This window comes from Rattus norvegicus, chromosome X, assembly GCF_021556685.1.
Source record: "Rattus norvegicus strain SHRSP/BbbUtx chromosome X, alternate assembly SHRSP_T2T, whole genome shotgun sequence".
Lineage (NCBI taxonomy): Eukaryota > Metazoa > Chordata > Mammalia > Rodentia > Muridae > Rattus > Rattus norvegicus.
In genome coordinates this window covers 11,407,672-11,551,850 of record NC_141554.1, presented here as the reverse complement: position 1 = coordinate 11,551,850, position 144,179 = coordinate 11,407,672, and the positions used below count along the sequence as shown (strand labels likewise).

Below are 144,179 nucleotides of genomic sequence, written 5' to 3'. Positions count from 1 at the left end.
AAGAAACACACACAAAATACAAAATTGGAAACCATAATACACAAGCAAAGTACTAATAAAAGAGAAAATGGCAGGACAAAGCAATGGAAGACAAAATGCTTACAAAGATACCACTAAGTTTTTGCTTTGTTTTGGCCATCGACTTCTAGGCATGGAGCCTACTCTTAAATGTGGTTAATATACCCAGTGAGACTCCATTGGAGAAAACTAGTCTTTCCTTTGTAAGTGGATGTAAGTGGGTGTTAGAGATAGCTTTCTGATTAGATGTTGGGGTCTAAGAGTCACCCCACAAACCAACCAGGGCAACAGCTCAAAGGTGTGCGTGGACATTTCCCAGGCCAGTTTACAAAAGCTAACCCTGAAACAATGAGCTCATAGGCAGGTGCTGGAAGCGCTACCCAGTGGTTGGCCCTGACTCAAGCCATTTTAGACATAACAGTTCATATTGACCTTTAATTTGATGAGTCCTACATGAAGTTTATAGTTGTGGAATTTATTAACCTCATAGCATACAGAACATAACAAGGTATGAGGTCAGCATTACTCTCCTCTGAGTCAACTTATTTCTCTGCATCAATAACTGGCAGGTATGTTACAGTAACAATATGAAATAGCTGGCAAGCATGGAACAAAATAGCTATGGGGGCAAGCTTTGACATTAGAGATAAGAACTGGTGTCTACTTCCCCCTCTCAGCACAGGTATCCTGTCTGGCTTGAACTTGTACACACTCTGTGCATGTTTGGTCCACAATTAGTGGAACTTTGAGAAGGATTAGGTGATATGGCCTTGTTGGAGGAAGTATTTCACTGGGGTGTACCTTAATGTTTCGAAAACTCACACCATTCCCAGTTAGCGCTCTCTCTCTCTCTCTCTCTCTCTCTCTCTCTCTCTCTCTCTCTCTCTCTCTCCTCCTCCTCCTCCTCCTCCTCCTCCTCCTCCTCCTCCTCCTCCTCCTCCTCCTTCTTCTTCTTCTTCCTACTTGTGGATAAGTTTTTAACTACTGCTCCGGTGTCATGCCTGTGTGCCTGCTCCCATGGCATGGCATATCATGATGGTTATGGACTCTAACTCTCTGGAACTATAAGCCTTGATATATGCCTTGGTCTTGGTGTTGCTTCTTAGTAACAAAAAAATAACTAAGTCTGTTTCCATGAGAAAGTGGGTAGGCACTTGGGAGGTATGTGTGATGTGGTAAATCTCTTACCCTGCACTTGGCTCTGTGCAAAGGCCCTCCCTAAAGTACCGTCTGCATCTCTAAACACTGATACATTCCCAGTTGTGGCTGGTTCCACACCTGAAACATAAGTGCTCTCCAGCCAGTCATTAGGGACAGAGGGATGGGGAGAGTGATAGAAGACAATAAATGTCACATCAAGTGCCAAGCATAAGTAAATGATGGACACCTAGAGTGGTGGGGACATCTACAATATGGCAGAGGGTGACTCAAGATGAGATAAGATAAAGAAAGGGATGGATGAATTCAGTGTTTATTTGGGCTCTAGAGTTCCCCCTCTTTAGTGTTTTAGAGAAGGCTCCCAGTTAATCACTTATTGGGGCCCTGAAGTCTCCTCTGTGAGGCATGGGGACAACCTCTATTCCTCCTGAGTTGGCAACTGTGTTCTAGGAAGATGAAGACTTGATCTGATAAGGCACAAGCTGTTTATTTCTAGTGCCTGGGCAATTGCAGAGTTGAAGAGAAAATGGGGGTACAGGACACAGTTCAGCTTGGAAAACCTGTCATAAATAATGAGCAACTTGACCATCCTAGGACAAATCAAGGAAATCAATAAGGGGTGGGAACTCTGCCAAAAGATCCCCAAAGAAGCCATGCAGGGTATATGGAGGCAAGTTACCCAAGCTTAGTGATAATATCTGACTTAACAATGATTATAACAGTCCAAAATCATGAGGAAGTAGGTCTGGGACAATACTATATCCTGACTGTGACTTCTCTACATTTGAGTTGGTAGTCATTTTCTTACAGTCATGTCTGCAAGGCATACTGGGGCACTTTGTGTGAGGTCCCAGGCAGCTGTTCAAAAGAGAGGACTGAAAGGGTAGCTCAGACAACAATGTTAGCACCATGCCCATGGCTTTCTCAGCAAGCCAGTCCAGGTGTGGAAAGATATTCAACAGGGAACCTTTACATACTGACTGCCACCTGTCTGCTACTGGGTCTGGTGGGACATACACGTGCACTCATGCCCATGTGATTGTGGTATTAATGAGGTCTCAAAAGCTCAGAAGTGATTACAGGAGTTGGATCAGGCCTGTACTTAGCCGCAGAGAGCTTTTGAGTGAAGAGAGTTCTGAGAAGAGTCTGGAGAAGAGGCCAAGTCAAGCACTATCACTGATGAAAAAGAATGCAAATACATAAACAGTTTGGGATGGCAAAACTCTTGACATAATGGACCTAGAAGTAAGCAGTGGGCCAGAGGTCATTGACATGAAATATCTGGAATTTTCCTGTCAGAGGGACAAGAAGTAAAGTTTGAGAAGATTGGATATAATCCACAATCTCACAACCCCTCCCACTCAATCACTCACCAATCTAGTTGATGTCTGCAACATTAACAATGTCCAGTCCAATAAGTACTTGATGTTCTTTTTAATGATTTGATCACATATTGATCCAGATTTGTCTCAAGCTAATTAACGAGATGAACCAATAAGGTTTGTATTCAATCAGGAGTGGTCTCATCAGTGCTTGATCCAATCAGCATTTGATCCAATTGAAGACTGATTCAGTCAAGAGTTCATTTTATTCTATGCTTGATCCAAGGAAGGATTCAACTTAGGACTTGACCCAATTTGTGTTTGGACCATTCAAAAGCAGATTCAAATATTAACTAATATAATCAGGAGATTCAGTGTCTCAGTAGCTAACCTAATCAGCTGACCATCTGTCCTGATTAGTGTTTGCTCAACTTGACACAAGCAGGAACCTTAATTAAGGAAATTCTTTTGTCAGATTTCCTATATTAACGATTAATGTCGGAGGGCTCAACCCACTGTGGGTAATGCCACCTCTAGGCAGGTAGTACTGGGTAGATTCAAAAGCAGGCTGACCAAGTCAAGGAGAGCAAGCCAGTAGGCAGATTCTGCCATTGTCTCTGCTTTGGATCTTGCTTGCCTTGTTTGAGATCCCACCTTGGGTTCTTTTAATGATAGGCCAGGACATATAAGCCAAATAAACACTTTCCTTTCAAGTGACTTTTGATCATAGTCTTTAATCACATCAATAGAAAGACACTATATCATCTACAATCAGGAATTGAACTACAAAAGATTGATTCAATCAAGGGTCAATGTAACAAGCTTGGGTTGTAGCTAAGCTGGTAGAGCACTTGCCTACCATGCACATGGCCCTTAGTTCAATTCCTAGTACTTCATAAATCAGGAATGGTTTCTCATGCCTGTGATCCCGGGAGTAAAGAAGTAGAGCTGGGAGGATTGGAAGTTTGTGGTCCTAAGTTAAGTGAAAGACCAGCCTACAATGCATGAGATGAGGTCTCTCTCTTTTTTTTTCTTTTTTCTTTTTTTTGGAGCTGGGGACCGAACCCAGGGCCTTGTGCTTGCTACGCAAGTGCTCTACCACTGAGCTAAATCCCCAACAAGGTCTCTCTTTTAAAAGAGTCAGGCCGGGCACAGGTCTTCCTGGTTGCTGCCGCTGCAGAGAGCCCGTGGGCAGCACCCCACGAGCGAACTTGAGCCCCGGGACACAGGTAAGACCAACTTTTCTGCTGCAAGAAAGCTGCCTGGTGACCTTGGGACACGTGGAAGCAGAATTCCTGTAGGACCGGGCACGTTCTGTGTTTACCTGAAGTCCCACACCCGCGGATCCCGGCCCGCAGCAGCTCTCTGCCCCCAGACCCTGTGAGAGAGAGACCCAACCGCCTGGTCAGGTGGGCACTCCTGAGGCTGCAGAGCGGAAGAGACCACCAACACTGCTCACCCCTGCCCACATCCCTGGCCCAAGAGGAAACTGTATAAGGCCTCTGGGCTCCCGTGGGGGAGGGCCCAGGAGCGGCAGGACCCCTGTGCCTGAGACACCACCAGAACCAGAAGGAAACAGACCGGATAAACAGTTCTCTGCACCCAAATCCCGTGGGAGGGAGAGCTGAACCTTCAGAGAGGCAGACAAGCCTGGGAAACCAGAAGAGACTGCTCTCTGCACACACATCTTGGACGCCAGAGGAAAAAGCCAAAGACCATCTGGAACCCTGGTGCACTGAAGCTCCCGGAAACGGCGGCACCCTCTTCCTGGTTGCTGCCGCTGCAGAGAGCCCGTGGGTAGCACCCCACGAGCAAACTTGAGCCTCGGGACCACAGGTAAGACCAACTTTTCTGCTGCAAGAAAGCTGCCTGGTGAACTCAAGACACAGGCCCACAGGAACAGCTGAAGACCTGTAGAGAGGAAAAACCACACGCCCGAAAGCAGAACACTCTGTCCCCATAACTGACTGAAAGAGAGGAAAACAGGTCTACAGCACTCCTGACACACAGGCTTATAGGACAGTCTAGCCACTGTCAGAAATAGCAGAACAAAGTAACACTAGAGATAATCTGATGGCGAGAGGCAAGCGCAGGAACCCAAGCAACAGAAACCAAGACTACATGGCACCAACGGAGCCCAATTCTCCCATCAAAACAAACATGGAATATCCAAACACACCAGAAAAGCAAGATCTAGTTTCAAAATCATATTTGATCATGATGCTGGAGGACTTCAAGAAAGACGTGAAGAACTCCCTTAGAGAACAAGTAGAAGCCTACAGAGAGGAATCGCAAAAATGCCTGAAAGAATCGCAAAAATCCCTGAAAGAATTCCAGGAAAACATAAATAAACAAGTAGAAAGCCCATAGAGAGGAGACACAAAAATCCCTGAAAGAATTCCAGGAAAACATAAATAAACAAGTAGAAGCCCATAGAGAGGAGACACAAAAATCCCTAAAAGAATTCCAAGAAAACACAATCAAACAGTTGAAGGAATTAAAAATGGAAATAGAAGCAATCAAGAAAGAACACATGGAAACAACCCTGGATACAGAAAACCAAAAGAAGAGACAAGGAGCTGTAGATACAAGCTTCACCAACAGAATACAAGAGATGGAAGAGAGAATCTCAGGAGCAGAAGATTCCATAGAAATCATTGACTCAACTGTCAAAGATAATGTAAAGCGGAAAAAGCTACTGGTCCAAAACATACAGGAAATCCAGGACTCAATGAGAAGATCAAACCTAAGGATAATAGGTATAGAAGAGAGTGAAGACTCCCAGCTCAAAGGACCAGTAAATATCTTCAACAAAATCATAGAAGAAAACTTCCCTAACCTAAAAAAAGAGATACCCATAGACATACAAGAAGCCTACAGAACTCCAAATAGATTGGACCAGAAAAGAAACACCACCCTTCACATAATTGTCAAAACACCAAACGCACAAAATAAAGAAAGAATATTAAAAGCAGTAAGGGAAAAAGGTCAAGTAACATATAAAGGGAGACCTATCAGAATCACACCAGACTTCTCGCCAGAAATTATGAAGGCCAGAAGATCCTGGACTGATGTTATACAGACCCTAAGAGAACACAAATGCCAGCCCAGGTTACTGTATCCAGCAAAACTCTCAATTAACATTGATGGAGAAACCAAGATATTCCATGACAAAACCAAATTTACACAATATCTTTCCACAAATCCAGCACTACAAAGGATAATAAATGGTAAAGCCCAACATAAGGAGGCAAGCTATACCCTAGAAGAAGCAAGAAACTAATCGTCTTGGCAACAAAACAAAGAGAATGAAAGCACACAAACATAACCTCACATCCAAATATGAATATAACGGGAAGCAATAATCACTATTCCTTAATATCTCTCAATATCAATGGCCTCAACTCCCCAATAAAAAGACATAGATTAACAAACTGGATACGCAACGAGGACCCTGCATTCTGCTGCCTACAGGAAACACACCTCAGAGACAAAGACAGACACTACCTCAGAGTGAAAGCCTGGAAAACAACTTTCCAAGCAAATGGTCAGAAGAAGCAAGCTGGAGTAGCCATTCTAATATCAAATAAAATCAATTTCCAACTAAAAGTCATCAAAAAAGATAAGGAAGGACACTTCATATTCATCAAAGGAAAAATCCACCAAGATGAACTCTCAATCCTAAATATCTATGCCCCAAATACAAGGGCACCTACATACGTAAAAGAAACCTTACTAAAGCTCAAAGCACACATTGCACCTCACACAATAATAGTGGGAGATTTCAACACACCACTCTCATCAATGGACAGATCATGGAAACAGAAATTAAACAGTGATGTCGACAGACTAAGAGAAGTCATGAGCCAAATGGACTTAAGGGATATTTATAGAACATTCTATCCTAAAGCAAAAGGATATACCTTCTTCTCAGCTCCTCATGGTACTTTCTCCAAAATTGACCATATAATTGGTCAAAAAACGGGCCTCAACAGGTATAGAAAGATAGAAATAATCCCATGAGTGCTATCGGACCACCACGGCCTAAAACTGGTCTTCAATAACAATAAGGGAAGAATGCCCACATATACATGGAAATTGAACAATGCTCTACTCAGTGATAACCTGGTCAAGGAAGAAATAAAGAAAGAAATTAAAAACTTTTTAGAATTTGATGAAAATGAAGGTACAACATACCCAAACTTATGGGACACAATGAAAGCTGTGCTAAGAGGAAAACTCATAGCGCTGAGTGCCTGCAGAAAGAAACAGGAAAGAGCGTATGTCAACAGCTTGACAGCACACCTAAAAGCTCTAGAACAAAAAGAAGCAAATACACCCAGGAGGAGTAGAAGGCAGGAAATAATCAAACTCAGAGCTGAAATCAACCAAGTAGAAACAAAAAGGACCATAGAAAGAATCAACAGAACCAAAAGTTGGTTCTTTGAGAAAATCAACATGATAGATAAACCCTTAGCCAGACTAACGAGAGGACACAGAGAGTGTGTCCAAATTAACAAAATCAGAAATGAAAAGGGAGACATAACTACAGATTCAGAGGAAATTCAAAAAATCATCAGATCTTACTATAAAAACCTATATTCAACAAAACTTGAAAATCTTCAGGAAATGGACAATTTCCTAGACAGATACCAGGTATCGAAGTTAAATCAGGAACAGATAAACCAGTTAAACAACCCCATAACTCCTAAGGAAATAGAAGCAGTCATTAAAGGTCTCCCAACCAAAAGGGGCCCAGGTCCAGACGGGTTTAGTGCAGAATTCTATCAAACCTTCATAGAAGACCTCATACCAATATTATCCAAACTATTCCACAAAATTGAAACAGATGGAGCCCTACCGAATTCCTTCTACGAAGCCACAATTACTCTTATACCTAAACCACACAAAGACACAACAAAGAAAGAGAACTTCAGACCAATTTCCCTTATGAATATCGACGCAAAAATACTCAATAAAATTCTGGCAAACCGAATTCAAAAGCACATCAAAACAATCATCCACCATGATCAAGTTGGCTTCATCCCAGGCATGCAGGGATGGTTTAATATACGGAAAACCATCAACGTGATCCATTATATAAACAAACTGAAAGAACAGAACCACATGATCATTTCATTAGATGCTGAGAAAGCATTTGACAAAATTCAACACCCCTTCATGATAAAAGTCCTGGAAAGAATAGGAATTCAAGGCCCATACCTAAACATAGTAAAAGCCATATACAGCAAACCAGTTGCTAACATTAAACTAAATGGAGAGAAACTTGAAGCAATCCCACTAAAATCAGGGACTAGACAAGGCTGCCCACTCTCTCCCTACTTATTCAATATAGTTCTTGAAGTTCTAGCCAGAGCAATCAGACAACAAAAGGAGATCAAGGGGATACAGATCGGAAAAGAAGAGGTCAAAATATCACTATTTGCAGATGACATGATAGTATATTTAAGTGATCCCAAAAGTTCCACCAGAGAACTACTAAAGCTGATAAACAACTTCAGCAAAGTGGCTGGGTATAAAATTAACTCAAATAAATCAGTTGCCTTCCTCTATACAAAAGAGAAACAAGCCGAGAAAGAAATTAGGGAAACGACACCCTTCATAATAGACCCAAATAATATAAAGTACCTCGGTGTGACTTTAACCAAGCAAGTAAAAGATCTGTACAATAAGAACTTCAAGACACTGAGGAAAGAAATTGAAGAAGACCTCAGAAGATGGAAAGATCTCCCATGCTCATGGATTGGCAGGATTAATTTAGTAAAAATGGCCATTTTACCAAAAGCAATCTACAGATTCAATGCAATCCCCATCAAAATACCAATCCAATTCTTCAAAGAGTTAGACAGAACAATTTGCAAATTCATCTGGAATAACAAAAAACCCAGGATAGCTAAAGCTATCCTCAACAATAAAAGGACTTCAGGGGGAATCACTATCCCTGAACTCAAGCAGTATTACAGAGCAATAGTGATAAAAACTGCATGGTATTGGTACAGAGACAGACAGATAGACCAATGGAATAGAATTGAAGACCCAGAAATGAACCCACACACCTATGGTCACTTGATTTTTGACAAAGGAGCCAAAACCATCCAATGGAAAAAAGATAGCATTTTCAGCAAATGGTGCTGGTTCAACTGGAGGGCAACATGTAGAAGAATGCAGATCGATCCATGCTTATCACCCTGTACAAAGCTTAAGTCCAAGTGGATCAAGGACCTCCACATCAAACCAGACACACTCAAACTAATAGAAGAAAAACTAGGGAAGCATCTGGAACACATGGGCACTGGAAAAAATTTCCTGAACAAAACACCAATGGCTTATGCTCTAAGATCAAGAATCGACAAATGGGATCTCATAAAACTGCAAAGCTTCTGTAAGGCAAAGGACACTGTGGTTAGGACAAAACGGCAACCAACAGATTGGGAAAAGATCTTTACCAATCCTACAACAGATAGAGGCCTTATATCCAAAATATACAAAGAACTCAAGAAGTTAGACCGCAGGGAAACAAATAACCCTATTAAAAAATGGGGTTCAGAGCTAAACAAAAATTCACAGCTGAGGAATGCTGAACGGCTGAGAAACACCTAAAGAAATGTTCAACATCTTTAGTCATAAGGGAAATGCAAATCAAAACAACCCTGAGATTTCACCTCACACCAGTGAGAATGGCTAAGATCAAAACTCAGGTGACAGCAGATGCTGGCGAGGATGTGGAGAAAGAGGAACACTCCTCCATTGTTGGTGGGATTGCAGACTGTTAAAACCATTCTGGAAATCAGTCTGGAGGTTCCTCAGAAAATTGGACATTGAACTGCCTGAGGATCCAGCTATACCTCTCTTGGGCATATACCCAAAAGATGCCTCAACATATAAAAGAGACACGTGCTCCACTATGTTCATCGCAGCCTTATTTATAATAGCCAGAAAATGGAAAGAACCCAGATGCCCTTCAACAGAGGAATGGATACAGAAAATGTGGTACATCTACACAATGGAATATTACTCAGATATCAAAAACAACAACTTTATGAAATTCGTAGGCAAATGGTTGGAACTGGAAAATATCATCCTGAGTGAGCTAACCCAATCACAGAAAGACATACATGGTATGCACTCATTGATAAGTGGCTATTAGCCCAAATGCTTGAATTACCCTAGATCCCTAGAACAAACGAAACTCAAGACGGATGATCAAAATGTGAATGCTTCACTCCTTCTTTAAATGAGGAAAAAGAATACCCTTGGCTGGGAAGGGAGAGGCAAAGATTAAAACAGAGACTGAAGGAACACCCATTCAGAGCCTGCCCCACAGGTGGCCCATACATATACAGCCACCCAATTGGACAAGATGGATGAAGCAAAGAAGTGCAGACCGACAGGAGCCGGATGTAGATCGCTCCTGAGAGACACAGCCAGAATACAGCAAATACAGAGGCGAATGCCAGCAGCAAACCACTGAACTGAGAATAGGTCCCCCGTTGAACGAATCAGAGAAAGAACTGGAAGAGCTTGAAGGGGCTCGAGACCCCAAAAGTACAACAATGTCAAGCAACCAGAGCTTCCAGGGACTAAGCCACTACCTAAATACTATACATGGACTGACCCTGGACTCTGACCCCATAGGTAGCAATGAATATCCTAGTAAGAGCACCAGTGGAAGGGGAAGCCCTGGGTCCTGCTAAGACTGAACCCCCAGTGAACTAGACTATGGGGGGAGGGCGGCAATGGGGGGAGGGTTGGGAGGGGGACACCCATAAGGAAGGGGAGGGGGGAGGGGGATGTTTGCCCGGAAACCGGGAAAGGGAATAACACTCGAAATGTATATAACAAATACTCAAGTTAATAAAAAAAAATAAAAAATAAAAAAAAATAAAATAAAAGAGTCAGGCCATCTGCCTTGTATCAAATCTTGAGTTGGTCCAATAGTAACTAACTCAACCAGAAGATTGGTTCACCATATTCAGTTTCTAATCTCACAGGATCTAATCTAATAGTGGGTGATCTAAGCAGAAACTTCTTTGTTGATCCAATTAATGAACAAAAAAGTTAGTGGATAGTCCACTAGAAACAATTTTGTTTCATATATATAGAATGTGATGGATTTTTAAATTTTTATACATAAATTAAAATGTGAAATGATTGACTGTTTGACACTATTGTTAATTAAAAATTTTTCATATGTTTCTGTCAGGAGAGAGTAATGTTTGCATTTCAGATTAGCATTTTTTTTAGTAGGATTTTAAGATTTCAATAGACAAATACATAATATAGAAATTTAATTGTTAATTAACATGTTCATCACCTCAACAACCTGTCATTAATTTTAAATGTTTCCATTTTTTCATTGTATAAAAATAGAATAGAAGTTTCTATGTACATAAATTTCCATACAATATTGGTTATAATAGAAAAATTAGAGAGCATTTACTGTTCATCAGTAAAATATCCGAAGCACTTACCAGCAACTCCATGTATTACACCACACAACTATTAAAAGGAAATTAGTATTTTATGCATTAACATTTCATATAATTACTAGTAAAACTTAGATTATTTCAAACATCAAATTCCTTCATTACCCTTTGATTTAATTTCTCAGTACTCCTTTCCTTTCATTACTTGGCTGGCTTTGAATTAAATATTTTGTTGCTCTACTTTTCTCCCTATAAACGTTATAATTTTTAATATTTATGCTAATGATTAAATCATGACTACTTTGAATACTATGATAAAAATACCAATTTTATCACTTTCCCCAAATGCTAATTTAACCTTAGAACATTAAAACTAGTTTTAGTCTTCTTGACTTCTGTATTTTTATTGTCATGTTTTTGTTTGTTTGTTTGTTTGTTTGTTTGAGATAAGGTCTCTCTATGTAGGCCTGACTGTCCTGGATAGAGCAGGCTGGCTTTTAACTCACCTTCCTCTCCCTCCTGAATACTAGGATTAAAGGTACCCACTGTTGTGTTTAGCTCATTGCTGTGTATTTGAATTCTATCTATGTTTATGTCTCAAGATATCACTTTCTGGTCCTAGTACTACCATGCTTATGTTTTTAAACTACATATTTTGCTTTCTGTTCCTCTTTAATCCTTTCAGTTTCCATCTGTAATTATTTGCCTTTGAACTTAAGAACTCACTAATTTGTTCCTAGTTTTAACTCAGTTTTTTTCTTTTTTATGGGTGGTAAATCAACTAAACTTCAGAAACTTTTCAGAAGTAATGATAACCATTAAAATTAATTAATTGAAGATGTAATTGATTGAAAGTACAAAACCTTAAATAAAGGTCCACCTATTAATTGATTCTAACTATAGAGAAATTCATGTGATGTAGTGTTTGGGACTTGGCAAGAGTCTTCACGCATTCCTTAAGGAACCTGTATGAAGTTTTGATATGGCAGTTAAAATAAAATGATTTTATTTTACAAAATGAAAGGAAAAAAAGAACTCACCTTTATTTTCTTCCAAATTCAGAACCCCACACACAATGGGTAAGAACTCTACCATAAGCTATATCATTAGTCCTAGAATTTTCTTTCATATTTTAAAGCTGCTAAAGAAAATTTTCATGTTAACTTTTTCTTAAGTATCTGTCTATGGGAGTAATATTCCTTCTGCCTGTAGAATTCTCATCTCACAGGTTTGTCATTTTTGTCTTATTTTGGAGATTGAGTCTTGCTGCTATGGCCCAGGCTGACCTTGACCTTGTAATCTGCCTCTTCAGTATCTCTTGTACTAGAGTTTCAGGGGTGCCATACCATGTTTGGCTTGATGAAAGATTTTTCTTTTGGAGTAGAAGTGAAAGATTTTGAGAGAGCACATTGTACAAGAAAATGGAAAGTGACGTATCAACATAAAGCAAGATGAAAGCATGCTATAGATCACTTGTCTTAAAGTGTTAAAGGAGACCAGTCGGTGAAGTCCATACATCTTGAGCAAAGAGAATACTGAGGCAACAATAATAAATTCTCTGAATTGGAAAAGTCTCAAGTAGGGACTACTGCCACAGGGCAGAAAGCAAATAATCTCTCAGTCCTTGCTAGTTTCCCATTAAAAACATAATGTTGGGTTTCTTCTGCTACCAATCTTGTTATTTCTCAAGCTTTGTTATAAAACATCACATCAGATCATAGTAAAGACTGTTACATCATCAAAAATAAGTTCTGTTGATTTTTAAAATTTATTAAAAGTTGTTCATTTTAGAGGCTACACAATGCATTGTTCACATCCAAGTAGCCTTGTTATATCTTATAGCAATATAATATCTTGTTATAATATCTTATATCAATCTCTTACATCTCTGATATGTGGCTATGATACCAGTTGCTTAGCTTAATGAGTAGACACATAAGATGTCTCCGAGAATAAAGGAACCTACCACCAAATCTATTGTGAGTTCTATCCCCAAGACACACATAGTGGACAGAGAGAACTCAGCAATTCCCATGTTAAGATGCTGACCTGTGCTCACAAAGCTTAAGGCCAGAATGCTTATACACACTTGGGAAAACAGCATTTTCAAACCTTGTCCATGGACAGTGAACAGCTCCTAAACATTAGTGATTCAGAGAAACTCAACCAAAACTTGCTGCTCCCTCCTGTGAGAGAGCAGCCTGTTGCCCCATTTGATCAGTATGAGCTCCCTTTTGCTCCTGAGCTGAAGTCCAAATAAAGTAGCCTAGCTTGCCACTAAATCCCACTTCTACTATTTCATGGAATATGATTCTGTCACCTGGTGTCACTTGCACCAAAGCTTCTGTCTCCCACATGCTCACTTACGTCTTCCTAAACCTTGGAAACCAGAAAGCAAATAGAATTTGAGGAAGAAACTGGTATCCAGGGTCTTAGAAATGAGTTTCTAAAGTAAAAATTTCCCCCTCATCCCAGTAAGCTGGGGCTCCTTGACATGACTGTCTCTGCTTATTTTCTCTCCACTAGCACCCTTAAACTTCTCGTGGTTTACATTTTGGAGAGGTAAAGTAAAAAGTTATCGTGGATGTCATTGTTAGTGTTTTATCATTTACCACTGTGCTATTCAGAATTTTCATTGCTATAAAAATACCTGAGAGGAGTTATTTAAAAGAGTGAAAATTAATTTTAGCCAAGGGTTCCATACATTTCAGTCCAGGCTCCATTGCTATGAGTATGTGCTGAACTGGCACATCAGGGTGGAAGGGCATGGTGGGGCAGAGCTGCTCAACTACTGGCAGCCAAGAAGTAGAGAGAGTTGAGTAACAGGGACAAGATATGATAGTGTCTTACTGTCTCCAACTAGGCTCCACCTCCAAAAGTCTCCATAAGCTCCTAAAAATGCCATTATACTATGAATCCATGGGGAGATAAATTGATTAATGAAGTTACCCTTAGTTCCCCAAAGACCTACCTCTGACCATTGCAGAATTTGGAACTAGACTTGTAGCACAGAATCCTTTGGGGTATCCAAACGCTTCATATATAACCCATAAGAACCATCATTTCACATTAAGTGTTGATAATCTGTCTCGTACATGTTAAGAATGAGATCAAATGTGTGTACTAAGTACATTTTTTTCAAAACATGTTAAAGGCCAGTATTTTACCTTATTTGCAAGCTAAAGGGTTAACATCATGGCATCATGGATGCTGGTAGAAAATACAGTATTTCTAATAATAAGGTTGAGGAGCAGAGAGGTTTATTTTTTCCACAGCTAGACAGGGAAAAGGAAACCCTGGCAGAGTCATTTCTCCACAAACTCTATGCTGACAAAGGAGCCCTGAGCTTGTCTCAGAAGAAGGAACATCTGCAAGCTGTAGAACCACCATCTTAGTTGTGTCCTCACAGGCAGTGAATATAGAAGCCAGACTCCAATGCTGTGAATTTAGCTCAGAAGCTGAGAATTCTTAAATGTTTTGACTCAACAATGTAACATCTGAAAATGGCAAGCCACACTTGCTCTCCTCACTTCCTGGTTCTTTCTTCTTCCCTTGAAACTTTAGGCAGGTCATCCTTCTTAGAAGCTGTGCAGTTCCTAAGCCTGTACTCTCTTATATCTCCAACCCAACCACAGTCCTCCACACTCATTCAGCTCAGCCAGACAACAGCCTTACAATTCAATCCCTAGTTTGAGTACAGTCCAAAGTCAATCCAACTTAGTACTGGTTATAGAAGGACCCAGCAAAGAACACAGGGCTGGCAACTAAATTTTGATTCCATTCCATTGCTACAGGAAGCTGCTTCTCTACCTCAAGCACACTCTGGTTGCCCATTTTCTACTATCCTCACACACCTTCTTTGTGATTGTTACACAGCAAACCTGGGAGCCATTGGCTTAGAGTGGATTGAGCAGCCACTGATTTTTCAGGATCCTAGTTCTATAGGCTAAGCCCATCATCTTAAGCCAAGAACCATGTTCCATCACTTAAAGAAGCAAACAACACTAAGTCAGAGACAAAAGACAGCTCACTATTCACTATAGCAATGGCAAGAGCCTCATTTGTCTCTGTTCCTCAAACCTAATTCCCAAAAGGAGATACAATGAATGCTAACTGAGGCCTCTCTGCACTGTGAATTGCATTACAGGAGGGACCTCCAAATTTACAAGTCTTTTATACTTTGTGGAATACACTCACTACCTGAGCTCTGTCCAAAAAGAAACATTAAACTGGATGGCAAGTCATTGTACTGTCACTTCTGCATAGAAACACGATCTCTACCTTCCAGGGCTCTTTGTATATAAATATTCCTGAAAAGGCCCTCTGGAACAAATCCTCTTTGTTTTAGCAAAAAATATCTCAGCTTACATGGCATACAGCTATGCCAAGTCACCACAGAGAACTGTGTCCCAATAATGTTTTCCCATGTCAGCAACAGTAGTCATTGTTTCCACTGTTTTCTTTCCCAAATGAAAAAAATGAGGCCCCAGAGCTTGTGTGTCTAGAATTCCAAATTTCAGGCGGTAAGGTGTAGGTGAGCTGAAAGCCTGGACTGTACCCCTGGTGCCCAGAGACATGACTATAAAACAGTCACTGTGTCCAACAATAGATACTCTACATCATACAGACTTATATCTGGGGAGATGGAACCAAAGGGTGGTCTCTGTACTCCAAGTGGAATATGAAGAGTACAGATGGATTCCAGAACAATCTTAAATGCAAACTATCAAGAAAACTAGGCTTTTACAAGTGTGTGTTCCACCTCCACCATCTACCTTTGTCTTGTGCTTGGGGATTAAACAGAAATTCTCAGCTATCACTCCAATCAATGCCAGGCCTGCCTACCTGCTGCTCTGCTCCCAACCATTATGGTCCTGTGACTCAACCTCTAATATTGTAAGGGCCCATTAAATGCTTTCTTTTGTATACTGTGCTTTTGTCATGGTGTTTTGTCAGCAATAGAAAAGTTAGCTAAGACATTCAGTAACTTTGGACTGTGAACCAGAATTTAACCTGTTTCATGTATAGTTGATTTTTTTCAGACCATTTTGTCAAAGTAAAAGAATAGAAACTAAGACACATGGAAACTAAGAAACTAAGACAAATTACTTAAAAAATACATTTGTATTGAATATGTACTGTTTACTTTTCCTGTCATTATTCCCTAAATAATACAGTATACTATCTATTTGCATAGAAATTACATTTTGTTCATTATTAAAGTAATTTGGCATTGATTAAAAGCATAGGGGAGGAAGTAGTATATAGTTTCACTGCAAAGATGGTACTACTTTTCTAAGGAAGGCAGTTCCCTATAGGTGTTTGTTTAGTTGGTTTTTATTTGGTTGTGTTAGAGATAGAACCCAAAGCCTTATCCATGTTAGACAAGCAGTATACCACTGAGCTACACCACTAGTCTTTAAGCACTTATTTCCATTTCTCACTTGTTTCAGGGTAATCAATAAAAAAAATTATCAGCTCAGGACCCCAATACCAAGTTCTTAGCACAAAGGAGATTTATTTGCCCAAGAGAGACAAAGGGCAGGGAATAAGAGAGAAAGACAGGAGGTAGAGAATGAGGGAAAGAGGGAAGGGAATAAGGAAGAGAAAGGAGTATTTATTTGTCCTGGGGGACAAAGGCCTGCCGGTCTCTGGATAGAGAGGAGACAGACGTGGCATGCGGGAATATGACAGCTTATAAAGGTACAAGGTGAAACCTCATGTTAGGGTGAGTTGGTTAATTTTAATTGAGCATGTTAATTAGGTGAGTCAAAGGGTGCTTTTAATTGCTCTGAGACCAGACCAGCTGCCTGGAAGAAGCAGAGATAGCTGAGGTACCTGGAACAGTGTTAGTCCAACTACATCACTTGGAAGGGACACTCTCCAGCTGGACCTTGGTAGTCAGCCTCAGGAGGAGGAAGTGGCCAAATAGGGATATAGACCTTGAGGGCTAGCTTTAGGGATGTAATCTAAAGGTGTTCAGCAAAGCAGAGGGAATGGGGGAAAAGGTCAAGGCCTAAGAGAGCCATATTTGCTGTTATCTCGCTTTCTAGAGCCCCATAACTATACATGATCCAATTGGAGGTAGGGAAAATCTTCTAATAGTTGGAGTAGTAAAGTGAGCACATCTGGTCCAGGTTAAAATAGTGATGGTACAAGCATGATGGTGCACCAAGAATGTTAGCATTTTCAGGAGGATTGTGTGTTCAAAGACGGTGTGGACTATGAAAATCTATGGCAAAAATAATACTGACTGAGCCAGAAATGAAAAAATCTGTTGGCAGCTACAAGTGAGAACGATGAAGCTCAGCTTTGGAACTGAACTCCCATTCTGAGGTAAATACAGTATGCTGGATAGTTGGGCTTTTTTGGTGGTTGTTGTTGTTGGTTGGTGTGATTTTGTTTTTGTTTTTGTTTTGTTTTGTTTTGATTTTGTCAAATTTATACATGTCAGGGTTACGGGGAAGAGGGGGCCTAAACTGAAAAAAATACCTCAATCAGATGTCTATAGTCAAGTTTGTGGGGCTTTTTCTTTATTAATGATTGATGCAGGAGAGCCCAGCCCACTGTGGATAGTACCACCCCTGGGCAGTTGGTCCTAGGCTGTATCAGAAAGCAAACTGAGCAAGCCATAGAGAGCAAGCCAATAAAGAACATTCCTCCATGACCCCTTATTATGTGATAAGACTTTTCCTGGGAAGTTGCAACATGCATCAACAGATAGGGAGCCCAGGACTGAATAAAGTACAGATACTACCAAAGTCGAAGTTGGTGAGGCAATGAGTTTTATCGGAGTTACTTACAGTAGAAATATAGGTGAGGGGTTACTTACAGGAACAGAAATGACTCAGAGACAGCTGCATCAACAAAGTCTACCCCATCACAGGTGAGAAGTCACAAAAACTAGGAATGTGGAGTATCACTGCATGGCCTGTAGGCTGTTCAACAGGCTGGAGAGTGTCCCTTCCAAAGGATGTACTTGGCCTAACCCTCCTCCAGGCACCTAGGCTATCTCTGCTTCTTCCAGGCAGCTGGTCTGGTCTTGGAGTCTTTTTTGCAGCTTGAGTTGACTGTCAGCAATTTTTACTGTTTATTTAACCTTGGTGAAAGAGGGACCTAATGAATCTGGTCAGTTTCAGGGAGGTTATTTTGGTATCTTTGTTCTTAAAGTTATTCTTCCCAAGCTGCTTTTGGTCATGGTGTTTTATCACCTCAGTGGAAAGCAAACTAGTACACACAGCCTTCAACTCTTGCCAGTGCTATAGAGGTACATTCCAAACACTATACAAATAATTGAGCTTTGGTAAATTTAATAGTAATCTAATCAGTGGGTCTTAATCATGGATTGCAACTCCTTTGGAAAACCTCTATCTCCAAAAATATTTACATTACTATTCATTCTGTCTTTTTTTTTGCTTGCTTGCTTGCTTTTTTCTTGAATATTTTATGTATTTACATTTCAAATGTTATCCCCTTTTCCCCATTTCCCATACCTCTCATCCTGCTTCTATGAGGATGCTCACACTACTACCCACCCAATCCCACCTCAATACCCTGGCATTGCCCTACATTGGAGAAACAAGCCTTCACAGGACCAAGGGCGTTTCCTTCTATTGATATTAGGCAATGCCATCCTCTGCTACATATTTGATTGGAATCATGGGTCCCTCCATGTATACTCATTGGTTGGTGGTTTAGTCCCTGGGAGCTCTGGTGAGGTCTGGTTGGTTGATATTGTTGTTCTTCCTATGGGGTTGCAAACCCCTTTAGCTCCTTCACTCTTTTTTGTAACTCCTTCATTGGGGACCCTGTGCTCAGTCCAATAGTTAGCTGCACTATCTTAATCTGTATCAGTAGGTCTCTGACAGAGACTCCCAGAAGACATCCACATCTGGCTTTTGTCAGAGAGCACTTGTTCGCATCAGCAAGAGTGTCTGGGTTTGGTGGCTGCTTATGGGATGGATCCCCAGGTGGGGCAGTTTCTGGATGTCCTTTTCTTCAGTCCCTGCTCCACTCTTTGTCCCTGTATTTCCTCCCTTGAAATTCACCCCTTCATTCCTTCTGAAGGAATGAAGCATCCACATTTTGGTCTTCCTTCTTGAGCTTCATATGATCTGTGAGATTTTTCTTAGATACTCTTTTTTGATTGGATATATTCCTTTATTTACATTTCAAATGTTATTCCCTTTCCCAGTTTCCTGTCCATAAGCCCCCTATCCCCTCCCCATCCCCCCATAAGGGTGTTCCGACCTCATTGACCACCCCTTACCACCCCCACCCCAATATTCCCCTGTACTGGGGGTCCAACCTTGGCAAGACCAAGGGCTTCCCCTTCCACTGGTGCCCAACAAGGCTATTCTCTGCAGTTGGAGCCCTGGGTCAGTCCATGTATACTTTTTCGGTAGTGGTTTAGTCCCTGGAAGCTCTAGTTGGTTGGCATTGTTATTCTTATGGGGTTGGAAACCCCTTCAGCTCTTTCAATCCTTTCTCTAACTCCTCCAATGGGGACCGTGTTCTCAGTTCAGTGGTTTGCTGCTAGCATTCGCCTCTGTATTTGACATGCTCTGTATGTGTCTCTCAGGAGAGATCTATATCGGGTTCTTGTCAGCATGCACTTCTTAGCTTCATCCATCTTATCTATTTTTGGTGGCTGTATATGTATGGGCCACATGTGGGGCAGGCTCTGAATGGCCATTCCTTCAGTCTCTGTTCTAAACTTTGCCTCCATATCCTTTTTGCCTAATATCCACTTATCAGTCAGTGCATACCATGAGTGTTTTACTGTGATTGGGTTACCTCACTCAAGTTGATATTTTCTAGTTCAATCCATTTGCCTATGAATTTCATGAAGTCATTATTTTTAATAGCTGAGTAATATTCCATAGGGTAAATGTACCATCTTTTCTGTATCCATTCCTCTGTTGAGGACATCTGGGTTCTTTCCAGCTTCTGGCTATTATAAATATGGTTACTATGAACATAGTGGGGCATGTGTCCTTCTTATATGTTAGAGTATCTTTTGGGTATGTGCCCAGTAGTTGTATAGCTGGGTCCACAGGTAGTGCAATGTCCAATTTTCTGAAAAACCTCCAGACTGATTTCCAGAGTGGTTGTACCAGTCTGCAATCCCACCAACAATGGAGGAGTGTTCCTCTTTCTCCACATCCTTGTCAGTTCTGCTGTCACCTGAGTTTTTGATCTTAGTCATTCTGACTGGTGTAAGACATGTCAGGATTGTTTTGATTTGCATTTCCCTGATGACTAGGGATGTAGAACATTTCTTTGGGTGCTTGGTAGAGTAGATTTTAAATGCTATTACCACAAGTAACAATGTAAGGTAAACCACATGTTATTTACTTTAATTTAATAGTGACTGTTGTTTCCTGTTATTTTTGTTACTTGACCTTTTTTCCTTACTGCTTTTAATATTCTTTCTTTGTTTTGTATATATGGTGTTTTGACTATTATATGACAGGAGGAATTTCTTTTCTGTTCCAATCTGTTTGGAGTTCTGTAGACATCTTGCATGTTCATGGCATCTCTTTCTTTAGGCTAGGGAAGTTTTCTTCTATGGTTTTGTTGAAGATATTTACTGGCCCTTTAAGTTGGGAATCTTCATTTTCTTACACACCTATTATCCTTAGGTTTTGTCTTCTCATTGGGTCCTGGATTTCCTGGATATTTTGGGCTAGGAACTTTTTGCTTTTTGCATTTTCTTTTTTTTTTTTTTAGTTCATCTTTACGTTTTAAAATTGCATTGTTATTTACATTTGAAATGATGTCTCATTTTCAGATTTTCTCTCCAGACACCTGCTATCCCTCCCTGCTTCTATGAGGGTGCTCCCTCACCCACCCATCCACTCCCTCCTTTCTTGACATTCCCCTCCACTGGGACATTGAGCCTTGACAGGACCAAGTGTCTCTCCTCCCATTGATGCCAAACAAGGCCGTCCAGGCTACATATGCGGATGAAGCCATAGGTTCATCCCTGTGTTCTCTTGAGATAGTGATTTAGTCCCTGGGAACTCTGGGGGGTCTGGTTGATTGATATTTGTTCTTCTTATAGGGTTGCAAACCCCTTTAGCTACTTGATTTTCTTTTACCATTGTCTCAATGTTTTTTTTGTAACACACACAAATCTTAATTTTTTATTTCCATAAGACAAATATAGGTAACAATGTCCACACCTACATGAATGCCTTAATAGAAACACTTAAGGTCTGCACAAAACGTTAAAAAGTAACAGAGAAATCCAAAGCCCAGAAACCACCAATAAACACTGTTCCCTTGTCAGGACTCCAGGTCCTGCAGCCTGAGGTAATGGCCAGGGTGACAGGAAGCATCCCCAATTTCAGTTTCGATTTCCATCCCTTTTCCATCCAGCACTGCATAAATAAGTCTGGACGATTTTAACATCTCCCATCTGCAGCTGCCCAATTCACAGAAATGTGGCTCCACATCACCTCAGAATCCCACACAACAGCCTTTCTATCTTGAAGACTTGTTAGGATATGGTTCATTTTACTTTATTTATTTTCTTTTGAGACCGAGTCCTTTTAAACCTTAATTCAGGAAGCAAATACATGAGCATCACTGTGAGGCCAGTCTGGTCTACAGAGCAAATTCCACACCAGGTAATACCACACAGTGAAACACTGTCTCCGAAGAGGGGGCAATTTTTCTAGGTCTAATTTCATACTATAAACAGTTTTTACACTTTCCATTCAACTCACGACTTTATTTCACTTCAGTAAATACATTGACTAGATAGAAATAACTTCCATGTTTTTAGAAATAATTGCTATACAACATCTCCTTGCACATTTTGGAAAAATGCAATCACCTTGTATCATTATTAAAAAAAGGTGAAGTTACTTAGAATTGAAGTTTCAGCATTGGGAGGTGTAAGCAAGAGAATCTAGTTAAGGCTAGCCTTGGCTACATGAGAAAGAAGCAGATTTTGATTCTTCTGAAAGGGAGCAGCACTGCTTTTATCAACTTTCTGAGTCTCTAAATTTCTATTTCCCAAATTCTGTTGTCAAGCTTGTATTCCATCCGCCCCTCCCTGTGTGCATGAGTTTTGGTAAACAGAAACTTGGTTTCTCCCCCGCAGCTTCCTCTTTCCCTGCCACTATCTCTCTCCCTTCCTCCTAGCTTTCCTCCCTCTCTTTGTAATATACACAGGCTATACTGTCTTCTTAACAGTAGTCATTTTCAGTTTTATACTGTCGTGTACATCGTGAACATATTTTAAATTTAAAATCATGCACACATAAACAATACGGATCATGGCAATTAGAAAGTGATCTTCCAGGTTAAATGATCACCTTCCTCCACTCCCATTCCCATGTGGTGTTTACTTTTATAAAATGAGCCTTGCTTTTTTGCTTAGTACTGGGACAGTACTGCACTGTGATGCCTTGCCTGCCTTGGAGCTTGTGGTGGTCCAATGCATGAAATATGGTGACGCTGTCCAACTGTACTATGAACACTAACACAGTCACATTGAACAGCTCATTACTGAAGAGAACAACACTTATCTGGATGAAAATATAACACAGACACATAACCTAGAGACTCGAGGCTTATCAGGGCTTCCTGCTTCCATTTCTGACATGGCTTCTAGGCTGGTGAGGTCTTTCTGAAACAGCCTTCTCACTGCTCTGCAGCCTCTCCCCTCTGGCCACCTGTAGGTGTCTTCACTTTCTTGGAAGGATTCTTTCCTTGACCGGCTTAGGACGGGAATCCTAGGTCCAGGCTTGAACTCTCTCCAGCTATCTGCATTTCCAGCCAGTTCATCAGACAGCCATTCTTATTCTGATCTTTGTAGTTATCGTTCATCCAAGCAGGATGACTGTACATCGGGTTTTTAAATGCATATGGGTTGCTGGAGACTGCATACAGTCCTTTCCTGGGAGTCTTCCCATAGTTCCCAGAGGGCATCTTTTTTTTTTTTTTTGGAAGGCCCTTTTCCATTTTACTGCTATGGCCGTTAGCATAATCATCCATCATTAAATAATCTTGTTGGGGGTGACCCCTTCTGAAATCATCATCATCAATAATTCCACGGTCTTTAGTGCGCTTCACAAAATAAGGCAAGGCTTTGCTGTATCTCCCATGGTCTATGACTTCAACTTTCTTACTTTGTACCTGGGGGGGGGGGGGGATGGGCCCAGCCTGGGAGGCCAGTCCCAGCACCGCCCGGGAACACTCACCAGTGCCGCTGTGGTCCCCCGCCCTCTCAATGTTTTCTATGGTACTTTCTGCCCCTGAGATTCTCTCTTCTATCTCTTGTATTCTGTTGGTGATGCTTGTGTCTATGACTTCTGAGTTCTTTCTAGGTTTTCTATCTCCAGGGTTGTCTCCCTTTGTAATTTCTTTACTGTTTCTATTTTTATTTTTAGATCCTGGATGTGTTTGTTCAATTCCTTCACCTATTTGGTTGTGTTTTCCTGTAATTCTTTAAGGGCTTCTACTTGTTTACCTGTGTTGTTCTGTATTTCTTTAGGGGAGTTATTTATGTCCTTCTTAAAGTCCTCTATCATCATCACGAAACGTGATTTTAAATACAAATCTTGCTTTTCTGGTTTGTTTGGATATCCAATACTTGCTGTGGTGGAAGAACTAGATTCTGATGATGCCAAGGAGTCTCGGTTTCTGTTGCTTAGGTTCCTGTGCTTGCCTCTCTCCATCTTGTTATCTCTGCTGTTAGTTGGGCTTGCTGTCTCCGCCTGGAGCTTGTGCCTCCTGTGTACCTGTGAGCCTGTGATCTTAGGACTGAGAATGTTCTTGGGAGGCCAGCTCTCTCCTGGCAGGTTTTGGGTCTGAGGGGCTGTGGAACAGCCTTAGCTCTGGGCACAAATGGGGACCGGAAGTGTCCTCTCTCAGACTGCCCTGCAGCTCCTGCGTCCTGTGCACTCCCAGTTCTTTGGGTAGTCAGTGGAGAGAAAGTGGGGTCCTACCCGTGGGCTTAAGAGGGAAAATGCTCCTAGTAGACTGGCTCTCTGCAAGCCAGTACTGGATCTGAAGGACTGTTTAACAGCCTTACCTCTGGTCACAGATGGAGACTGCTATCTTACTATTCATAATAGTAGCAAAATTACAGTTACGAAGTAGCATATTTTGGGGTCACCACAACATGAGGAATTAACTATATCATAGAATCTCAGCATTAGGAATATGTAGTGTTTTGAAAGAAAATAGCCCCCATGGACTCAGAGAATGGCACTATTAGGAGGTGTGGCTTTGTTAGAGGAAGTGTGTTTCAGTCTCTTCCTGCTTGCCTGTGAATCAAGATGTAGAACTCTCAGCTCCTCGGGCACCATTCCTGCCTGCATGATGATAATGTACTAAACCTCTGAAACTGTATGCCAGTCCCAATTAAATGTTGTCCTTTATAGGAATTGCCTTGGTCATGGTGTCTCATCACAGCAATAGTAACCCCAATTAAGACAGAAGTTTGAGAACCAGTGCTCTAGAAGGATCAGACAGCAAATGTTCCAAACTTCACAGTTTTTATGCAGGTTGTGGCAACCTTCAGCTCTGCTGCTACCTTGAAGCAGCCATGGGCAATATGTTAAACAAATGATCAGTGTGGTCATGGCTCTAAGAAAATTTATTGCAAAAATAGATGTTAGGATGAATTTGGTCCACGAATTATAGTTTACTAGCTTTTCATCTAAACATGGTGTAAGATAGCCCGTTGTATAAAGTAAACTTGTAAGGAGTCCTACACTACATTTACCAAGTCCTCTCATGTCAGACATGGTGACATATGTCTGTGACCCTAGCACTCAGAAAACAAAGGTAGGAGTATACTAACTTTGAGAGTGCCAGACAAGTGTCTCAGCTGCCTCATGAGAACCATCTCAACAAACAAACAAGCAAACAACAAGAAAACCCTCAAAAAAAACTAGAAAAGTCCTTTAATGCTGGCCATAGTTGTATACAACTGCAATCCCAACATTCCAAGCCTGAAGCAGAAAGACTGTGAGTTCAGGTCAGTCTAGGATATACAATGTGACCATGTCTGAATCACATATACCCTTGAAAAATAAGAAGAATCTTTCATAATACACATCCCACATTCTACTGCTGCATATTTCCTGGTGCCTCTCATCATTTTTGTAAGTAGGGTATTGAATTTGTCACACACTAGGCAAACATTCTCAGCATGCCATTGTAACTGGAAGGCTTCCTGATCAGTGATTTTGTTTAGTCTCCTAACATGCAATAAACCTGTGTCTAAATTACCTCAGAATGATGAGAATTTGATGATCCACTAAGAGCTACAAGAAAGATTGATCCAAAATTGCCTTAATGGTCCATGCTGCCCTCAAAACAAAATTGTGTTTCTTTATATCTAACCTCAATCTGTTGCTGCTATTCAGACCAATTTCTTCTTGGCCTGTCTTTTTCACAAAGAGTAAACATTCAGTCTGTCACTTCAAGCCTTCTATGAATATAGGTAGCATGTCCCCTTGCGCAGCTCCTTAGAGTCATAGCATTTTCCCCAGCAACAATAATGTCTCACAATATCATCTCTAATCCATGTTGCCTCTCTTAGCCAGCCTTATCCCTATTCCTTCCACTGCGTATAACACTCTACATAAATACAATAGTAAAAAAACACAGAGCTATGCATATACCTCAGTATATAGAGCACTTGCCTAGCATGCACAAAGACCTGTGTTTGGTCCCCAACACTCAGGTTAACCTACCATGATGGCACAAGCCTGTGGAAGCAAAGGGACCAGAAGTTACAGGTTATCCTCAGACTCAGAGAAAATTGAACACCAGCCTGGGCTACACAACATCCTGTCTCAAAAAAAAAGGAGTGGGGAGATTAAATAGCATAACAGTGGGTAAAATGAAAATTTAAAATTATTTATCATAACTGACCTTTTCTGTAAACTCGTGTGGGGAGGAAAGTCCATAAGGAAGTGTAGAGGTGATTTGTGGGTAGCATCTCACAGGTGTGTCACAGATGCCAGAGGTGGGCTTACTGTGAAGCTTTTCTGTGATGCCTTCATTAATTAGGTCCTGGAAGGGGTTCTAGCTATGTGTTTATGTAGGCAAATATTTCTAGAAAGTCCATATCCACAAAAGGTGCTACTCACCTCAGACCTCTGTCACTCTTCCTTCTGTGACTCTATTTGGTTTTTAGATTTGGATCTCACTCTGTAGGTCAGGATGGCCACAAGCTCACAGAGATCTACTCTGTCTGCTGAGTACTGGATGAAGGTGTATGCCATCAAGCCCAGCAAACACCATCTCTTTTCACTGTCACATTTGTATTGCAGGGATGGAGGTGGAACCTGACACCTGAACAGGGAGAACTCTACCACCAAGCTCACCCACCCCCCACCCAGCTCTTTTCCATTTTCTAGAACTATTTGTTATATTTTTCCTCCTGTAGGCTGAGGATAGAGAGGTACTAGACATTTCTAAACACATTCTTTGAAAATTTTATATCTCAGTACTCATATTCAAATCTATTTTTCCAATGAGAACTTTTGCCTACACACACACACACACACACACACACACACACACACACACACACACGCACACACGCACACATGCACACACACACACAAGATCTATGTCCACACCTGGTTACTATTTTCAAAAGGAAAATTACCAAATGTGACTATATTAGTGGCTGGAAATGAATCAATTGAACTGCATCCATATTGGAGGGTAGGACATATTTGCTTGGTAGTGTTTGAGATGAAGCATTTCCTGCCAGGCTGAACAAGCTGTCCAGTTCATTTGCCATCCTCCTTGTTCTACCCTCCCACTCTCATAACAATGTTATGTCCCTTATCTAGATAATTCCCTCATCTAGAAGACAGTGGTTGACTGAGAGCCAGGAGGCTTTCAATCTCAATAGCCTAGAATAATTTCTAGTGTTGCTTCCTCTACTTCCTTAAGTATAGTACTTTCAGAAAAAGAGTCATACCTTTTGCCTGAGGAGCCTCTTAAATTCTAGGCAAGAAAATATACTTTTGTTTTGAACTTCAGATACCTTAGCCTGGCATCAAACTCACTATGTATCTAAGGATGACTTTGAATGTTTGATCCTCCTGCTTCCACCTCTGGTTGAACCACCACGACTGTTTATGCAGTGCTGAGGATTAAGCTCAGGGCTTCACGAATAGTGGCAATCAGTCTACCAACTGAGCTTCACCTCCAGCTCTAGAAAAATAAATTCTTAACTGTATTATTAGCACAGTAAAATCCTCTCTGCGCTAGTTCTGAAAACTTTACAACACTCCAATTTTCTAACCCTTAGACACACAGCACTTCCTATGATCCCAGCTGCCATGCACCAAACTCTAAATAACCACTTGCAGTTCTCGCAACTATGTTTCTAAGTAAGGATTGTTATTTCTCTTACGCAGAAGAAACTAAGTGTTGCAGAGGTCAAAGGACTCTCCCATACTGACAAAGCCATTAAACAGCAGAGTGAAAATCAGAATGATACTTTGAAAGTCACTCTACTCTGAAAACAGCCAGCAATTTCCAGATTACTTTGAATCCAGACTAACTGGCAGGATTTCAGCCCTATGATTTAGACTTAAAACATCTGGCTTTATGTAGATCGTTCCTGAGAGACACAACCAGAATACAGCAAATACAGAGGCGAATGCCAGCAGCAAACCACTGAACTGAGAATAGGACCCTCGTTGAAGGAATCAGAGAAAGAACTGGAAGAGCTTGAAGGGGCTCGAGATCCCATATGAACAACAATGCCAAGCAACCAGAGCTTCCAGGGACCAAGCCACTACCTAAAGACTATACATGGACTGACCCTGGACTCTGACCTCATAGGTAGCAATGAATATCCTAGTAAGAGCACCAGTGGAAGGGGAAGCCCTGGGTCCTGCTAAGACTGAACCCCCAGTGAACTAGATTGTTGGGGGGAGGGCGGCAAGGGGGGAGGATGGGGAGGGGAACACCCATAAAGAAGGGGAGGGGGAAGGGGGATGTTTGCCCGGAAACCGGGAAAGGGAATAACACTCGAAATGTATATAAGAAATACTCAAGTTAAAAAAATCTGGCTTTGTTTATGATAGGTGGGAGATACCCAGAAATTCACCTGTGACTGAACTGGCAAAGGGACAAAGGAATGGCTTGGCTGTTGTTACTTAGAAAAACATACTTACCAAAAAAAAATTGTAGCTGCTCAAAGCTTCAAAGTAGGTCTCCTTTAACAAGTTTTGGCTGCTCTAAGTATTATGGAGCTTCTGGGAAGTTGATAACATTCTCATCCTGTTTGGGCAAGTGGTTTCACAGGTGCACACAAAGATCAAAGTTCACTGAATTATGTGCATGAGACATGTGCCCTTTTCTATAAGTATACTGTGCTTCAGGGTTTTTAAGGTATGATAAAGCACATAGAGAAAGTTCCTGTGCATATGAAAAAAGAGCTTGAATTTTCTGAGCTTTTGTTTGGCTGGACAAGCATCACGTAGGTCTGGATACATAGAAAGCTGGTGACTTTTGTTGTTAGGATACACTTTGAGAAGATCAAGCTTTCTACCCTGAATATCCTCTTATGTCTGGTAAAGTTTTACCAAAGGATTGCTTTAAGTATTTATAACTCTAGTGAATAATGTCAAGGGAGAAGAAACACAAAAGCAGACTGGCTTCAGCCAGCAAAGGCACTTGCTGCCAAGCCTGGAGACCATGAATTAGATTCCTATAACCTTGATGGTGAAAGAAAAGCAACTCCCACAAGTTGTCTTCTGACCTCCCCGTGTGAACTGTGGCGTGCATAGGTAAGCAAGTAGGTAAATAATCAATATAAAGCTGTTTTAAAATTCACAAAACCACAAGGTCTCCTGAACGTAGTCACCAAACTTGGTGTGGGTTCACATCTGTAATATTCTGAGAAGTGTATGTTGTGGGGGGAAGACTCTCAGATACAGTATCTTGGGAAACTTTGAAGACTTGCACTTTTTATCTCCATACTAGTCATTGTGGTATGCTGCTATTGATGGGGAACAAGGGCCTGGTTAATGGGTACTGAATATGAAACACCTAGAATCTGGATGCAAGTGTACATTGACAATTAGCATGAGGGAGCAGTTGTGGATTGGCTTTTATATTGTTGTTTTTGTCTTTCAACCCTTGGCTTTCCTTGCTTTTCCTCCCAGGCCTGTGCATATCACAGACATACAAAGCCTTCAGAGGAAGGCTTTGCTTGGATGAGCTAGACTGAGAATGACTGCAGTGAAGAAAACAAAAGTAAAAGCTAGACAAAGAAATAAACATACGAACTTCTTTCAGATTCCTGTTCCTCTTTAACCTGCCCATCCCTCGCTTGATCACCCCTAAGATGAATTGTTTACTGTTTTTTGTTTGTTTGATGGTCCTGGGGAATCAAACCTAGGGCCTCTCACATGCTAGCTAAGTGTTCTATAAATGAACTGCACACACACACACACACACACACACACCAATGAATTCATTCACTCTTGGGTGGTGGTGGTGAGGGATTGTGTGAAGGTTTCATAAACAAATATTTCATATCTAAATGAATAAAAAGGAAGAATGGAAAAAATTAAATGATAAGCACACAGTACTTTAGTAAAATAATTTCACAAACAGAACAAGAAAGTTAAAAGAAACAACAGTCTTCAAGCCTTTGTTTAATCTTAGACATTTTGGCGTCCTGGAGAATGGCAATACAGTTTCTCACATTATGTGTTTCTGAATAGCACTAGAGATGAATCTACCATATCTTTTGTTATCTTTTTAATTTCATTTTATTTACTATATATTCATTTTATATATTATATTATTGGGGGCTGCACAGCCACAGTGCACACATGCCACAGCACACATATAGAGGTCAGAGCACAATGTGCAGGAGTCATTTTTCTCCTTCTACCACATGGGTCCCAGGGATCAAACTCACGTTGTCAGCTTGGCAAGCACCTTTACCTGCTGAGCCATTTCTCTGGCCCTGGTCTACCATTTCTTAAAACAATATTGGGCACTCTCAGCACTAATAATATTTGGAAATGGGTAATTGTTGTTAGGGGGTCTTCCTGTGGACTTAGCAGCATTCACTGGTATACCCAAGTCATGATAACCAAAGCTACCCCAGACACTGCCAAATGAGCCCCTGCATCAGATGAGGGGGAGAAAAATGTCCCTAATTGAGAACCACTGTCCTAAAGGATGTTATATGAAAATATTCATTCTAGGAACAACACCAGCCATCTCATTTCTAGGAAAGAGTACATATGTGCCATAGTGCAGTAACATACTCAAAGTCCATCTTAAAGTACAAGGAACAAAGAGATGTGTATTGAGGTCAGTCATTTAGTTTGAAATATATTTTTTATTTATTTTAAATATATAATGGTATACAGATTTAACAAATTAAGTAGAGCAAAAGGTTAATTGCAGAATCTAGGTGTCTAGGTTTTTGAGTGTTCATTGCAACATTATTTCAACTTTCCTGTGTGTTTGAAAATGTTCACAATAAAATAATGGGAAAAGAAGAATTCATGCATATTTAACTATCACAGCTAGGAAATCAAGAGGTTCAATTCACTTAATTATCATAGAGAAAAAACTACAGGGAGAGAACTTGTCAGTCCTGACAGGGATATTCTTTTTCCTCCAAATTGTACTATTACATCTAATTAATCTAATCACAAGAAAAAAAAACCACCTAGTAGTCACAGAGCAATTCAAAATACTGAACATGGGTCAGAGTTAAAAGAGGATTCAGAGTCATTAATTGTCCTGCTTTGTAGCTGATGAAGCTGAGTCCTGGAGAGATCATGCCCTGTATTTTTACAGAGCTGCTTTGCACAGTAATCGTTTTCTGTTTTCCAATTCCAGGGACTCTATCATTATCTTGACACTTTATTAATTAAAAATAACCATTAGAAACTATTTTCCCTATAGGAGGTTCACCATCTAATGAAGTCAGAAATTTTCAAATATCCCAGTTAAATTACATACATCACCTCCCGGGAAACATTTCTGACCCTTAATTATGGTGACTGCTTCCTTGAAGCATTTCATTAGGACATAGTTGGGCAATAGTTTATGAAAACTATTGAATGTTAGAAAATGTGTGTATAGTACCCATTCTATTGTCAGTGGAAAGTTCACACATTAATACCAACGTGAAATAGTGATGGTGCTGCCGTTGTCCTTCTGAGAGTTTTACAACCAGATAACGCCATGACTACAGACTAACATTTTAGGTTTAGTATTTTGCAAATGTGTAAAGAGCAGGGATGGAATGAAAGATGCTTAGAAGCATTTGTCATCATAGAAATGCAAATGAAAATTTACAATGTAATTCTATTATACTTCTATAGAGTGTCTAAAATGTACATCTGATCACTCAAGTTAGTAAGGTTGCAACACAAATGGAACTGCCATGTCCTGCTTGCAGGGACAAAATGCGGCAGAGTCATGTTGGAAACCATATTCATAGTTGCTCCTGGAGGTCAAATCATGGCAATAACCTAGCAATTGTACTTCTAGATTCTTATTCACAAAAAATGACATTAAATATCCATAGTATAAGTACTATGAGAGTTGTATATAGCAGATTTAGTAGCACAGAAGACAGCCAGAAATACTCTTTATCAATTAAAAGGTAAATAGATAACAGTATAGGTGTGCAATGCAGTACCACCAAACACCAGATGGAAGGAATTAATGCAGACATTGGTTATATCAAATTTACTCAAGACAGAGAATCCAGAGTTTCAGAGCTACCATTTCACCCTAGTATTTACCAAGTGCCCAGTCCCATGGCTACTTGGTTTATGTGATATATTTTCACACTATATCTTAGCCACTTTTCTCTTGTTCTGATAAAACACCAACGTCACTTATAAAACTTTGGCTTATGGTTCTAAGGCCTTAGAGACAAGATGGTAGATTGAAAGCATAGTAGTAAAAACAGCTGAGAGCTCACATCTCAAACCACAAGCAGGAAGCAGAGAGCACACTGGCAATGGCACAAGCCTTTGCAAACCTGGAGACTGACCCCACTGACAGACTTGCACCAACAAGGCCACACCTCCAAATGAAAACATTCTCCCGCTGGAGAATGAAATATTCAAATGTCTGAGATTTATGGGGGACATCTCATCTAACCCACCATAAACTGCAAGGTTGTTTTGAGGTCATTTACCATAACTCCCTAACCCTCTTAAGGACAGCTCTGTAAGGGGCCAGGCAGTGAGATGTCTCAGGAGGTAAAGACACTTGATGCACAAGATAGATAACTTGAGTTCAATCCTCAGAACCCACATAAGGTGAAAGGAGAGAACCAACTCCACAAAGATATCCTCTGACCTCTATACATTTGCCAATGCACATGTGCCCTCATACATAACACATACATGTTTAAAGGGCAAGCATGAAATAAACATAATAATAATGAGAGAGAGAGAGAGAGAGAGAGAGAGAGAGAGAGAGAGAGAGGAAAAGTCTCTCTATAAAGTATCAAAATAAAATCAGAGAGGATTAAGTTCAGAGCTCACATCTAAACTTGTGGATCCTTTATCATGAAGGCTGTGAGCAAGGCAAACCTGTCTGTCCTTGATAAGAGATCTGGCAGTCTTAGCTCGTTAGCAAATTGAGTAATGAGCTAATATAGTGGTGGGTTACCTTGGGGTAAGGAACTAGGTCAGTTTTCTAGCTATCAAGTTACAGTTAGCTTAGCTGGCAATGTAGTCAGAAATCTGGGATGAATAAATTATAATCTAGGAGTCATATATTAATAAAAATAGTTGGTCTATAGTTCACTGTCTAAACAGTCCCCAGGTCCCTGTGGTCTCCATTATAACTTGAACAGAGTCAGTCTGGCCTTCAAGCCTAGAAGACAAAAAGCTTTCTCCTGTGGAGTAGGTATGTGAAAAATGAGAAATGACTCACCTTGACTTAGGCAGTATGAGGCATTTAACGCTCTGGGCATCCTCTGTTTGTTCAGTGTAAGACAAGCCCTGGCAGCAGGCAAAGCAATGAAGCAGTGTTTCTCAGTGCTTATCATAACACAATCCAGGTAGAATCTTGTCACTGTGCCCAAATCTTTTTCATAGACCTTGGGGGATCACTGTTAGTCTTTGGGGGTCTTTGTCTATAACAACAAGCCCAAACATTTAACATTATATTTAGCATATTTTTCACAAGATTGAGAGCCAGTATCCACCAAGCATATCTGAGTTAGACAACCTGTGTTTGTTTAATTGCTTGTTCTAGATGTGTCTAGCAAATAAAGTGAGAACACTGTGACTTAATAACAGTAGCAAAAACAAGGCTAAACATATATTAAAGGCAATGATCTTTAACTTTTTATTGTTTAGAAATCAATATTTACCAAGGCAGAATAGAACAAAAACCTTAATTACTAAGTGACTTTGACAGGCTGTACTCCTAGAAACAGTGAACCGGGGACTGCCCATAACAAAGATGGTACTGGAGCCACAGGACAGTGTGAGGGGTGTGCAGTGCAGCTTGGCGGCAGGAAGTGGCCATGGGAGCTTATGTGCAGCTCCACAAAGCAGAATACAGGCAAGCTGGGGGGAGGGAGAGAGCAGAGTTTGAAGCAGTATTCTGTCTCCTAGCAACTCTGCTTAGGCAGGGGAGCAAGCTCCAGGTGCTCTGGGCAATGTAGGGTGAGGGAGCTTGCGCCTGCGCCATAGAGTGCCCAGCAGAGAAGTTGAGCAGGCAGCAGAGGCCGCAGGAATGAGGAAGCCCCAGAAGCAGCTTGACAGAGCAGGGAGCGAGAGAATGTGGAGAACTTAGGATAGTTAGGCCACAGCTGCAGGGAGCAAGAGTGAGGGGCGGGGTGAAAGTGCACAGCAGAGAATGAGGAGGAAGAGGAATGAACTATGGATCTGTGGATCAGTGGAGAGTTCTGAAAGCACCTTTAAGCGGCTATGTAGAGTTATTGGTTTTTGGATAATGGGGCCAAATTTAGCCTGTGAATTAGACCAAGAGGCATGGCATTGAAGACATTCCCATCTGGGTGAGAGTAGGAGGGGAACTAACGATTTCCCTGTTCCAGCCTCCCAAGAACAAGGTAGCTAGAGATCACAGCCAGGCCAGTTCACCAGGTCACACAGTGAACTAGGGCCTGAGCTCTGGGATTGCTGTGGATCTCAGAGCCTGAGGGAGAACAGTTTACCTAAATTTAGGATTTTTTTCAGCAGCGAGAAAGAACTGCTCCCCAGAGAGCAAGAGGAAGGAAGTCACCCAGGGGTAGAGGTCCTAGAACGAAGGTCCTGTAAGAACCTAAGCAAATGTATACAACACAGTATGAACATATTTAAAATAACCTCATCTTCTCCCAGTCATACAATGGATATAGGCCATGAGAAAGGGAGTTGAGGATGGAGTAGAGATAAAGACAGACAGGAGAGAGAGAGAGAGAGAGAGAGAGAGAGAGAGAGAGAGAGAGAGAGAGAGAGAGAGAGAGAAGAGAAGAGAAGAGAAGAGAAGAGAAGAGAAGAGAAGAGAAGAGAAGAGAAGAGAAGAGAAGAGAAGAGAAGAGAAGAGAAGAGAAGAGGAGAGGAGGCCGGCCAGAAACACGTGGAGAGATGGAGGGAAAGAAGGGACAGAGAGAGGAAGAGAGTGAGTAGGGGGCAAGTAGCCCCCTTTATAGTGAGTCGGGCACACCTGTTTGTTGCCAGATAACTGTGGGGCAGAGCCTAGAAGAAATGCTAACATTAGAGCAAGATTTCTAGGCAGCCAATTGCCTTGGGTAGTAGCTTAGCCTTTACTCTGTTCACACTTATTGGGTCTGTTTCTCTTCAAAGTCATTTATTCCTGGCATCTATCACAGTTTCATCAAAATTCCCAATCAACTCTTGCTTTATAGAAATAAAATTACTTCTTCTTCTATCATAAAACAGGCAACAACTATATTGCCTGAATTACTGTAAACCAGAAACATCACTGACTGTCTTTTTAAAACTAAGGGTATGGAAAGAAAAAAATCACTAATTCTAAAGAAAAAATGAATACTTGAACATTTCTTGTGTTGGTTATAATAAATGATTGTAGAATTTAGAGCCTTTTCTCAAGATTAACAGTCAGTGGGAAAATATACTTGAGATGTGAAGTCCACATTCTTTTAACTTTTTAAAAATCATATGATTCAAAAATCAGAATGCAGATGGACAGTCTTGGTCTTGTTGTGGTTCCTATGTGTCTCAATTCCTCCTCCATCTCATACAGACATTCACCTTTACTTATGTCATACATATCTTTTTCTTCCCCTAAGCAAATGTATACAACACAGTATGAACATATTTAAAATAACCTCATCTTCTCTCAGGAAAGGTAGCATTCACTGCTCTCTAGCTTACTGTTCTCATATAACGATAATGCCTGCAGGTTTTTAATATCAGTATATGAAGCATTTTCTTATTTGCTAACTAAATAGTATGTGTGTGAATTCTATTGTCACTAGTTAACTAGGTTGTTTCCCAACTTCTATTCATATTATAGATAATGCTGAAATAACCTTACATATATATCAAGAAAATTTAATAATATTTATTCAGTCTCAGGAAAATGCAGATTGTTTTCATCACACAACTTTTTATTTCTAAATTTACCTTTCAAGCATTGATTGGTTAATCTTCCTTGTCAACTAGATTTTTGAATCAGCATGGAAACACACCTCTGGGTATGTGCAGAAAAGTTTTTCCAGAGAGGTATAACTGAATAGGAATGACCAAATCTGAATGTGAGCTGAAGACCTGAAATGAATAAAAAATTAGAAAGCAAACTGAGTCCAACATTCTGCTCCATCACTGCAAACACAATCCAGCTGTCTTTTGGTGCTGCTTCCCTGCCTTCTTCACCATGATGGACTATTCTCTCAAGCTGAAAACTCAAACATACCTCTCTTTCCTTAAGTCTGTATCAACAGAACACCATGTGATAAGTATCTGATTATTTCTGCAAACGGTAGTTCTTGAAATTCTTAGAGCTGTTGAAAAAAAGCCTTTGTTATATGGTTATACAATAAAAATTAGAACCATGAATAAGAGCACTTAAAATGGGCTTTGCTGGAGTTATTCACTAAGCTTCACAAATATCATGTTACTACATGACTAGACATCAGCCCAAAGTATAAGAGACTTCTTTATACTACTAGAAGAAATGCAGCACAGTGCTCCTAGTTATAGATGGAAGATTTCCCTCTGAAACATCCATACATGGCCAGAATCTTGACTTACACTACACAACAGAATTTCAGGATGAATCCATATGAAGCAGAACTAGATTTACTAAGAAAGGAACAAGATAATGAGTATACTATACACTTTAGATTTATGTGTAGGCACAGAGAGAGAAAGCTGCAACTATTACAGTCTTTTAAAAATACTATTATTAAAATATTATTGTTGCACATGTACATGTACATATGTGTACATGTCTCTAGATGTCCCTTTGAGCTGGAGTTACAAGCAGTTGCAAATTGCCAGGACTGAGTACTGGGAATTGAACTTAGGTCCTCTGCCAGAAAAATACATGTTCTTAAGCACTGAGCCATTTCTTCAGCCACACAACTGTTACAGTTTTAATGTGAAATATCCCACACAGGCTCATTTTCTTGAACATTTAGACCCTAGCTGGCAGTGCTATTTGGGAGGTTAAGAAAGCTTTTGGACATGGGGTGTCAATGGTAGAGGAGAACTGAAGAGCTACTTTGGGAAATATTTTCTAAGATTCAACTTCAAAGTAAATGTGGTCCAAAGAGGCTCTATCTGAAGCTGGCTGCGGAACTTGGTGTTATTTAAGAGGTACTGATGTTACAGACATGCAAATACATGTAGTATGAGGTCATGGAGGCTTACATCAAAGTTCCAAAAAGGCACTGAGACCAGACAATGTATGTTAGGGTCATGGAGCTACTGAATACGCGATATATAAAACTATGATTGCAAAGTCTAACTCACCATGAAGACTCCAGGGTGTTGGACATGCCAGGAATGCGGAACATCTGCTGAGGAAAGTTGTGGGCATTAAGTCAAGCTGTCAAGAAAGAAGGCACGTGTGTTCCATGCCTGTTGAATTTCAAATGATTCCATAAGTTCTTAGTGCTAGATATAGAGCTATAGAATTTGGTATAAGGTGTCAGTCTTGATTTGACACTTTCTTTCTTCACTATGTCCTCACTTCTCCCTTTTGGAATTAGAATTTTAACTCTATTCCAATGTATATAACTCATTTTGTTTTCTAATTTTACAGGAGTTCACAGATGAAAAATGTCTTTAAGTCTCAGAAGATATTTAAGACTTTGAACTTTTTAACAATGCTGATGCTGCTAAGAATGTGGAGACTTTTGAAGTTAGACTGAATGCATTTTGAATTATGGGATGGACAAGAAGCCTGACAGAATATTGTGGTTTGTACATGAAGTGTCCCCCACAACTCTCATGTGTTTGATCATTCAGTTTTCAGTTGTTGGCAATAATGAGAGAGGTTGTTAAACCTTTTGTGCTTAGGACCTGACTGAAAAACAGTACTCTAAGGGTGGAGCTATGAGGCCCTGACTTACTCTAGTGCTGACCTCGGTGCTCTCTCTCTGCTTCCTGATTAGTGGTATATAACATGCTGCTATACAATCTTCTGTCTCTATATCTTTCCCAATAAAATGGATTACACCCACCCTCTCAAAACAAATCTTTGTTTTCTGAAGTTGTTTATGCCATCTATTCAGCCAGTGATGAGAAAAATGACAATAGAGAAACTATGTATATTAGTATCTCTCTGTATATGGTTTTGTCCTTTTTAAAGTTACATTCCTCAAAGGTAATTTATAACCAGAGTTAAAGGCTAAGAGGATTTTAAAACTTAGAGTTTAAAAACGAAGTAAAGCACATGAATTTGAAGACATATTTATATTATCTTAATTTCCTTTTGACAATGAAACAATAAAATGGTTTATGAGGTATATCCTAAGTATGCTGATGAAGTCAAAAACAAAAGTCACATGCACTTTGCTCTTAAGCAAACATGGTCCAATTGTTTTAAGTAACTGAGATGTAGTGCAGAAAGTGTGTCTCTATGGGCAGTTTTCACTGATGTTATTCTTCAGTTGTATGGAAGTTCTTTTTTTTTTTATTTTTATTAACTTGAGTATTTCTTATATACATTTCGAGTGTTATTCCCTTTCCCGGTTTCCGGGCAAACATCCCCCTCCCCCCTCCCCTTCCTTATGGGTGTTCCCCTCCCAACCCCCCCCCCCATTGCCCCCCCCCCCCCATAGACTAGTTCACTGGGGGTTCAGTCTTAGCAGGACCCAGGGCTTCCCCTTCCACTGGTGCTCTTACTAGGATATTCATTGCTACCTATGGGGTCAGAGTCCAGGGTCAGTCCATGTATAGTCTTTAGGTAGTGGCTTAGTCCCTGGAAGCTCTGGTTGCTTGGCATTGTTGTACTTTTGGGGTCACGAGCCCCTTCAAGCTCTTCCAGTTCTTTCTCTGATTCCTTCAACAGGGGACCTATTCTCAGTTCAGTGGTTTGCTGCTGGCATTTGCCTCTGTATTTGCTGTATTCTGGCTGTGTCTCTCAGGAGCGATCTACATCCGGCTCCTGTCGGTCTGCACTTCTTTGCTTCATCCATCTTGTCTAATTGGGTGGCTGTATATGTATGGGCCACATGTGGGGCAGGCTCTGAATGGGTGTTCCTTCAGTCTCTGTTTTAATCTTTGCTTCTCCCTTCCCTGCCAAGGGTATTCTTTTTCCTCATTTAAAGAAGGAGTGAAGCATTCACATTTTGATCATCCGTCTTGAGTTTCATTTGTTCTAGGGATCTAGGGTAATTCAAGCATTTGGGCTAATAGCCAATTATCAATGAGTGCATACCATGTATGTCTTTCTGTGATTGGGTTAGCTCACTCAGGATGATATTTTCCAGTTCCAACCATTTGCCTACGAATTTCATAAACTCGTTGTTTTTGATAGCTGAGTAATATTCCATTGTGTAGATGTACCACATTTTCTGTATCCATTCCTCTGTTGAAGGGCATCTGGGTTCTTTCCAGCTTCTGGCTATTATAAATAAGGCTGCGATGAACATAGTGGAGCACGTGTCTCTTTTATATGTTGAGGCATCTTTTGGGTATATGCCCAAGAGAGGTATAGCTGGATCCTCAGGCAGTTCAATGTCCAATTTTCTGAGGAACCTCCAGACTGATTTCCAGAATGGTTTTAACAGTCTGCAATCCCACCAACAATGGAGGAGTGTTCCTCTTTCTCCACATCCTCGCCAGCATCTGCTGTCACCTGAGTTTTTGATCTTAGCCATTCTCACTGGTGTGAGGTGAAATATCAGGGTTGTTTTGATTTGCATTTCCCTTATGACTAAAGATGTTGAACATTTCTTTAGGTGTTTCTCAGCCATTCAGCATTCCTCAGCTGTGAATTCTTTGTTTAGCTCTGAACCCCATTTTTTAATAGGGTTATTTGTTTCCCTGCGGTCTAACTTCTTGAGTTCTTTGTATATTTTGGATATAAGGCCTCTATCTGTTGTAGGATTGGTAAAGATCTTTTCCCAATCTGTTGGTTGCCATTTTGTCCTAACCACAGTGTCCTTTGCCTTACAGAAGCTTTGCAGTTTTATGAGATCCCATTTGTCGATTCTTGATCTTAGAGCATAAGCCATTGGTGTTTTGTTCAGGAAATTTTTTCCAGTGCCTATGTGTTCCAGATGCTTCCCTAGTTTTTCTTCTATTAGTTTGAGTGTGTCTGGTTTGATGTGGAGGTCTTTGATCCACTTGGACTTAAGCTTTGTACAGGGTGATAAGCATGGATCGATCTGCATTCTTCTACATGTTGCCCTCCAGTTGAACCAGCACCATTTGCTGAAAATGCTATCTTTTTTCCATTGGATGGTTTTGGCTCCTTTGTCAAAAATCAAGTGACCATAGGTGTGTGGGTTCATTTCTGGGTCTTCAATTCTATTCCATTGGTCTATCTGTCTGTCTCTGTACCAATACCATGCAGTTTTTATCACTATTGCTCTGTAATACTGCTTGAGTTCAGGGATAGTGATTCCCCCTGAAGTTCTTTTATTGTTGAGGATAGCTTTAGCTATCCTGGGTTTTTTGTTATTCCAGATGAATTTGCAAATTGTTCTGTCTAACTCTTTGAAGAATTGGATTGGTATTTTGATGGGGATTGCATTGAATCTGTAGATTGCTTTTGGTAAAATGGCCATTTTTACTAAATTAATCCTGCCAATCCATGAGCATGGGAGATCTTTCCATCTTCTGAGGTCTTCTTCAATTTCTTTCCTCAGTGTCTTGAAGTTCTTATTGTACAGATCTTTTACTTGCTGGGTTAAAGTCACACCGAGGTACTTTATATTATTTGGGTCTATTATGAAGGGTGTCGTTTCCCTAATTTCTTTCTCGGCTTGTTTCTCTTTTGTATAGAGGAAGGCAACTGATTTATTTGAGTTAATTTTATACCCAGCCACTTTGCTGAAGTTGTTTATCAGCTTTAGTAGTTCTCTGGTGGAACTTTTGGGATCACTTAAATATACTATCATGTCATCTGCAAATAGTGATATTTTGACCTCTTCTTTTCCGATCTGTATCCCCTTGATCTCCTTTTGTTGTCTGATTGCTCTGGCTAGAACTTCAAGAACTATATTGAATAAGTAGGGAGAGAGTGGGCAGCCTTGTCTAGTCCCTGATTTTAGTGGGATTGCTTCAAGTTTCTCTCCATTTAGTTTAATGTTAGCAACTGGTTTGCTGTATATGGCTTTTACTATGTTTAGGTATGGGCCTTGAATTCCTATTCTTTCCAGGACTTTTATCACGAAGGAGTGTTGAATTTTGTCAAATGCTTTCTCAGCATCTAATGAAATGATCATGTGGTTTTGTTCTTTCAGTTTGTTTATATAATGGATCACGTTGATGGTTTTCCGTATATTAAACCATCCCTGCATGCCTGGGATGAAGCCTACTTGATCATGGTGGATGATTGTTTTGATGTGCTTTTGAATTCGGTTTGCCAGAATTTTATTGAGTATTTTTGTGTCGATATTCATAAGGGAAATTGGTCTGAAGTTCTCTTTCTTTGTTGTGTCTTTGTGTGGTTTAGGTATAAGAGTAATTGTGGCTTCGTAGAAGGAATTCGGTAGGGCTCCATCTGTTTCAATTTTGTGGAATAGTTTGGATAATATTGGTATGAGGTCTTCTATGAAGGTTTGATAGAATTCTGCACTAAACCCGTCTGGACCTGGGCTCTTTTTGGTTGGGAGACCTTTAATGACTGCTTCTATTTCCTTAGGAGTTATGGGGTTGTTTAACTGGTTTATCTGTTCCTGATTTAACTTCGATACCTGGTATCTGTCTAGGAAATTGTCCATTTCCTGAAGATTTTCAAATTTTGTTGAATATAGGTTTTTATAGGAAGATCTGATGATTTTTTGAATTTCCTCTGAATCTGTAGTTATGTCTCCCTTTTCATTTCTGATTTTCTTAATTTGGACGCACTCTCTGTGTCCTCTCGTTAGTCTGGCTAAGGGTTTATCTATCTTGTTGATTTTCTCAAAGAACCAACTTTTGGTTCTGTTGATTCTTTCTATGGTCGTTTTTGTTTCTACTTGGTTGATTTCAGCTCTGAGTTTGATTATTTCCTGCCTTCTACTCCTCCTGGGTGTATTTGCTTCTTTTTGTTCTAGAGCTTTTAGGTGTGCTGTCAAGCTGCTGACATATGCTCTTTCCTGTTTCTTTCTGCAGGCACTCAGCGCTATGAGTTTTCCTCTTAGCACAGCTTTCATTGTGTCCCATAAGTTTGGGTATGTTGTATCTTCATTTTCATTAAATTCTAAAAAGTTTTTAATTTCTTTCTTTATTTCTTCCTTGACCAGGTTATCATTGAGTAGAGCATTGTTCAATTTCCACGTATATGTGGGCATTCTTCCCTTATTGTTATTGAAGACCAGTTTTAGGCCGTGGTCCGATAGCACGCATGGGATTATTTCTATCTTTCTGTACCTGTTGAGGCCCGTTTTTTGACCAATTATATGGTCAATTTTGGAGAAAGTACCATGAGGAGCTGAGAAGAAGGTATATCCTTTTGCTTTAGGATAGAATGTTCTATAAATATCCGGTAAGTCCATTTGGCTCATGACTTCTCTTAGTCTGTTGACATCACTGTTTAATTTCTGTTTCCATGATCTGTCCATTGATGAGAGTGGTGTGTTGAAATCTCCCACTATTATTGTGTGAGGTGCAATGTGTGTTTTGAGCTTTAGTAAGGTTTCTTTTACATATGTAGGTGCCCTTGTATTTGGGGCATAGATATTTAGGATTGAGAGTTCATCTTGGTGGATTTTTCCTTTGATGAATATGAAGTGTCCTTCCTTATCTTTTTTGATGACTTTTAGTTGGAAATTGATTTTATTTGATATTAGAATGGCTACTCCAGCTTGCTTCTTCTGACCATTTGCTTGGAAAGTTGTTTTCCAGCCTTTCACTCTGAGGTAGTGTCTGTCTTTGTCTCTGAGGTGTGTTTCCTGTAGGCAGCAGAATGCAGGGTCCTTGTTGCGTATCCAGTTTGTTAATCTATGTCTTTTTATTGGGGAGTTGAGGCCATTGATATTGAGAGATATTAAGGAATAGTGATTATTGCTTCCCTTTATATTCATATTTGGATGTGAGGTTATGTTTGTGTGCTTTCATTCTCTTTGTTTTGTTGCCAAGACGATTAGTTTCTTGCTTCTTCTAGGGTATAGCTTGCCTCCTTATGTTGGGCTTTACCATTTATTATCCTTTGTATTGCTGGATTTGTAGAAAGATATTGTGTAAATTTGGTTTTGTCATGGAATATCTTGGTTTCTCCATCAATGTTAATTGAGAGTTTTGCTGGATACAGTAACCTGGGCTGGCATTTGTGTTCTCTTAGGGTCTGTATGACATCAGTCCAGGATCTTCTGGCCTTCATAGTTTCTGGCGAGAAGTCTGGTGTGATTCTGGTAGGTCTCCCTTTATATGTTACTTGACCTTTTTCCCTTACTGCTTTTAATATTCTTTCTTTATTTTGTGCGTTTGGTGTTTTGACAATTATGTGACGGGAGGTGTTTCTTTTCTGGTCCAATCTATTTGGAGTTCTGTAGGCTTCTTGTATGTCTATGGGTATCTCTTTTTTTAGGTTAGGGAAGTTTTCTTCTATGATTTTGTTGAAGATATTTACTGGTCCTTTGAGCTGGGAGTCTTCACTCTCTTCTATACCTATTATCCTTAGGTTTGATCTTCTCATTGAGTCCTGGATTTCCTGTATGTTTTGGACCAGTAGCCTTTTCCGCTTTACATTATCTTTGACAGTTGAGTCAATGATTTCTATGGAAACTTCTGCTCCTGAGATTCTCTCTTCCATCTCTTGTATTCTGTTGGTGAAGCTTGTATCTACAGCTCCTTGTCTCTTCTTTTGGTTTTCTATATCCATGGTCGTTTCCATGTGTTCTTTCTTGATTGCTTCTATTTCCATTTTTAATTCCTTCAACTGTTTGATTGTGGTTTCCTGGAATTCTTTCAGGGATTTTTGTGTCTCCTCTCTATGGGCTTCTACTTGTTTATTTATGTTTTCCTGGAATTCTTTCAGGGATTTTTGCGATTCTTTCAGGCGTTTTTGCGATTCCTCTCTGTAGGCTTCTACTTGTTCTCTAATGGAGTTCTTCATGTCTTTCTTGAAGTCCTCCAGCATCATGATCAAATATGATTTTGAAAATAGATCTTGCTTTTCTGGTGTGTTTGGATATTCCATGTTTGTTTTGATGGGAGAATTGGGCTCCGATGGTGCCATGTAGTCTTGGTTTCTGTTGCTTGCGTTCCTGCGCTTGCCTCTCGCCATCAGATTATCTCTAGTGTTACTTTGTTCTGCTATTTCTGACAGTGGCTAGACTGTCCTATAATCCTGTGTGTCAGGAGTGCTGTAGACCTGTTTTCCTCTTTTTCAGTCAGTTATGGGGACAGAGTGTTCTGCTTTCGGGCGTGTAGTTTTTCCTCTCTACAGGTCTTCAGCTGTTCCTGTGGGCCTGTGTCTTGAGTTCACCAGGGCTTTCTTGCAGCAGAAAATTTGGTCTTACCTGTGGTCCCGAGGCTCAGGTTCGCTCGTGGGGTGCTGCCCACGGGCTCTCTGCAGCGGCAGCAACCAGGAAGACCTGTGCCGCCCCTTCCGGGAGCTTCAGTGCACCAGGGTTCCAGATGGTCTTTGGCTTTTTCCTCTGGCGTCCGAGATGTGTGTGCAGGGAGCAGTGTCTTCTGGTTTCCCAGGCTTGTCTGCCTCTCTGAAGGTTTAGTTAGCTCTCCCTCCCACGGGATTTGGGTGCAGAGAACTGTTTATCCGGTCTGTTTCTTTCAGGTTCCGGCAGTGTCTCAGGCAGGGGTCCTGCCGCTCCTGGGCCCTCCCCCACGGGAGCCCAGAGGCCTTATACAGTTTCCTCTTGGGCCAGGGATGTGGACAGGGGTGAGCAGAGTTGGTGGTCTCTTCTGCTCTGCAGCCTCAGGAGTGCCCACCTGACCAGGCGGTTGGGTCTCTCTCTCTCACCGGGTCTGGGAGCAGAGAGCTGCTGCGGGCCGGGATCCGCGGGTGTGGGACTTCCGGTAAACACAGAACGTGCCCGGTCCTAGAGAAATTCTGCTTCCGTGTGTCCCAAGCTCACCAGGCAGCTTTCTTGCAGCAGAAAATTTGGTCTTACCTGTGGTCCCGAGGCTCAGGTTCGCTCGTGGGGTGCTGCCCACGGGCTCTCTGCAGCGGCAGCAACCAGGAAGACCTGTGCCGCCCCTTCCGGGAGCTTCAGTGCACCAGGGTTCCAGATGGTCTTTGGCTTTTTCCTCTGGCGTCCGAGATGTGTGTGCAGGGAGCAGTGTCTTCTGGTTTCCCAGGCTTGTCTGCCTCTCTGAAGGTTTAGTTAGCTCTCCCTCCCACGGGATTTGGGTGCAGAGAACTGTTTATCCGGTCTGTTTCTTTCAGGTTCCGGCAGTGTCTCAGGCAGGGGTCCTGCCGCTCCTGGGCCCTCCCCCACGGGAGCCCAGAGGCCTTATACAGTTTCCTCTTGGGCCAGGGATGTGGGCAGGGGTGAGCAGAGTTGGTGGTCTCTTCCACTCTGCAGCCTCAGGAGTGCCCACCTGACCAGGCAGTTGGGTCTCTCTCTCACCGGGTCTGGGCTGTATGGAAGTTCTTATGTCTCAGCCAATGAGAAATGTAATGAGAAATGTGTTGGAGGGCTTCTTTCCCTTTCCAGGTTCCTGTAAGTTTGCCTGCCTTTCTAGCTTGTCTCACAATGAAGGACAGAGGAAATACAAAATGCCTTACATGTGTTTGATGTTATGTCATAACATTTTGTGGTGCTTACTAAGTCCTCTAAATTTTGTATATCTACTATTTACCATAACACAAAACCATCATAAATCAGTTTGACAAACCATCACAACAAAATAAAATAGGGAGAAATACCTCATTTTTCTGCATCTTCAGCAATTGCATTTAACTATTTCCTAAATAAATCAAAAGCATTTTTAGCAATATGTAATTCCAGGGGATTTGGGTTACTTCCTAATGCCCCCAAATGCTTACATCATGTAGATCCTAGTTTCAAAACCCTGCCTTATACCATTTTACTTTTTGTTTTATGATGTGAAGATTTTAATAAGTTGTTACCAGTAATTCATCTCCCTACACCCATTCTGCTTTACAATGAACGAATTTGCTTAGACTTACAAAGAACATAGTGTTCTGTTTCAATTCTGAATTCTTTGACATGTTACAAATATACGAAAGTCCCTAATTTGAGAAATCTCTTTTTCATGGATGCTGCTTATCTTTAACCTTTCATTTTCTTTGTCTTCTATGTTGTAGTCCTACTTTACATCAAAACACTAAACAGGTCATGGCACATATAAAGAATCAACAAGGTTTAATCATGCTTAATAAAGAAAGAAAACTTCAGGTAAGGAAAGATAAAATTAGAACACACATTCAATCAAATAAAAGCCTGTGAGATGGCTCAACTTTCTGTCAAGCCTGATAACATGAGTTTGATCCCCAGAATCCACATAGTGGTAGGGGAGAACTGATTCTCACAAGTTCACAAGTGTTGTCCTCTGACCTGCACATGAAACCATCACACTAGTGCACCACACACACACACACACACACACTCCCAACCACACAGACACACACACACACACACACACACACACACCACACACACATACACACACATTCTTCTCTCTCTCTCTCTCTCTCTCTCTCTCTCACACACACACACACACACACACACACGCACACACAAAGAATGTAAGAAAATGTTATGAATTATAATGCAGTGGCAGCAGAGGTAAGGGGTACATGGTGGGCCCATGCCAAGGTACTCCCCCACCCCAGCATTGAGAAATGATGCCATGCGACAAACCTAGTATTAAAGGAGGTTTATTTGGAGGAAGGAAGGGGAGTGAGAACCTGGAAAATGGGTAGAGCCAGACAGAGTCACAAGGGCTGAGACAGCAGAGATAGAGAAGGACAGAGGAGGGTGGGGGGCAGCCAGGGGCACTTGGGAACAGAGTAAGAGAAAGAAAGTAAGAGAGAGAAAGAAGAGAGAGAGGAGGACTGGGGTAGCAAGCAGTCCCTTTATGCTGCCAGGCCATCTGCATCTGGTGAGCTGTTGTTAGGTCCCTGTTGCTAGGTCCCTGGAAGGAGCCCAGCCCAGCTCAATCACTTGCAAGCTAACATAGATATTGTTATGAAATAAAAGGAAATGAAAGTTTGATAGAAACTGCGACTGGATAAACTTGAATGAAAACATTATGTTCAATGAAATTAGCCAAATAGAAAATGACAAATATTGTATGGTTCTATTTCTATGAGATAACTTGGAATAGACAAATCCATTCAAACAAAAAACAGAATAGAAGTCATCAAAGGATGGGGAAAGAAGTGTGATATTGAACAATATATATTCGGTTTCTTTCTTTCTGTTTCCTAGTGTACAGTTTCTAAAAATCCTTTAAACCTACCGAGTGATAAAATATCATTTGTATGCTTATAGCATGGAAAAATGGGGAAAATGCTAGAAGCTTGGGACTTTTAGCCTTTGTGTCCAGGGAGGGAAGAAAGGCTGGATGGTCAGTTGATTGCTGACAGCCAATATTATAATCAATCATGCCTTTGCAGTGATGCTTCCATTAAAAACAAACAGAAATGGGTTTGTGAGGAGATTCTGAATGGTAGAGGTTTTGAAGGGCCACACATCCTTGGTTCCATACCTTGCTCTCACCTAGTTATTCATCTGTATCTTTTTGACAGAAGCTCTAGAAAATTAATAAAACCTGAGTAGGGAATCCTAGGCACCCCAACTCATAGCCTTACAACTTGCCTGCCCTGTTGTTTTACTAAAACTAATAAAATTGTCTTCCAACTTCTGAGCCCATTCTTAAATTCTTTTTCTATCCAGACTAACCTCTGAGAGAGGACCCTAATTTCTGGTAACAAAATGTACTCCAAAGAATGAAAGTAAGCCAGAGAGCTGGAAAAGATCTGAGGCTCAAACGTCTTGGGCCCTAGTCTTGATTGTTTGTACATCATTTACATAGCATCTGCCTTTTCCCCACATTTCTAGAGCGTGGGATTTTCTCAGACTGTTTTGTTATGTGATGCTTGGGGGATTTCCAGTCTTCCTCAGCTATTGTTTTCTTTGATGTGTTAATTTTAATGCCATTTTCTACACATTCTGCTCTCCTACCACAACTACATTTTGTTGTTCTTTAAGAGGCTTTGTCTGGCCTCTCCTCCCCTCCCCCAGAAATTCATTTTCCTAAGCCAGCCTTCCCTCAGGAGCTTGAAGAAAGTTCATACTTGGAAAAATGGGGGGAGGGGCGGTAGTTAGTCTCTGTATCTCTCTATTTCTGGCAAAAGAAACATGATCATGGTACCTATTAACTTGTGAAGGTCAATCTAGCCTCTAAGTTCTTCTATCCCTGCTCACAAACCCCACTAGGCTCATGGGCCCCACCCTAGCTCAGGTCCTCCCTGTCTCCCAGTCCCAATGGAAAATGTTTCCATTATGGCTTCTCCCTGCTTTCCTGAGAGATAGCCTTGGCAGTTGGGAATAAACTTTTCCCTCTTCCCCCACCTATTTTGGCTTCTTTAATGTGCCTGTTTTTTCATTCAGCATCACACTGAAATGAGAACTCCATTTTAAATCTCCATTTTAAAAATATAAAAGTTTTTTTTTCAGAGCTGGGGACCGAACCCAGGGCCTTGTGCTTGCTAGGCAAGCGCTCTACCACTGAGCCAAATCCCCAACAAGTTTTTTATCATAAAGCTTCAATAATGACCAGAATATTCAGAAATAGGCCTGCTTATTTATTGAAATTGGGCATAGTAAAAGTGGGATGCTAATATAGTGGAGGAAAGAAGGTATTTTAAATAAACAGTATTTGTTGTGTTTATAAAAAGATAAAGAGAGGAGGAATATGTTTTGGTAGATGTGTAGTCAGGTATGGAGGAAGGGGGTGCTTCCGAGGGTCCTTGCTGAGGCATCCCTTCTCCCTGAGGGACCAGCCACACTAGGAAAAAGAATAGAATACGGTTTGTTTAGGGCATGGGGAGGGGAATTGAGAGGGTAGTAGGGGCAGAGAGCGAGAGCGAGCAAGCGAGCGAGCGAGAGAGAGAGAGAGAGAGAGAGTACAGAGAAGAGGAGTAGAGAAGTAGAGGCTGGCCAAGAGAACACATGGAGAAATGGGGAGGGAAACAGGAAGAGAAGGGGAAGAGGGTGAGAGGGCAGAGTGGGAGCAAGAAGACAAGAGCAAGAGAGAGCAGAGGGGATGAGTAGCCCCTTTTATATTGAGTCAGGCATACCTGGACATTGCCAGGTAACTGTGGGGCAGAACGTAGACAAAATACTAACAGTATTGACTTTTTAGCCATACAGAAAAAACAAAGTGTGACCTCCCATATTCCAAATAGGACATGGAAGAAATTCTAGAAAAAATCATGTATGAATTCTTGTACTGTCATTTACAAAATGACTTCCTCATTAGAACTCAAAAATCAGAAACAAAGAGAGGAAAATATTGTTAGATTTGATTATATAAAGTTGAAAAGAAACACTACATGCTACAAAAAAAATCCTAGAAACACCAAGAAAAATAACAAAGTGGCAAAGTGGGAAAAAGCAATTATAATTTGCATTCCTGATAAAGGTTCAATTTCTTTAAGTATTTGTTTAAAGGTAGAAATGGCATCTACTCCATAGAAAAATGGAAAAGAGAAATTAACACACATTTCAAGAAAAAGGAATGCAAACAGTCCCTGAGCATATAAAAGATGCTCAAGCTGCTGGTAATGAAAGAGATGCAAATTAAAGTTACACTAAGAAATCATTTTTCACCTATCAGATTGGAAAAGACTAAAGTCTAATGCACTGACTGAGGTCTCTCATGCAGTATTGAATAGAACATAGACTTCCTGGCCTCATCCCAAACACACTCAGAATTTCACCATTGTGAGCTATAGGCCTTTTGTACAAACCCTTCATCAGAATGTGAATGTCGCCTTTATTCTGCGTTTGTTGATTCCAGTTTTTAATTACATTTAATTGTTGCATTTTATTAAATGTTTTCTCTTTCTGTATTGCTCAGTATATTATGGACTCCCTCTTTATTCTGTTAACATAAAGGTAGTTTTAGAACAAGAGTTCTCCCTGCCTCCCACAGCTTTGACAGGATAGAGTCAGCCAAGCATCCCAACATGCCAATTAACGAGATGGGTAATGAGGAAAAGTAGAAATTTATTGACTATGAACGCATTTTGAAGAGGAACAGAAAAAGGGAACCATTGTCCCCAAGTTCATCTTTGGGGTGTTGACGTAACATTTGGTCTAGAAAAAGAGGAGGAGAAAAGGGCCAGAAGTGCTCAAAACTAAATGGTCTTGGTCTCAGTGTTACATTTCTGAGACAGCATAAAGAGCTCACTTTAAATCACCCTTCACAGCTGCTTGGCCACACCTCAGGTGGCATCAGGAAAGAAATAAACAGTATGTGGCAGGTTGGAGTCTTGACTATGGAACAGGAGTCAGGACTTGGCTGCCATCTTAGACAAGGACTGTCAAATTCGTTCAGTACCTTGCTGACAGTCAAATCTAACTTCTCTGTTTTTTTTAAAGATTTATTTATTTATTTCATGTATGTGAGTACACCATCACTGACTTCAGACATGCCCTTTTACAGATGGTTGTGAGCCACCATGTGGTTGCTGGGAATTGAACTCAGGACCTCTGGAAGAGCAGTCAGTGCTCTTAACTGCTGAGCCATCTCTCCAGCCCAACTTCTCTGTTTTTTAAGCTTTAGGTGTTTGGATATACTAAGCCATACAGAAAACTACAGTGGCCTATAATGATGCCATATAGTTGGATCAGCAAAGTTGCCAATCTCTCTAGGAGCTGCATATATGAATAAAAAATGTTCAAACTTATCATGACCAAGGTTCTTAAATCCTAATAGTGACCTCCCCTAATGTCTCCAAGAAGATATGGGTATAATGACAAAGACGTCCATCTGGTTTGTGGTACTCTAACCAGTGGGCTCACCTGCCCCAATGCCTCACCCTCTGCCAGGACCTTGCCCAAAGTGTGGACAAACAGGACACCTGATATGCCTCACGTTGCATAAGACAAAGTAAGGTCAGTCTCCCAAGTTTCTTCTCCACAGGAAGGCGTCTCCAATTTACTGGATCTGGCAGTCAAGGATTGATCCTGCCTAGGACCTGTGTCTCCAAAGAAGCCATTAACACCACAGGAACCTAGTGTGGTGGTGGTCATCTAGGCAATGGGTAAAGTTTCTGCCATTTTAATTGTTACATAGGCTATTTGGACTATTGGGGATTGTTGTCTAGATGCAGGTGAAGGCAGGCACAAGATAAGGCAAGGCCTGTGATTGGGCAATGAAAAAGTAAGGTGGGCACAGAGTTTTGAAGGGAAGAGAGAGAGGAGAGAAAGAAAGAGAACCAAGATGGAGGTGGAGAAGGATGACCCAGATCTGTGTGGCCTTAAAGGACCACACAAGTAGTTATGAATATTTCATAAGGAATGGATTTTTATAGGACAATTTGTCTTTTTTAGGTGGAAAGGTTATATTAATATTAATTGGTTTGGAGTTCATTGTGTAGACGTTTTGTGGGGTGAGGATTTACTGATATAAACCTAACTGATAAATTACAAACTTATTGAGTTTTGATTTTAAAAGGTTACTGGAAATTGTGACTATAACCACAGGAGGTGGATGCTGAGACTGTGAACCCAGGTCACAGCAGAAAGTGGCAAGAGAGTGGCTGCTGCTGGGACAGACAGTAGCCGGCGACAGCCTGGGATGTAGAATGGAAATGTAGTGAGTGAGTCAAGTTGAGACGCTTTGTGATTGAGATGAAAATACTCCACAAATGCCATGTGACCCACCAGAGCTGGCAATAGCATGGGATGGTGCTTTTTTTTTTTAATATTTACTGCTACAGATTATATGTCCTACTTATTCAGGTAAAATGTGTCCTTAGGTCTCTGATGTATTTGAAGACTAGACTAATGACAGAAGTAGCTTTTTACTATTCCTTTAGCTAAAGAACCTCACTCTGCAGGGACTGCTTCCTGATCAACTACCCATGTCTCATGGTGAATGACTGGATAGGAAAAAGTGTCAAGGTTAAAGTTTATGTAAGGTCTGAGGATATAAAAGCTTCTAAGAGAGAATTCAAGGATCTAAGAAAGTGTTTGAGGGTCTAACAAGGTGTTTTGAGGTTGGTAAATGCAAGTTAGGAAGAGCAGAGGATGTAAAAGCCTTAAATGGTGATAAGAAACTGACTTAAGGCATACAAAAAGAATAAGAAATGCTTCAGATTTCTTCCCCTCCCTATGCTACTGTTGTATTAAGACTTTAAAGTTCAGAGTGTTAACATCAATCAGATTTTAAATTGTTTCCCAAGCCTCTACTATGACACAAAGGCATGCGTTTGTGGCTTTTTCTAGAATATGGATTTCAATACAGACTATAAACAGTGATAATATTTACATATCTAAAATTTATCTCTTTTTGTAAACTTAAAAATATTGTAAGCTTCAGGAATCCACTCGAACCCACCTGTCACAGGTCAAATGGATTCCAGATAACTACTGTCAATCAACACCATGTTTCTTTTTCCACTTGCTTATTCCTGAGGATGGGACTCTTCCCCCTTTCCCTGGTTTTAGGACTTTCCTCATCCTAACCTATATCATAGGACTAAAGTTTCAAATGCACACCCAAGAAAAATTTTCTTCCTAATCTTAACCTTTTCTTTTGTCATATGTGTGTGTGTGTGTGTGTGTGTGTGTGTGTGTGTGTGTGTGTGTGTGTATGCCAGGAGGTGCTTCCTGCTTTCAATCAGCTACCCAAAGGTACTCCCACACAGTTTGCTTCCTGGGCCTTCATGTACTAAAGCCCTAGATGGTCCTACAGCACTTGGACAGCAGCCTGCTTTCCCAGAGTTAGCCAATATTCTAGCTTTTGAATCCCCAATAATGATGTCTCAATGGAAACAGGAAGTATTCATAGATGTTTATGTTTCTTATTTATTTATTATCAACAAAAGCCTGGGATGTTGGGTTATAGACCCATGACAAGCTGAAGTGCCTATTTAGCATACCAAAGTAGACCTGGCCTCCAGGTTCACCCAGCATCCCTCAGTCCCTACCTGTTACAGGGCATGGTTGACATACCTTGCCCTCTACCCTGGCCTGGCCTTTTCAGCTCAGGGGCTGGACTTACTCTCCCCCAAAGGTTCTTCAATATATAATCCCAGACATTTAGGTTCCCGCTCTATTCTCTTCCTCTCTCTGAATTTCCTCTTTTCCCTCCTCTATCTACATCTCTCTCCTCTCTATGTGCACATGCTTTCTCTTTCTCTTCCCCTTCCTCTCTGTCTCCTTGTGCATCCTGACTTCACTGACCCCCTCTTGTGTAGTCAGTGAACTCAACTGAGAGCTTCCCCTAATAAACCTGCCTTTATACTTTAACTTAGTTTGAATTGGCTCATTTCATCAGCAGAGATAAGTTACCAAGCTTGATCTCAACAAACTGGACTGTTTATTTCAAAACAGCAAAGGACTGGATCTCCCATGGGAAAGGGGATGCCTGTGGGGTGGGTGGGTGGTAAGAAATGGCTGTTACTTTTAATAGGGAGTGTATTGTTTGGATCCACATTTCCTTGAATTGTCTGCTTCAAGCAAAACGGGTAATCTCTGCAAACATTCCTTTCTGGGACCCCCTGACCCAGCAGGGCCATTTATAGAATTAGTCTTATGACCAAAGCATTCTATTAAGTGTAGTTTGGTGGATCATTCTGTCAATTCTGGTTTTACAAAGTCCTCTTTTGAAGGGAACAATGTGATGATTCTTTTAGTAAGGATAATTCTTCCTGTTCCAAGGGGTTGTTGTACCCTCAAGGATAATTGCCTTCCTCTAGGAGGTGGTCTGTCCTGGAAAGCTTCACTGCTCTTGGAATCCAAGGTTTAGAACAATTGCAAACATCCTAGCACCAATGAAGATTCTAAAAAGACATGTGTTCTCTCTTTGGCTGACACACTATTAAAACAATGGGTCCCCAAAATTTCCGCAGGAGAGTCATACTGGAAGAAGGAAAAGGGTGGGTCCCTGGTGCCTGCCAGATTGGGACTTTGTGTCCTTGGCAAAACATTTCACTGAGTTCTGACAACTTGTCAGACCAACTTGTAGGAGAGACTGGAGCCAAGACAGTAGTGATAAGAGGCACTCGTTCCTCTTTCCTTTTATTTAAACCTAAACTTCCATTAGGATCTGAAAGATACACTTCAGCATATCACCTTCTTATTCCTTGTCCCAATGTGGCTTAGCAACTAAATGCCTTTTTCTGCTTTTCAGGATTATTTGTGCCTTTACTCAGCTGTTGAGGACAGGTGATCAAGTCTAGCTTGTTAGGCCCAGCAAAGCTCAAGCTCCGACATGAAGAACTTTAGTAACACAATGACTTAACCCTGTGTATTCAGACCAGAGGGGTATGACACAGACTGTAAAAGACAATGCTTGAATGATTAATATGCAGAGGTAAGCAGGTGATCCAAAGTAAAGCCATGGAAAGATACTGGCTCCTGTCTTGTTTTAGTTGTGCTGTAGACCTGAGGAGTTGATGCATATTAGCAAAAGAGCTTTTTTTTCTTTCTCTCTCTTTCTTTCTTTCTTTCTTTCTTTCTTCCTTCCTTCCTTCCTTCCTTCCTTCCTTTCTTTCTTTCTTTCTCTCTTTCTTTCTTTCTTTCTCTCTCTCTCTTCCTTCCTTCCTTCCTCCCTCCCTCCCTTCCTTCCTTCCTTCCTTCCTTCCTTCCTTTCTTTCTTTCTTTCTTTTTCCTTTCCTTTCTTTCTTTTTCTTATAACATATTTTTTATTGCAATATTTTCCTCATCTTAGAAAACTGTACCCTCACAGGTAGATTCTTCAAGAATGTTGTAAGTAACCAGCACAAAGCCTGTCACAAAAAAGAGTCCCACTGGTAGCCCATGCCTTTAATTCTGGCAATCTGGAGGCAGAGTCAGGTAGAGCTAGCTATCTTAGTTTGAGGCTAGCCTGGTCTACTAAGTGAGTTTCAGGACAGCCAAGGTTACACAGAGAAATCCTGTGTCTCGTGCTCTGAAAGATTCTGGGCCTTCGAAATGCCAGTTATACTGTAATAAAATATTTTGGGCTTTAAATGTTAAATGAAGCTAACATTTCTGAAATGGATCTCATTTGGTTGCAATATAATTTTTTAAAAACGTATTACTGGGTTCCATTTTTAATGTATTTTCTAGAATTTTGAAATTTATATTAATGAGATACAGTAGTCTTTAATTTTCTTTTGATAACAGCTTTGTTAGACTTTGCTATTAAAGCTATAGTGGCCTCATAAATAAGTCTGGCAATGTGATTAATGTTGCTATTCTTGGAAAACTTTTAAATAAGAATAGCATTATTTATTTAAATGCTTGGAAGAATTCAAACATTAAATCCATTTGGGCCTCAAATTAGAAGAGGTTTTAAATTGTAGATTCCAGATCAATAATAGGTATGTGGATCTTTAGATTTTACTCAGAATTCCTATTGTGTGAGTAAAATTTGGTAAATTACAGGGCGGGGCGTTCATACTAAATTTAAAATCCTTCCTATCTTGGGTCAAAAGGCAATTCCAAATTCCAAAGCAACTCGAACTTAGACACGATTTATTCAGTAATGTATAGCTCAGAACCCTGCTATTTTACAACCACAAATTTCTAGGCAGTGATTATTAATGGTTGCTCAAATGATTAAGTTATGGGCTGGTAGAAAATTTTATAATGACTGACTTAGGTTCATGTCACCAGGAGCCAGTGTTCAATATTAACCTTGCTTTCAACATAAAATAATCATCCAATATGTGTTCCTTCTTGTGTTATTGAAAGACCCCCCCGGAGTGGGGAGACCCTCACTCAAGTCTCGGGATGACGCGACCCCCCAAGAACTCACACAAGACCATCCTTGTTGTAATCACATGAGGTTTATCGATAGCAACCAGTGCACTGGGGTCGAGACTCGTATCCCACACAGGGGCAGTGGAGTTCGACCCCAAGAGGCTGGGAGAAGAGGTATTTAAAGGGAGAAACCACAACCCGAGGGGGCAGGGATGGCGTCATTGGAAAGTGTGTAGAATAACAGTGAAAAATCACAAGGAAGAACTCTCTGTCCCCCAAGATTGTTTCCTAGGAGAAGCTGTCTCTTACTTCTCAGATTGTTTAACTTCATGGTCCGCTAGTTCCTAGGAGAAGTTGTTTCCTGCTTCTCAAGATTGTTCTCTAAGATTTATGGTCAGCTAGTTTCTGGGAGAAAGCTGTTGAGCTGGCCAATGTAACTATCCATTCTATAGCCCTAGGAGAGGCTTCTTGGAACATATAATTCTGGGGCCTAACCTGTTTGTTTGGTTTTTTTTTCTGCTCTAAACTTTGTGTCTAGGGGGGGCAACTTCAAAACTTTTACCTTTCATTATAACATTAACTATATCCCACTACCTATGAAATGTTCTTGGGCAAAGAAGTAAGCCTGAATCTGATTGTATCTATAGATGTCACTGCCAGTTTATGGGCAATATAAAGGACAAAAGAACAAGTTAACTAACACCACAGAGATGCAATCAGTAACCTCCAAAGTACAGGAACTCTACATGACCTTGTTTCTTCACAAATAAATTCTAAGGAAAACCTAAAAGAGAACATGAATGGAAATGAATTAAAAGGAAATGATCAAACTTAACAGTAGCCAAATATAATACATGAACCAAATTTAGTTACTGGTTTGGAAAGAAACTGATATAATTGGGGAAACTGGAACATTGAGGATACCTGATACTACAAAAGGATGATTTTATTAAATTATTGGTGTGATAATAGTAATGTGAGGGCTTTTAAAATTCACTTTCTGCTCCCTCTCCCCCTCCTGGTTATCCCCTTCCACAATCCTTCCTCCCATACCCTCTCCACTTCTCCTCTGAGAGGATGGAGGCTCCGCAGGGTACCCTCCCACCTAGGCACATCAAGTCTCTGCAGGGCTAGGTGCATCCTCTCTCTCTGAGGCCAGACAAGGCAGCCCAGCTAGAAGAATGTATCCCACAGACAGCAAACAGCTTTTGGGATTGGCCACACTCATTGTTCTGGACCCATATGAAGACCAAGCTGCACATCTGCTACATATATGTGGGGAGGCTTACATCTAGCCAGTGTATGTTCTTTCGCTGGTGGTTCAATCTCTGAGAGGCCCCAGGGTTAGTTGACTCTATTGTTCTTCCTGTGGAGTTCCTATCCTCTGCAGGGCCCTCAATCCTTCCCTCTACTCCTCTATAAGAGTCCCCAAGCTCCAACCACTGTCTGGCTATAGATGTCTGCATTTGTCTGAGTCAGCTGCTGGGTGGAGTCTCTCAGAGGACAGCTATGCAAACATAACAGAGTATTATTAATAGTGTCACCAACTATTGTTTGCCCATGGAATGGATCTCAAGTTGGGCAGGTTATTGGTTGGCCATTCCCTCTGTTCTATCCCTCATCCCTGCATTTCTTATAGATAGGGTAAATCTTGGGTTGAAAGTATTGTGCGTGGGTTGGTATCCCTATTGCTCTACTGGGATTCCTGCCTGGGTACAAGAGGTACCCCCATCAGGTTCCATAATCTCAATGCTGTGAGTCACAGCTAACAGTCCCCCCTGTTGATTTTTGGGTGCCTTCCTTATTCCAGGTCACTGTCATGTCCTGGAGATTCCCCCCACCTCCCCACCCCCATCAGTTGCAGATTTTCATTCATTCTCATGGCCATCTGGCCCTCCCTCTGTTCCTCCCAACACCTGATCCTGAACCCTCCATCCTCCTCCCCATTTCCTCTCCTCCTCAGTTCCCTCCATCCATCTGCCTCGTTTTGACTACTTATTCCCCCTTCTAAGTGAGATCCAAGCTTCCTCATGTGGGCCTTCCTTCTTGTTTAGCTTCTTTGGGTCTGTGGAGTGTATCATGGGTATTCTGTGCTTTATGGCTAATTTACACTTACCAATAAGTATATATCATGCATGTCCTTTTGGGACTGGGTTGCCTCCCTCAGGCCGATATTCTCAAGATCCATATATATGTGTGTGTGTGTGTGTGTGTGTGTGTGTGTGTGTGTGTGTGTGTGTATGCTGTTGTGAAAAAAAATGAAGGTATTACTATTTAGCTCTGGTGAGACCAGGAAGACCCAGAACTCATAGACATCCTGCCAACCTCTGTCTCCTGAGGGTTAGAATTAAAGGCTTACCTTCCTATGTCGGTCTCTAATTGTAGTTTTGTTTTGTTTGTTATCTAGACAGGGTCTTACTATGTGCTCCAGGATGGCCTAGAACTCATAATGTTGACCATGATGGCCTTGAGTTTTTACTTCTACTATCTTAACCCCCTAAATAGTGAGATTATGCCATTAGTATTTTTTTTCTTTTTTCCAGACATAGTCTTGCTCTGTAGCCTATACTAACTGGAAACTATGTAGCCTTGGCTGGTCCCAAACTCATGGTAATCTTCCAGCACCAGCTTGCCAACTGCTGCTTATCAGCATGGACCACTATGCCCCTGATGCCCCACTTCTCTTTCAGTTTGGTTTGTTTGAGGTAAAAAAAAAATGAGCCTTCAGAATGAGAAGCTAAAGTATACTGAGTGTCACAGAAGAAAAGCACTCCACTGATATTATTTTATTTCCATAATTGTAAGTAACCTTCTCCATCAGGTTTACTGAGAGTCCATTTGGAGGGAGTCTCCATCTCACAAAACTAAAAAGGTAAGTTCAAGCCTTGGCATTTAAACATTAGGAATGTATATCTATATGCGCTCTAATCACAAGAATGCATGGCAGTCAGACACCAGCATGTACTTCGCAAGCTCTCTAATGTTTTTTAACTCAGAAATAATCCTACAAGATTCCAAACTCTAAAGCAGAAATAAAAATTCCTAAAGCTTTCAAAGAAGAAGCTTATCTAGAGAAGCTCAAAACCACACTGACATGGGGATCCAACAGCTACTACTATTGTATTACTACTACTATTGTACTACTACTAGGGTATAACAAAACAATTCCTTTATAAAGGAGGCCCAGGGAGACAATTCAGGCAGCAAATGTGCTTGTTACCAAACTGCACATCCTGTGTTTCATCCAGGGAAATCATAGAGTGAGAAGAGAAAACTCTTGCAAGTAATCCTCTGACCTCCACCTCCACACATATGCCAAGGCATGCATATAAGCACACATGTAGCAAATTAATAAATGTGAGGGCTGGAGATGTAGTTCAATGGCAATGTGCTTCCCTGACATACACAGGCATTGGGTTCAGTCCTCAGTAATGACACCCTCCCCCAAAAAATAGAGCAAAAAATATTGTGGATGACCATTTCCTTATTATTATGAATAGAGATGCAATAAACATGAATATCTCTGTTGGATGGACATAGTCCTTTGGATACATTTCCAGAAGTGGTTGGTATAGATGGTCATATGGTAGATAATTCTATGGAATCAGTCCAGATGACTATCAACTGATAATGAAGATGTGATACCTATATACAGTGGAATTTTATTCAGCTGCAAAGAAAAGGCAAAGTAAGAAAATTCCAGGAAAATATTGAGTGAAGTATCCTAGGATAACAAAGACAACACAAGTACATACCTATCCCCTCATAAGGATCTGTCCTTGTTAGGGTTACTATTAACAACTTTCTTACAGAACCAAGGACCACAAGACCAGGGATGGCACTACTAATAATGAGCTGGACTCTCCCCCATCAATTACTAGTTAAGAAAATGCCCTACAGCAGCTCTCATATTATGGAAGCAGTTTCTTAAATGAGGTTCCCTCCTACAGATTGGGTCAAATTTACACAAAATTATCCAGTACAAGATCCTACCTTCTAACTCTTATATATTTATATTAATCTTAAAGAATATATGAAGACCAGGAAACTAGAAAGAGATTCATAAGAGAAGAAAAAAAGAGGCTTTAAGGGGAGCAGGTAGGAAAACAGAAAAACAACTTTGATATGAAAGTTGGAGTGAGTATACTGGTGGAAAAGTAAAAGAAAAAATGGCTGCAGGGAGCTGGGAGGAAGGGACAGAAAGTAGCTGAGAGTAGTCATCTAAAAAGAAAAAAGTTAGAAAAATACCTTAAGGAAACCTACTATGCTGTAAGAAAAATTTAAAAATAATAAAATGAATAAAAAATAAAAACTACGGTAGATCTTGAATCATAGAAGAATAAGATTATTTTTCTTTTTTTTCTTTTTTTTTGATGTTTTTTTCTCCATCTTTATTAAATTGGGTACTTTTTATTTACATTTCAATTGTTATTAACTTTCCCGGTTTCCAGGCCAACATCTCCCTAGCCCTTACCCCTGCCCTTCTGTATGGGGGTCCCCTCCCCATCCTTCTCACACTACCGCCCTCCCCCCAACAGTCACGTTCACTGTGGAATCAGTCTTGGCAGGACCAATGGCTTCCCCTTCCACTGGGGCCCTTACTAGGCTATTATTCATTGCTACCTATGAGGTTGGAGTCCAGGGTCAGTCCACGTATAGTCTTTGGGTAGTGGTTTAGTCCCGGGAAGCTCTGGTTGGTTGGCATTGTTGTTCATATGGGGGTCTCAAGCCCCTTCAAGCTCTTCCAGTCCTTTCTCTGATTCCTTCAATGGGGGTCCTGTTCTAAGTTCAGTGGTTTGCTGCTGGAAATCAACTATCTATTTGCCATATTCTGGCTCTGTCTCACAGGAGAGATCTACATCCAGTTCTTGAGAGCGTGCACTTCTTTGCTTCATCCATCTTATTTAGTTTGGTGGCTGTATAAGTATGGGCCACATGTGGGGCAGTCTATGAATGGGTGTGCCTTCTGCCTCTGTTCTAAACTTTGCCTCCCTATTCCCTCCCAAGGGTATTCTTGTTCCCCTTTTAAAGAAGGAGTGAAGCATTCGCATTTTGGTGATCCTTCTTGAGTTTCATGTGTTCTGTGCATCTAGGGTAAGTCAAGCATTTGGGCTAATAGCCACTTATCAATGAGTGCATACCATGTGTGTTTTTCTGTGATTGTGTTACCTTACCCAGGATGATATTTTTCAGTTCCATCCATTTGCCTATGAATTTCATAAAGTTGTTGTTTTTGATAGCTGAGTAATATTCCATTGTGTAGATGTACCACATTTTTGTACCATTCCTCTGTTGAAGGGCATCTGGGTTCTGTTCAGCTTCTGGCTATTATAAATAAGGTTGCTATGAACATAGTGGAGCACGTGTCTTTGTTATATGTTGGGGCATCTTTTGTGTATATGCCCAAGAGAGGTATAGCTGGGTCCTCAGGCAGTTCAATGTCCAATTTTCTGAGGAACCTCCAGACTGATTTCCAGAATGGTTGTACCAGTCAGCAATCCCACGAATAATGGAGGAGTGTTCCTTTTTCTCCACATCCTCGCCAGCATCTGCTGTCACCAGAGTTTTTGATCTTAGTTATTCTGACTGGTGTGAGGTGGAATCTCAGGGTTGTTTTGATTTGCATTTCCCTTACGACAAAAGATGTTGAACATTTCTTTAGGTGTTTCTCAGCCATTCGGCATTCCTCAGCTGTGAATTCTTTGTTTAGTCTGAACCCCATTTTTAATAGGGTTATTTGTGTCCCTGCAGTCTAACTTCTTGAGTTCTTTGTATGTTTTGTATCAGTTGTAGGATTGGTAAAGATCTTTTCCCAATCTGTTGGTTGCCGTTTTAAGTCCTAACAACAGTGTCCTTTGCCTTACAGAAGCTTTGTAGTTTTATGAGATCCCATTTGTCGATTCTTGATCTTAGAGCATAAGCAATTGGTGTTTTGTTCAGGAAATTTTCTCCAGTGCCCACATATTCGAGATACTTCCCCACTTTTTCTTCTGTTAGTTAGAGTGTATCTGGTTTGATGGGGAGGTCCTTGATCCACTTGGACTTAAGCTTTGTACAGGGTGATAAGCATGGATTGATCTGCATTCTTCTACATGCTGACTTCCAGTTGAACCAGCACAATTTGCTGAAAATGCTATCTTTTTTCCATTGGATGCTTTTGACTACTTTGTCAAAAATTAAGTGACCATAGGTTTGTGGGTTCATTTCTGTGTCTTCAATTCTATTCCACTGGTCTATGTGCCTTTCTCTGTACCAATATCATACAGTTTTTATCACTATTGCTCTGTAATAGTTCAGGGATAGTGATTGCCCTGGAAGCCCTTTTATTGTTGAGGATTGTTTTACCTATCCTGGGTTTTTTGTTATTCCAGATGAATTTGCAAATTGTTCTGTCTAACTCTCTGAAGAATTGAGTTGGAATTTTGATGGGGATTGCGTTGAATCTCTAGATCGTTTTTGGTAAAAATGGCCATTTTTCCTATATTAATCCTGCCAATCCATGAGCATGGGAGATCTTTCCATCTTCTGAGATCTTCTTCAATTTCTTTCTTCAGAGGCTTGATGTCCTTTCATACAGATCTTTCACATGCTTTGTTAAAGTTACACCGGGGTATTTTATATTATTTGGGACTATTATGAAGGGTGTTGTTTCCCTAATTTCTTTCTCGGCTTGATTCTCTTTTGTGTTGAGGAAGGCTATTGATTTATTTGAGTCAATTTTATACACAGCTACTTTGCTGAAGTTGTTTATTAGGTTTAGTAGTTCTCTGGTGGAACTTTTGGGATCACTTAAATATACTATCATATCATCTGCAAATAGTGATATTTTGACTTCTTCTTTTCCGATCTGTATCCCCTTGACCTCCTTTTGTTGTCTGATTGCTCTGCCTAGAAATTCAAGAACTATATTGAATAAGTAGGGACAGAGTGGGCAGCCTTATCTAGTCCCTGATTTAGTGGGATTGCTTCAAGTTTCTCTCCATTTATTTTAATGTTAGAAACTGGTTTGCTGTATATGGCTTTCACTATGTTTAGTTATGGGACATGAATTCCTGTTCTTTCCAGGACTTTTATCAGGAAGGGGTGTTGAATTTTGTCAAATGCTTTCTCAGCATCTAATGAAGTGATCATGTGGTTTTTATCTTTCAGTTTGTTTATATAGTGGATTACGTTGATGGTTTTCCATATATTAAACCTTCCCTTCATACCTGGGATGAAGCCTATTTGATCATGATGGATGATTGTTTTGATGTGCTCTTGGATTCGGTTTGCAAGAATTTTATTGAGTATTTTTGCCTTGATATCCATAATGGAAATTGGTCTGAAGTTCTCTTTCTTTGTTGGGTTTTTGTGTGGTTTAGGTATAAGAGTAATTGTGGCTTCATAGAAGGAATTCGGTAGTGCTCCATCTGTTTCAATTTTGTGGAATAGTTTGGATAGTATTGGTACGAGGTCTTCTATGAAGGTCTGATATAATTCTGCACTAAACCAGTCTGGACCTTGGCTCTTTTTGGTTGGGAGACCTTTAATGACTGTGTCTATTTCGTTAGGAGTTATGGGGTTGTTTAACTGGTTTATCTGTTCCTGATTTAACTTCGGTACCTATTATCTGTCCAGGAAATTGTCCATTTCCTGCAGATTTTCAAGTTTTGTTGAATATAGACCTTTGTAGTAGGATCAGATTATTTTTTGAATTTCCTCTGATTCTGTAGTTATGTCTCCCTTTTCATTTCTGATTTTGTTAATTTGGACACACTCTCTGTGTCCTGTCATTAGTCTGGCTAAGGGTTTAACTATCTTGTTGATTTTCTCAAAGAAACAGCTTTTGGTTCTTTTAATTCTTTGTATAGTCCTTTTTGTTTCTATTTGGTTGATTTCACCTCTGAGTTTGATTATTTCCTGCCTTCTATTCCTCCTGGGTATATTTGATCCTTTTTGTTTTTGATTTTAGGTGTGCTGTCAAGCTGCTAAAGTATATTCTATTCAGTTTCTTTTTGGTAGCACTCAGAGCTATGAGTTTTCCTCTTAGCCCAGCTTTCATTGTGTCCCATAAGTTTGGGTATGTTGTACCTTCATTTTCATTAAATTCTAAGAAGTCTTTAATTTCTTTCTTTATTTCTTCCTTGACCAGGTTATCATTGAGTAGAGCATTGTTCAACTTCCATGAATAGGTGTGTGTTCTTTCCTTTTTGTTATTGAAGACAAACTTTAGCCCGTTGTGGTCTGATAGGACGCATGGAATTATTTCTATCTTTCTATGTCTGTTGAGGCCTGGTTTATGACCAATTATATGGTCAATTTTCGAGGAAGTACCATGAGGTGGTAAGAAGAAGATGTATCCTTTTGTTTTAGGATAGTATGTTCTATAAATATCTGTTAAGTCCATTTGGTTCATGACTTCTCTTAGTCTGTCTATGTCTCCGTTTAATTTCTGTTTCCTTGATCTGTCCATTGATGAGAGTGGGGTGTTTAAATCTCCTACTATTATTGTGGGAAGTGCAATGTGTCCTTTGAGCTTTAGTAAGGTTTCTTTTATGTATGTAGGTGCCCTTGTATTTGGAGCATAGATATTTACGATTGAGAGTTCATCTTGGTGGATTTTTCCTTTGATGAATGTGAAGTGTACTTCCTTATCTTTTTTGATGACTTTTGGCTGAAAATCGATTTTATTCGATATTAGAATGGCTACTCCAGCTTGCTTCTTCAGACCATTTTTTTGGAAAGTTGTTTTCCAGCCTTTTACTCTGAGGCTTTGTCTTTGTTGGTCTTTGTCTCTTACGTGTGTTTCCTGTAGGCAGCAAAATGCTGGGTCCTCATTGTGTATTCAGTTTGTCAATCTGTGTCTTTTTGTTGGGGAATTGAGACCATTGATGTTGAGAGATATTAAGGAATACTGGTTGTTGCTTCCTATTATCTTCGTATTTGGAGGTGAGATTATGTTTATGTGCTTTTCTTCTCTTTGTTTTGTTGCAAAATGATCAGTTTCTTGCTTTTTCTAGGGTGTAGCTTGCCTTCTTGTGTTGGGCTTTACCATTTATTATCCTTTATTGGGCTGGATTTGTGGAAAGATATTGTGTAAATTTGGTTTTGTCATGGATATCTTGGTGTCTACATCTGTGTTAATTGAGAGTTTTGCTGGATACAGTAACCTGGGCTGGCATTTGTGTTCTCTTAGGATCTGTATGACATCTGTCCAGGATCTTCTGGCTTTCATAGTCTCTGGTGAGAAATCTGGTGTAATTCTGATATGTCTGCCTTTATATGTTACTTGACCTTTTTCCCTTACTGCTTTTAATATTCTTTCTTTGTTTTGTACATTTGGTGTTTTCACTATTATATGACAGGAGGAGTTTCTTTTCTGGTCCAATCTATTTGAAGTTCTTTAGGCTTCTAGTATGTTCATGGGCATCTCTTCCTTCAGGTTAGGGAAGTTTTTTTTTCTATGATTTTGTTGAAGATATTTACTGGTCCTTTGAGTTGGGAGTCTTCACTCTCTTCTATACCTTTTATCCTTAGGTTTGATCTTCTCATTGTGTCCTGGATGTCCTGTATGTTTTGGGCCATCAGATTTTTCTGTTTTACATTATCTTACACAGTTGTGTCAATGATTTCTATGGAATCTTCTGCTCCTTAGATTCTGTCTTCTATCTCTTGTATTCGCTTGGTGATGCTTGTATCTACGGTTCCTTGTCTCTTTCTTTGGTTTTGTATATCTAGGGTTGTCTCCCTTTGTGCTTTCTTTATTGCTTCTATTTCCATTTTTAATTCCTTCACCTGCTTGTTTGTGTTTTCCTGTAATTCTTTCTGGGATTTTTGTGCTTCCTCTCTATAGGTTTCTACTTGCTTATTTGTGTTTTCCTGTGTTTCTCTAAGGGAGTTCTTTATGTCTTTCTTGAAGTCTACCATGATCATGACCAAATGTGATTTAAAATCTAAACCTTGCTTTTCTGGTGTGTTTGAATATTCTGTGTTTGCCTTGGTGGGAGAATTGGGCTCCGATGATGCCATGTAGTCTTGGTTTCTGTTGCTTGGCTTCCTGTGCTTGCCTCTCACCATCAGGTTGTCTCTGGTTTTACCTTGTTCTGCTATTTTTGGCAGTGGATTGGCCGTCTTATAGGTCTGTGTGTCAGGAGTGTTGTAGACCTGCTTTCCTGTTTTCTTTCAGCCAGTTATGGGAACAGAGTGTTCTGCTTTCATGTGTGTAGTCTTTCCTGTCTACTGCTCTTCAGCTGTTCCTGTGGGCTTGTGTCCTGAGTCCACCAGGCAGGTCACTTGGAGCAGAAAAGTTGGCCTTACCTCTGGTCTCTATCCTGAAATTGCTCCTCGGTGCTAATTTTCAGCTCTCTGTGAGGGCAGCAACCAGAAAGGCCTGCCCTACCTTCTCTCTGGTCCCTGTGCACAGGGGCCCAGATGGCACTAGGCATTTTCCTCTAGAGTCAGAAATGTGGGCAGAGAGTAGTCTCCTCTGGCTTCCCAGGTGTGTCTGCCTCTCTGAACGTATAGTTCTCCCTCCCACGGGATTTGGGTGCAGGGAGCTGTTTGACCGGGTCCCTTCAGATCCGGGTACAGTCTGGACTGTAGGGCACCTACTACTTGAGTGTCCCTATCTTCCTGTTCCCAGAGGCCCTATACAGTTTCCTCTTGGGCCAGGGATGTGGCTAAGGGTGGGCAGTACTGGCGGTCTCTCCTGCCCTGCAGTCTCAGGGGTGCCCACCTGTCTGCGTGGTGAGCTCTCTCTTCCACTGGGTTTGGAAGCAGGGAGCTATGGCAGAATAAGATATTTTAAGACACATAATAATATGCAAATCTAACTCCCACACTTTAAATTTCTTAAGAAAACAGTTTAACTAAAAGTATAAGTAATCCAAGAAAGATGATAGATGAGATAGTAAGTGCTAACTCTGTCCTAGATTTGATTTCCATATTGGGAGTGGATGCAGGCTATTAAAAAATAGGGACCCCAGGGATATCATATATGAGGTCCTGGGTTTAAGTCTGAGATCTAAAATAATCAATAAAACAAATATTTAGAAAGACATGAATGAGAACATGTTACTGAACAATGAAGTTTTTATTGAAATTAAAATATGATGAAATTTGATAAATGTTTTCTATTCTGTGGCACTAACCCTAAACATAATATTTTTATGCAATCACAGTGTGAAGTTTCTTCCTTTGTTATTTATATTATGACTGATTTTCTCTTGCTATCTTTTAAAATATGACTTTTGAAAATGGATTTCTACATACATGTTTCTGTGCACACTAGTGTTGGCACCTATGGATACCACAAAAGGGTACTGGATCTCCTGGAATTGAAGTTAGACAATTGAGGACATTGTTGACTTGGGTCCCCTGTAAGAACAATAAGCACTCCTTACCACTGATTTCTCTCTCCAGTCCCTATTTCTGACCTGCTTCCTACTTACTCTACTTTCTATTTCTTTTTCATTTCTGCCTTTACTTAGGTTATATAATGTGATGGTTTGAATAAAAATGGTCCCCCATAGGCTCATGCTCATATATATGAATGCTAAAACATCTTGGAGTGGCACTATTTGCCAAGAATCAAGAGATGTATGTAGTCTTGTTAGAGGAAGTGTATCACTATGTATCACATGGCTTTGAGGTTTCAAAATCCCATGCGATTCTCTCTCTCTCTCTCTCTCTCTCTCTCTCTCTCTCTCTCTCTCTCTCTCCCCAGATCAAGATGTAGCTCTCAGCTAACTCTACAAGTGTTGCCATGCTTTCCACCATGATGAAAATGAACTAACCCTTTCAAACTGTAAGCAGGCCCCAAATTAAATGGTCTCTTTTATAAGTGTTGCCTTGGTCATGGTACCTCTTCACAGCAATATATTCATGTTTAAAAGAAAAGTTAGTACACAGGTATTGCTGTGACAAGACTGATGATGATATTTATTGGAGGAATATGGAAAACTTTGAGACTTTGGACTAGAAAAGTGGTTGGACACTTTAAGTGGGGCTTGATGGGCTATCCTAGGAGGAGCATGGGAGATGCTGCTGCTGAGGGTAATGTGAACTACAGGATCCCAGCACAGGAAGTTTCAGAGGGGAAGAATATTAGTATGTGACCTAGAGACTATTCTTGTGATATGTTGGCAAAGAATGTAGCTGCTTTTCATCCTTGTCCTATAAATCTCCCTGAGGCTAAATTGAAGAGATTGGGATTAATGGCCTTGGCAGAAGAACTTTCAAGACAGCCTAGTATTGACTGTGCCCTGTGGTTATTAGTTGTCATTCTTATGCAGATCTATAATGAAAAGGAGCAAGCTGAGCAAAGAAAACACTCAGTTTGAAGAGAAACGGAGCACCAGGAAGTGGAATGTAGCTAAATACACTGTTAAAGGAGATTTAAAAAGTTGAAAGAAAAGCCTGATGCTAAGTGGAATAAAGGGAGCGATGACTTCATGGCATGTCCAGCTAAGCTTCAAGGTTGTGAAAGGGATTAAAGAAGAGCTTAAGCAGTGAAGGGAACCACAGAAAACAGAAAACTGATTCAGATATAATTGGATGTATTTGAATGGGAGGACCAAATTTCTGCCTCTATAGGCAGAAGAACTTGCCAGCTTAGGCCTCATGTTCTGCCTTTAGAATCATCCATAAAGAATTTGGCTGTGGGATCTGAGGCCAGTCATGTGTCAGGGGTGTCCCTGCCTGGAGGCCTGGTGATGTCATAATGCGAAATTATGTTACGCCTAGATTGCCCCAAGATGTTGGAGATGCCAGAACTATGGGATACCTACCAAGAAAAACTGCTAACAGCGAATGAAACCAGCCCAAGACAAAGAAGTTTGTTGCAGTCAACAAAGCTGAAAGGAGTTGGAGCTCTGAAAAACACTTTTGCATCAAACATGGATATCCAGAGTTTGGAGTTTGCCAGGTAGATTCTTGTTTTGCTTTGATCCAGTATTTCCTCACTTTTCTTCCTTTTGAAAAGGTAATGTATATCCTATGCCGTTGTATGTTGGAAGTATGTGATTTACTTTTTTAAAATTTTGATAAGCAGTGGTTCTCAACATTCCTAATGCTATGACCCTTTAGTTCCTCATGTTTTGGTGATCCCTAACCATAAAATTATTTTTGTGGCTATTCATAACTGTAATTTTGCTACTATTATGAATTTTTTAACTTTTGAGATCTTTTCATTTAAAGGTAATTGTAATGCTATTAAATTCAAAATATGCTATTTTTATTACCTAATCCTAATAATCTAAAACACACATTGCAAACATATAAGTATCTATTCTCTCCACATGTCAGTGCCCATTCATCATGTTTTTGGAAATGAGGAGAATAGATTTCCCCTTAAACTGCAAGTAGGTAGGTGTTTCTTTACAGTTAACTTTAGCAAAATTCATACAAAATAGTAATTAACAATGGTCTTCTCTACTTGTTAACTCACAGGAAACACCTTCAAAACTGCATTTTGTTAAAGTTTCTGTACTAAAATGTAGAAAAACTTAACTACACAAATATTGAAAAGTTAAATATTCCTTAATTTTTTATTCCTGGTATCACTACCACAATTTACTGGGCAAAATGTCTGACGTAATGAAAAGAAAAAGAAAACGAAAAAGCTACAACAGATAAGACCTCAGGGATGTACATCTAATCTTCACTACAGTGCATTAGTCAATGGCTGCACTTTTGCAAACTGTGGCTATGACAGTCCTGAGCAAGAAGGGCTTCCTCTTTGAGCTGCAGTAACTTCTCTGACTATGGATCATCGTTCCTTCTGTGGCAGATTTTACAGTTCCTCTAATGCATTTGGAACGACTGTCTCAAAGTAACCTGCAGCTTTCCTGACAACTCCTCGCTCTCTCTCCTGCTAAGAACTGTAGCCGTTTGTTTCTGTTTTAGTTTAAAACCTTCTGCTACCATAGCCACCACTTCCACCTCCAGATCCATAGCCACCACCACAGGGACTGCCTGAGCTTCTTCCACCAAAACTGACCCCCTTCATGGGTCTATAATTAGATTGTTGCTGTCTTCTATAATTTTCCAAATTCATTATAGTTCCCACCACCATCATAGTTACCTCCACCAAAATTTTCTCCTTCATTGTAACCATAATATCCTCCTCCTCCTCCACCATATCCATCATCTTGGTTTCCATATCCTCGTCTACCACCTCCATAACCTCCTCTTACTACTGTAACCCTGACTACCACCATAGTTGCCACCATCTCCTCCAAATCCATTATATCCACCATCACCACCTCCATAATTGCCTCTGCTGCCACCACTTCTAACACCATAGCCTCCTCTTACTATCATAAATTATAATGTGAATATCTGTGTTTTTCTATGATCTTGAAACAGTGAGTTGATACCCAAAGGTGTTGTGACCCACAGGTTGAGAACCACTGACATAAAGGATATTGTGTATTTATGAAAGAATAAATGGTAGTTTTGTAAGAAATGATTAATATAAGGATATGAAATTAACGGTATTACACAGCTAAATCTATATGTACCATAATAGGATACCCAGGTCAAATTGTGTACCTGCAATCCTAGCACGTGGGAAATTGAGGCAGGAGGATCATATATTCTTGGCCAGCCTAAGGCATCTCAAAAATAAAGCTCAAGAATTAACAGTTATAGTAAATACCAAGTGTCTCAGTTGGGGTGTCCATTGCTAGAATGACACACCGTGGCCAAGGCAACCTTATAAAGGACAACATTTAATTAATAGTTTCAGAGGTTTAGTTCATTATTGTCCTGGCAGAAGGCATGTCAGGGTCTAGGCAGACATAGTGCTGGAGAAGAAACTGAATGTTATACATCTTGGTCTGAGGGCAGCCAGGAGACTCTGCTTCCACACTGGGTAGAACTTGAGTATAGTATCTCAAAGCCCACCCACACAGTGACACACTTCTTCCAACAAGGCCATACCTAATCTAACAAGGCCACACCTCTTAATAGTGCCACTTTCTGGCTCAAGCATATTCAAACCACCACACCAAGATAAAAATCTTAAAAAGTCGAAAGTTATGTGGTGAAAATTCCTTGGGGTTAGAGAGAACTTGGGTAAAAAATGTTTTTTTAGAAGCCTTACAATCCTATGGGGGACTCTGTGACTACCAGGACCAGCAGATTGGATGATCCATGTAAGATAAGAAGGAAACCTACTTTACCACAACTTGGTAGCCAGTGTTGGTTCAAACATCTAGAGTCTGACACTGGGCAGTTTATTTTAGGCATATTTAAACAGAGGACAATTTTGGAAATAAGTTTCCCAATGATAATTAACTCAATCCTGTGTGTACAACAAAGCTTATACCACAATTTGTCAATCTACATCTGACTTCCTCCATAATGGGAAACAATGCTCAAGGTAAAGGTCTAGGAAGAATGATGGAAGTAAATATAAAAGTCTGTGTGAGTCAAGTGTTGCCTGGTCCTACAGAGAGCACAGAGGTCACATAGGCTCTGCTCCATTTGTAAAGTACATGTGACATCTGCCATAAGGATCTATTGACTGAGAAACAATGCTCAAGATAGCCTGGTGACCTGTCCATTCCCAGACTTTTGGGTGGAAAACAGGTTATACATCTTTTCCCTTGAAGAGACAATACTACATGTTTAACATGTAGTAAGCTTCGCTACTGCTTATCTGTAAGCACAAAGACCTTATGCCTGTCTTCTTGAACTATTTCCAGTATCTTGATAACAATAATTTAAAACCTACATTCAGCAAAAGAAGGAAAAATGTTGGAAAGAAATATTCCCTAAAGTAGCAATAAATTACCAGTTTTAAAATTTGGTCCCTGGTTCTAAACAATTAACTTCTTGTAACTATAAATTAGAATGCATTCAATGGAAGACTTCAAATAATACACAGAAATGGTGGCATCAGAAATAGAAATCCTGTGTTTCAACTTCTTAGTAACAATCAAAGCAAATAGAGGTGCCTATGTTTTCACTCATCAGGGTATATTTTAACAGTCAAGATGATATTGTAGCTTAGTTTTATCGCTAATGTGTGAATATCATTTTAGGTCAATTTATGTAACTCTATATTTTTCTTAATAATCATTTATAAATCTGTTATTTGAATATATCACTAAGTCTAGTAATAATTTTAACAAGTATCAGGATGGAAGATACATTACTGTATTTATTTTCATTATGAGGAATCAAGAGGTATTTACTTTAGTTGGTAAAAAATGAAATATTAAAGTATAATATTTAAATAAATAAAACTTTATCCTGATTAAGTCTTCTAAAAAGATTACATTTCAGTCATATTGTGTTTGAAATAAGAAAACATATTAAACAACAGCTATCCTTGAAGACAAGAAGTATATATACAGTTTAAAAATTAGTCAAAATGTTCCTAGATAAATTACAAAGCCTAAGCCACAAAACAGAACATTCTGTATAGTCAAGTTTTGCTAAAACAGCTTCTATGCCTTAAAATATAAAACTTCCCATTTCAGACAAAAACAAGCTATTTAGGCTTCTCATTGCAACGAAGCTCCACCAAGTTTCTGATAGTGCCTTTGTTTCACTGGATTGCTACAGAGAACAGTTTCCTATAGGTTGACACTACATCCAACACAAGTAAGAGCTTTTTCAATACTAATTTGTTTTCAATTATTATTTGAATACCTACTGTGATATGTAAAGAAACTCTTTCTGCACCAGGTAACATTCTTAGTAGCCACTGACCTCTGCTCTAAATTCCTGAAACATTAATTTCTAACAATCAAACCTATACCCTCCCCAGAATGGTAAACTGATGTGAGATCATTAACTACTTACTTCGGCTTCTATAAAGCTGCTTAACACTGTGTACACGGGACTGAAACAGCTCTTTTTATCACTGTGTACAAAAGGAGAGGAACAGCTTCTTATGTAGCTGAGGAAAGTGAATCAATTTCTCACACAGCTGAACGTTCCACAGAAACAGAACTGTGGTATCCACCTTTCCCTTAGCCTCTTCTAGGTGGTATGCCTTCAATTTGAATTTAAGGCTGTCTCCCTGCTAGCAGCTGTAATTTAGCTATTTACAATTTGAATTTAGTTCTATTGTGTCTTCCCCAGTGTTTTTAAACTCTGTAACATTCTTGGAGGCCCCATTGAGATACTTGGGAGATCCTTTACTCAGGCCTCCGGGGTCTGAAATAGGTTCTAAGCAGGAACAATCCTGAGGCAGATTTGGAAGCCCAAGGAGGCTGAAACCATGAATGCCACAAGTTAAAGGTTGCTAGTTGGGTATAGGACCCAGGTGGGAGTAAATTCCACAACTCAGAGGCCAGGAAGTGTATAGCCCTAGCTTGGGGTTGGGGCCAGTATTACGTGTGGACTTGAGGCCTGGGAAGCCTAGACCGTAAGCACTGAAAATTTTCAATTTCAAAACAAAACAAAGGAAAGGATTGCTAGCCAACATATGTGTGAACTTAAACTGGTCACTGAGTTGTTCTGTTCTGGAGTCCAGACATTTGGAGAAACACAGGGGAGAATGGACAGGATCATAGACTCAGTCTCCAGGACAAAGGAGATATGCTTCTGTCCTGGTTCTGGCATAAGAGTGAAGGTGGCTACTGCATGACTATGTTTTTCTGGTCTCTTGTGACTTCCTGACTGTTTTATCTTCTTACGCTGCCTGTGTCTGGTGGATTTGTTTTCTGATGTATTAATACATTTGGTTGCAGACATAGGTGCCGGACTGAGTAGTGGTGCCTCCTGATTGGCTAGCTCTGTCTCTCAGCTCCCTCCTGCAGCTTACTTTTATCTCTAGCCATGGCTATCTTGTCTCTATCCTCATCTCCCCATAGGAGCTGATTGCTCTGTTTCTGCCGCTAGTGTTGGATCACGGGAACCTGCTGTTTAAGTTCTGCAAAATCTTTTATCTCTGAGCTTTCTTTGTTTTATGCTTAATCTGAGCTCTCCAATCTGATCTCTCCAATCAGCTTCCTAAGGATTTAGGTGTCTTTGGAGTATGGAAAATATTGAAAAGGTTGTTTTATGCTGCTTAGGGTTAGGGTGTTAGGGTTAGGGTTTATTAAAAAGCTAGCTCTGGAGTTGGGTCATGCCCCTCTCTCCTGACCCAAACATGCTTGTTTAAAATTACTCTTCAGAAGTCTCTGTTCTATGTCAGAAGGCCATCTGACTCTATAATACAGATGTTGCATTTGTATCACACAGTGAATGCCAAGATTGTGTTGTTTACTGAAAAATCCTATTTCTAGTTGTGCAGTAGCTTATCTTTAATCCCTCTGGCTGGAATACAGAGAAATGTTTGACAGAATAGGTTCTGTTCTCTTATGAGGACAGAGGAAAGGGAAGCTACTTGAGGGGCCGTACAAACAGATTAGGAGGCAGTTTTACCAGGACAGTTATAGAGAAACAAGTTGCGGGAGGGAGGGAGGGAGGGAGGGAGGGAGGGAGGGAGGGAGGGAGAGAGAGAGAGAGAGAGAGAGAGAGAGAGAGAGAGAGAGAGAGAGCTAGACACAGGTGAATCTAGAGAATGAGGAGCCAGAAGATCGGAACAGACTGCTGAAGTTAGTATGAGGCCACGCACAGGAATTCAGGAGACACCGAAAGAGAAGCCAGATTCAATCAGTCAGCTTGGAGAGGAGTTTTAGCCAGAACAACTGGGTTGAACCAGACAGCGGAGCTCAGAAAAAAACTAGGAAGGGTGAGCTTACTTACCAGTAAGTCTCAGAAGCTGAGTTTTGGAGGCTAGAAGCTTCCAAGTCTAGGCCTAGGTTAGCAGATAGAGGCAGTAAGCCTCTGAAATAAGTAAATAGAAACAAAGGTTGCTTAAAATCAGTTATACATAAATTAATTTATAATTATTATATTAGTTATTATAATATTTATTATATAACATAATAATTATATTTGGTTATATAACAATATAACAATAAACTAATAATATAATTATATTATATTATAAATATATTTAAAATAATAAATTATAGTCCTCAAACTTCTAGGAGATCTGCTGAATATGGCATTTTTAATGTTTAATGAAAAAGCTTCCAGTGATAGACAAAAAATGCTAGCTTCTGGAAGCAACCCTAAGATCTCCTCCAAAGAAGATGATATGATATGGATATCACATGGATTGTGATAAAAGTAACCTCTGGCTACAGAACAAACTGCTTCATGCCTTACCCACAGCCAGTGAGGGCCCAAACTGGATATTTTTGGGTTAATGACCGCACTCCGCCTCACCAAGTTAGGTCAGTTTTCCCAAGTTCCACATGAAAATCTCTCAGACCTTCTGGGTCTGACAGCCAAAGACTTATTCTGCCCTGTGTGGCAGCTGAGAACTTAATGCAGTTCTGTTTCACAGTCAAAGACAGAGCACCTCTGCCAGTGTCCCCCCCCAAAAAATCAGGGTTACTGTCTTAGTTAGGGTTTCCATTGCTATGAAGAGACAGCATGACCAATGTGACTATTATAAAGGACAACATTTAACTGGGACTGGCTTAAAAGTTCAGAGGTTCAATCCATTATCATCATGGTTGGAAGCATGGCAGTGTCCAGGCAGGCGTGGTGCTGGAAGAGCTGAGAGTTCTACATCTTGTTTTGACTGCAGCCAGGAGAAACTGACTCTTCCAGGCTGGGCAGAGTTTCAAAGCATACCCTCACCATGATATTCTTCCTCCAACAAGGCATATCTCCTAATAATGCCACTTCCCATGGACCAACCATATTCAAACCACCACAGTTGTCCTGGAGGAGCCTAGGGTAATTATCCAGGTAGTGGGTAAACATCTGTCATTTAACTAATACAGAGTTCATTTGGTTTATGTTTCCTGTTCAAATTTATCCTTCTCAGATATTCCCAAAGGCTATAACAGTCTGGTTAGTCCATTTTATATGTAAAAATCAGACCTTGCTTTTGTCCAGAGCTACTAATTCTTCTGAAAAGGGCAAACCCAGACAGTTTACTTTGCTAAGAGGTTTTACATTAAAAGAAATAAACTCACAAAGTAGGTTTCAATATAACTAAACATTTTTACTATTCCTTGCTGTGCTGGCTGGTTTTGTGTCAACTTGATACAAGCTAGAGTCATCAGATAGGAAGAAGCCTCAGTTAAGGAAATTCCCTCATGAGATTCAGCTGTAAGGCATTTTCTCAATTATTGATCAGTGGGAAAGGACCCAGCCCAGTGTTGGTGGTGCCATCCCTGGGCTGGCTGGTGGTCCTGGGTTCTATAAGAAAGCAAGGTTGAGCAAGGCATGATGAACAACCTAGTAAGCAGCACCTCTCCTTAGCTTCTGCATCAGCTCCTACCCCAAGGTTCCTGCCTTGTTTGAGTTCCTGTCCGGACTTCCTTCAATAATGAACAGCAGTGTGGAAGTGTAAGCCAAATAAACTCTTTCCTTCCCAACTTGCTTTTAGGTCATGTTGTTTCATTGAACTACTAGAAATCCTAAGACACTTGCTTTTCAATGACCACTCTCAATAAACTACCACTTGTGTCATATGGTAAATTAATAAAAAGATATGTAAATGTAAATTATGAATTTGTAAGGAAATAATTTAAGATATGTAAAAATAAGATGCATGATATTAAGACTTCAAAAGTTCATTATTTTAACATATTAACCAACAGAGTTCTGACAAGCTATTAATCTAGATTATTTTTGTTTAACACAAGAGTTTATACTTTCTTTTTTAGTATTTTTACTTTTCTTATTGAATTTTTTTTACTTATTTACATTTCAAATGTTATCCCTTTTCCAGGTTTCCCATCCATAAGCCCCCATCCCCTCCCCCTCCCCTTTCTTCTATGAGGGTGTTCCCTCTCCCCAAACACCCATCCCTTCCCACTTCTCCACCCTGACATTCCCCTACACTGGGGGTCCAGTCTTGGTAGGACCAAGGACTTCCCCTCCCATTGGTGCTCAACAAAGTCTTCCTCTGCTACATATGCAGCTGGAGCCCAGGGTTAGTCCATGTGTAGTCTTTGGGTAGTGGTTTAGTCCCTGGGAGCTCTGGTTGGTTGGCACTGTTGTTCTTATGGGGTTGCAAACCCCTTCACTTCCTTCAGTCCCTTCTCTAACTCCTCCAATGGGGACCCCATTCTCAGTTTAATGGTTGGCTGTGAGCCACTTCCCATAGACCAACCATATTCAAACCACCACAGTCGCCTCTGTATTGGTCATGCTCTGGCAGAGCCTCTCAGGAGACAGCTAGCTATATTAGGCTCCTGTCAGCATGCACTTCTTGGCACCAGCAATATTGTCTGAGTTCGGTGGCTGTATGTGTATGGGCTGGATCCCCTTAATCCAGATTTTGTAAATAACTGGCTACTATTAGAGTCGCAGGTTAAATTTTAAATTTTCTTTTGGTTTTCTTCCAAGTATAGACTTAAAAGTGCTTCTCATCCTGCTGAAAACATCTCTGTTCAGTATCTCTTGTCCTCTGGATAGAGTAAAGAGTATTTATACCTTTAACCCAGAATCATTTTTTTGGGTCCTCAAACTTTTGCTATAGCTCAAAGGCATGAGTCTACTCCAGCTGTTTACAGACACTTGTTAACTGCTTTTTCGACAACAGGGATTCCAATACAGATTACAAAGAATGGAAATGCAAATAGCTCTAAAATGTTTCTCTCTCTTTTTTTTTGTAAACTTAAAAAAAAGACATCATGTAAACCTCATGGGGATGTGATTTGGATCCACATGTTATAGGTCAATTTAGATTCCAGATAAGTACTCCTCTCATGTCAGTCAATGGTCTAAGTTTCCTATAACGTTACTGCCTATTCTGAAGGGTAGGTTCTCTCCTATCCCTAGTCTTGGGTCTTTTTCTACTACCCCAACAACCACAGATCTGGAAGTTTCAAATTTAATATTCTCTCTTAAGTTCTTGAAACTATACTGAACACACCAGTCTGGAGTTGTCTTTCAGAAACAGCCAGCACTGGACTTGCTGAAAGATGATACAAACCAGAGGGTTCTGATGGAACTTCCTGCCAGCTTGAGTCCCTGTTTGGGGGCAGCATTCCAAACTGCTTCAAAGTCCCTGTACTTTGATATACCCTAGCTTTCCTGGCCTGTGAATGGCATTCTAGTCTTGAGTCCTTACAACAATGTCTTAATTTCAGCTGAGAAGCAGTTATAGGAAACCGTATGTTAGGTCTAAAGGAAACACAGATATCTGCATTACGATTCATAAGCAAAATTACAGTTATGAAGTAGCATTGAAAAAAATTTTATGGTTGGGGTCACCACAATATGAGGAACTATATTAAAGGGTCACAGCATTAGGAAGGCTGAGAACCACTGTCTAGAGCTAATACAGAATGTAATGGGCTATGTCATCTCATAAAATGTCAACTGTTAAAATATTAGCTCTATAGGCTCAGAATCAGTATGTACCTCAACATGAATCACTGATTTGATTTATACGATCTGGAGCTAATGTGGAATGCCTAAGGAAACGCCATTCTGTACAGGTACCCTTCTTAGCTGCTGGCCTCCGCCCTAAGTTCCTAAAAGCTGAGCTTCTAACAACCTATACCTTTCCCTTAATGGTGTAACTGCTGTGCGATAATTAACCACTTGCTCTGCCTCTGTAAAAACCTGCTTAATTAACACTGTATACAGGGGAGAAAGCTTCTCATGCCGCTGAGGGGAGTGAAGCAGTTTCTCATGCAGCTACAAATTCCACAGAAACAAGCTAACTGTGGTCTCCACCTTTAAAAATCCTTCCCTTCTGTTCTACAGGCCTTCAATTTAGCTTTAAGGTTGTCACCCTGCAGTAGTTTTTAATACATTCAGCTAATGCAATTTGAATTGAGTCTGTGGTTTCTCTTCTCTCTCTCTCTCTCTCTCTCTCTCTCTCTCTCTCTCTCTCTCTCCCTCTCCCCCTCCCCCTCCCCCTCTCCCTCTCCCTCTCCCTCTCCCTCTCCCTCTCTCACATCCACCATAGGGAAAGCACTAGACAGATTGTATAACACCAAAATGAAATCCCAAACCCATAACATTCTCCAAATAGGTACTTTGTCAGTACCAACATGATACATCCAAATAGAAAATTCTACAGCTTAGCTCATGTGATAGGTCCCAGTCTAATGCAGGCACAACAACCTCAAGAGAAGCTCCTGAGCCTCCTTAACTACAATATTTAAAAAAAATTACATAAAATTACTATTACTGCTGGGGTGCATGTGTGTGCAAGATAAGTGAATTTTGTGTTTAAGACTTTGGGTCCTGGAGTGCACAAAGAAAGAAGCTGGTTGAACAGCTTTCTTTCTGACTACAGATGTGACATCAACAGTAGCTTCATGTTTGTGCAGCCTTAACTTCACTACTCTGATGGATTATAGTATAATGCTCTCAACCTCCCTAACATTGTGATCCTTTAACACAGTTCTTCATGTTGTGATGACCCCCAACCATAAAATTATTTCATTGCTACTTCATAACTAATTTTGCTGCTGTTATGAACAGTAATATAAACATTGGATATGTGGTCCCAAACGGGTTATGACCCATGGGCTGAGAACCACTGGATTATACTCCAAGTTTTGCATACAAAATTTCAAACATCTCAAGAGACTTAGAAGTGTACAATGAAAGTGTTATCTTTTGCTGGCTGTTGTTGTTGTTGCTGTTGTTTTGTTAGGTTTGGGTTTTAGAGATGAAGTCTCTCTATTATATATTCCTGGCTAGCCCAGAATTTGTTATGTAGACCTAGTTGGCCTTGAATTCATAGAGATCTGCCTGCCTCTGCCTCTGCCATGCAGGGATTAAAGGTGAACACCACCATACTTAGCTGCTGTTGTGTGAGACAGGAGCTTAGTACACAGCCCGTTATGGCCTCCCAGCCACTCTGATCCTCCTGCATCAGTTTTCTGTATGCTGGGATTATTGCAGTATACCACCATTTCTAACTCTTGCTTTTATTTGTACATTTGGACTCCTAAAGGAAATTCTCTCCACTCAACACTATATTCAAACAGGTCCCATATTCTATGAATTCTTCATATGGGAATATTTGAATGTCTCTAATCGAAAGCTTGAGAGCAGACATATTGTGTTTTCCCTAGTTTTCTAACCTATCATCCAAAGAACAGATACTATAACAATCTTAAAAATAAAAACACTGGAGCTCCTTGAAATGGCCTGCCTTGCTGCACAGTAGCATCCAGGTGTGCTGCTCAGAAGCAGGGTCACAGCTATGATGGTTCTACTGACGTGACCTGAACACAATCATGATATTTCCTCTTTTTAGTTTTATAGCAACAAAAGGTTTAGTCAGTTAAAAATGGAGAAAAGCTCAAAAGAGAATAACATTTATAAGTACAATCACTTCATATTAAGAAACTGAGTTTTATTTAGCATTCTATATGAGGCACTAATGAGAATAAAAGAAACTCAAATTCAATCACACACTTGAGTTTAAAGAAGTTCAAGACAGCACAACACACACAGCTTATAACCAATATCAAAAATATGAAATGACACATTTACAAGACACAGAATATACAATGGGAGCTTCCTATGATAGAGACATAGTCTGAATAGCTACAATATTTTCAGTCTGAAGATTCTAACCTATACTGTTCTGCTGTTCTCCCCGGGGATAACCTAGAATTCTGTGAACAACAATAACAATACTGAAAGCTGTCTTTGGAAAAGAGATGCTCGGAATAAGTGTGAGGCTGGCCCAGAGAAACAAAGTAAACTGACCTAGTATTCAAGTAGCATAACACTAGCAATGTGTGAGAGCCCTAGTGCTTACATAACATAATCAAGGAAGCAATTATATTTAAGCTATAATTTTATAACTACACAGAAAATCACAGTTCTTCAGACAATAAATTCATAGCTTGTACCTTTTGATGAAGAGGCCAAAAAAAAAGAATTAGGATTTTTAGAAATAAAAAATGAGATGCATCTGAAATTAATAAAGCATATCAATGTCCCAACTAATAACATACTCCCAAATTAGTTCTATCTAAGCTATCAGGGATAAATAAATCAAACAAATCTGAAAAACTAGAACGTTGAAGGAAACATCTTAAAATCTGTAGATATTAGAGAAGGGGAAAGTGTTTTAGGCATGAAGTATTTCTTTACGAAAGCCTTCTTTAATGTAAAGATTACACATAGGCAAAGTAAGAAGCAGAAGGGGGAATAAACCTAAAGATTGATACATCAGAAGAATTAATATCTTAATAATTCTACTGTTACTTTCCACAAAGGGGTAAAACAATTCTTCATTATTGCAAATGCATCTTTTAAAAAAAGTCAGCCATAATATTGAAGCTATAAGACAATTTTTAATTATTGGTACTAGACAGTAAAACACAAAGAACTTTGAAAAGAAGACAGGGTAATATTTCATTGGACAGTACACATATGAACTTTTTCTGTCTCCAATATATCCAGTGCTGATAATCAGAGGCTAGTTTCTAAACAAATGCAAATTTAAAAATTTGCAAAAATCCATGATTTGCTAAGAATACAATTGGTTACACGCCACATAGGTTGTCTTACAGCAGATACTAGCTTGTTAAGCTTCAGGTGGCAAAGTGCTAAGCTGTTGCATTTGCAATTGTCCAGCTGGCTGTTCCTTTCTCTGGAGACTTTGGTAGCCATTGAGAGATCACCCTGCTGCCACAGTCTTCCTCTCACTGTTGGATTCACTACCATGGAGTCTCCAAGTCCTTAAGATGCCAGGCCTAGCAAAAAGCCTCCCACGAAGCCGCTGGATATCACAATGTTCTGCTTGATAAAGTCTGTTGCCTGAAAACCAAAGCATCAATAAAAAGACTTGTAATTATGCTACAGATATTATATTGAATAGATATCAATATATATTAACTAGATTATATATTACTTTGAATGAAACAGGATAACAAAAGGACAAATGTACAATTCTACTTACATACACTCTAATTAACTGACAATCCCAAAAATGAATGGAGGTTAGTGGAGGGGAAATTTGGGGAAAGAGTATTTAATAAAATTATTTTTTAAGTTATGCAAATGGATAGTGGTAATGACTGTGCAGAAGCATGCATGTACATGGTGCCCCTCTGAATTGTCTACTTATATACGATTTAACAACAATAAAAAGGCAAATTTAAAAGAACCTCTTATTTATTGAATTCAAAATAAATAACATTCCCAACTATTTTTCTTTTTTTTTTATTTGTTTGACATTTTTTTTGTCTCATTTGCTTTCTTGAAACACAGTTTTATTTTGTAGCTGAGGGTAATAAGCTAGTCTCTAATTCATGATTCAGTCTCCTAAGTTCTAGGATTATAGGTATGAGCTACCATGCTTGGCTCAAACATCATTAAAATAATGCAATCTCCAATCATATTTTCTACTGAAACCTACTACCAAAAAACAGAAGGCAAATTTCTCATTGTCTTACTTCTTCAATTATATTGTTGATTTCAGGTGCTGCCTTATTTGCTCGCTTCTTAATCTGTCTTTTTGCTTTGTTTACATCTTTTTCAACTCTCTTCCAGTCGATCTGCACATAGCCACTGTGACTGGCAACCTGTAAGCAGGCAATGAGAATTACTATTAGCCCAGAAGTAGAAGGCCATGTCGTTTTGCAGGAATTCCTGGAGCTTCTAAGTAAGAAACTGTTATTGACTCACCAATGTTCCCACTCTCCTTAGGATTGCTCTGGTGCGTTAGAAATGCAGAGTTTTAATACAGTAACTAACTAGTTCCTTAGATGCAGTGAACACAGGGTTAAGAAAAATATGGTACAGGGTGGGAAAGACTCAAAAGGCTGTATTAGAACTATTATAACAGCTTTCATCCTACCTTTTAGAATAGGGAGTCAGCTAAAAAGACAGATTATCTAAAATGTATGACTAATAAAAAACACCTTTTAATTAAACAGACGTGAACTAGCTAAACTGGCAATCAGAAAGCAATCAGTTGACAGTTATTAAAGAAATCTAAAGTAGCCTGATAAAGGCACTTCACTAGCTCTGAATCTATTTAATTTAAGAAGAGCGTGTGGGGGCAAGGGAACCTCCATTCACTGTTGTCGGGACTGCAAACTGATGTAGTCCATTTGGATATATATCAGTGTGGAGAATTCAAAAAAAAAAAAAAAGAAGCTAAAAGTAATCCCATCAAATACACTACTCCTTGGCGAATGCCCAATGGACTCCACAGATAGTGCTCAGCTATCCGTGTTCATTGCTCCTTTGTTCACAATAGCTAGGAGATGGAAACAAGTTAAAAGTCCTACAACTGATGAGTGGGTAACGAAAATGTGGTACATGTATACCATGGAATGCTTCCTATTTAGTGGTAAAGAAAAATGAAACCATTTCCAGGTAAACAGAGAGAACTAGAAAACATTTTACTGAATGAGGTAGCCCAGACCCAGAAAGAGCAACACCACACGCGCGACGTTCTCTCTCATCTACATGGTTCCTGGCTCCAAATCTTCAGATTTGAGTATATAACCTGGGCTAACCACAGAAATCAGGAAAGAAAATGGGGTCCAAAGGTGTAGGGTGTGCTAGAGATGGGAATAGCAGGATTTAACTGATAGAAAGGGGAAAGGGGGAAATGGGGAATGAGGCTTAACTGGGGAGGGAGGAGGGAGGTCAATACAGAACAAGGAGCATGAGAAGGAAGAATATTGCACTAAGGATGTTTGAAAAAGCCATAAGGGATCGTATTATTTTTTTATTTACCTAGAATAACATATAATGCACATTACTGTTTATGTATACATATATGTATATACACACACACATAAAGTTATGCGACTTGGGCTGACAATACTACCCACAAGAGCCACTAACTATTGAATGAAAACTAATGAAAAATGCCATCTTGAGTTGCTCAGGAGTCCAAGAGACTCTCAAAATAATATAGGCTATTGCTATTGCCCCTGGTAATCTCCCAGAGGTTGAAAGCAAGCATACATTGCTGTGCATATCACACACCTTAAACAGAGAACTTGGAGGATCTGAGCTAGACATGATCTGGAAGCTTTCTCCCTGAGGACTAGCTCTCATAGTACCAGAAGGTGCTATACAAAATGCCAAGGGAAAAAAGCAACCAACAGTCTCTCTTTTTTTTTTTCTTTTTCGGAGCTGGAGACCGAACCCAGGGCCTTGCGCTCGCTAGGCAAGCGCTCTACCGCTGAGCTAAATCCCCAACCCCAGCAACCAACAGTCTTATCCAACTGCTATACCTATTAATCACAACAATTACCAGCAGAGAAGATATCCGCAAAGGCTCAATAGTGACACTCATATCTTGGTAGTAACCAACAGATAGCTATTTGGACTTAAGGCCTGTTCAAGAGGAGGAAAATTATGTCTGGTACTTACTGGAAACCTAGCCAAGCACAAAGAAACAGTGAAATCATGGACCTTAGAGCTGAGCCTAGTACTGCTATTTTACTAAATCAACATAATTCCTATCTTCTAAATTCTTATCTTGATACCCAGATAAGTGTAGCTTTTACCCATAAATCAAAGCAGTTTTGCTTTGCAGCAGATGGATACCATTGCAAAACACAACTCAGACTTGAGGGACACATCTATAACACAACCCCTGCACCTAAGGCTCATAGAATATCTCAGAATAAAAGGGGAGAATATAAGAGGCAGGGACCAGGAAATTTGCTGTAAGATCTTGTCTCCTACAAATGGCAGGCAAGCTACACCCATGAAATACCTGCTTGAAGAGGATCTGAACAATGAGAATACCAATATACACCTATAATAGAAGAGAAAGTCAATGAACTACAGGCAATCAATGACTACTGAAATAGGGAAAATTAGTCAACCCCAGGATAGAGCCTCTAATTGGTTATCTGGTTCAAGTTGTCATCCCCGAAACCATATACAACAGTCAATGTGTGCATTTATACCTATATGTAATAGTAACAAAGGGAAGGAGACCATGAATTTTGAGAACAGAGTACATAGAATTGGAGGTAGGAAAGGGGAGGGGGGAAATGATGGGTTTCTGTTTTTATTTAAAAACTTTATAGTAATTGCTTTCCATAATAAATTTCAGACAATTAACCCCATTTATAAAACTATAGCTAAATGCTAATTCATTTTCAGAACCCTTATATGGGGGGCTGGAGGGATGACTCAGAGGTTAAGAGCACTGACTGCTCTTCCAGAGGTTCTGAGTTCAATTCCTACCAATCACATGGTAGCTCACAACCATCTGTAATGGAATCTGATACCCTCTACCGGTGTGTCTGAAGACAGTGACAGTGTACTCATATACATTAAATAGATCTTTAAAAAACAAAACAAAAAAATGGTGTCTTTAAAAAAAAGAACCCTTATATGAAGCTACTGGGCCACTGGCAAAACTGGAACAGGAACAATAGTGAGATGTAACCAGTGTAAGTAAAATACGAATATAAATAAGCATTCACAAAAAGTAAATAATTAAACTATATATACTGCTATAAGTCACTTCTATCCACTTGATATATTCTTTATAGGCTTCTAACCACATACAAAGTATTTCAAATAACAAAAACATCTGATTTCATATTTTCTCTGTGACTGACTCCACAGCAGACTTTATTTGCAGCTCTTCCTATACTCACTCACCAGGTACCTGTCAGACTCCAGCCTCAGCCAGAGAAGTGATCAAATTGAATGGCGTATGAAAACTTTTCTGGTAGAACGTGACACAGTGATTTGGATCATAGGCATAGAGGTGACAACGAACTTTAAAGGAGCCTTTATATATACAAAACAAAAAGTTGCCTTAGGAAGTACTCAAACTAGCTGATTACTTTGAAATCTTTACAGAATTTAACTGGATGTTGAATTTCAACATATCTTTTTATTGAAATGCAAAGATTCTATGCATGTGCATGGCTTTAGTTAATGGTTAGAATAGTCAAAATGCTCTCCATGTTAACGCACACTGAAGTAGAGTATAACACAGTTGCAGGGAGATGAGAAGTTTTGAGACAATTAGTACATCAATGTCTCTCTGGGGTCCTCCTCTCTAACACCTCCAAGTCACCTAGCCCTTTTCCTGCCCTCTTACTACACCATAGACAGCCATCCAGCTTGGCCATGATCATATGATTATATATGTTTGGCAGAAACCGTGAATCTCTGTAACAAATAATATCATGCAAGAAGATGAGTGAGAAACACTGGGTAAATGATAATAAAGACCACGAATAAATACTAAGTCTCCAAACTGTGCTAACAAACCTGTTTCAAAGAACACTCAACAAAGTAAGCAGACTAGATTGAGATTTCCTTGAGAAGTTCATGACTATCTTCCCTGAGACAGAAACCCGGTCAAACTGAAGGGGAACAGTTGAAAGTGAGCAACATGTTTCAGTGCAATGATCAAGGATGAATTATGTGTTCCCAGTGAGAGTCAAGTACATCTAACCTAACAGGTAAGTACCTCATCAGAACTGATCATCCAGGACTCAATTTACTTTTGTTCACTTCTTTTTTCCCCCTAGCCTTTTTTAAAATTAGTCATTTTATTCATTTACATTTCAAATGATATCCCCCCTTCCCGATTAGCCTTCCACAACCCCCATCCCACTCCCACTCTTCCCTCCTCTTTGCCTCTATGAGGGTGCTCCTCCACCCATTAACCTACTCCCCCTCTAGCATCCCCCTTCCCTGGGGCATCAAGCCTCCCTTCTCTCCCACTGATGTCAGATAAGGCCATATGTACCTGGAGCCATGGGTCCCTCCCTGTATACTGCTTGGTTGGTGGTCTAGTCCCTGGAAGCACTGGGTGGTCCAGCCAGCTGATGTTATTCTTCCTATGGGGTTGCAATCCCCTTCAGCTCCTTCAGTCCTTTCCCTACCTCTTCCATTGGGGTTCCTGTGATCAGTCTGCTGGTTGGCTTAGAGCATCTGCATCTGTATTGGTCAGGATCTGGCAGAGCCTCTCAGGAGACAGCTATATCAGGCTCCTGTCAGCAAGCACTTCTTGGTATCAGCAATAGTGTAGGGGTTTGGTATCTGCAGATGGGATGGATCCCCCGCCACCTTCCCCCAAACGGGGCAGTCTCTGGACAGCCTTTCCTTCAGTCTCTGTTCCATTCTTTGTCCATGTCTTTCCTTTGGACAGGAACATTTCTGGGTTAAAAATTTTGAGATATGTGGGTGGCCCCATCCCTCAACTGCCTATGTACTGGAGGTTGTCTCTACAGGTTCTATCTCACCTTTGTTGGGTATTTCAGCTAAAGTCATCGACATGGGTTCCTGGGAGCCTCTTGATTCTCTGGAGTCTGGGACTTTCTAGTAGTTACCCCCAGTTCTCCATCCCTTACCACTACATGTTTCTATTCAATTTCCTGATTCTCTGTACTTCTCTCCTGTCCCTTCCAATACCTGTTTCTGCCCCACCTTTTCTCCTTCCCCCTCTTCTCTCCCTCCCAGGTCCCTCCTTCCATCTACCTCCTGTGATTATTTTGTTTGTTCACTTCTAACTTATTTATATAACTATAAAGAAATGCAAACTAGCAGACTGCAGAAAAGTGAAACAATAATGACCACTTTTGAACTGTATTTGACGTTCCTACAACACTCAATATTTAATGACATTGGGTAAAGAAGCTTTATTAGAATAAAAGTTTCCCCATTAAATATAAGGAGTTGAATTTATAGCTCAGTGGTATAGTTCTTGTCTGGCATATAGGACATCCTGGGTTAGATCCCCAGAACCACAACAATAAAAAAAAATTACATGTTAAAAATAGCACCAAGCTTTCAAACAAAGATTCATTTCTGCTTGGAAGCTGTAATCTGGTATATGGGGCTTCCTGTTTGTCAGCCTCACCATAAGTGATCCAACTGGTTGCTCCACTTGGAAGACAGACTCTCCAACTCCCAATTTCAGATCTTCAGAAATTTTTTCTTAGACTAGTTAGATTTTCCCAAAATAAAATCCATTAAGGATTTAGAGTTTCATCAAATTTTAGTGCCTAGTTCTTAGACATGAACAACCAAGGATCATCAGACACAGAGGACAGAAGATTTTTAATTTGAAAACAGAAGAGTAAAACAAGCTAGGAAGGGGAGGGGCACACTTAGACAAGGGACTGGGGCTGCAGTTTAGTGATTGGCTACTTGTCTAGCAAGTTTAATTTTTTTTTTTTTTGGTTCTTTTTTTCGGAGCTGGGGACCGAACCCAGGGCCTTGCGCTTCCTAGGCAAGCGCTCTACCACTGAGCTAAATCCCCAGCCCGCAAGTTTAATTTTTAACATGTGAAAGAAAACAACCAAAACACCAACCAAAAACAAAAAGTAGGGAAGCAAAAGCTGTAGGGAGAGGTTTTAAAACAAAACAAGAGCTGAAAATATAGCTCAGAGGTAAAGCATTTGCCTAAGTATGAACAAGGCCCTGTGTTTGACCCCTAATACCATAGAAAAAGACCAGGAAAAGAGGGAAGAAAAGAGGGAGGGAGGGAGGGAGGAAAGGGGAGGGATTAGGAGGAAAGGAAAGGAAAAATTGATGGATGGATGGATGGAAGGAAGGGAGGAAGGAAGGAAGGAAGGAAGGAAGGAAAGAAGGAAAGAAGGAAAGAAGGAAAGAAGGAAAGAAGGAAATAAATCAAAAGGCAGGCAGGCAGGCAGGCAGGCAGGCATGCTGGGGAAATGGCTCAGTAGGTAAAGGGTCTGCTATATGCACGATGAAGCTTGATTTTAATCCCTAGTACTGACATGGAAATGCAATGGATGTATACTTACTAGAAGCATTTGATAATGAAAAGGCTTTAATATGTTTGTTTTGTCTCAGAGGAATGTGAAAGATGAAACTGGATGGTTAATTAAGGGTCTGGGTTATAGTTCAGTGGGAGAGGGTTTCCTGGGCACACATGAGGTCCTGGGCTCAGTCTCCAGTACTGCAAACAGACAGCTATCCCTGCAGTGTTGTCTGTAACACTGAAAAAAATAAACTGGTAGATAAACATTCTGTATAGAAACGAAGAACGTCATGCATGACAGACCATTTGAACCAACACTCAAGACCTGTAGCCAATAAAGGCAATTACTTCAAACTAGCACCTGGCAATTTAAAACATTTCAGTCCCGTCAGTCTTTTTTTTTTTTTTTGAGTTTAATAGTTATTCTTTTATTAAAAAATTCACCTTTCAGCTCACTCACTGCTCCCCCCCCTTTTCCTGGTCACCCTCTCCCATAATCCTTCCCCCTATCTCCTTCTCCTTTAAAGGGCTGGGCTCTCCCTGGGTATCCCCCCCCCCCCCCACCCTGGTAAGTCAAGCCTCTGTGGGAGCTTTTAAGAACCAATTGTTTTCGATTCAAATTAGAGAAGGCATCAAACCACACAAGTTCTCCCTACCTTCATGTGCTACAAGACAAGCAGTTAAAGTGGTTTCCACCAATGCTAGTGTTCTACTCTGTAATGGAAATGGGATTCTGGGGGGTCAATTTTATATAAACACAGTCTACCTCTGAATCTCTTTAAATAATCATAAATATGTCATAGGGATTACATGTACCGCACTGGTAGAATGCTTGCCTAGTACGCAAAAGGACCGAGTTGAACTCTCAGTACCAATAAATTAATAGACATAAAAAGTAGAAATGAAAAACTCAGCTAGAAAATGAAGTTGAAAATATTTCCCAGACAGTAAACCAAAAAGAGAGAAGTAAAAAATCAGGAAGGAAGCTATGAAAATTAGACAGTCAGTCTAGGAGATCCATATCATAGGAAACACACTGGTGGGCCAGGCAGCGCTGAAAATAAACAAAGAGCAGGAACTTCTTATCTAATAGCAAAAAAATGCTTGAGATGAAAGGGGGTAACAGTGGGCCCACAGCAAGGACTACAATGTGACAAACCAGAACACAAACACACACAAAGAAATCTGCTAAGCATTTGCTGGGAGGTCAGGGGAGGGAGGTCTGCATACAAATGGTCAGGCATTAGAACAGCTTGAAACTTTAAACAACTGCACTGAATTGGGAAGACAATGCAGCAATATCTAAACCCAGCTAAATTATTACTCTAACGGGGAGGGGGATGAAAAATTTCACATGTGCAAAGATCTCAAAAATTACACCCATGCTTATTTTCTCCACAAGTTACTTGAAGATCTAACAATGGGAAGAAGACATGTCCCTTGAAAACAGGAAACCAAGACAAAGCAAAGGCAACAGTCAGAATGGTACTGAAAGGGAAATCCCCTGAGAAGCAGTGTACACAAGGTCTAGAAAACTAGCAGGACAGACGAGGCAGAGATGGCTGTCTCCAGAACACTAAGCAGGCATATTCCTACAAGAGAAGATTCAGATAATAGGAATACATCAAAAGAAAAAGTCCCAAATGCCTTACTGGAATGGAAATAAAGGTCTAAACCTCAGTGTTTCTGTTGCTTTTTCTGCCTTTAAAAGAAAATCTATCTGTTCATTTTTATTCTGGGTTTTGTTTTATTTGCCTATTTGTTTTCTGAAGAAAGAAAGAAGGTAGGGAGTTGGGTGGTGTGGAGCTGGGAAGATCTTGGAGGAAATGGGAGAGGGGGAACCCTGATCAGAATGTATTGTATGCATTTTCAATTAAAAAAATAACATGAATTCAAGAAGTTCACTTAACCGTAGGTACACAACTATGAAATAATACTCAAGATGGGGCCAGAGAGCATGGGGGAGGGACAGAAAGCATTCAGTTGGGGATAGAACAGGATGACTCAAAATTAACAGTGACTATTCTATAATGTGAAGCCAATAGTGAACTCTCTTGCAGCTGAAAGATCAAACATTGGTCAATTATGTCAGGGAAAAGGAGGCTCTGTGAGAAGTTAAAGATATTTATCTACTGAAAAACATTTAAGATTGTAACTAGCAAAGCTTTAAGTCTTAACCCAAACTAATACTTATCTTTAATTATAAGCAAATGTTATGAAATATGGGATCAGGCCTAAGCATATGAAGCAATTAATTAGCTTAAAAGCAGTTTCTTTCTCTAGTTTTTCTTTCATTTTCCTCCTACTGTGTTTTCAAGGCTAATTATATCTGTGGGTGAAAGTGATTTGACAACGACAGGACCTGTGCCCTTCTGCCTTAGACTTCAAAAATACCAGGCTAAGAAAAGAAGGAAGTACCAGTGATAAAATGTGGATCTGAACAGTGAATAGTGAACGACTGAAATAGACTTCTAAGAGGTAAACATGCAACAACAGATGAAAACAAACACAACTCAATTCTGTCAACGGTTTTAGTCTAGTGCCCTTTGCACTAGACTAGAAATGACAACTCAGTTTCAAAATACTGACAGACTTAAATCTATCATATTTATCATATCATCTGTATCATTCTATACAAGTGCAATCCAAATCAGCCTAAGTAAAATTCTCTCCTGTATAAATACAAACATGCATCCAAAAAACCAAATTTAGAAATTAATCATACAGTTTTACTTCTAGCACAAGAAATATTACTCTTAATATTGTTAATAATAGAAAATACAGTCTTAAAATAGCTAGCTAGGAAACCATTTACACCAGTGCTTAATTCATATAAATATCTCTTTGCACTTAAAATAACTATGTTGGTTATTACAGGATCCATGGCTTAGGTACTAAAGTCAGATTTTGGTTGCTACGAATAGCAATCACTTCTTAAATCTGGTATAAGTGACAGTTCTCTGCACCTTTAAAACTGCTAACATTTATTCCCAGAAATTTTCAATTTTGAGATTTACTGTATTTGATCTTCTTTAGGAAATTCTATTTTAAGGAAAATACATATCAAATAGACATTAATGGTAGATAATATTCTCATAAACAGTCTCTAATAGCAAAGGATTTTACCCCTAAAAGAGGATATACAAAATTAAAATTTTAATCCACCTGTCTCAGAAATAGGACTGTAGATAGGATTATGGATATTTTTAAACTTAATTTTGCACTTTCTGCTTCTTCCTTTCTTTCTGTCGTCTTTCTTTCTCGTCTTTCCCCCATACTGTCTCAGTATATAACTGGTAGGCCAAGGCTGGCTTGATTTCTATATTCATCTGTCTTAACCTCTCTCAGCCTTTGGAGTGTGGGATTTCAGGTCTAAACCACCACACATGCCTCTGGTTCTTCAGTTTAAAGAAGTTGTTGGAAATGTTGCTAGTTGCTCAGCCTTTGACATAACTAGTCATTAGCTCATGGAAAAGCCATTATGATGCATGCACAGAGTGATCTATGAACCAGCAATGGTTGCACACATCCATAATCCTAGGATACTGGATTCAAAGGCTCAACTACTAAGCTCCACCTCCAAATCTGTTTAGTTTGGCTTGAAGATTATATCTTGCTTTGGACTTGTGGTTCTCCTCCCTCAGCCTCCTGAGTAGAGTAGCTGGGATTATGATGTATGCAACCACACCAGACTCAGTCATCTTTTTAAACAGTTAACATCACATTACACTGTGTACATTAGAGAATCTAGAAATATTTTTTCTTGACTGACAGATGCAAGCTTTCAAAACTCATTATGCTTTTTCTATATACTAATGCCTAAAAGAAAAATTAGACCTTTTATTAAAATGACCAGGAACGAAATGGGTAAAGTTAACATTCTCTGCTGTGTCCAAGGAGAAGTAAATATATAAAGGCGGGACATACCTGTAGAAGAAGAAAACCACCACCTACTGCAGTTGCAGCAAGTTTTCCAACCTTTTGGAATAAAAATCCTGCACACCTTTAATGACAGAAATAACAAGGATGAGAACAATCACTGATGTTCTAAATTTCTTCTACATTTTATTGCTTTCCTAATAAAAGCTTAATGTCTTCCCATTTCTTTTGATAGTGTCCTATGGTTGCTCAGAAACATTGTTTTTCTTCAGTCATATAGGGTCATTAAAAATGCACACTGTAAAAATGTCTGAAATTTGCTGCATAGTGAGGAAAGGAGAGAAGAGGAAGACTTAAAAGGAAAATCAAAAGAGCAGCTATTGAAACCAATCATGAGTACTTGAATCCACTATAATCCTACATTTGTGTAAGCTAAAATTTCCCACAGTAAGTCACTTGTTTGCTTTGCTTAATGCAGTCAAGGTGTTCCTAACACCAGGGCAACCCTCACTCTACCCAAATCTGCTATAACCCAGGTAGTTTTAAATGCATCATAATCTTTATTTGAGTTATTTATTTCCCCAGTTCCTGCCTAGGAAAAACTTCCTGCCTCTTGTGCCATTCCACTTTGATGATTACATTGCCCACATTTCTCTTAGCTTCCTTACCTAGTGTTGATTTTCTGTGTTAAGCTTGTTTTCTCTCCTCTAACATTGGAATGTCAGCCTATTCCTCTTGAGCACATTCATGGTCCCTTTACTATTCCACATCCAAGTTGCACAAAAGAATCCCAGATTTCTAATCCTAGCCTCATACCCTGAATTGGTGTTCCCACCAAATTAGTGTCCTGTAATTGAAATGGGACTGTAATTGAAAATCAGGTCACTGTTGATGTAATTAAGTAAGATGAGGTTATACTGGCGCACAGTAGGCCCTTAATTCAACATAAGTCATGTCACAGGAACACAAACATAGCCCAAATAGCTGCTTCTGAGGTCCCAGTTTCTATGTGATAGTACTACGCCCCATTTGCCAGGTCACGTTCATCTCAGACTCCCATCCTCAACTTCAAATACCTTATCTTGAAAATATTATTATGTTTTCTCCTTTCTACTTTTTATTATTACTTTTTATTTAGTGTGGTATGTCTAAACATTCATACATGTCCAACGAGTTGGTTCTCTCCACCATGTAGGACCTGTGGATAGAACTCAGGTCACCAGGCTTGGCATCAAGCCTACTTGCTGAGCTATCCTTCCACCCTTCCTCTGCACTCTTAAGGGCATCATTACCTTCATATTGTAATGTTGGGATTCCATAGCCTTGCTTCTGGGTCACTCTCTAACAGCTGAATCAGTATTCAGGTCCTCCAGGTCTCCTAGCAACCACTTATTCTCACACTAGTTTTCATTTCTTATTATCAAAAACCTATGGCTAAATACAATCTCCTTAGGCTATTCTTCATGTCTTGAATTGGTTTCAAGTGTTAAGTTAGGTTTATGTCTATTAATAGTTCCTCTTTAATGACACAATATCACATTAATGTTATATCCTGAGATTTCAAATATTTTCTACACTGAATCTATACTACAGTCCAAGTCATTACAACAAATCACCTATGTAGCTGGCAATATCACTTAGAGGTAGAGTGCTTGCAAAGTCCTGAATCTGTCCCCACACGAGACAAAAACAATAACAAGCCACCTGAATACAAGTGTCCTATTATACAGATCAGGTCATAAAGATGGCTGAGCAGGTAAAAGCTCTTGCTACTAAGCCTGAAGACCTGAAGTTTGATCCCCAAAATCCACATGGTAGAGAGATTAGACTCCTTCAAGTTGTCCCCTGATCCCCTGATCGCCACATATATACTGGGGACACATCTGTGCCCTGAACACAAATAGATGGATGTAAAAAAACAAACACCCACAAAGTGTTATATAGATCCTGGGTTGAATAGTTGGCTGATACTGATAATCCAAATGAATAATAATAACAATAACAATAATAATAATTATATTATTGTTGTTGTTATTAAGAATATGTTTCTTATACAGGAGTCAGTAATAAGGGCTCAGAAAAAGAAAAAAGAAGCAAATAGTGAAGTCTCCATTAAATCGCAGGTTGAACGCTACACAAGCTGTGTACTAGTCACTAAGATGGATCTACTAACTTCCGCTCTGCCATTAGACTTTTCAAGAAAACCTGGTAATTATGGGCCTTCTTACCAGGTTTGGTCTACAAGAAGAAAATGTGCAACAATCTGAGAATCCCATTTCTCATTTTTTTTAAAAGAATCTTGTAGCACTGGGCTTTTGGCCATGACTCTCACTAACCAATCACCTCTGGCACCAAATTATAAATGCATTTAAAGGGAGCAGAGCTGTAGTCATCCTACAGTGAACTCTGAGTGACCAAGGCCCTCAGCAAAAACTTCTGTTCTAACTGCGTGATTTTTCAATGAAACAGTATCAATACTGTGCCTGTGCTCCATGGAATCTTCAGAATGATTTTTTTTGTTTGCTATAAATTATAAAATGGCATTTACAAGAAGGCATAGGGAACATCATTATTCCAAGGTGCATGAAAAACACACACGAAGAAATGTCATTTACCCATCCCAAAAGGAAGCATGTAAATATTTTAATTAACAGGTGAATTTACCTTAAAATGTAAAGAAAAAACTGCTTACAACTTAAGTACTGTCGCTTCAAAAAGAGTCATCAACATTTTTCAAAATAATGACCTGTTTCTGCCCCTTGTTATCTGGTTAATATTTTATTCCAAAAATAATAGAATTAAAATACATGGTAAAAACAGTGTAAACATGTGTTTACATGAGTTGTTGCTTAGTTAATGGTAATAACCCCTCCTTATTGTACTCCACGTTATTGAATAACAAGTAATCATTTCATTAATTCTAACACAAAAGCAATCTCAGATCTTCTCCAAAGCACTATCATAATCAGAACTAGTGCATCCACAAAAAATAGAATCTGCTGCATCATCGTGAATAATTTTTACAGAGCATTAATGCTTCTGTGTACAGAGCTGAGAATCCTTGAAGCCAGTTTTGCAGTAGGAATTCTTATGCTTTTTTCCAATTGTTGGCACTGAATAGCAAATAACAACTTACTTATAATTAACTTGCTCAAGTTGGAAATTTGATAATGAATTAAAGGAAGGATAAAGGAAGGATAGAGGGTGGAAAATGGAACTATGGTGGGCCTTTGACTGAGGGAATTCATCAAAATCCAACAAGGAGTTTCTGAAGGTTGATGCAACCAATTAGATCAGGGGAAAGACCCAAAGTTGTGCTCTTCTGGAATTAACAGTGGCGAGCCATTGAAGATTTATGGAGGCTAGGCTATTTACAAAAGGACAGTAGCCAAGTTCCCACTGAAATTTAACAAAAAAAAAAAAGATGTTCTCACCAGCCAGTCACGCCACCCATTACTATCTGGGTAGCTACTGAGTATTTTTCTACCATAGGTCCGGAACTGTGGCCAAATACACGATTCCACCAGTGGTGTCTTCTTGCATACTCAGTTAAATCCAACACTTCGTAAGACTCGTCATCGCTCTCATAGTCTTTAAAAATACAAAATGGGAAAAAAAATTGGATCAATCTACAGTCAGAAACGGCTCACAATTTGTTTTCATAAAACCTGTGGGACGACTCACTGTTATGTCTGGCCTACAACTAAAAAATGCCCAGATGTAAGCGAACGAGCGTGACTAACTCGATCCCTGAGACTGGGGCCTCAAGTATAAAGGGTCTAGCAACAGCATCCCCATTTCCTTTCCTATGGCACCGGGACACAGAGCCAGAGGCCAGTTGAAATACAAAGCAGTGGGCGGTGACCCGCCCAATCTGAATAAGGTCAGGGCAGGGTGCATTTCCACCCGTGGGAAAAGGGGGAGAGGGGTTGTTCCTCCCAAGAAAAGAAAGGTCAGGAACCCAGCAAGAGGATATCAGAGCAGGACCAAAATGCAACCGACCAAATGGAAATCAATCCGCCAACCCCCTTACAGTTGCAAGATGGAGAAGGGCATGAGGTGGGGGCAGGGCAGGGTCTAGCCTTGGTTAGGTGTGGGTGAGCGAGCTAAGTACTGCAAAGAGGAAAAGGAGACATCTGGTTCGGAGGGGTCTCTCAAAGGGGCTGTGCAGCCACCGAGCCCCAAAAACACTGGAGGAGGGGAAGGGGGAAACACCGTAGGAATAAAAGGTCCAGAGCTGTGGGCAGCGTCCCAGAGACTACTTCGGGCCCTGGCTGCTCACCTTGGGGAGGGGGGTTCCGGGACGCCATGATACCGCCAGCGGCCAGTTGTGGGTGGTCCCCGCCCGCCTCTCCCCAACACTTTAAAGGACGCTCTAGGCCGAGGTGGAAGTCTATGGTCTCTCGTTTTCCTCCGCCTCCTCCTCCACACGCTCACTCACACACACACAAACTCTCACACACAGGCTCGTCACCGCCCACGCTTCCCTGCACAGCCCTTTTAACACTTTGTGCGCAGACGCAAGGCTTGGGATTTGGGGAGGAATAGCTGAGTCCCCGCCCCGTGTTTACTTATGGGAAATGTAGTTCGTGCTCTTTTCCACTGTACTCTGGGCATTCCCCCAACGCGCTCTAGAGTTTCCAAGATTTTTTTTTTTTTTAAGCTAAAGGAATGGAGGGAATGGAGGCACAGGGTAATAGAAGAGAATAACCAGTTTAGTGTTGGCAGATTGTTCTTAACAAGTCTTTATTCAGGATGCTCTTCTGAAGTTGTTTTTTTTTTTTTTTTTTTTTTTTTTTTTGATTAGGCGTTCTTTTTTTTTTGGCCCTATATTTAACATTTAGTTCTTGCAAGGATCACTTCTCGGCCTTTTAGCTAAGATCAAGGGTAGTTCTTGCAAGAATCCTGCTGACTTTAACAGAAATTTCAGCCTTGCCCCTCTCTTGATGGCTAATAACCCAGACTTTCTCCAGTTAAGAACGCTATTAAATTACCTTAGCAATAAACTCCCCATGCCCTGATTCTTGGTAGGATTCTACACCTTGACACCCTCAGATTATACACTATAAATCTCCAGCTTTTTGTCTGTATTCCAAATTAAAATAAACCCATTATCTATTTTAACAAGTGTCAGGGAAAATATTTTAAAGATGTTTTGTAAAACAACAAAAAACAAAAACCTGTTTTAAACACTATAGAAACAAAAGAGAACACGCTGTTTCAAGCCATAATTTTCTCAGACTTCCAAAAGTTCTCCATGAGACGAGCTTTTTTTCCTTAGTGCCCTGTTAGTTGAGCAGACTTTAGCTTGTATTTTTGTTTGTTTGTTTATTTTTAGACACCTCACATAATCCAGGATTCTCTGGAACTTGCTATGTAGAACATTCTGGCCTCAAACTTGCACAGATCCACCTCCTTCTCCAGTATTGGGATTAAGGCATGTATCACTCTGTTGCTGTGTTTGATTTTACACATGGCCTCGCTGTGTAGCCCAGGCTGGGCTCTGATCCTGGCTGGATTCCTCTGTCTCTCTCTCCAGTACTGTGATTACAAACATTCACCACCAAGCTGTGATTTTAAGAATTGTTATTATTTAAATGTGACATAGGGATAAAGTCAAGTTTTTTAAACACAAAGTTCCATGGATTCTGTAGAACATAACATGTTGAATACCAAATAGCTAATCCAAGTTCACGTAAATTAGCACCAAACTTACTTCAAATATGTACTCTATCTGAATTAGCTGGATGGTTAAAATGAACAGCCTGCTCAGTATTAATATTATTTAAAAATAATAGCTTTGCACTTGATATTTCAAATCTTGCTAGTTTAAAAACCATTCTTGCTTATTAATTTTTCATTTATATAAGCTTGAAAATGGCTTTCAGTCATTTCAGAATACCTCTAAGCAGGTAATATGCCTGCAAATTGGATTGCTTACCTTCATTATCATGAATCTTATTATACTAATTATAATAACTATTAAATAACAGGTATTTCTTAGTTCTTGCCTTATCAATGCAAATAATTCTTAGTCTGTTTGCTTAAATTCTACTTTCCTTTTCAGTTGTTTAGAAAACCAAATTTTCTTTGCTATGGTCTAATGGGATTCCACTATCTTCAGAGTATATACATAAATAGAATGTGTAAATAGAATGGAAATATCCAGCATCTGGAGCCTCTAGGCACACCAACATCTGCTGCCTGGATGTGTGAGCTTGTGTTAATCTCAGGCTTATGGAAAATCCAGAACAATTGCATAGTTACAGCATGCCTATAGCTCAAAATGTGCATCATGAGATTTTCACAGTCTTGTGATGAATGCAGTTTCCATTCTATTCTTACATTCTTTTAAAATGAAATCTGGTTGGAGATTGCCAATCAATCCAAACTCAGAAAATGCAAAAGTAAATATGGATTTTTATTTGAATGTCATAAAGCTTGCAATTCAAAGACAGGTTTAAATAGCTCTGAATCCACGTTCTGAGAGAAGGTGGGAAAAGAGAGAGCATATCTGCACCATTAACCATTGGGAAGAACCAAGGGCTATGTAACCAATACAAGATTTCTATAAGGTTCATTGAAGTCATTTTCTTAGTGATTGATGGGGAAGGGTCCAACACACTGTGGGTGTTGCCAACCTTGGAATCTTGGTTCTGAGTTCTATAAAAAAGCAAGCTGAGGAAGCCATGATAAGCAGGCCAGAAAGCAGTACCCCTCCATAATGTTTCTATCAGTTCTTGCCTCTAAGTTCCTATCTTGCTTGAGTTTTTGTCCTGAATTCCTTCAATGATGAACAGTGATATGAAAATGTAGGCAAAATAAAGTTTCTTCCCAACTTGCTTTGCTCATGGTGTTTCATCATAGCAACAGTAACCCTAAGATACTACTATACCCAGCAAAGTTTCAATGACAATAGATGGAGAAAATAAGACATTCCATGGTAAAACCAAATTTAAACAATATGTATGAACAACAATCTAGGCCTATAGAAGGCGTTGGAAGAAAAATCCAACCCAAGAGGTTAACCACACCCATGAAAACACAAGGAATAAATAATCCCAGAGCAGCAAATCAAAAGAGAGGACACACACACACACACACACACACACACACACACACACCACCACCACCACCACCATCACCATCACCACTACCACCACCACCACCACCAACAACAACAACAGTAAAGTAGTAGGAATCAACAAAAACTTTGAACTGATATTTCTCAACATTAATGGTGTCAGTTCCCCAATAAAAACACACACACTAACAGAATGGGTGTGAAAAGAGGATCCATCCTGCTGCTGCATCCAAAAAACACACCTTAACATCAAGAATAAACATAACCTCAGGGGAAAATGTTAGAAAAAGATATTCTAAGCAAAAGAACCTAAAAAGCAAGCTGGTATAATCATTTTAATATCTCACAAAATTGACATCAACAGTAATCAGAAGACATAGAGGAAGAAACAATATACTCACTAAAGGAAAAAAAATCCATGGAGAGGACATTCTATTTCTTAACATCTATGTCCCAAATACAAAATTACTCAAGTTTGTAAGAGTAACACTACTACAGCTTAAATCACATATCAACCCTCACATTGATAATGGGAGACTTCAATACCCTACTCTCACCAATCGACAGGTCATCCAGACAATAAATAAATAAATATTAGAGCTAACAGATTATAAAGCAAATGGACCTAACAGATAATTGTAGAACATGTCACTCAAACACAAAAAAAATACCTTCCTCTCTGCCCCTCCTGGAACTTTCACCAAAATTGTCTACGCATTTGGTCACAAAACAAGCCTCAACAGTTACAAGAAAATCCAAATAATTCCCTGCATCTTATCAGAGCATCACAATTTAAAGCTGGATTGTCAAAAAGAGAAACACCAGAAAGCTGTCAAACTCATGGAAACTGAACAACCCTTAGACTAAATGAAAAATGGATCAACATAAGTTAAGAAAGAAATTAAAAATTTCCTAGAATCCAAAATAAATGAACACATGGCATATCCAAACTTATGGGACACAATGAATAAGAGAAAACTTACAACACTAAGCACCTACTTTAAAAAAGGGACAGATCTCATACTAGCAACCTCACAACACACCTGAAAAATCTAGAACAAAAAGAAGTAATCAAACCCAAGAAGAGTAGATGGCAAGAAATAATCAATCTCAGGGCTATAATAATTTAAACAGAAGCAAAAATAATATTTACAAAGAATCAATGAAACAAAGAGTTGGTTCTTTGAAAAATATCAATAAGATAGACAAACCCATATTTAAATAAACTACAATGCAGAGCAAATACGCAAATTAATGAAATTAGAAATTAAAGGGGGTCAAAACAACAGACATGGAGGAAATCTAGGAATTCATAAGGACATACTTTAAAATCCCATATTCTATCAAATTAGAAAGTCTAAAAGAAATGGATAATTTCCATGATAACTACCACTGACAAAAATTAAATCAAGATCAGAGAGGCAATTTTAACAGACCAATAGAAACAATGTTGATAACTCTCCCAAACAGAACCAAACCAAAACATATGGTTTTAGTACAGAATTCTACAAGACTTTCAAAGTATTATGGGCAATATACCTTAAATTATTCCACAAAATAGAAGCAGGAGGGACAGTATCCAATTCACTTTACAAGGACATAGTTACTTTGATGCCCAAGACCCAACAACAGCAAAATAAGGGAAATACAGGCTGCCTTAGTTAGGGTTCCCATTGCTGTGAAAAGACACCAAGACCAAGACAACTATTATAAAAGAACATTTAATTGGAACTGGCTTACAGGTTCAGAAGTTCAGTACATTATCATCAAGGTGGGAGTATGGCAGTATCCAAGCAGGCATGGTGCAGTCAGAGCTAAGAGTTCTACATCTTGATCCGAGGGTTACCAGGAGAAAATTGTCCCTCAGCCAGCTAGGCAGAGGATCTTATTACCTACCTCCACAGTGACACACACCTACTTCAACAAGGCCCCACCTTTTCCCCAAGCAAATTCAGACTACCACACCTACTAATTTCCATTATGAGCATAGATACAAAAGTTCTCAATAAATGTGTTTAAGCCAAATCTAAGAACACATAAAAAAGATCATTTACCATGATCAAATAGGTTTCATTTCAGAGACACAGGGAAGGTTCAACATATGAAAATCAATAAATATAACCTACTATATAAACAAACTGAAAGATAAACCTACACGATCATCTCATTAGATTCAAAAAAGGCATTTGACAAAAATCCTACACTCCTTCATGATAAAAGTCTTGGGGGAATCAGGGATACAAAGAATATAACTCAATATAATAAAGCTATTTTACAGTAAGCCCACTTTCAATATCAACTTAAATGGAGAGAAAGTAAAAAAAAGGGGGTGGGGCAATTCCACTAAAATCAGGAACAAGACAAGGCTGTCCACTCTCTCCATATGTAGCCCTTGAAGTTCTAACTAGAGCAATAAGACAACTAAAGGAGTTTAAGGGGATACAAATTTGAAAGGAAGAAGTCAAAGTATCGCTATTTGCCGATGACATAATAGTGTAAACATGTGACCCTTAAAAGTATCTCTGAGAACTGGAAAGATGGGTCAGTAGTTGGGAGCACTAGCTGCTCTTCCAGAGGTCCTGAGTTCAAATCCCATTAACCACATGGGGATTCACAATCATCTGTGATGAGATCTGATGCTCTCTTCTGGTGTGTCTGAAGACAGCTTCAGTGAACTTACATTAAAAAGAAAATTTTGCTTCCTGTCTCCATCTGCACCCAAAGCTGGGGCTGTTCCACTGCCCTCCATGCCCAGATGCTGCTCAGAGAGAGCTGATCTCCCAGGAGTGCTATCACTTGTAAATCCACAGGTGAGAGTCCACTTTCACTCCATTAACCGTCCAAAGATGGACTCACCAGGAACACATAGGGCACAGGAACCACAGAGAAGCCTGGAATAGGATCCTTCCAGTCTCCATCTGTGCCCAGAGCCCTCCTTAGCCAAATCGCATACAGAGAGCTGGTCACCCAAGAATGAACCCAGTTCTCCCACCACAGCAAGCTCTGGATAGCCCAACACACCAGAAATGCAAGAATTGGATTTACAATCATATCTCATGATGATGATAGAGGAATTTAAGAAGGAAATAAATGACTTGCTTAAAGAAATACAGGACAACACAGGTAAACAAGTACAAACACTTAAAGAGGAAGCACAAAAATCCCTTAAAGAGGGGCTGGAGAGATGGCCCAGGGGTTAAGAGCACTGGCTGCTCTTCCAGAGGTCCTGAGTTCAATTCCCAGCAACCACATGGTGGCTCAGAACCATTTGTAATGAGATCTGGTGCCCTCTTCTTGTGTGTCTGAAGAGAGCTACAGTGCACTCATAAATAAAAAATTAATAAAAAAAAGTTTAAAAAAAACCCTTAAACAATTACAGGAAAACACAACCAAGCAGATGAGGAAATGAACAAAACCATCCAGGATCTAAAAATAGAAATAGAAACAACAAAGAAAACACAAAGAGAGACAACCCTGGAGAGGTAGAAAACCTAGGAGAGAGATCAAGAGTCATAGATCACCAACAGAATACAAGAGATAGAAGAGAGAATCTCAGGGGCAGAAGATACTGTAGAAAACACTGACACAATAGTCAAAGAAATGAAAAAAGCAGAAAGCTCCTAACCCAAAACATCCAGAAAAACCAGGAAAGAATGGACAATACAAGAAGCCTACAGAACTCCAGATTGGGCCAGAAAAAACCTCCTCCCATCACATAATACTCAAAACACCAAATGCACAAAACAAAGAATATTAAAAGCAGTAAGGGAAAAATGTCAAGTATAAAAACAGACCTATCAGAATTATACCAGGCTTCTCAACAAAGACTATGAAAGCTAGAAGATCCTGGGCAGATGTTATATAGAACCTAAAAGAACAAGAATGCCAGCAAAACTCTCAATCAGCATAGATGGAGAAACCAAGATATTCAATTACAAAACCAAATTTATACAATATTGTTCCACAAATTCAGCTCTACAAAGGATAATAGATGGAAAACTCCAACACAAGGAGGGAAACTACACCCAAGGAAAAGCAAGAAAGTTATCTTCTTTCAACAAACCCAAAAGAAGACAGCCACACAAACATAATTCCAATTCTAATAATAGAAATAATAGGAAACAAGAATCATCGGTCTCTAGTGTCTCTCAATATCAATGGAATAAATTCCCCAATAAAAAGACATAGACTAAAATGCTGCATATGTAAACAAGACCCGGCATTAGGCTGCATACAGGAAATGCACCTCAGTGACAAAGACAGACACTACCTCAGAGTAAAAGGCTGGAAAAAATTTTCAAGCAAATGGTCACAACAAACAAGCTGGAGTAGTCATTCTAATAGCAAATAAAATTGACTTCCAACCAAAAGTTATCAAAAAAGGTAAGGACACTTCATACTCATCAAAGGAAAAATCTACCAAGATGAACTCTCAATTCTGAATATCTATGCTCCAAATGCAAGGACACCAACATTCATAAAAGAAACCTTACTAAAACTCAAAGCATACATTGCATCTCACAAAATAATAGGTGACTTCAACACCCCACTCTCATCAGTGGACAGGTCATGGAAACAGAAACTAAACAGAGACATAGTGAAACTAACAGAAGTTATGAACCAAATGGATTTAACAGATATTTATAGATTTTATCCTAAAACAAAAGAATACACCCTCTTCTCAGGACCTCATGGTACCATCTCCAAAACTGACCATATATTCAGTCATAAAACAAGTCTCAATAGATACAGGAAGATAGAGATAATCCCATGCATACTATCAGATCACCAGGGACTAAGATTGGTCTTCAATAACAGCAAAAACAACAGAAAGCCCACATATACACGGAAACTGAACAATGCTCTGCTAAATGATAACTTGGTCAAGGAAGAAATAAAGAAAGAAATTAAAGACTTTTTAGAATTTAATGAAAATGAAGACACAACGTAGAAAAACTTATGGACACAATGAAAGCAATGCTAAGGGGAAAACTCATAGTTTTGAGTGCCTCCAAAAAGAAATTGGAGAGAGAATACATTAGCAGCTTGACAGCACACCTGAGAGCTCTAGAACAAAAAGAAGCAAATACACCCAAGATGGCAGGAAATAATCAAATTCAGAGCTGAAATCAACCAAGTAGAAACAAAAAGGACTATACAAAAAATCAACCGAACCAAAAGCAAGTTCTTTGAGAAAATCAACACGATAGATTAAACACTTAGACAGACTAGCCAGCAGGCATAGAAACAGTATCCAAATTAACAAAATCAGCAATGAAAAGGGAGATATAACAACAGAGACTGGAGGGAAAAAAAGTGATCCTACTACAAAATCCTATATTCAACAAAACTTGAAAATCTGGAGGAAATGGACTATTTCCTAGACAGATACCAGGTACCAAAGTCAAATCAGGATCAGATAAATCATCTATTTCTTTTTTTATTGGAGATTTCTTATTTACATTTCAAATGTTATTCCCTTTCCTGGTTTCTTGTCCATATACCCCCTATCCCAACCCCTTCCCCTTCTTCTATAAGTGTGTTCCCCCTTCCCAACTACCCGCTTCTAGCCACCCCAGACATTCCCCTACACTGGGGGGGGGGGGTGGTCCAGCCTTGGCAGGACTAAGGGCTTCTCCTTCCACTGGTGCCCAACAAAGCCATCCTCTGCTAAAAATACAGCGGGAGCCATGGGTCTTTGGGTAGTGGTTTAGTCCCTGAGAGCTCTGGTTGGTGGGTATTGTTGTTCCTTTGGGGTTGCAAGCCCCTTCAGCTCCTTCAATCCTTTCTCTAATTCCTCCAAACAGGGACCCTGTAATCAGTTCAATGGTTTGCTGCTAGCGTTCACCTCTATATTTGACATGTTCTGGCTGTGCCTCTTAGGAGACAGCCATATAAGGTTCCTGTCAGGTTGCACTACTTAGCTTCATCAATATTATCTAGTTTTGGTGACTGGATATATATATGGGTCACAGGTGGGGCAGGCTCTGAATAACCGTTCCTTCAGTCTCTGCTCCAAACATTGCCTCCATATCCCCTCCTATGAATATTTTTGTTCCCCCTTTTAAGAAGGACTGAAACATCTGCACTTTGTTTGTCCTTCTTCTTGAGTTCATGTGGTCTATGGATTGTATCTTGGGTAATTCAAGCTTTTGATCTAATATCCACTCATCATTGAGTGCATACAATGTCTGTTTTTCTGTGATTGGGTTACCTCACGCAGGATATTTTCTAGTTCCATCCATTTGCCTATGAATTTCATGAAGTCATTGTTTTTCATAGCTGAGTAGTACTCCATTCTGTAGATATACCACATTTTCTGTATCTATTCCTCTGTTGAAGGGCATCTGGGTTCTTTCCACCTTCTGGTGATTGTAAATAAGGCTGCTATGAACATACTGGAGCACGTGTCATTGTTGTATCTTTTGGGTATATGCCCAGGAGAGGTACAGCTGGGTCTTCAGGTAGTGCAATGTTCAATTTTCTGAGGAACCTCCAGACTGATTTTCAGGGTGGTTGTACCAGTTTGTAATCCCACCAACAATGGAGGAGTGTTCTTCTTTTTCCACATCCTTGATAGCATCTGTTGTCACCTGAGTTTTTGATCTTAGCCATTCTGACTGGTAGAAGGTGGAATCTCAGGGTTGTTTTGGTTTGCATTTCCCTGATGACTAAGGATATTGAACATTTCTTTAGGTACTTCTCAGCCATTTGATAATCATTAGCTAAGAATTCTTTGTTTAGCTCTGTACCCCATTTTAATAAGGCTAATTGGCTCTTTGGAGTCTAACTTCTTGAGTTCTTTGTATATTTTGCATATTAGCCCTCTATCTGTTGTAGAATTGGTAAAGATCTTTTCCTAATCAGTTGGTTGCAGTTTTGTCCTAACAACAGTGTCCTTTGCCTTACAGAAGCTTTGCAGTTTTGTGAGGTCCCATTTGTCCATTCTTGATCTTAGAGCATAAGCCATTGGTGTTTTGTTCAGGAAATTTTCCCCAATGCCCATGTGTTCAAGACTCTTCCCCACTTTTTCTTCTATTAGTTTGAGAGTATCTGGTTTTATGCGGAGGTCCTTGATCCACTTGAACTTAAGCTTTGTACAGGGCGATAAGAATGGGTCAATTTCCATTATTCTACATGCTGACCAGTTGAACCAGCACCATTTGTTGAAAATACTATCTTTCTTCCATTGGATGGTTTTAGCTCCTTTGTCAAAGATCAAGTGACCATAGGTGTGTGGGTCCATTTCTCGGTCTTCAATTCTATTCTGCTGATCTATTTGCCTGTCTCTGTACCAATACCTTACAGTTTTTATCACTATTGCTCAATAATACTGCTTGAAGTCAGGGATGGTGATTCCCTCAGAAGTTCTTCTGTTGTTGAGAATAGTTTTCGCTATCCTTCTTTTTTTCTTTTTGTTACTCCAAATGAATTTCCAAATTGCTCTTTGTATCTCTATGAAGAGTTGAGTTGGGATTTTGGTGGGGATTGAATTGAATCTTTTGGCAAGATGGCCATTTTTACTATATCAATCCTGCCAATCCATGAGTATGGAAGATCTTTCATCTTCTGAGATCTTCAATTTCTTTCTTGAGAGACTTTAATTTCTTGTCATACAGATCTTTTACTTGCTTGATTAGAGCCACGTAGAGGTATTTTATATTATTTGTGACTATTGTGAAGGGTGTTGTTTCCCTACTTTCTTTCTTAGCCTGTTTATCCTTTGAATAGAGGAAGACTACTGATGTATTAGAGTTAATTGCCACTTAGAGACTGTACCACCTGGGGATCCATCCCATATTCAGTCACTGTAACCAGTTCCTGTTGGTGATGCCAAGAAGTTCTTGCTGACAGGACCCTGATATGGATGTCTCCTGAGAGGCTCTTCCAGAGCCTTACTGAGACAGATTAAAATGCTCGCAGCTAACCATCAGACTGTGCATGGGGACCACTATGGAGTAGTTAGGGAAAGGACTGAAGGAACTGAAGGCGTTTGCAACCCCACAAGAAGGACAGCAATATCAACCAATCAGAACCCCCAGATTTCCTAAGGACCAAACCACCAACCAAAGGGTACACATTTGGGGGGACACATGGCTCCAGCTGCATATGTAGCAGAGGATAGCATCGTCTGTCATCAATAGGAGGAAAATCCCTTGATCCTGTGAAGACTCTTTTCCCCACAGTAGGGAAATGACATGGTGTTGAGGTTGGAGTGGGTGGGTGGGAGGGGGGGGATCCTCACAGAAGCAGGAGGAGGGTGATGGGAGAGGGGGGGAACTGGGAAAGGGGATAACATTTGAAATGTGAGTACATAAACTATCTAATAAAATAGAAGTTTTTCTGAAAGTCTTCTACAGTTGATAAACACTTTCATCAAAGTAGCTAGATACAAAATTATCTCGTAGCGCCTCTCACAATAGCCTTGAATTATTCAATGTATTCTGGGGTATCTGTAACTAAAGAAGTGAAACACTTGTATGCTAAAAAAAATTTCTTTGGACTATTGTAAATCGTTGTGTAATATACACTAATATACAATTATCCTGAACTGTTCAAGCCTCTGCCCAGTATATCATTTTTGTAATCTAGTCACAACAGATATAAATACAAGCTTATAGCTTGTATTTGTCTGTAGAAACATTGGAAGAACACACAAGACACAACGGTGGCTGGGGTAAGAAAGGACTAGGGAAGACAGAGTTAAGATAGCTCCTTTGCATTGGGAAGACTCAGTGAGTAAGTACTTACTGCACAAACCTGATGGCCTGAGTTTGGTGGAAGAAAAGAGATGGCTGCCAAAAGTTGTCCTCTGTGCCATATGTGCTCTCCACCCCCCACAATGGTAACTATACATAGAACAAAATGTAAAAACTTCTCCTCAGGTATAGCTTTTCATATGGCTTCAGTATTCGATATTGCTAAATGTATTACATAAGCCAAATTTTAAATAATCTTGCATTCTAGAGTTACCATCAAAGAAGCTACTAAGAACATTGCGAACTGTGTCCAGGGAAGGATAGAGGAACAAAGAAGATATGAGTCACAAGTTATCCACTGTGAAGCTATATCTACAAGTTCAAAATGTGGAAAAAATACGTTCAGAGCCAGATGTGGTGGAACATACCTATAATCCTAGCATTCGGGAGCCTGGGGGCAGAAAAACTCAAATTCCTGACTAATCTGGTCTATATAGCAAGATCCTCTCTCAAGACACTAGGGGAAAGGGGAGGGGGGTTGCTTAATTCTTTCAGAAGTATTTACTTTGTCCTATATGTGAGAATGCCAAGTTGCACTGGTGATTTTCATCCCTCATGTTTCTATGACATTCTGTGTTCTTCAAAATATTGTATAGCTTTGCCAAAAGTGCTATCTTTTTTTTCTGGATATAACCTCCATAGGAGAGGCATAGTGCTTTAAAAAGTAAATGTTCCAATGACATAAATTAAAGACTTAAGCAGAATTTCTTTTAGTTCTATCAAAAATAGGTAGTATGGTCGCAGAAATAAAGCTTATACTGCCTCATGCCTTCAAAAAAGTATGGTTCTAATTGCCTATGGGGGGGAAGAGAGAGAGAGAGAGAGAGAGAGAGAGAGAGAGAGAGAGAGAGAGAGAGAGAGAGGAGAAGAGAAGAGGCGAGGCGAGGCCATAGTATCTTATTATGACCTCCAAATCCCATAGTGAGAGTGAAAGATCCCCGAAGCTCAAAAGTCAGGGGTTTATATAGGGAAGGCTAGGGGGTTTGGCGTGGTTGCACGCAATTGGCTAATTTCTGGCGTGGCTATAAGTGATTGGCTCATTTAAACATGGCAGTGAGATTACAGCACAGCAGGAGAGTATGTATTGACTGGAGCGTACAGGATCTTAGGAGCTAGGGGCGTATCAGGGTTTGAAGGACATCTGGTTAAGGTGTGACTCTGAGTAAGCTGGGGGAGGTGCCTTTCTGCCAGATGGTTTGGGTCAGTCCTGATAACTCAGGCTGGTTCTTGCATTCCTTTTCTTTATCTTTATGGTCTGTTAGTCCTAGCGGCAGGGCAGGGCTGCCTGGACTTGCTTTTCACAGTGTTTTGTCCTGAGTCTGTGAATTTTGAAACTTACACTTTTAACTTCATATTTTTAAACCTTAAATCTGTATAATTTTCCTTTCAAGAGTAAAACAATACATTTTTCAAAGAAAGGCACAAGAGGAAAATGAGGTTAGTAATAATGTCATTCAATTATTTAACAAAAGGAAAAAGAAAGCAGCACCCATCTCAGATCAGTAAACACAGTCTTACTAAAGGGTACACAGAGAGCAAATTGTTCACAGGAGTCAGATGGCAGAGTACAGGAAATAATCCCCATCAGATGCAAGCCCTTAAAGTCATACACAAAATTTGCTACAGCACCTGGCTTATCAGAGGCTATCCAAAGCTTGTTGGCTGGCCCATGGAAATATCCTTCTGTAGCTTTCTTTTTTACTGGCTATTTTTTTAAAGTAACTCAGCACACTTCTTAGGGGGACTGAAAAGCAAGCATGTGGCCAGTGCAGCCATTCCTGAGCATGTCAGGAAACTGGAAGGCTGTCAACAGCCTATTCCCTGTTGTAAGCCTTCCTGCTCATAAGCAGATTTCAAAATAACATTTCTCACTCCAAAACATCTAGTGCAGCCTGACAGTTCATGGATGGGTGGAAATGGGCCTGTTCTTTGAGGATACTTTAGTAGCGCATCTTTTGAAAATGTTTTGAATCCTACATTCAACAACAACAACAACAACAACAACAACAACAACAACAACAAAAACATCCAGAACATTAGTCCCATTAAAAAAAACAAGACAGAACAAATAAATAAGAGCAATCATGATGACTTTTTACTGTCCTCAACTTAACCTTGTAATATCCCACTGCATCTTCAAGGTAATCATTCTGCTCTTCTGACTGGGCCTCCTAACTGTGCTTTCCTACTTTGGGTAAATGTTTGATTATTACAATAAGGAGAAACAATTGTTTCTATAAGGAGAAAAAAGGTAAGGTAACAATGATTTTCACTTCAATTCAATTCCCAGTCACTCCCATTCAACTCTGAGAAGTTTCAGTTAAAAAAAAATCCAGTTAAGTCTTAGAATTGCTAAAAGAACCTCAACAGGAAGCCACAGAAAGGCTTCAGCAGGGCTACCAGGTTGGGAACTTCAGGAGAGAATGCCCTACCCATAGCTATTCACTTTCATTGGGTTTAAACCCTTCACCAAACTTTTCTGTCTTTTAAGCCCTTGTCAATTCCACTTGGAAAGGTAAAAATGATGCAGGAAGTTTACCTACTGATTGGTATAATCTTGGGATCACTGTTTCACTTTAAAAAGCGATTCAAACTTTGCACAGATGGGATGTGCAAAGATGAATGGGTCAGGAGAGAGAGGTGAGCATTCAAGTTTTATTGTATCAATTGGAAAGGTATTTTCAAGAAAATGTCCACATCTCAATTCTACAAGGTGCAATTGTTAGAGTTCATTTATTTCTTCTTATACTCAAGGAATTAAAAGAAATCATGAAAAGAATGATAGGATTGAATTTTGTTTTACTGAAACATGATACTATAGTTAACTTATTTTTTAAATCAGATATTCTACTTTGATAGAAACAGGAATAAAACAAATACTAGTGTTTTGCATAGAAAATACTTCAAATATTGATATACAAGGTGTCTGTGAGGTTTAATCTTAGTTGTCAAGTTAATGAGTTCCAAAATCACCTTGGTGATGAGTTTCTGACTGTGCCTGTGGGATTCATCTTGATTAGGTTAGTTCAAGTGTGAGGAATTGATAATTGTGAGTGGCACCATTCCCTGGGTTGGATTCTGGACTGAATGAAAAGGAGAATAGAGACAAAGTACAAGTGAAAGACCCCAGGAGCGGGAAGACCCTCACTCAAGTCTCGGAATGATGCGACCCCCCAAGAAATCATGTGAGACCATCCTTGCTGTAATAAACATGAAGTTTATTGATAGGAACCAGTGCACTGGGGTCAAGACTCATATCCCACGCAGGGGCAGTGGAGTTCGACCCCGAAAGGCTGGGAGAAAGGGTATTTAAAGGGAGAAACCACAACCCGAGGGGGCAGGGATGGTGTCATTGGAAAGTGTCGAGAATACTAATGAAAAATCACAAGGAGGAGCTTCCTGTTTCTCAAGATTGTTAAACTTTATGGTCCATCAGTTCCTGGGAGGAGCTTCCTGTTTCTCAAGATTATTCTCTAAGATTTTAATCTAACTTTATGGTCAGCTAGTACAGGTAGAGGGCAGGGTCTGGTATTTGAGGTATTTGGGGCTTTTTTAAACTTCTGACTTCTTAGCTGCATTTTTTTATTCTTTCACAAGAATTCATTGATGTCTGTTTCTTTGCAGCAAATGCAGTGTGATTAGATATTTCAAGCTCCTCTCCACAGTAATAGACCCAGAACTGTGAACCAGAAGAAATCTGCAAGTTGTTTTGTCAGGGTATTTAATCATATCAGGAAGAAAGACAATTAAAACAGTATTACTTTTAGATATTCCTCTCTTTTCCTTTTTATGAGGCAGTGAGTGTCTCAGATAGGTCAGGTTATCCTCAAACTTACTACATAGTAAAGAATGCCCTTGATCTTCTGATTTTCCTGTCTCTGTCTCTTAATGTTGGGAGTATAAGCATGTACCACCACACTTTGTTTTTATCTATTCACTTTACATAGCCATTTACTATTTAACCAATAGTCTCTTCTGTGGAGTTTTTATTTTATAATTTTTATTACTTTCCAAATTATCTACAATGATCATTTTTTAAACTTAAAAAATTAAGTGAAGTTATACATGCATACTCCACAAGAAAATTATGACAAAAAGAAATAGTAGTGCCCCAATCCCACAAACTGCTTTTACTAGAAGGGGTAATTTGTAACACTTTTAAAGAATTATTTGGGTATTCATCACCACTACATTTCCTAATAGTCTTGATTTTGTAGCCCCAGGTCCTCTGGCATGACTTTCTTCTATGACAGAAGAGCTCAGATACTGTTGTTCACTAAACAAGGTCTCTGATGGATTGCTAACACATAGTAAAATGATGATGGTTGTTAATCCTGTTGGTTTGGTTGGAGTGAGAGCTACCTAGGAGATTAGTAAAGCACATTTCTGAGTTCATCTGTAAAGATGCTTCCAGAGATGACTGAGGTCAAAAGACTTGATCTGTGTGTAACTGGTGCCAAACAAGATGACAGGGGGCCCAAATGGAATAAAAAGTGGAAAATGAAGGAGCTCAAGTAAGTGTTAAAGTTCTATAAAGTTCTATTGTCTTCGGGAGAATCCTGACCAATTCGTGATTTTTTTTTTTCTCAGTGCGGGGGTGAACAGAATTTATAGTCAGTGTTGGCAATGTTGGCCCTTCATCTCTATACAGTGTTACTCAATGACTAAGAATTTAAGAGAGATCTTGTACTGGACTTCCATCCAGATGATGTCTGGCACTCGGTAATCGGTCACAGAATGATTAAACAGTAACACATTGATTTTGAAGCTTGCGTTCTTCATCCGTCAAGTGAAGTAATAAAGCTGGGTACTCTGAGGTCTTGCTTTCACTTGTGACTGAGAAATAGCACAAACCCTGGAAGGTTTCAGTAGGCTTAGAATTTTCAAAACCAACTTTAATATGAGTTCTTACACTCTTTAACCTTTCTTCTAGCCCACCAGAGGTAGTGGAGAGGAAAGGCTAATAGGAAATAGGGGTTGCAGACCTGTTTAGAAATAGTTCTTTGTATCACTTCTTGATAAAAGTCCCGGAAAGATCAGGAATTTAAGGCCCATATCTAAACATAGTAAAAGCAATATATGGCAAACCAGTAGCTAACACCAAACTAAATGGGGAGAAACTTGAAGCAATCCCACTAAAATCAGGGACTAGACAAGGCTGCCCACTCTCTCCCTACTTATTCAATACAGTACTCGAAGTCCTAGCCAGAGCAATCAGACAGTGAAAGGAGGTCAAAGGGATACAAATTGGAAGGGAAGAAATCAAAATATCACTATTTGCAGATGATATGATAGTGTACTTAAGTGACCCCAAAAGTTCCACCGGAGAACTACTTAACCTGATAAACAACTTCAGTACAGTGTTGGGGTATAAAATTAACTCAAACAAATCAGTAGCCTTCCTCTACTCAAAGGATAAACAGGCTGAGAAAGAAATTAAGGAAATGACACCCTTCACAATAGTCCCAAATAATATAAAATATCTTGGCATGACATTAACCAAGCAAGTGAAAAATCTGTATGACAAAAACTTCAAGTCTCTGAAGAAAGAAATTGAAGAAGATCTCAGAAGAGGGAAAGGTCTCCTATGCTCATGGATTGGCAGGATTAATATTGTAAAAATTACCATCTTGCCCAAAGCAATCTCCAGATTCAATGCAATCCCCATCAAAATTCCAACTCAATTCTTCAGAGAGTTAGAAAGAGCAATTTGCAAATTCATTTGGAATGACAAAAAACCCAGGATAGCGAAAACTATATTCAAAAATAAAAGAACTTCTGGGGGAATCACCATCACTGACTTCAAGCTGTATCACAGAGCAATAGTCATAAAAACTGTATGGTATTGGTACAGAGACAGGCAGATAGATCATTGGATCAGAATTGAAAACCCAGAAATGAACCCACACACCTATGGGGCACTTGATATTTGACAAAGGAGCTAAAACCATCCAATGGAAGAAAGATAGTATTTTCAACAAATGGTGCTGGTTCAACTGGAAGTCAGCATGTAGAAGAATGAAAATTGATCCAATTTTATCACCATGTACAAAGCTTAAGTCCAAGTGGATCAAGGACCCCCACATCAAACCAGATACACTCAAACTAATAGAAGAAAAAGTGGGGAAGAATCTCGAACACATGGGCACTGAGGAAAATTTCCTGAATAAAACACCAGTGGCTCATGGTGTAAGATCAAGAATCAACAAATGGGACCTAATAAAACTGCAAAGCTTCTGTAAGGCAAAAGACACTGTTGTTAGGACAAAAAGGCAACCAACAGATTGGGAAAAGGTCTTTACCAATCCTACATCTGATAGAGGATTAATATCTAAAATATCAAAGAACTCAAGAAGTTAGACTCCAAAGAGCAAATTAACCCTATTAAAAAATTGGGTACAGACCTAAACAAAACATTTTCAGCTCAGGATTATCGAATGGCCAAAAAGCACCTAAAGAAATGTTCAACATCCTTAGTCATCAGGGAAATGCAAATCAAAACAACCCTGAGATTCCACCTCACAGCAGTCAGAATGGCTAAGATAAAAAGCTCAGGTGACAGCAGATGCTGGCAAGGATGTGGAGAAAGATGAACACTCCTTCATTGTTGGTGGGATTGCAAACTGGTACAACCACTCTGGAAATCAGTCTGGAGGTTCCTCAGAAAATTGGATATTGCACTACCTGAGGATCCAGCTATACCTCTCTTGGGCATATACCCAAAAGATGCCCCAACATATAACAAAGACACGTGCTCCACTATGTTCATAGCAGCCTTGTTTATAATAGCCAGAAGCTGGACAGAACCCAGATGTCCTTCAACAGAGGAATGGATTAAAAAAATGTGGTATAGCTACACAATGGAGTACTGCTCAGCTATCAAAAACAATGACTTCATGAAATTCATAGGCAAATGGATAGAACTGGAAAATATCCTGAGTGAGGCTACTCAATCACAGAAAAACACACTTGGTATGCACTCATTGATAAGTGGATATTAGCCAGAAACTCAAATTACCCAAGATGCAATCCACAGACCACAGAAAACTGAAGAAGAATGACCAAAATGCGGATACTCCCACTCCTTCTTAAAAGGGGAAAAATAACCATAGGAGGGGATATGAAAGCAAAGTTTAGAGCACTTACTCAAGGAATGGCCATTCAGAGCCTGCCCCACATGTGGTCCATATATATACAGTCACCAAAACTAGATAAGATTGATGAAGTTAAAAAATACATGCTAAAAGGGACCAGATATAGATCTCTCCTGAGTGAAACATGCAGAGCACGTCCAATACAGAGGTCAATGCTAGCAGCAAACCACCGAACTGAGAACAGGACCCCCTTGAGGGGAATTAGAGGAAGGATTGGAAGAGATGAAGGAGCTTGCAACCCCATAAAAACAACAATGCCAACCAACCAGAGCTTCCAGGGACTAAACCACTACCGAAAGACTAAACATGAACTGACCCAGGGCTCCAACTGCATATGTAGCAGAGAATAGCCTTGTTGGGGCACCATGGAAGGGGAAGCTCTTGATCCTGCCAAAGTTGGACCTCCAGTGCAGGGGAATATGGGGGGAGCGGCAATAAGGGGCATTTATAGGGGGAATAACTGCATGGGGAGGGGGAAGGGAGGAAATGGGTGCTTATGGACAGAAAACCGGGAAGGGGAATAACATTTGAAATGTAAGTAAAGAAATATATCTAATAAATTTTTTTTAAAAAAGAAATAGTTCTTTGGGGTGATTTCAATCTTCATTGTCAGGATATCAGCAGTTCAGTTCACACAGATCAGCAGCGGTAGTTCCAATCCACTCGTAAACACTATTCATGAATCAGCAGTTGCAGTTTGATCTACAAGAAACCTCAAGGCAATGCGCCCAAGTCCCTGGAAGCAGCAAGAAACTGCCAGAACACCACCAGAAGTAGTTTCGAGTGTTTCTATGAAGTCAGAACAAACAATAATCAACAAAGAAGACAAGGTGAACCAATGCCGAAGAATTGTCCACTGTCTCTTGTTTCCAAATATCACATGTCCTCTCAAGTGTCCACTCTACCAAAACATCACATCCTCTTTACCCAGGCAGTTTCTGGAAAAACACCATGTGTCTGTTCTCATCAAAACATCCTCCCACATGTCTGCTTCAGCAAAACATTCTCTTATATATATCTTCTCATCATGCAGTTTCCAGAAAAACATCATATTACACAACCGAGTCTCCAAGGAAACCAGAAATTTCCACTTCAGGTTTCCTTCTGCCATTTTAGCTCTTACCTTGCATTTGCTTGCCAGTGTCTTCCTTTCTTTCAAAGAATTTTCCTGAGTCTCAGCCAGAGGAAGGGACGGCATGTTTGTCAGTGGTGAGATGGCTTTAGAAGGAAAAATGAATGAAGCAATGTTGTTCATCTTGGGATTGTTTTGTCAAATTTGAAATACGAAATTATTGTTTTGATAGAGCTTTTATGATTTTTGTCTTCCTCTTCTTGGGATGAAACAAATGGGGCCTCATACATCTTAGTCAAGTTTGGTAAGTGATCTTCTATAATCTCCACTCCCAATCTTCTTCCTTGACTTCTTGGTCATGTTAATGAGAATTATTTGCATCATGTATGGTGTGCATGGTGGTGGGATGGGGTAGAAATAGTGAGTAGGGAGGATGCCGAATCTGATTATTTGAGGAGTTAATTTCTCGACAATATTTAAGATACTTTCTTGGTCTGACAGTTGTTAATTTTGTAGAAAAAGTAGTCAGGTAAAGCAAAAAGAGAAGCCACATCAGCACAAAAACCAGGTATCCAGAGCATTTTATTTTTTTCATTTTCTCATCAACCATTGTGTCTTAATCTATTTCTGTTACTATAACAAAATACTTGAGGCTGGGTTCCATATAAAGAAAAAGTTGTTTGGGGTTGACAATATGTCTTAGTCAGGGTTTCTATTTCTGCACAAACATCATGACCAAGAAGCAAGTTGGGGAGGAAAGGGCTTATTCAGCTTACTTCCATGTTGCTGTTCATCACCAAAAGGAAGTCAGGACTGGAACTCAAGCAGGTCAGGAAGCAGGAGCTGATGAAGAGACCATGGAGAGATGTTTCTTACTGGCTTGCTTCCGCTGACTTGCTCAGCTTGCTTTCTTTATAGAGTCCAAGACTACCAGCTCAGGGATGGCACCACCCACAAGGGGCCCTTTCCCCTTGCTCACTAATTAAGAAAATGCCTTACAGCTGGGTCTCATGGAGGCATTTCCTCAACTGAGACTCTTATCTCTGTGATAACTCCAGCTTGTGTCAAGTTGACACACAGAACCAGCCAGTACACAATATAAATGCATTATAGAGTACTTGTTAGTATGCACAAAATTTGTATTCTTGTGGGGAGAATACCAAAGATAGGAGAGGGTAGTCAGAAGAGGAATTATTTAGCTTGGAGTTCTGGTGATTCAAGAGCATGATGTTATAACCCATTTAGCCTTTAGTCTTCTAAGTACATTGCAACATAGCTATTACAATCCTAGTGGGATCAAACACAAGCAGAAACCATCACATGCTGAGACTGGAAGCCAAAGAAATCCAGGCTTGTTCTTTCTTTCATTACTCTTTATTTTTATTAATTTAAGTCTTTTGAGATTATAATTCTATAATTTTCTCCTTTCTTTTCCTCCCTTCAAACCCTTCCATGTACCCCCTTCCTCAAATTCATTCCCTTTATTTCTTTAATTGTTGTTGGTGGTGGTGGTGATGGTGGTATATGGGTGTGTGTGTATAATTACAATGTACTAAATCTGTAATATATATATATATATATATATATATACATATATATATGTTTTTAGGTCTTGTTGGTGTGTTCTTTGTGCCCCCATGAAGGATCACCAACATAGCTGCCTAACCATGGCCTGAACAAGAATAATATCAACAGACACGCTAACATGGAAGGAGCAAATATCACTGAGCCTCAACCCTAGACAAAGAACTACAGGTAACTGAGGAATGCTGAGAGTTGGAGAAATAGAATTTTGTTGTAATTTTTGCCAACATTTTATTGGCACATAGAAATTCTACATATTTGTACTATGTAATGTTTCAATACATACATATATTGTATGGGCTTGCTCCACAATTTCATAGGATTAGAAGAGTTCCCATAAGAACTATATTAATCTCTCCTCAGACCGGTGTCCTAGTTTTGATAATTCCAGGACCTTTCAACATTTCTACGTTGAGGACCCAGTTTCTAGTACATGGAGTTTTGGGAAGGGGATCTAATAACCAAAGAACAGCCCAGTGGGATTGGTTCAAAGGCCTCTCAATTGAGGCATGCTTACCCTAAAGTTCTGAACTCCAGATCTTTGAATCCCTTATCCTATAATTTAGCATGTTCATTACTGTTAACCTTAAGTTAACAGTGTCATTGAGCTCCACTAATATTATCATCCCACATTATGCCCAAGCTATTGAGTGCATTGATTTAACCATTTTTGCGGTTATTGTTGCACTGTTTTGTTGAATACACACTTCATAAATGTGGGCAAATTATTCACCAGCAGTTTATTAAAAATAGTGATGAGAATAGTGACATACAAGTTCTAATTTAAAATAGTGTCACAAATACAACCAATAGTATTCCAGTCTAATTTCTACTATGAGTCTATAAATGGAAGTAAGAGTGAATCTGTCTGTGAGGATATCTGACAAGTCTCTGAAACAGAGATGCTTAAAATTGGAAATGTAATGACTATATTGGAAAATAAGACCTCATAGACCCGTATCTATCTAAAATTCTTCAGAACATAGTCTGCTATGGGGATGAAGGCATTGAGATGTCGGTTATTTAAAGTTAGACTGACCTCTCAGATAGCTTTATTGTGTTTATTGAAAATTAAGTATTAAGTAATGCTTCTCATTATGCAAATTATGAGTTCCAGATCTAAAATTAGATAACAACCTAAAGAGTGAAACTTTAAACTGTCCTCCCTTTGACAAACAGCACATAAATCCTGTTTTGTTTTGTTTTTTTAAGGACGTTTATAAAAGCAAATTCAAAACTAATGATTGATATCATGCTGGAAGAAAAAGCATGGTTAGCTACTGGTAAAAATAATATCATGTCCTGGGTTGATGTTTTGTTTTATAGTGAGGTGAAACTACCAAAGTAGCAAGCATGAATCAGCATTTAGCAAATATGTTCCATATATAAGAAAAGGGAGGCTGGATGATTGCCTTTTCTGATTATAACTGAGAAATCATGCTATCAGAGACAATATGGTTTGTTCACTAGTAGTTCTTTTAGGAGTCATGATGTAGTCTGGTCAAGAATGAACTGTACCTGGGACAATATGTGGACTAATCTTCAGCTGCAGCAACTTTTTCTTATAGAGCAGATTTAGCTTGATGCTAGTCCACACCCTATTCAATTCCCAGAAAAGAATCCATGGGAAATGAACCTCTTGACTTTGATTGATGGTTACAAGAACAGTGAAAAGCTTTGCATATAATTAAATTGCATGTTTTTCAGAAGATGAAGAAATAAGTAGCAGAGTAGTCTGTATAAAACCACAGATAGCACTAAACTTTATAAAGTCTATGCATTACTACAAAATATATCTATTACAAATTTAATTTATTAATTAGAGATAGTAAGAGTTTACCAATAAAAATAGAGAAATTATAACAGCAAACTCTAAGAAAGATATGTGCATGTGGTCTCTCAAAATGTATTGTAATCACACTTCTTATGATGCTGAGAGATGATGAAATGGTGAGACCATGTGAAGAAGGTGACATAGGCATCTCAAAGCAGCATCCAGATGCTATTGAATTTCTTCTTGTACATCACTAAAATGATCATATGCTCTGGATACTGAATTTTAAACACTAGGAAACGTCTCTGAAATTGAAGAGAGTGAAACCTAGGATAAGAGAGACTGTTGTGCATAAAAAGATAGAAGTTTGCTTTCACAAATGCAAATATAAAAAAGAAAAATTGCCCAGGGTTTGAGAAATGAGGAAGAAACAAAGAAATTCTTCTACACATTGACAATGTCATTCCAGGTGATTTGAATGATTTAAGATGGCTTGGCTTTGCTTTTGAAAAATAATTTAACTTTTTGAGGAGTTCATACTGCCAAGGATCAGCCTCAGCTTGGAGAGAGGTTCTGAGAGAAGGGGTGTCTAGGAGCAGTGAAAACAAATGACTTGAAATTAAACCATGGGTCTAAGCTGTCAACTTATGTTCTGCTTGAGACAACTTTCCAGATTGCTCTCTCTAGGTTATAATTCCTCTGGAGATGTCCAGACAGGTCTCTATTTTCTGCTCAAGACAGTTCTCTCTTGCTAACTAAAAATAAATCTCTGGATAATTCATCTTTTGCAGATCATAAGCCCAGTCTTTTGTTTTACATATCAATCCAGTCATTTACTCCATGTCACTTTTGATTATCCTATGAATCAGCGTCCTGTGACCCTAACCCTTTGATTCTTAGGAGACAGCAAGCACATTATTTTTTAACATTGCAAAAGAATTGAGATAGGTCCACCTTTGTTAAACACAGCCAATCAGCTAGCTAGGTGGGCTTCTGCCCTGAAATTAACATTTCTACTATGCCTGGGCCTGGACCAAACTTCCTTCTGTCCCAGGTTGACCCTGGAATCTGTCTGCTTTTGTAAGTGTAAACAAAAAAATTTAACTGGGTGGGATGTCCTGTGATCACCACTCCCTAAATCTCTTTATCTTCTTCGTTAGTAAGTTTCTGACAAATTGCTTTTGTTCCTTTAGTTTTGTGAAACCCTCATATAATTATATTGTATCCTTATTTTGCATAGTTGAGAAATTATGTAATTTTGAACTAATATATTTAGTTCTTAGCGGCTGTTCTAAAGGTCTCAGCATTTACTGTTTTGCTAAGACATAGCCACACACTCAACTCCTAAACCTATGCTGTTTCTAATTATCATGAACACCTTAATATTAGCAGGGAGGACATTCCTCAAAGGAGGAACATTAATATTTGTACATTATTATAGAAACAAGCCTTATGCCCATAGCAGCTATTGACACTTGTGGAGGCTCATGCCCTATTGGCCTTGATCCACGGGCAGGACCCTTGTCATTTTACCCCTACCAAGGCTATGCCAGACCCAGCATCATACATAAGCACCATATCTTTATTACTCCCATCCTTTCTTTCCCACTCAACTCATTCCATGTCCATTCCCTCCCAAATTCATAATTTCTTCTTTATTATTGTTACATGTATATAACACATATATGTATACACATGTGCATACAACCTTCAAAGTTCATTTAACATTATTCATGTGTCCTGGGCTGAACCCTTGGTATTGGGTAACCTATTAGGGACCTTGTTCCTGGAGAAGACTGGCTCTTCTGTCCACAGCCATTGATTGCCTACAACTCTTCATCTAGTGTTGGGGCCTTGTACTATATCTCCTTTCCATGTTGGCATGTCAGCTGATGTCATTGTACTTACTTGTCTTGTTTGAACAACTATACGGTTGAGATTTTGTGGGCGCATCTTCCCTGTGAATGTATCAGCTTCAATTGTGTACCCCATGGTCATTTTTCTGCCTTGTTTACACAGTATATTCCTAATCAGTCAAATAACTATATTCATAAACTGACTCACCTTGTCACTTGAGGGTCAGGGAGGGCAGTCTCACTGCCATAAGTGCAGTATACCTAAGAAATGGTCAGCCAGAGAGCGTTCTAAAGTTTTCAGTCTTTTGGTAACATACTATAAAGCTAAGGTTCTTATAACTCTAGAAATACTCAATGTAAATCCACCCAGATGTTAAGCAAAGGATAAAATGTTTCTTTATATCAAGGAATCCAATATCATGAATGGCATGGCTTGGTGTCCAACAGGATTTACTGGTTGTAAAGTAAGTACCTTAATGATATTATCAGCATTAAGTGAATTGCTGTTGTGGAGGGAGGGAGGAACATCTCTGTGAAACATGCTAAACACTGGAATAGTTCAGCAGCACAAGAGAAAGATTGTCCAGCCAACCCATTGACTCAGGAGACATGAAAAGTTGTAATCCATTAGGTTTGCGGGTGATTTGCTTGATTAATAAATGTCACAATGAGAACAAAGCCATATCCAAAATCATACATTTTCAATTCTGTTAGAGCTAACACCTCAACCTAAGTCATCAACTTATTATCTACATGACATGGGGTGCAGTTTTAAATTTTTCTGGGTTCCAACTTTTCTTTTATAGAAGGAAGATTATTGTGACTACCTCATGCTTTTATTATGTCAATCAAGAGTTTACCAGCTTATGAACATTGTGCTATACAGTTTACTGAAGATAAACCTAAATGACCTTCTAGCTTTGTGTGCATTTAGCTGACGTAAAATCACTCATTTGGGGATCACTCAGCTAGGCAAGTATGTTATGTGTTACCCATTTGCTTTACTATATCAAGCTTCTCTTCCATGTGGGTCATGGTAACAAGTTACCTACATTACTCCTTGGAGATTTAAAGCTTACTTTTCCTAAAAACACAGACTCATCTCTTGGGTCTGAAGATGTCTATTATGGGGCTTGGACCAAGATGACAAGGCTTGACATCTCTGTTTTCTTATCTCTTTCCTTTGTCACCTTAGATTTTGGCTCAAAATGGCCATCATGATTGGAAGCATTAGATCACGAGAAGAGTGAAAAGTAGGGACTGAGCCCCTCAAAACGGTATCTCTAGTCCCAGAAAAGACACATTCCATCACTCAATTAGCCTAGAGTTGAGTTTTCATTTCCTCTTGCCCTATCTCTTGAGTTATTGTCTTGATAAAGTAGTGTACTGGTTAGTTTTAAGTCAACTTGACACAAACTAGAGTCATTTGGAAAGAAGGGGCCTCAGTTGAGAAAATGCCCGTACCAAAATGGCCTGTGGGGAAGCCTGTAGTGCATTTTCATAATTAGTGGTTGACATGGAAGGGCCCAACACATTTTAGGTGGTGTCCTCCCTAGCCAGGTTGTCCCAGGGTATATAACAAAGTGGGGTAAGCAAGCCTTCAGGAGCAAGCAAGTAGGCAGCACTCTTCCATGGCCTCTGTGTCACCTCCTGCTTCCTCCTTCCTGCCCTGATCTCTTTTAATGATGGACCACAACTGTAGGGTAAAATAAACCATTTTCTCTTCAAGTTGTTTTTATTATGATGTTTTTATCACAGCAATAGAAACTCTATGACAAGCATGATTCACCATGTTTGTGCAGTACTAGGTATCAAACTTATAGGCTAATTCGGTCCCGGGCCCGCTCTGCCACAAGGGCCGGGCCCCTGAGGAGGCTGGATGTGGGAAGTTTGACCATGCTTACCCTACCTGCTGGGCAGGTGTCAGGCTGTGAGTAGCCATGGGACACTACTCTGGGGGTGGGACAGTGGCACAGGGCATTGCTGGAGCTGGCGGGGGTCTGGGCCTGCAAGGAGGCCCGGGCCATCTGGTTCTCAGGCTCTTGGGCATCCAGGCGCCATTGTGATGCCACGAAAGAGCTGAGACAGGAGTGGGGGTCCACAGGCTGGGTCTAGCCTGGGGCCAAGGGGAAAAAGAGGGGTGACAGTGGTGGGCTTGAGCTTGGTGGTTGCTGCCACTGGGACCGCAGGGAGGCCTTCTTCGGGGATTAGATTGTGGCTCTGTAGGTGAAGGACTTCTCTATGGGTCCCCACAGTAGATCCTATGAAGAGACAGTCCATGGTTTCAAGGCATTTATTGTCATGGCAGAAAGTGGATGAGTAAAACCGTACTCCACTTCTCAGGGTGGGCCTGAGATTAAATAACTTTTGCAGGAAGGACTGTCTGGGAAGGAAAGTTTATTGGCTATGCCTCCAGGGCTTTAGGCACCTCATTATAATGGGGATCTGTCTTGAGCCTACATGACATCCTCTACCTGGGAAGGGGCTGGGGCATTGCCCTGATGTGACTGATGGTCACAAATCTATGGAAGGCTGCGTGCCAGTGACTACCTGGTTTCCTGGAAACACCTATCATCCCTTTCAGGGTCACTGGGATTTTGAACCTCAGCTCAACCAGGAACCGGGGTGTCTTTCACTGCCCCACAAAACTCAAGACTGAGTTTCAGTCAATCACTTTACAATTCGAGCTACATTCCCAGTCTCGATTCATACTTTTCTATTAATAGCCACACAGTATTGGAATATTCATATTAGTGATAACCAATATGAGTTTCATGATATATAAATAGTACTCAATAAATACATGATGGTTATCATTCTTTCTCTTCTGAATCAGTGCCCTGGAATACTACACATCTGTTTCTACTACTGCAGCAGCTGTCTTGATTATTTATGCATACTCCCCTCCAGTATAGTTTGTGTTTAAAATGTCTCCAAGGGGCAAACTGTTGTTGAAGACTTGGTGCCTGTGGTAGTATTGGGATGTGGGGGAAACTTTAGTAGGTGCGGCATTAGGTGATTGAATGTATGTTCTCTGGCCCCTTCCTGTCTCTTCACTTGTACTTTGACTACCATAAGGCTAACATTCTTCCTCTTGATCCATATGCCTCAACCACAATGCACCATGTCACCATGGGCTCAAAGGCAATAGGACTAAGTGACCATTTAGGAAAATCTCTGAAAACGCCAAACAAGCCACTTTGTTTTGTGTTTGCATGTTCACAGGTGCATTGTGTATGTGTCTGTGCCATATATTTGCATGCTTGTATAGGTGTGTGTGTGTGTGTGTGTGTGTGTGTGTTTGTGTGTATAGAAGTCAGAGGTCAATGTTTCATATCTTCCTTGGTCTATTCCCACTTCATTTTGAACTCACAGCTTTAGCTAGACTAGCTGAGCAGCAAGCCTTAGGAAGCCACCTGCCTCTAGTCCTCTAGCACTGACTGCCCTCATGGATATGTGCCACCATGCTAGACTTTTTATGCAGCTGCCAAGGATCCAAACTCAGGTCCTTGTACTCCTGAAGCAGGCACTTTACAGACTGGGCTATCTCCCTAGCCCACAAATTACTTCTTTTAATCAATTCTTACTTATTCAATAGAAATCTGACTAATAAAGTCTCCATTTTGGATTATAAACTCTTTCATTGAAGGTGTGTATCACTTACCTTTCGCATCATATAAGCTCTCAGTATTTATATGTTGACTTCATGCATGTAAATTGACCAGGGATTGTAGCATTAGACCTGTTTCTGTGGTGAAATGGAACTAACTACCATGTGAACAAATATGAATTTGTCTTCTCTTGAGATAGGGCAGAACAGCTTCTTGCTTCCCTTCAGTAGGTGACAAAATATTGTACTTCGTTAAATAGGTGTTCACTTAAACTAGTGACTTATCCAACCAATAATATTTTTTCCTTTCATCAGCAAACTATTGGTTAAACAATTATTTCCTTTGGGGCTGTGGAGCTATACTCTTAGCAATTCATAATATGGTATTATGTCTTTCATATTTCTATGTCAAAGACAATTTATGTGAGAACTGGTTCAAATTGAGATAGGTAAAATTTATTTCTCTTTTCTCTGAAAAATATATTGGCATACTAATAAATAAAAGCTGGGCAATGATAGAATTGGAATTGGAATTGATGTTGTATGCCATGCTGGTTTGCCTTTGCTACAAGATATCTGGTGTTTTCAATAAACGTAGAGTGCATCATGACAGCAGAAGCAATAAACATGGAGAATACAATGAGCTACTTTGTCACTGATAGTTTTAGATGGTAAACAAATTTTAAAAATTTGTCTCCAGGGAAGGCAACAGTAACGCATTTAGTTGGGTAAAGAATTGCATTTTCATTAAATGAAATTAAAACACAAAACCAAAATCCATGTACAATTGATTACATATGTTAGACCAATATACATGCGCATGCAGATTTTGTTACACACTGCCTCAAAACAGCTGGAGGATTTGGGATTGAAGAGTCTGGAAGAAATTGAAGAAAGTCATCCAAAATAAAGTTGCTTTGGGACTTCATCTACTGAAAGGTTGCTGGTTGAATACCATAGCAATGAAGAACACAGAGAACTCCTGAGTTGAGGGGATTAAAAATCTGAAAATATTCACAAAGATTTCACATATTTTAATAAGCTATGTCAGAAAATTTAGACCTTCCATTGCTACAAAATCTCCCTTCCTAAATAGTGGATCCACTCATAGATGCACTTCTATTCTTTCTTTCCTGTGATATTTGATTATATTTATATATTATATGTTGATTTTCCCATTTTCTTATGATTCAGATTTTTTTTAAATTACATATATCTTCACTAAATTTAAGGTCTTTTGGTTTCTTACAGTAATTATGACATAGAGAGACCTCCAGGTTCCTCCCCCCTTACTATCTTTATCCTTATTCCTGCCTCTCCTTGGGAGTGTACGGGGCCTGCAATGTGTGTCTAATTAAAAGACTATGGCTAACATGATGGGAGATCACTCATGTGATTGTGTTTCATTATATAACGTGTTGCTAGCAGATTTTTCTCCAGACTAGAATTGCACTCTGTCCCTTTGCTAGCTTTCAAAAATCAAGCTGATGTGACTCTTAAAATCACACACAATTGAAGGCTGCCAAACCAGCACAGAAAGGTAGAAGGAAAGGAGCCTCTGCTTAAAAGCCGTGTAAACCTCATGATTGCAGTTTGTGTTGGAACCCTAAGAAGAACATTTAGGTAAGCAATGCCTGGATTTCTAGCCCACAGAAATTGAAGGGCAATAAATGTGTGCTGATTTGTTGAGCAGCAATAGCAAATTAGAGCTGATTTTTGTACCTGGAAGTGGGTGCAGTTGTCATAGATACCTGAAAACTGTGAAAAGGGCTTTGGAATTAGGTAGTAGGGTCAGGAGAATTTGAAGGATCATGCCAGAGAATGCTTAAATCAGTTTGAACAGATTTGTAGGAATCTGGACTTTGAAGGCACTAACTCCTAACAGACCCAAAGGAAGCAAGATGCATGTCATTGGAAATTAGAAGGAGTTGTAGCATGACAGAGATTTAGTAAAATTTTGTCCTGACATTATGTGGGCAGGATTCACAAATGATAGGCTTAAATGTAGTCATGTACTTCATGACCATGCTTTGACCAACAATATGATGGCATTTCTATAGGAATATAGTGACACTGAAATTTGCCTGTTGTTTTATGCTATCCTAGCTGTCCTAATAATGTCATAGTACAAATGGTACTTTTGTGTTTAAGATGATGCATAAACCTATCATGCTGCCAGATGTAAAATGTTTTTATAAGTATATTACATTATTTTTTGATAATGATAATAAGCAACTGTTTCTGGCTTATGTATTTACTATTTTGATCATTATTTTAAAGTTACTCCTACTTGTAACAGTTTACTATAAATTAGAATATTGGATTACATTGGCAGCAGGCTCATACTTCATGATTACCACAGTTCTCACCTCACATATTATTTCTAGTACTTGGTTTAATCTCATGCTGCTTGATTTATTGTAGTTCCTAAGTACACAAAATCCATCAGGGATGTGGCTAGTGAGAGGCCATGTTGAGGAAGTGATCTGAACAAAACATTAAAGACAATCAAACATTACATAGATAGAAAACTGCCATGCCTCATTCCACCACAAGTTACCATCTCAAAGAATAAGAACAAAATGACAGAAGTGCCTTTACTAGGTAAGGATTTTCTCTAAGGATCTTTTCTTTTTAATTAACTAATTAATTAATTTTATGAGGCCTGCACAGGTCTAAGCCAGATGGGGTTCCAGTACTGAGAAGAGAAGTGGACACCAAGCTCCATCCCTAACACAAAAGTTATCTTCAACCAACAGAATCTCACTGAGTATATAAACCACATTTAAGGGCAGGCATCATGATCAACACAATGGGAACATAATGGTACTTTTGGAGCTATTTGTTGTTTCATAATGTTCTGTGCATTGGTATTTTGTTGTTGTTGCTTATTTGTTTGTTTTTACCTTACAGGTCTTTTGCTTAAATATTACGTTTTCTGATTTTGTTTTTTAATGAGACTTCTCTGTGTGTGGTCTGTGTTTGTCTGTGTTTATTATGCTTTTCCTTTGGCTCATTTGCTCACTGTTTATTCTGTCCTATTCTGTTTGCTGTTGTTGGATTGTTTATTTTCTAAGAAGAGAGAGAAGGAATGGGTATGGATGTGGATGGATGGAGAGGATCTGGGAGGAGTAGGGAAGGGGGAAACAATGATGAAAATATATTCTATGAAAAATATTTTTAATAAATTTTAAAATTAAAGAAAAGTAATTATTTTAAAAAACTGTTTCATATAATACATTTTGATCATGCTCTTTCCTTCTCCCAACTCCTCCTCCCAGACCCTCCCTACTTTCCCAGTCACCCAACTCCATGCCATTTTGTTCTCTTTAGTTAATACTATAGGAGAAACTTCTAATGATCTTAACTGAAAATCAGAGACCAAAGGACATTCTTCTCAGATCCATGGCAATCATGGTTAAACAAAAGAAAAGGCTGTATTCAATGATCATATTGAATTTATTGTTAGGTCTGGGTAGATTTTGTTTCTGTGTTTGTAGATTTTGTTTTGCTTACCTCCAAGCCCAGGTTACAGGTACCATATTCAGTTTTGTTTGTTGGTTTAAAAAAACTAGTTTATTTATTGCTCTTTTTATTCATGTAGAAACCCAAATAAACTTTTACTTTACAGTCACAGAAATTGAATTCAGTGCCTTGTGTGTGCTCCACCACTAAATGGTACCTCCATTTCATGGGTCCGGCTAGTTGAAATGGTCTAAGAATTGCTTCTCATTTCATGTAGGAGTGAAAAGTGACTACAAGTGTTGATGTGAAGGCAGCTGAAAGAATTTTGGAAACCCTAGATAAACCGATTGTGGAGAAAAATGACTTGTGTGTGCAAATCTTCAGTAAGAATAAGACAACTCTATTTTTGAAACAGATGTCTGAAAGGCCTTTTACCCATAAGGAAGCCACATTGGTGGCAGGGTTCAAGGCTTTTGAAGATGTCTTGCATGTGGGCAATGTTGGAGGGTACAAATTAAAACCTGACATATGAGGACAAAGCATATGAACAAAGAATGTCCTGCTCATTTACCATAGGAATAATGTCTTAGGGTTTCTATAGCTGTGAAGAAACATCATGAACAAGGCAATTCTTATAAAGGACAGCATTGAATTGAGGCTGGCTTACAGTTTCAGAGGTTCATCATGGTGGGAATCATGGCAACCTGCAGGCAGACATGGTGCTGGATGAGCTGAGAGTTCTACATCTTGATCCAAAGGAAGGTAGGAGAAGACTATCTTCTGCAGGCAGACAGGAAAAAGTTGTCTTCTATACTGGGTGGAGCTTGAACACAGGACCTCAAAGTCCACTCCCAAAGTGACAAACTTCCTCCCTACAAGGCCATACCTCCCCGAATAAGGACAAACCTCCTAATAGTGCTGCTTCCAATGGACCAAGCGTGTTCACACCACCACAAATAGTAAGAAGTCGGGTGATTCAACATCTCTTCTAAGATATCCTGCTGAACTGCTATGCCACTGAGATGACAAATATTGTTTGGAGAATTGCAAGCTTTCAATATATTGGTTACTATTAATGAGGTTCCCATTTGCCCTCCTTATATTGTGATCTTCATGTCAATATCAAAAAAATCTCTCTCTCTCTCTCTCCAAATGCCTTCAGTGAATCAGGTAGTTACAGTAACTTTTAAGGCTGGTTACCTTAGTAGGCCTTTGCCCAGGCTAGTACAGCCATGGAGGAAGACACTAAGAAGGCAGTTCTGGAAGGATTGCTATATCTATGGCCGCATGAGAGCCTTGATTGGACTTGTGTCTGAGCAATTTCCTCCTGAGATGAAACATTCCCTCCAGGAAGGAACTTGGAGGCTTGTGAGACTCAGGAAGGAAAAAAAAATCACATGTCTAGGAAAGCTGAAACTATAAGATTCTGGAAGAAATAAGGAAATGGAAACAGTAAACAATTGCCAGGGAGAAGAGAGGAGGTTAATCTATCTAAAGGGACTGTCTAACTGGTCAAGATGTCTTGTATGTCAAGCAGAGAGCTCTAGGGTTGCAGCTTCAACGAGTCATTACCTTTTGGAGATAGGCATTTTGATTAATCACCTGTCCTTAAATCCTTGGTCTTATAAGTAACTCAAATAAAATTATTGCTTTGCCAAGTTGGACTATGGTGGGATTGTTTCTTTGATTCTTCATTAGTGCCCTGTTTGGGATGAGTAAATAGAAAAGGCTCACACAGCATGCATGAAGTGATGTACTAAATGAGTGCCTGGGTGCCAAGTACAGAGAGGTTACAAAAGTCAACAAGGTTGTGTTTGAGATAGAGGAGCATGACACAGAGGAACTCCTCCACATGACTTCTTTTTTTTTTTTTAATTTTATTTATTTTTTATTAACTTGAGTATTTCTTATATACATTTCGAGTGTTATTCCCTTTCCCGGTTTCCGGGCAAACATCCCCTCCCCCCTCCCCTTCCTTATGGGTATTCCCTTCCCAACCCTCCCCCCATTGCCGCCCTCCCCCCATAGACTAGTTCACTGGGGGTTCATTCTTAGCAGGACCCAGGGCTTCCCCTTCCACTGGTGCTCTTACTAGGATATTCATTGCTACCTATGGGGTCAGAGTCCAGGGTCAGTCCATGTATAGTCTTTAGGTAGTGGCTTAGTCCCTGGAAGCTCTGGTTGCTTGGCATTGTTGTACTTTTGGGGTCTCGAGCCCCTTCAAGCTCTTCCAGTTCTTTCTCTGATTCCTTCAATAGGGGACCTATTCTCAGTTCAGTGGTTTGCTGCTGGCATTCGCCTCTATATTTGCTGTATTCTGGCTGTGTCTCTCAGGAGCGATCTACATCCGGCTCCTGTCGGTCTGCACTTCTTTGCTTCATCCATCTTGTCTAATTGGGTGGCTGTATATGTATGGGCCACATGTGGGGCAGGCTCTGAATGGGTGTTCCTTCAGTCTCTGTTTTAATCTTTGCCTCTCCCTTCCCTGCCAAGGGTATTCTTTTTCCTCATTTAAAGAAGGAGTGAAGCATTCACATTTTGATCATCCGTCTTGAGTTTTGTTTGTTCTAGGGATCTAGGGTAATTCAAGCATTTGGGCTAATAGCCACTTATCAATGAGTGCATACCATGTATGTCTTTCTGTGATTGGGTTAGCTCACTCAGGATGATATTTTCCAGTTCCAACCATTTGCCTACGAATTTCATAAACTCGTTGTTTTTGATAGCTGAGTAATATTCCATTGTGTAGATGTACCACATTTTCTGTATCCATTCCTCTGTTGAAGGGCATCTGGGTTCTTTCCATTTTCTGGCTATTATAAATAAGGCTGCGATGAACATAGTGGAGCACGTGTCTCTTTTATATGTTGAGGCATCTTTTGGGTATATGCCCAAGAGAGGTATAGCTGGATCCTCAGGCAGTTCAATGTCCAATTTTCTGAGGAACCTCCAGACTGATTTCCAGAATGGTTTTAACAGTCTGCAATCCCACCAACAATGGAGGAGTGTTCCTCTTTCTCCACATCCTCGCCAGCATCTGCTGTCACCTGAGTTTTTGATCTTAGCCAATCGCACTGGTGTGAGGTGAAATCTCAGGGTTGTTTTGATTTGCATTTCCCTTATGACTAAAGATGTTGAACATTTCTTTAGGTGTTTCTCAGCCATTCGGCATTCCTCAGCTGTGAATTCTTTGTTTAGCTCTGAACCCCATTTTTTAATAGGGTTATTTGTTTCCCTGCGGTCTAACTTCTTGAGTTCTTTGTATATTTTGGATATAAGGCCTCTATCTGTTGTAGGATTGGTAAAGATCTTTTCCCAATCTGTTGGTTGTCGTTTTGTCCTAACCACAGTGTCCTTTGCCTTACAGAAGCTTTGCAGTTTTATGAGATCCCATTTGTCGATTCTTGATCTTAGAGCATAAGCCATTGGTGTTTTGTTCAGGAAATTTTTTCCAGTGCCCATGTGTTCCAGATGCTTCCCTAGTTTTTCTTCTATTAGTTTGAGTGTGTCTGGTTTGATGTGGAGGTCCTTGATCCACTTGGACTTAAGCTTTGTACAGGGTGATAAGGATGGATCGATCTGCATTCTTCTACATGTTGCCCTCCAGTTGAACCAGCACCATTTGCTGAAAATGCTATCTTTTTTCCATTGGATGGTTTTGGCTCCTTTGTCAAAAATCAAGTGACCATAGGTGTGTGGGTTCATTTCTGGGTCTTCAATTCTATTCCATTGGTCTATCTGTCTGTCTCTGTACCAATACCATGCAGTTTTTATCACTATTGCTCTGTAATACTGCTTGAGTTCAGGGATAGTGATTCCCCCTGAAGTCCTTTTATTGTTGAGGATAGCTTTAGCTATCCTGGGTTTTTTGTTATTCCAGATGAATTTGCAAATTGTTCTGTCTAACTCTTTGAAGAATTGGATTGGTATTTTGATGGGGATTGCATTGAATCTGTAGATTGCTTTTGGTAAAATGGCCATTTTTACTATATTAATCCTGCCAATCCATGAGCATGGGAGATCTTTCCATCTTCTGAGGTCTTCTTCAATTTCTTTCCTCAGTGTCTTGAAGTTCTTATTGTACAGATCTTTTACTTGCTTGGTTAAAGTCACACCGAGGTACTTTATATTATTTGGGTCTATTATGAAGGGTGTCGTTTCCCTAATTTCTTTCTCGGCTTGTTTCTCTTTTGTATAGAGGAAGGCAACTGATTTATTTGAGTTAATTTTATACCCAGCCACTTTGCTGAAGTTGTTTATCAGCTTTAGTAGTTCTCTGGTGGAACTTTTAGGATCACTTAAATATACTATCATGTCATCTGCAAATAGTGATATTTTGACCTCTTCTTTTCCGATCTGTATCCCCTTGATCTCCTTTTGTTGTCTGATTGCTCTGGCTAGAACTTCAAGAACTATATTGAATAAGTAGGGAGAGAGTGGGCAGCCTTGTCTAGTCCCTGATTTTAGTGGGATTGCTTCAAGTTTCTCTCCATTTAGTTTAATGTTAGCAACTGGTTTGCTGTATATGGCTTTTACTATGTTTAGGTATGGGCCTTGAATTCCTATTCTTTCCAGGACTTTTATCATGAAGGGGTGTTGAATTTTGTCAAATGCTTTCTCAGCATCTAATGAAATGATCATGTGGTTCTGTTCTTTCAGTTTGTTTATATAATGGATCACGTTGATGGTTTTCCGTATATTAAACCATCCCTGCATGCCTGGGATGAAGCCTACTTGATCATGGTGGATGATTGTTTTGATGTGCTCTTGAATTCGGTTTGCCAGAATTTTATTGAGTATTTTTGCGTCGATATTCATAAGGGAAATTGGTCTGAAGTTCTCTTTCTTTGTTGTGTCTTTGTGTGGTTTACGTATAAGAGTAATTGTGGCTTCTTAGAAGGAATTCGGTAGTGCTCCATCTGTTTCAATTTTGTGGAATAGTTTGGATAATATTGGTATGAGGTCTTCTATGAAGGTTTGATAGAATTCTGCACTAAACCCGTCTGGACCTGGGCTCTTTTTGGTTGGGAGACCTTTAATGACTGCTTCTATTTCCTTAGGAGTTATGGGGTTGTTTAACTGGTTTATCTGTTCCTGATTTAACTTCGATACCTGGTATCTGTCTAGGAAATTGTCCATTTCCTGAAGATTTTCAAATTTTGTTGAATATAGGTTTTTATAGTAAGATCTGATGATTTTTTGAATTTCCTCCGAATCTGTAGTTATGTCTCCCTTTTCATTTCTGATTTTGTTAATTTGGACACACTCTCTGTGTCCTCTCGTTAGTCTGGCTAAGGGTTTATCTATCTTGTTGATTTTCTCAAAGAACCAACTTTTGGTTCTGTTGATTCTTTCTATGTCCCTTTTTGTTTCTACTTGGTTGATTTCAGCTCTGAGTTTGATTATTTCCTGCCTTCTACTCCTCCTGGGTGTATTTGCTTCTTTTTGTTCTAGAGCTTTTAGGTGTGCTGTCAGGCTGCTGACATATGCTCTTTCCTGTTTCTTTCTGCAGGCACTCAGCGCTATGAGTTTTCCTCTTAGCACAGCTTTCATTGTGTCCCATAAGTTTGAGTATGTTGTATCTTCATTTTCATTAAATTCTAAAAAGTTTTTAATTTCTTTCTTTATTTCTTCCTTGACCACGTTATCATTGAGTAGAGCGTTGTTCAATTTCCACGTATATGTGGGCATTCTTCCCTTATTGTTATTGAAGACCAGTTTAAGCCATGGTGGTCCGATAGCACGCATGGGATTATTTCTATCTTTCTGTACCTGTTGAGGCCCGTTTTTTGACGAATTATATGGTCAATTTTGGAGAAAGTACCATGAGGAGCTGAGAAGAAGGTATATCCTTTTGCTTTAGGATAGAATGTTCTATAAATATCCGTTAAGTCCATTTGGCTCATGACTTCTCTTAGTCTGTCTACATCACTGTTTAATTTCTGTTTCCATGATCTGTCCATTGATGAGAGTGGGGTGTTGAAATCTCCCACTATTATTGTGTGAGGTGCAATGTGTGTTTTGAGCTTTAGTAAGGTTTCTTTTACGTATGTAGGTGCCCTTGTATTTGGGGCATAGATATTTAGGATTGAGAGTTCATCTTGGTTGATTTTTCCTTTGATGAATATGAAGTGTCCTTCCTTATCTTTTTTGATGACTTTTAGTTGGAAATTGATTTTATTTGATATTAGAATGGCTACTCCAGCTTGCTTCTTCTGACCATTTGCTTGGAAAGTTGTTTTCCAGCCTTTCACTCTGAGGTAGTGTCTGTCTTTGTCTCTGAGGTGTGTTTCCTGTAGGCAGCAGAAAGCAGGGTCCTCTTTGCGTGTCCAGTTTGTTAATCTATGTCTTTTTATTGGGGAGTTGAGGCCATTGATATTGAGAGCTATTAAGGAATAGTGATTATTGCTTCCCGTTATATTCATATTTGGATGTGAGGTTATGTTTGTGTGCTTTCATTCTCTTTGTTTTGTTGCCAAGACGATTAGTTTCTTGCTTCTTCTAGGGTATATCTTGCCTCCTTATGTTGGGCTTTACCCTTTATTATCCTTTGTAGTGCTGGATTTGTAGAAAGATATTGTGTAAATTTGGTTTTGTCATGGAATATCTTGGTTTCTCCATCAATGTTAATTGAAAGTTTTGCTGGATACAGTAACCTGGGCTGGCATTTGTGTTCTCTTAGGGTCTGTATAACATCAGTCCAGGATCTTCTGGCCTTCATAGTTTCTGGCGAGAAGTCTGGTGTGATTCTGATAGGTCTCCCTTTATATGTTACTTGACCTTTTTCCCTTACTGCTTTTAATATTCTTTCTTTATTTTGTGCGTTTGGTGTTTTGACAATTATGTGACGGGAGGTGTTTCTTTTCTGGTCCAATCTATTTGGAGTTCTGTAGGCTTCTTGTATGTCTATGGGTATCTCTTTTTTTAGGTTAGGGAAGTTTTCTTCTACGATTTTGTTGAAGATATTTACTGGTCCTTTGAGCTGGGAGTCTTCACTCTCTTCTATACCTATTATCCTTAGGTTTGATCTTCTCATTGAGTCCTGGATTTCCTGTATGTTTTGGACCAGTAGCTTTTTCCGCTTTACATTATCTTTGACAGTTGAGTCAATGATTTCTATGGAATCTTCTGCTCCTGAGATTCTCTCTTCCATCTCTTGTATTCTGTTGGTGAAGCTTGTATCTACAGCTCCTTGTCTCTTCTTTTGGTTTTCTATATCCATGGTTGTTTCCATGTGTTCTTTCTTGATTGCTTCTATTTCCATTTTTAATTCCTTCAACTGTTTGATTGTGTTTTCCTGGAATTCTTTCAGGGATTTTTGCGATTCCTCTCTGTAGGCTTTTACTTGTTTATTATTGTTTTCCTGTGCTTCCCTAAGTGTGTTCATGTCTTTCTTGAAGTCCTTCAGCATCATGATCAAATATGATTTTGAAACTAGATCTTGCTTTTCTGGTGTGTTTGGATATTCCATGTTTGTTTTGGTGGGAGAATTGGGCTCCGATGATGGCATGTAGTCTTGTTTTCTGTTGCTTGGGTTCCTGCGCTTGCCTCTCGCCATCAGATTATCTCTAGTGTTACTTTGTTCTGCTATTTCTGACAGTGGCTAGACTGTCCTATAAGCCTGTGTGTCAGGAGTGCTGTAGACCTGTTTTCCTCTCTTTCAGTCAGTTATGGGGACAGAGTGTTCTGCTTTCGGGTGTGTAGTTTTTCCTCTCTACAGGTCTTCAGCTGTTCCTGTGGGCCTGTGTCTTGAGTTCACCAGGCAGCTTTCTTGCAGCAGAAAATTTGGTCTTACCTGTGGTCCTGAGGCTCAGGTTTGCTCGTGGGGTGCTGCCCAGGGGCTCTCTGCGGCGGCAGCAACCAGGAAGACGTGTGCCGCCCCTTCCGGGAGCTTCAGTGCACCAGGGTTCCAGATGGTCTTTGGCTTTTTCCTCTGGCGTCCGAGATGTGTGTGCAGGGAGCAGTCTCTTCTGGTTTCCCAGGCTTGTCTGCCTCTCTGAAGGTTTAGCTCTCCCTCCCACGGGATTTGGGTGCAGAGAACTGTTTATCCGGTCTGTTTCTTTCAGGTTCCGGTGGTGTCTCTGGCAGGGGTCCTGCCGCTCCTGGGCCCTCCCCCACGGGAGCCCAGAGGCCTTATACAGTTTCCTCTTGGGCCAGGGATGTGGGCAGGGGTGAGCAGTGTTGGTGGTCTCTTCCGCTCTGCAGCCTCAGGAGTGCCCACCTGACCAGGCGGTTGGGTCTCTCTCTCACCGGGTCTGGGAGCAGAGAGCTGCTGCGGGCCGGGATCCGCGGGTGTGGGACTTCGGGCAAACACAGAACGTGCCCGGTCCTAGAGAAATTCTGCTTCCGTGTGTCCCAAGCTCACCAGGCAGCTTTCTTGCAGCAGAAAATTTGGTCTTACCTGTGGTCCCGAGGCTCAGGTTCGCTCGTGGGGTGCTGCCCAGGGGCTCTCTGCAGCGGCAGCAACCAGGAAGACCTGTGCCGCCCCTTCCGGGAGCTTCAGTGCACCAGGGTTCCAGATGGTCTTTGGCTTTTTCCTCTGGCGTCCGAGATGTGTGTGCAGGGAGCAGTCTCTTCTGGTTTCCCAGGCTTGTCTGCCTCTCTGAAGGTTTAGCTCTCCCTCCCACGGGATTTGGGTGCAGAGAACTGTTTATCCGGTCTGTTTCTTTCAGGTTCCGGCGGTGTCTCTCTCCACATGACTTCTAAAGATGTGACCAATGAGGAATTGCTGGGACTGGAACATGAACACAAAGTCCATAAGGAAGTAGGAGGAAGGAAATGGGAGCTAGCGTGGAAAAAAACAAGAAGCTCCCTCAACAGTGAAGTATTTACCAGCAGCTTTTGTAGACCTCAACCAGTTCCTTAAAATGTTTAAGGAAATGGATCTTGGGGTGGTTATTGTTAATTGTCCACTTAACAAAATCTAGAATTGGGGATGGCCTTCTGAGAGATCTTTCTTTAATTAATTGAAGTGAGAAGCATCACCCATTGTAGGTGGTGCCATTTCCTGGCTGGCATCCTGGACTATGTAAGTGGAGAAAGGGAGTTGAGCAATACCATTCATTCATTTTCCCTATTCACGATGTGTTTGTAACATGATCAGCTCCTCAAGCCTTTGCTGCCTTGACTTGCCTGCTATAGTGAACTTTGTATCTTGGAACTATGAGCCAGATAAAACCTTTTTGCCTTAGGTTGTTTTTCTCAGAGTATTTTACCACAGCAACAGAAAAATAAACCAGAATCCCACATTTAAAGATCTTTTCTACTATACAGGAATGTGCACCATGCATTATCCTCTATGATGAAAGAATCAGGAAACAAGTAAACCATGATAGACATATTTCTGGACAGACTGGTATCCTCATAGGAGAAGTTCCAGGCAGGTTCTTCAGGAGAAATCTACAAGAAGGCATTGTTATCTCAGGAGATAAAGCATTATATGTGCTATTGACTATGAATATTTTCTATCAGAATAAAATGTGGAAGTGGAAGATAGTGGAATCTTGACCCTGTATAGACTTAGACTAATGCTTTTTTAAAAACAGTACCATCATCATCTTCTTCTTCTTCTTCTTCATCATCATCATCACAACAAAAACCTTTAAAAGTAAAAATAAATCGTATTAGAAATAAAGCTTATAGAATACGGATATTGTGTCAGACTTTTGTTCCCAAATTCTTTACATCAAGTTAGATGTCTCTAGCAAACTTGGTGGTTTGATTCCTGTTATTTCAGCAAGATTTCAAGATGGAGAACAGAAGTTAGGTGGTAGAGCTACATGTGCCTGGCTTTAAGTAAGAGAGAATGAACTGTTTAAAGCACTGTCTCAAAACCTTTTTGAGGAAATTACTTCTGAAACTCAGTCAACTTAGAGTGAAAGAGACAAAGAAGACAGAATGCAGGGTCCTTTTGGATTCCCAACATTATTTTGGTGAGAAGTACACTAAAATGGTGCTGCCTTTCCTGGGAAAGGAAGAATGACTCTGGAAGCAAATAAGGGCCTTGAGGCACAACCCAAAGTGATAACAAATTATTCCCAGTAAACAAAGAACTAAGCAACATTTGCCCAGATTCCCAACTGATGGAAGCTGTGTGCTAATAAATGTAATCAGTGTTAAGTAACTTGGGTTTTATTGTGGGGGGAAGGGGGGGCAGTGTTCTGTAGCAACAAATCATGAACACACAATCTTCATCCTGTTTTCTCCTATCCCAAGTCTAAGAACCATCATGACTTTGGTTATGTGATTGCTCCTGCCTAATTAGCTTTCTTGAACATTTATTTACCAGTATAGAATGTACATCACTGTCCTAGTTAGGGTTTTACTTCTGTGAACAGACACCATGACCAAGGTAACTCTTTTGAGGATAACATTTAATTGGGGCTCCATTAGAGGTTCAGTGATTCAATCTATTATCATCAAGGTGGGAGCATGGCAGTGTCCAGACAGGCGTGGTGTGGGAGTCGCTACATCTTCATCTACATCTGAAGAGTTCTACATCTTCATCAGAAGTCTGCTAGGAGAAGACCAGCTCCTACATTGTTAGCAATGTCTCATTGCCCACCCCCACAGTGACACACTTCCTCCAACAAGGCCACACCTCCGAATAGTGCCACTCCCTGGGCCAAGCATCATGTTATACAAATAGGATTTTCCTCTCAGCACTTTATTTTTGAGATGCACCAGTGTGCTCCACTGAACAAATATGACATTGGTTTATCCTTTATATTACTGGCAGACCTTTACTTGCTGTGTGTATACTGGTGTCTCTTTCCTCAGTTTCACTTTCAGCTCAGGATTAGAACCATCCTGATTCCTGTGTATCTGTGCTGTGCATACTGTCTACCTGTGAGGAAATTACCAGCCTTCTCAGTTATAAGATAAGCTGCTCTGCTATTGTTGACTTCATCCTCAAAGAAGCCGTATTTTATTTCATAATGGCTCCAAATTATAAAACTGGTGGTGCTAGCAGTTTAGATAGGTCCCAGAAAGTCTTTAAGTTTCTTCCTTTAGCTGAAAAGTTAAAGGCTCTTGAAAAGAAATTAGAGTATGGTTGCTATACCCTACAGCAATTGACTATTGTTAACCACTTACCATAATTAATTACCATGATTAATTTACAAGATTGTGGGAAAATCCATAGTTATATATAGGATTTGGTGTTCTTTGTGGTTTGGGGCTTCCACTGAGGCTGTATTCGGCACAGATAAAGAAGGACTACATTTGTTGGCATCAGTTACTAGATATTAGTCATAGTAAAAATTTTTAGGGCAATTTTAACCAAGGCTTAAAACTGGAACTTTATTTCCATTAAGAGTTAATGATCACATATTTACCAGCATACCACCATATATTATGGTAATTGTTTCAATAATTTCTCTAGGTTATAGTCATAAAAGTGGTCTTTTTTTATATTGTGATGGCTAGCTTTCCATTACTGTAACACAACACCTGAGATAGCCAATGGGGAAACAGAAAAAAATCTTTTTTGGAGTTATAGTTTTAGAAGTTTGAATCCATGGTCAAGTAGATGACTTACTATTGAGTTTGTTATTGAGTTTGTGACAAGACAACATATCAGTGGTGGAAATATATAATGGAACAAACCTGTCCATCTCATGGCAGCTGAGACAAAGAGAATGACGGGAAGATCAGGGTCCCATACTTCTCTTTCAGGGCCCCAAGAACTTAAGATTTTCCACTCTCTTCTAACTTTAAAGTTTTTGCCACTTCATTAGTGCTGTCTTTTAAAACAAGCAAATACATTGGCTTCAGAGAGACATGGTAGGGTAAAATATAGCAGATAAGAAGGTTTTGAAATTATTTTGATCCTTATTTTATGTATATAGGTGCTTTGCATACATGAATGTCTGTATACCACTTGAGCGCATAGTACCTGGGTCGACCACAAGAGGGCACCAGATCCCCTGGAATTGTAGTTACAGATGGCCATTATGTGCTGGCACTCAAAGCCAGGTCCTTTGAAAGAGCAATCGGTCCTCTTAACTGCTGAGCCATCTCTTTAGCCCCTGAAATGATTTTAAAATTTTACTATATATTGTGTACTTGTTTTACAAAGTGCTTGTGCTGTTTAATATTCCCATTGTCAGTGTGGAAGGTCATTTTACCAATGCCTATTATTTAAATTTGTTGCAGTATGGGTTTGGAATGGTAGTAGTGTTTAGGTTTTCTTTGTTAGTAACAGCCTTATTCGGACATGTTTGACACGTAATAGATTGCCCATTCTTTTTTTTTTTTATTGGATATTTTTTATTTACATTTCTAATGCTATTCCCTTTCCCAGTTTTCTGTCCATAAACCCCTATCTCATCCTGTTCCCCCTTCTGCTATGAGGGTGTTCCCCCCTCCTCAACCACCCATCCTTCCCACCTCCCGACCCTGACATTCCCCTACTCTGGGGATTCTTCCTTGGCACGATCAAAGGCTTCTCTTCCCATTGACAAGGCCATCCTCTGCTACATATGACTTCCTACTCTTAATGTGTACAAACTAGCTAAATTTTAGCCTATGTATATATAACTACTGCAGCAAGTAACAATGAATAAATCTGTCACTGCTGAGAGATCCATTATGTCCCTCACCATCCCTTTGTCTTAATCTATGAGTGCTGTAATAAAAATGCAGTAAACTGGGCTAGCAAGATAGCTCAGCAGACTTTTGCTGCCAAGCCCTACAAACTGAGTTCAGTGCTAACAACCTACATTAAAAGAAAAGCCAACTTCTACAAGTTCTTCTCAAACCTCTAGTTGCACTCTGTGACACATGCCACACACACACACACACACACACACACACACACACACATACATACATACATACATACATACATACATACATACATACATACATAAATAGACTATGGGTAAGTAGAATGTATGTAGGTTTGCATACACATATATGCATACATATAGACAGTAAACTATGTGACTTATAAACTATATAAATTTATTTCTCACATCTGTTAGGATGTCCAAGATAAAGCACTGGAAGAGGCTGTTTCTGGTGAGGGTACATTCCTTGTGGAGCCTTCTTATTTTGGTTGTAGGAGGTTGAAGGAATTCAGTCATTTTGGGTTTTATGTAAGACAATGGTGTCATTTGAAGATCACATATGAACTAAGGAAATGCATATTGGCACCATGATGACAAGAACTAGACTTGTGATAGTCATGTTCTGATTTGAAGTATTTATTCATTTAGTTGCAGTGATAGGCCTTGAACCCAGGACCTGATGCATGCTAAGCAGGCATTCAGCTACTGAGGCCCAGGAGTGAGTAGCTTTAAGTTGACTGGGTTAAGGTATAATGGGAGCTGGTAAAATACGACATTTTGGTGTGCTTGTGTGGATGGATAGTCATAGAAGGAACTGTGACATGGGTCAGAGAATTGAATATGAGAGAGTCATTTGCTTCAGTACAGTTGAGTGTCAACCAACATCTGAAGTGGAATCTTGGTTTTTTGTTTGTTTTTGTTTTTGCTTTTTTTCCAGAGTTGAGGACCGAACCCAGGGTCTTGCGCTTGCTGGGCAAGCACTCTACCACTGAGCTAAATCCTCAACCCCCCTGAAGTGGAATCTTAAGGGTTCCTTGGAAAGTCAGTTGTGTTATATAGTGGTTTTGCTGGGGCAAATACAAATGAAAGGATGTTCTACTGAAGCAAGCACATGAAATAATACATGATAAAAGATTCTTTGCTAATGACACACATTTATTGGTCCACCTTATAGTGAATAGTTGAGCACCATTTGTTGGGACTGCATAAGAAAAATGCACCAAAAAACTTTGGGAAGTGTGCTGCAGTTTCTTGCTGCTTCCTTGGCTGATAGATAGAGGGATGCCAGCTGAGACAAGACACATGCTGAGGCAAGACCTGTGGAGGATACTTAATGTTTGAAGGGACTTGACAGATGGCGACAGAGGCTGAGCTAGGCTTGCTGACAGAGCTAGCTGTGCAATGCTTGGTGGTCTCAAGTCTTCACTGATTTTTGCTTCCTTGTGAGGCACAGCCGAGAACTTCTGGTGTTCCTCCAGGTCCTTCCTGCTGACTTAAGTTGAGGCTGCAGCCTGGCTGTATCTCCTAGGTAGTGCCACTGCTGCTGATTCATGCTTGCTATTCCAATTCTACTGAACTATACTTCTGGTATATCCATAAAATATTTTTTACAAAGAGATTGAGCTGCCACTGCAGACCTGAAAACTAAACTGCTGATTTCCAGACAACATAGACTGGAGTTTCTCCAAAGAACCTTTCTGAATAGGTCCACTTCTGTATACTTTCTTTCCCACTACTTCTGGTGGGTGGTAGGCTAAAAGGTAGGTTAAAATGTTTGAGAACCATCATTAAAAAGAAAGAGTAGAAAATTAAACTTACAAACCACTGCAGACTTGGATAAAATATAAAGGCAAACTTACTTCCTTTGCTTTCTCTTCTCCTTAGGTATCAAGTGTCTTCCCTGACCTCTCAGGCCAGGACTCAGGCTGAATTAACTGTCCTAGTTTTCCAGCTTGCTCCTCTGCTAGATCATGAGGCTCCTTGGTCTCCATAGTCACATGAGTCAATTTTTGTAACATACCATCTTTTATATATTTATATATGTATCCTATTCTGTTTTTCTGGAGAACACTGATTAATGTACTCTCCATCCCTCTACACTCCATGCTTGGCCCCACTGTTCTGTCTGCTATTTTATGTATTCATTTGTATTTCCTGAGAAGTTACTCAAATGGACCTTTTTGTTTTATTTAGAATAATTATTATGAGATTCATTTGTGCTGATGTTTATACTTCACTTCTTTTATTGATAACTTATATCCCATCATACAGATATCGTACAATTATTTTATCTACTTACATATTCATGAATTATTGAGTTTTTCTCCCTGTCACTATTACAAATAAATTTACAATGTATCAATCCTTATTTTGACATCAATTATCTCTCTTGGGTAAATATACAAGAACTGTATTGTTAGGAAAACTATTGGCTCAGGACCCCAAGACCAAGTTCTTAGCATATAGGAGATTTATTTGCCCAAGAGGGACAGAGGGCAGGGAATAAGAGACAAAAACAGGAGCTAGAAGACTGGGGAAAGGAGAAGGGAGAGGAGAGAGAAGTATTTGTCCAGGAGGGGCACAAAGGACTGCCTGTAGGTAGAGAGGAGACAGATGTGGCACATAGGAAAATTGTGGTTTATAAAGGTAGAAGGGGAAACCCTGTGTTAGGATGAGGTGTTTAATTTTGATTGGACATGTTAATTATGTGAGCCAAAGGTGGCTTTTGATTGCTGGACCTTATTACTTTGGTGGCTGGACCTTGGTAATGAACCTCAAAAGGAGGAAGTAGCCAAATAAGGGAATAGACCTTGGTAGCTAGCTTTGGGAATGTAATCTAATGGTTTTTTTTAACAGCAAGGCTGAGAGAATGAGTAAGAAGGACAAGGCCTGCCAGAGCCATATTCACTATATTTGAGCTGGACAGCATTCCTTCAAGGGTTGCTGAATCATGTGGTGGGCAGACATTTTACTTGGTAAAATACTGCTGGGGCCGGCAAGGTCAAACACTTATTTGTCCTCCAAGTATCCCTTTTTGACAAAGTATGTGTTCTATCCTTTTGCTCATTTCTTTTTTCCTCTTTTTCCCTGGTGCTAGTGATTGATTAAAACCTAGGGCTTGTGCGTGCCAGGCAAACACTCCATTAATTGGGCAATATCCCAGTACTTTTATTATTGTCCTGACACAGAATCTTGCTATTTAGTTCAGTTTGGCCTCAAACTCCATGGTTCTTTTAGGATTTCTCCTCCAAAGTGGT

The 144,179-nt window shown here is 39.9% G+C and overlaps 1 protein-coding gene and 1 long non-coding RNA gene across 4 annotated transcripts; one reads left to right on the top strand and one right to left on the bottom strand.

Annotated features, from left to right (window-relative positions):
• The first annotated feature begins 28,314 nt into the window (after positions 1–28,314).
• LOC147998138 (uncharacterized) lies at positions 28,315–92,213 on the top strand. Of its 3 annotated transcripts, XR_015646889.1 has the most exons (5): positions 58,137–58,320; positions 68,172–68,352; positions 85,732–85,843; positions 90,432–90,591; positions 92,011–92,213. It is a non-coding gene; the product is annotated as an uncharacterized LOC147998138 (long non-coding RNA). The 3 variants fall into 3 exon arrangements; XR_015646890.1 differs by lacking the exons at positions 58,137–58,320; positions 85,732–85,843; positions 90,432–90,591; positions 92,011–92,213 and adding exons at positions 28,315–28,731; positions 37,202–37,358 and having other exon boundaries at positions 68,172–69,026; XR_015646891.1 differs by lacking the exons at positions 58,137–58,320; positions 85,732–85,843; positions 90,432–90,591; positions 92,011–92,213 and adding exons at positions 33,625–34,570; positions 37,202–37,358 and having other exon boundaries at positions 68,172–69,934.
• On the bottom strand, positions 79,762–96,435 carry Fundc1 (FUN14 domain containing 1). The gene is made up of 5 exons (NM_001025027.1): positions 96,275–96,435; positions 95,427–95,583; positions 92,041–92,116; positions 81,839–81,967; positions 79,762–81,200 (listed from the first exon to the last, which is right to left on the bottom strand). Exons 1-5 carry the CDS (start codon positions 96,300–96,302, stop codon positions 81,123–81,125), a joined length of 468 nt encoding a protein of 155 aa, NP_001020198.1. The 5' UTR covers positions 96,303–96,435; the 3' UTR covers positions 79,762–81,122.
• Between the last annotated feature and the right edge of the window lie 47,744 nt (positions 96,436–144,179).

What these genes read in the sequence shown, in the direction of transcription:
- Fundc1 (NM_001025027.1), bottom strand. Translation starts at nt 96,302, where the DNA reads ATGGCGTCCCGGAACCCCCCTCCCCAAG. An exon ending in GTGGTTTTCTTCTTCTACAG is followed by an intron (nt 81,968 to 92,040) that starts GTATGTCCCGCC and finishes GCCTGCTTACAG; the next exon opens with GTTGCCAGTCACAGTGGCTA. An exon ending in TCAACAATATAATTGAAGAA is followed by an intron (nt 81,201 to 81,838) that starts GTAAGACAATGA and finishes TTTGGTTTTCAG; the next exon opens with GCAACAGACTTTATCAAGCA.